The following is a 109,128-nucleotide window of genomic DNA, read 5'->3' as shown; positions in this document are numbered from 1 at the left end:
GGGCTAATGATTAATCATTAATCTAGCCACACATCCTTAGATCATTCATGCTATATTTAGCCAAACTTAGATCTTAGGAAACAAGATTGCATAACAACTCAAAACAAGAGTTTACAATGAAAATAAGATTCTCGGATAGAATGACCTTCATTCACTTAAACGGCCATAACTTCTTCGTCAAAATAGGTATTAGCAAACCGTAAAATGTTCTGAAACGTAGACACCCGTGGCTTTCCAGTGACATAAGGTTCACAACCTCATCCGATCGGACCAGTTCACAATGCTCTGTCGAAGTTGACTGACTTGTAAATTTCTGGACAGGACTGTCATACTTTGCTAAAACGGCCATCACTCACTCAATATGATAGCTATTAACAAATGGTTGGTGTCTCTGGAAAGTAGACACATAGGTCTTTCCAACGGTACTAATTTTGCCATATTTCATCGAGCGAGCTGTCTTGTAGGTCTCGTTGAAGTTGACCTACGAAACTGGACAGAATTTTGATTTGTCACATTCAATGTGTTTTTCACAAAAGAATGGGGCAATTGACCAATCAAGGACTGATTTTGGTCCGAAATAGAACCGTACGTATCCTTTACGCTACCAGTGTCGACTACTACACCAAGACGTACGTTGATGTTGCTGGAGCTGCTGGCGGCGTTGGTGTGGATAGGATTTGTGTTGGTTCACTAAGTGTAGAACTAAACCCATTGCAAAGAAGCAATGCAAATCCAATGACAATGCATAGGCGCAGAGTTAATCACGTCATAATGAAAGCAATAATGTCCCAACAACACTTACATATATGAATGTATAGCTCATTGAATCTCTTCATCATCTATACTTGGACGGAATAGAGAATCAAGAATTAGCTTTATATGAACACATATGGGTATGAGTTCTTGCAACTGATTGTACTACGTTCTCTCGAACGTCGCAATCTGATTACATAAGCTCTCCGTGGTCTGGAGGCATTTAAAGTCCCTCGGGCACTCTCATATCTGCGTCAAGATTCCTTTACAGATATTCTATGACCACTATCATATGCTGCAAATCATTTTTCATGGACACTACTACTGATCAAGTAGGGTAAAGCAATTATGTCCATAACGAGAGAATATAACTCATCGTAGTCAATACTAGGATAATGAGACAATCGTTGCGCCATAAGTCCTGCATATATCGCATAACTTCATCTTTCTCATTATACTTACGAACAACGACCAACATAACAAGTCTAGTTCAGCCTGTATTGATTCTTTCCACTTCGGTCAAGTTGCTCATCGTTGATGCTTTACAACGGAATAAGAGCATAAGCGAATACATCATCAATCATAGGAGATCGATCCATTAAACACACGCGCGCATTGTATACGATCAATTCGTGAGATTTCTATTCTTCTCTAACATCAACAAAAGGAGTCTGTAGCGTATCACGGAAACTTAGTTGATACACATGTTTAGAGAATATCTCTTGATGATGGGCGAAATCCTTGTGCCTATGCACTTCGGTTCTTTCTGGTTTTGATTCCAGAGAATAATGGTCTCCCCCTCATCTATGTAGGAGCCAAGACCGAAGCTATGACCATTACTAGTCCATCTTTGTGTTTGCCGCCCTTGTTTTGTGGTGCAATACCACGGGCGCCGACAACACCACAGCGTAAGAGCCATCGCCGGCTTCCTTCCCACTGTCAGGGATGGTGCCAACGGTGCTAGGACCAGGTCATATGAAATTCTCTCATATTCTGAGAGTTCCAACCTTACCGGTACATCACATCATTTATGTGCAATCTCGTCACTTTCGCAATATCGGTAAAGTCATTAACCATCGAATATTTGACTTTCTAGAGGTCGATAATGCGTTGCACATTTGCTCACTTTGAGTAGTGCGAGATCTTAATGAGACATAGTGCCACACCACGTCAATTCCTGGTGTTAAAACCGAAATGGGAGCATTCCATATCTCCTCCTAACGACGGGAAGTATGTCTCATCAAAGTGACCGTCTGCTAAAATTGCAGGATAGAGATTCACGGTTGTAGATTGGAAATAGCGGACAAGGGTTGGTGATTCAGAAATCATAACCAGCCAAAATACTTAATCGTTTCAAGTAGACCCATTGAGATAACGACAATAGAGGCATATAAACAACTTTAATCAAATAGGCGTTTAGTGAAAATAACGTTGGGATCGCATCCAGTAACCATCTGGTACGCACTAAACGCTTGGCAAGTTGTGGGTCTAAATCGAATAAGTGTCGTTGTATGCAACATCATTACATATCTCCATGCAAAAATCGGCAGGTTAGTACCCATAACCAAGTCCGAGCTCTGCTAGATCGTGCAGTGAATGAACATGAGGAATAATATGTTCAACGACGATCCCAGTAGATATGCAAAATGAAATCATCAAAGTCGTGGAGGTGAACTCCCCAACAATATCCAATCAAATAGATTTGAGAGGATGAGAAAGGTGGTGAGCATAGCTAAAAACTTTAGCGAATGCAGCGTTTCTTGTGGAAAGCAAAACGACGTGTGACCAACGCGTCGATGCTCTTAACCTATACCATAAAAATACCGAAAAATGTCCGTATTCGGTTGGATAGGGTCCACTAATGTCACCTTAAATACTTTGTAAGAATGGAATGTTCTCAGTTGGAGCCTTAGCAAATAAGGACTTCCTTGAAATCTAGCAAAAGAACAAGCTTTGCAAAATGAGCGATGGGCATCAGAGATTGCCATGGAGGCATTAGAAAACACGGTAGGCATCACAAGCTCATGTGAAGGAGGGGATGTCGCCACCGACGGCCTTAATGCCATGGAGTTGCCGAAATAGGCAGGCTCAGCCTCACCGTGTGGAGCATGGGTGAGGTGGTCCTCCAATCGCTTCGTGAACATGAAAAATAGATGATCATGTGAATTTCAAAGAACTCGAATCATCATATCTTGTTCAAAATGACCAAAAAAATGATCATGTCAAAACCGAGGAGAGAACAAAACCGAACCCATGATTCAAAGAATCTTGAGTTACATAAAGCTACTGCTGCAGGCAAGTAAAGCTATGTCTGCAGGCTAACAAAGCTACTGTCTAAGCTTGAAAAAGCTATTGTCAATGAAATCTGACAGATTTATTCCTCTCCATTCTTAAAAAAAATATCAAGATGAAAATTCATCATTGGCATGTATGACCTTTAAAACTTAGCAAGGCACGAAGATATAGAACACAATCTCCGCACGAGATCCGTAAAACAACTAACTGCGCCGTGGGACAGTGTGGATGGTTACGCAATTAGCAAGACACTCGATTTCACAGCGGAACATGCTCAAATTAAAATTAAGAGAGTCAACAACGCGATGAACTTCTCTAGACAATACGCCGTAGGATATTGTAAGAGGGGGGATTGAAACAAATGTGCAATCCCATCGAGTGTACCACATGACAATAGAACTACATTCTTCAACTTAAGAGTTGGAAAAACATGGTATTAGAGCAGTTGAATAGCAAACAATTTGGGTGGTAAAAACCATCCAATTGGTGCGGGTGGTCACCAATAATAATAAAATCGTTTGAGCTATGAAACGACTTGGAGAAAACTGGAAAACCATGTCAAAATAACTCAAAACCGGGTAAAATTTGGACTGGGAAAACGTGGCAGTAAAAACTGCTGGAAATAGGCCAGAAAAATGACGAGAAACGACGAAACAATCATCGGAAAAACTCACCGGAAACCGGCGGCACTGATTGCCTGAAAACCGGCCGGCGGCGGCCGGAACTGGCCGGAATGGAGGCCGAAACTATCCGGTATGGAGACCGGAACTTCAAGTCCGACAGGGGACGCCGTTAGGAACCGGTGACGGTGCCGGAAACACCGCAATATGGCCGGAAGGCGGCGAAGACGCCGGAAAACGTTCCGGAAACGCCAGAACAGTAACCGGGAAAAACGACGTCAATTTTGACGTTCCGAGGTCCGTTTTCCAAATTTTAAGGTCCAAAATCATAATGTAGTGCTATTGGGGTCCCATGTAACCCAAAAACGGCCAATTTAAAAACCACTTAAGTTGCAAACGTTGACCATGCATGCTAAGCCAAGGCAAATAAAATTCTCACGAGTCCATCTTGTAAACAAGAAATATGAGAAATTTTATTGAATATGACAATGTTTAATACAACACAAACAAGCTTCCAATTCCAATAGACGACTTAAGCTAAAGTCGACCAATAATCATGGCAATGCCAATGTCATACTTGAAAAATAGTAAGCAGAAGACATAGTCAAAATAGATTAACTAATCAAAAGTCTGTAGCAACAAAATCTTGCATATCGGATTGGGCGGAACCTTAGCCTGAGGCTAAAAATGAGCTTACTTGAGAATTGAAGAATGTTACGTTTCCATCTCCAAAATGCCCTCAAGAAATAGATACATGTGCCAAAAATGACATGTGTTTCTCGGATGTGGAGCATGCTTCAAGGTCAACTCTGGTAAGACAACGTCATAGACGTTTATTGAATCACTTTAAGTGTGTCCCATAGAATGTGTTATTTTTGGGATCTTTTGTCAGTAAATAGTGCTGTTTCAGAGTAATGAATTTCAACTCAAATAAATGAGTATGTAGACCTTGAGATTATCGTTTATAGACATGAGTTTTAAAAAACTCAAACATTCAAATAACAGTCATGAGGACGACGCATCCATAAGAAACGAGGGCTGTATATGTTCGAATAATCGAAACTATTCAAGTATGTAACCGGAATTAGAAAGAGTTGTGATGTATATGGTCACAAAATAATCAATGCATATCGGCGATTCTCATGATCGCACCCAAAACAGCGGTGTACTCAGACAACCACACGAAATCGATTTCTTCCCTTTAAATAATAACGTGACTCCCCCAGGACCGTCACACGAAAAACGACCAAAAGGAGAATCATATCCCTCTTTGGTCTCATCGGCGTAATAAGAAGGCCGGAAAAGAAGAAATGAAAAAGGCTAATAGCGCCCGATAATTTATATATATATATGTTCAAAAGCAACAACTTTAAAAAAAACATACTTGTTGGTCTGTCAAATAGACTGCTTTAAAATCTTGGGAGGATACGATCGAAATCGTATGTAGATAACAAAAGTATCGTCCATCTCGGCATGAATGTCATCACCATAGTACGACGAGCAATGATTTTACCTATACGAGCACGTGAAATATTGTTAAAAATAAAAAACGTGCCAATGAACATTTAAATAATGAAATAGGAAAAAAGGAAAAGAAAATATAGTATGAAGCCCAAAGGGCTAATGTGCTCGGCAGGCCATAGGCCAAAAAGGGTAGAGATGACGGGAGTAGCGTCTCTTGAGCGAAGAGTTTGGTTGTGCAGTTCGCGTTTCTTGCGTAGATATGTGGGAGGAGAAATTTTGAATCCTTTGATGCAGGGTCTTGCGGGGCAAAAAGATGTTTTTTCGGAACAAATGTGGAGGAGACCCTGCGGGGCTGCGTGCGTGTGTGCAGGGTCTGCGATGCGGGGGCTGCAGGGCAAGGCTGCATGCGTGCGTGTAGGGGCAGTGAGCAGAGGCTGCAGGGCAGCAGGGGGGTAGCAGCCGGGGGGGCTGCGCCAACGAGAAGATGCCGGAGGCCGGAGACGACGGCGGCCGGCGGTGGAGAAGAGAAAAAATTTCTAGGGCTCTAAAAGTTCAAAGTTTTAGGGCAAAAGTGCGTGGTAACGTGTTTCAGGATGAAATAGTTGTGTATTATTGAATGATATGGGGGGCCTATGTATAGGCATTTCAAAACCACAATCACGTAGGATTCTGAGTCTTAATCTATTACGAAGATGCTAATCTATCTCCTAACAAGAAACCTATTAGGCTAAGACACACAAAATGGTAGAATAGTAATTCTCTCGGAACATAATTCAATTATTAGTCTTTCTAATTTTGTAATACCTCATATTTAAAAACTATTACATTGGTACCTCAAATTTTTATTTGAAGTTAATTTTAGTTAATTATTCTAATTAACACCGTTAGTGACTTTATTTTCCACCAATTTTTATGGGCATTTTCATCACTTTATTTCCCTCCGATGTCAATTTCTATTTAAAAAAAACAAGTTGATTAGTTCATATCATTTAATTATAAAATTAATGAGCATCCTTAATTTATCACAACTATTATAAGCAAGTTAAGGTTTGCAATTACAAAATACATCAGCATATATTTCATATTGTATGTGTACATCAACCAACAAACATATTATTATAATAATATTCTCAAAAACTCTATCATAAGCATTTAAATGTTTCAAAAGAAAAATAAAATGTCTATATAACAATTGGTTTTACTTTTGACTTTGTAGAAAATGTTGGCTATAAACTAAGTGAAATCAGTAGAAAATAAAGTGAGGAAAATGTCTTTAAAATTAGTGGGAAATGAAGCAACTAATGATGTTAATTGACAGAAATAACTAAAATTAGTCTGAAATATAAAGAATGATTAAAAATTTGGGTACCGGTTCTTGAATTCTACATAATAGAAAACCAGCCGACGTCCCAGCTAGCGCGTCCACGTAAAACGATGAGTAAGCCGACACCATCTGATATCCCAACACGTGTCACAATTTCAAGGAACTCGAAACCCCAATAAAACCGGACCACCTCATCCCACATTTCTCAGCAAGCAAAACCAAAACAAACCATCTCGACCATCTTCACCAATCTCTGAGATATCATTGGAGCTGTGACAATGGCGAGCAAGGAAGGAGGAGCAGGAGAGAAGAAGCCGGCGGCTGATCAGGGAAGCGATGCCAAGCTAGAGCAGGCAATGAAGGACAGCCCTTACCTCCAGTACGATAACTTGGAGGATTACAAGCGCCAGGGGTATGGAACAGAGGGACATCAACAAGTTCAGCCGGGTCGGGGCGCCGGATCCACCGAGGGTCCGACGGAGTCCGGCGCAAGTGCCGCCTCCAAGGAGGATGTTTCCGCCACTGAAACTATTAACCGCCAAGGCGTTAATTGATTCGGTTTCTTTGTCATTTGTATGAATGCGAGGCATTTGTGTTGTTGTTAATGTACTGGTATTGTAATGCTCTGCTTAACAAAGAGTTTCTACATTTGATTTCGTTGAGTATGTTAATTTCTGTTTATTGATAGGGAGATTATGTTGTTCATGTATTGAATGATCGATGTAAAGCACCCGCTGCATCCCCACCATATATCGTTCATGGATTTATCACTTTATGAATCGAGTTTGTTTTTGAATCACCTTCTTTTGTGAATCTTTAAAGCTGGAGAGGGGTACGTGGATTCATGAATTCATGTTCTCAAGCAACTAATTGTATTTGTACGTTCTTGTTTTTGTTGTTAAATTTTCCGAGTACTTTGTACACCCTAGCTACGTAATTGATCAGTTGCAACCAGTGGCGCTCCTCTTCCGAGTTAAATTTCCTGGTTTTAACCATTTTGGTAGCTAGCTGCTCTAAAATTACGTTGCTGTGAATCCTGTGATATCTGAACTTACGTATATGTACGGCTGACTGCTGCTGACGGACTTAGAAGAGGTTGAAACTTGATCGAGAACCATCACTGGTTTGAAAGTGCATGTTGTTGGTGTTGGCTTTCTCTTCACGGGCTTTGGCCCAAGTTATTATAATCTTATGTGGTCATGTGAGCTGCATGTGCTGGGTTAATAGCACAACTTGGAGGCACATATATAATTATATATTGCCTTGAGGAGCAGCCGCACGGATGAGTTCGAACAAAGAGGAAGAGAAACATAATTGCAGCTATATATTTAAATACTCTTATTGTATTTTCTTTTGGTGGCAATGACGTAGCTATATAAATTTAAAGCTCTCATAGCTTAGTTGTTGGGCTGTTATATATTGTAATTGAAAAGTATTACTCTTTTTCTCTATCGATTCAAGAGAAAATTAATAGGTTTTAGTGTATTGGGTTTTTGTGAAGTGTTACTATTAACTAGTTGTTTGTTTCTCATATTTGATCACAGTGGAATATTAGCCGGTTCTGAAAATGAACGTAGCTCAATTACATTGATTGAGTGACCTATGAATCTTGTGTTTTTGTGTTTTATTTATTTATTATTTCATATTTGTTTCAGGATGAAATAATTGTGTATTATTGAATGATATGGGGGCCTATATATATGCATTACAAAACCACAATCCCGTAGGATTCGGAGTCCTAATCTATTACGGAGATGCTAATCTATCTCCTAACAGGAAACCTATTAGGCTAAGACACACATAAGGGTAGAATAGTAATTCTCCCGGAACACTCCCCCTTGTGTCGCATGCCTAGGTTGCATGGTGCACACATCGTTGCCTCGGTAAAAACCTTGTCAAGCAAAATAAAAACCTCTTGGGTAAAAACAAAAGCTTGATCTAAGGGAAAAAGAGCACAACGCACCGTCTACATTTGATAGCATCATGTGAGGTAGACTCCCCCTGAAGTCTACGAAACAACTCCCCCTGATTAGTGCCATAATCATGGAGTACAAAGAACAACGTATACAACGTTCATTACATGCTTCTCAAACGTAGTCTTGGGCTAATGATTAATCATTAATCTAGCCACACATCCTTAGATCATTCATGCTATACTTAGCCAAACTTAGATCTTAGGAAACAAGATTGCATAACAACTCAAAACAAGAGTTTGCAATGAAAATCAGATTCTCGGGTAGAATGACATTCACTCACTTAAACGGCCATAACTTCTTCGTCAAAATAGGTATCAGCGAACCGTAAAATGTTCTGAAAAGTAGACACCCGTGTATTTCCAGTGACATAAGGTTCACAACCTCATCCGATCGGAGCAGTTCACAATGCTCTGTCGAAGTTGACTGACTTGCAAATTTCCGGATAGGACTGTCCTACTTTGCTAAAACGGCCATAACTCACTCAATATGATAGCTATGAATGAATGGTTGATGTCCATGGAAAGTAGACACATAGGCCTTTCCAACGGTACCAATTTCACCATATTTCATCGAGCGAGCTGTCTTGTAGGTCTCGTTGAAGTTGACCTACGAAACTGGACAGATTCTGATTTGTCACATTTAATGTGTCTTTCGCGAAAAGAATGGGGGAATGAACCAATGAAGGACTGATTTTGGTCCAAGACGGAACCGTACGCATCCTCTACGTTACCAGTGTCGACTGCTACACCAAGGCGTACGTTGATGTTGCTGGAGCTACTGGCGGCGTTGGTGTGGATAGGATTTGTGTTGGTTCACTAAGTGTAGAACTAAACCCATGTCAAAGAAGCAATGCAAGTCCAATGACAATGCATAGGCGCATAGCTAATCACGTCACAATGAAAGCAATAGTGTCCCAACAACACTAACATGTATGAATGTATAGCTCATTGAATCTCCTGGCCGGTATGGAGGCCGTAACTTCAGGTCCGACAGGGAACGCCGTCCGGAACCGGATGGCGGTGCCGGAAACGCCGGCAAATGGCCAGAAGGCAGCGAATACGCCGGTAAAACGTCGGAAAACGTTCCGGAAACGCCGGAACAGTAACCGGAAAAAACGACGTCAATTTTGACGTTCCGAGGTCCGTTTTCCAAATTTCAAAGTCCAAAATCACAATGTAGTGCTATTGGGGTCCCATGTAACCCAAAAGAGGTCAATTTAAAAACCACGTGAGTTGCAACGTTGACCATGCATGCTAAGCCAAGGCAAATAAAATTCTCACGAGTCAATCTTGTAAACAAGAAATACGAGAGATTTTATAGAATATGCCAATATTTAATACAACACAAACAAGCTTCCAATTCTAATAGACGACTTAAGCTAAAGTCGAGCAATAATCATGGCAATGCCAACGTCATACTTGAAAAATAGTAAGCAGAAAACATAGTCAAAATAGATTGACTAATCAAAAGTCCGTAGCAACAAAATCTTGCATATCGGATTGGGCGGAGCCTTAGCCTGAGGCTCAAAAATGTGCTTACTTGAGAATGGAAGAATGTTACGTTTCCATCTCCAAAATTCCCTCAAGAAATAGATACAGGTGCCAAAAATGGCATGTGTTTCTTTGATGTGGAGTATACATCAAGGTCAACTCTGATAATACAACGTCATAGACGTTCATTAAATCACTTTAAGTGTGTCCCATAAAATTCTTTATTTTTGGGATCTTTTGTCAGCAAATAGTGCTGCATCAGAGTAATGAATCAACTCAAATAAATGAGTACGTAGACCTTGGGATTATCGTTTATAGACATGAGTTTAAGAAAACTCAAACATTCAAATAACAGTCGCGATGGCGACGCATCCATAAGAAACGAGGGTTGTATAGGTTTCGAATAATCGAAATATTCAAGTATGTAACCGGAATTAGAAGGGTTGTGATGTATATGGTCACAAAATAATCGATGCATATCGGCGATTCTCATGATCGCACCCAAAACAGCGGTGCACTCAGGCGACCACACGAAATCGATATCTTCCTTTTTAAATAATAACGTGACTCCCCCAGGACCGTCACACGAAAAACGTCGACCAAGAGGGGAATCATATCCCTCTTTGGTCTCATCGGCGTTATAAGAAAGGCCGGAAAAGAAGACATGAAAAAGGCTAATAGCGCCCGATAATTTATATATATATCTACAAAAGCAGCAACTTTAAGAAAAACATACTTGTTGGTCTGCCAAATAGACCGCATATAAGTAAATTGCTCTGCAAATCGATCGGCATGCATGAAGTTGCTTGTTGAATTCATTTTCGATCTTCGTCCGATGACATAAAAATCTTGGGAGGATACGATCGGAATCGTATGTAGATGGCAAAAGTATCGTCCATCTCGGCATGAATGTCATCACCATAGTACGACGAGTAATCACTTTTCCTATGCAAGCACGCGAAACAGAGTTAGAAAACGAAAACGTGCAAATAAATGATTTAATAAGCAATAGGAAAAGAAAAAGGAAAAAAGAGAAATAGTTTAAAGGCCCAAAAGGGTAGAGAAGACGGGAGTAACTTCTCTTGAGCGAAGAGTTTGCTTGTGCAGTTCGCGTTCATTGCGTATATATGCGGGAGGAGCAATTTTGAATCCTCTGATGCGGGGTTTGTCGGGGCAAAAAGATGTTTTTGCGGAGCGAATGCGGAGGATACCCTGCGGGGCTGCGGAGGCTGCGTGCAGGGGGCAGCAGGGGGGTCGCAGGGGCAGCAGGGGGGGGGTCGCAAGGGCTGCAGGGCAGGGCAGCGTGCGGGGCTGCGATGGCAGCGTGCAGGGGCAGCGCGCGGGGCTGCGGGGGCAGCGTGCAGGGGCTGCGCGCGGGGCAGCGTGCAGGGGCTGCGCGCGGGGCTGCGGGGGCAGCGTGCAGGGGCTGCGGGGGCAGCGTGCAGGGGCTGCGCGCGGGGCTGCGGGGGCAGCGTGCAGGGGCTGCGCGCGTGCATGCAGGGGCTGCGCGCGTGCATGCAGGGGCTGCGCGCGGGGCTGCGGGGGCAGCACGCAGGGGCTGCGCGCGGGGCTGCAGGGGCAGCATGCAGGGGCTGCGCGCAGGGGTTGCGGGGCTGCGTGCAGGGCTTGCGCGCAGGGGCTGCGGTGCGGCGGCAGCGATGCGGCGGCTGCAGGAGGTGCGCCGGCGAGGAGATGCCGGAGCTTGGAATCGACGGCGGCCGGCGGAGGAGAGAGAGAGAGAAAAAAAATAGGGCTTTAAAAGTTCAGGGTTTTAGAGCAACGTGCTGATAACGTGTTTCAGGATGAAATAATTGTGTATTATTGAATGATATGGGGGCCTATATATAGGCATTACAAAACCACAATCCCGTAGGATTCGGAGTCCTAATCTATTACGGAGATGCTAATCTATCTCCTAACAGGAAACCTATTAGGCTAAGACACACATAAGGGTAGAATAATAATTCTCCCGGAACAATATCAATATTGTTATTTGTTTACGCTTCCGCACAACACATGCGCACTAAAATTACAACCCAGGTCTTTAGGTAATAATGGGATTAATTACTCAAAATTTTACGATCTGAATAGCAAAACTGGCTGGACCGCACCGGAAAAAATAGTGCGGTCACCGAACCGAACAGGGGATGAAGAAATTTCAACCAACCGCCCGGAATCGTTTTCAAACGGTGCGAACGCAGTTTGATGCTTGCAATCGACTGAATGAAACTGCACCTGTCCGTTTAAATAGGTGTCAAATTGTGAGTGGGTGCAAATAGGTTTCATGTGAACCTGAGTGCGTTAGATTAGGTGCCCCTATGTGTATGTATAATCACAATAACCCTAGCATAATAGTCACTTTTTCTCTCAACCCACCCACCGCCGCACTATCTCCTCTAGCCTTTCTCGTCGCCCATTTCTTAAATATCAGACATATCGATGTCTCATTTTCCTCTAATATTTTCTAGTCTCACTCATCTTAGTCATCTATGATCTCTCATCTCTCTTCACCCATCTATTCTATGGATTTTGTGGTCCGATCAAAAACTAATGAAGGTTTATGATTTATAAAATAATGATTATAAATCTTATTGAATCAATTACTCCATGAATGAGTTTGGTTGTTTGATTGTCTGATCGATCCAAATTTACTAGATTGAGTAGATTCAATATGGAAAAAAAGGTGTGATGATGTTTATTAGTTTCAGTAATCACCCGTAACCAAGCCGGCCCAAACCGAATTTTTCGGCCAAGACTTGTCAAAATTAGTTTTCGGTGTCAAAATTACCCAAATTGAGCAAAGCAGGTCAAAAGCGGATATGGGCCAAATATGGATCGACCCGAGCCGCACCCAACCCTACTTCCTCTTGCATTGTTTTTCTCATTCTTTGAAACTATAGATGATTGAAACATAGTATGCCGATGACAACCTCGAGCTAGGTGAACGAAGATAGGGAGTGAACTAGCTACCTATGATGCACCAATATGGGTACGGTACACGGATACGGGTACGACATGATACAGGGATACGATTTTTCTAGTATGTAGTGTTTTATATATGTTTTGTAAAAATTAATTTAATATATATATATATATAAATTCTAGAATTTAATGAAAACCGAGCGATTAAAAATTTAGAACACCTAAATCTCATCAATTATATCTTGGGCTAATATGGGTGTGGCAGTGGCTTCTCATATATGTCGATATTAAATTACACGTCACCACAAGCGAAAAAATGTTCTCATAATATATTTCCGACGCTCGGTTTTGTTTAGCGAATTTCTAAAGTTTCACTTTGTTTTAAAATATTTTTCTAAATTATTTTTTAGTCTTGGGTTACCCAAAACCAACTACGAGAATCCCAAGTCTTATCTCTTTTTAGCCCGAGCCCAAACTTTCAGCCCAAAATCCACTTATTTAAGGCCAAGATGGCCACATCATCACTTCCTCTTCTTCTCTTCTACGGCAAAACACACACACACATACATATATATATATATATATATAGAGAGAGAGAGAGAGAGAGAGAGAGTGAGTGCGCGCGCGTGTGTGTGTCTCACTTCTCTCTCCCACCGAATCACTGTCACTGTCTTCAACACTGCCTAGCCCCGCTGCCAAGGAAAGTCTGAATTCCCACCACCACCTATATCTCAATCTCTGCTTTCCAACCATACACTTGTTCTTGTTTTCTCCAAATCAGAGAATGAAGCAGAGTGGAGCTTCCATGGCTCTGACGATCTTATATGGCCATGACTGGTAAGATTAATTTATTTTTCTTCCTCTCGATTCAATTCTACCCTCAATTCCATTAATTGATGCTTAACTTGAGTTTCCTTTCACCACCGATGTGTCACCGTCGTTGTTCTCCTTCCTTCTCGGCATCAATTTGGAGTTACAGTAAACTCAATTTATCCTTTAAGGTGAGCCCAGTTCTACTCTTCCATCTGCAATTTGAAATTTCCTTTCATTAGCTTTGGGAAGAGTCTGAAACGTATCCAAATCGTGTCTAGACCGTATTCGCTGAGTTGACTTTGCACTACATAGTTATGATACATTTTTCGTTCATGGACACGTGTATATGGCGTATTCAGACCATATCAGTATCCAACACAGATACGATACAGACATACCCAAATTTTCCCGTATCCATGCCTCATAGCTAGCTGCTTGAAAACAGAAACAAAAGACCCATTTACATCTCTTTCGATCTTTCACTATTATCTTTATATCTTTATATATAGCTATATATGCTTGCAAATATATATTTTTCTACTTTGACCTTTGATGTACGTAAATATGTGTCTTTCGCCAATCAAATACACTAAGACAGTGTATATATGCCTACTAATTAATTAGAAAGGTGATATATAGGCTACTAGAGCTTAAGCTTTGATGTTCTTAGCAGTAGTGATACTTTTGCATTGTACGTAATAAGCTTTTTTTTTTTTCTTCGATGAATGCGTTGTAACAAGTTCAAATTAAAACCTAATACTAATTGGTGCAGCTTGAGACTACTAACGTAAAGAAATAAACTCTTCACTTGAGTTGGGCATGCAATCCACTTGGAGTTGGATATATCGTGATACAGAGTAAAGACAAACTGACCCAGTTAGTGGCCGCCGGCCGAAGCCACAAAGGCCAGAGTCAGTAGTAACAGTACCTTTCTTCACTCCCAAACAAGGAAAAGAGACACTATTCAATTGGGTAGCCTGCCCTGCCCTTTATTTCTCCTTAAATTTCACTATTATTTCCTTCTTTAATTTGCTTTTTCGGCACTCCATCTGCTTTTATTTTTTTCTTCCTTTCTATATAGTTCCACATGTCTCCCTTCTCCTCCTTCTAGCTTCCCTATGATAGCTGATCCTCTCTCTCTCTCTCTCTCTCTCTCTCTCTCTCTCTTTCTCATTTAAAATCATCCACCACTCAGATTCTGAAAATCTCAGCATCTTTGTCCTCATTTCTTGAATCAACACATTATATAAGAAAACCAGCCTCTTAAAGCAGTAGAGCTAGAAATGTCAACAGACTCATCATCATCCTTCGAGCAATTAGAGGATGAAGATGTTTCACTCTCCGATCTTCCCCACAATTATGTCCAACCAGAGCAAAACCACTCTGTCAGTACTAAACCTGTTGATAGTAGCAAAGTCATCGACACAGAAGAAGAATTTGACTTTTGCTCATCCATGCGCGGCAGCTCTTTCTCGGCGGATACAAAAATGTGCGCTGCGGATGATCTCTTTTTCAAGGGCCAGATTCTACCCCTGCGACTCTCTGTCAGCTCGGACAGCGGGTTTACCAAGCAGAACCCGGCACGACACTTGTCTGTGGAGTCGGGTTCTTCTGAGTACACGGACCGGCACATGTCAGGTTTCAAAAGCATTATCGAGGGCAGTAGTAGCTGCAGCAGTACAAGAATGAGTCCCAACTCGTCAAGAAGCAACAGCAACAGTAGCCGTTCCACTGCTACAACAACGAGCACTAGCATTGCGAAATCGAAACCAAGAGTAGTGTCTGTTCGAAACCAATTCTACACGCACCCCAGCCCGAGACCCCAGATTCAAATTTCAAATGGGGCACGACTTGAAAAGGTAGGCAGCCGGCCGAGCAAGAAATCGTCATCGATCTGGGACTTTTTCCGATTGGGACTGGTAAGAACACCTGAGCAAGACCTTCGTAAGGTACTTCGTAGTAATAGTGATCGTGTTAATAGCACAAGAATTAGTGTCAGTCGCAATAGTAGCGTTAATAGCAACAATAGTACTACTTTTAGCAACAACAACAACAACCCTACTACTAGTACAATTGCCAACGGTACCATCAACGACGGTGAAAAGAACAGTGTCACTAAAACTACTGCAGCATTGATCTCGGAGACGAAGAGTCGGCAGAGAGTTTTTAGCGGTTGTAAGTGCTCATTCGAAGCTGTGGCATCCAATGCCGTTGTCCCGAAAAGTAATGTCGATAAGGAAAGCGAATCTAAACATGAGAAGAAAGCCGATAAAGTATCGCCCGACGTGAAGATGAAGATGAAGAAGAAGAAGAGCGGTGGTAAGCAAAAGCAGCTAAAGCAAGACATGTCGCATCAGAGAACGTATGAATGGCTAAAGGGGCTTTAAACATCGATCGCATGCAAACTTGGATCATCTTCTAATTCCCTTTGAATTGATAGATGTTGTATATAGATGATGTCTTAATCATTATCAGCTGATAGTAGTATCTAGTAGTGGACTTCAGACCAATATGATCTCGCATGCTCTGCAGCTGCTTTATTTCACTATCATTTTGTTTTTTCCTTTATTTTTTATATTTGGTTTCTCTTTAGTTTGAAATGTTAGTAACCTTAATACACATGTATTGAAGTTTGAATTTCAAAGTTAGGGCTAGCTCCATTATCAAGGACTAGTGATAATTAGTGTCTTTCCTAGTTAAGAGGAAACAAGAAAGAGGTGTCGATGCTCTTGGATGCGATATGGTAAATTGTTGGATTAATTAGTTATTACAAATTAGTCTCTTGTCCAAAAAGAGTAGGATATGTTTGTACGTTCTTGAACTGTGTCTTTATTCACACCTATGAGCTTAATTAATGAAGTTAATCTTCCCACAAAAACATCATATAAGAATCAGAGACCATAAATGAAATTAACGAGATATTTATTAAGTGAATTAGTTATGCTCTTTATTTTTTGTCTGATAATTTATCAAAATAAAATGATAAGTGCAACATAACAACCATAAATGATAGTTATGTTATTTATTTATTGTCTGATAATTTATCATAATTCGTAACCAAGTGAAATTTCACAAAATAAGTCTACATATATGAACACATAAAGTAAATATGTACTCATATGTTGTGGTATAAACCGTATAAAAATAGGATGCTAGCTCATCACAACTAGTTTGAAGTTTTTAGTATAAATAACCAAGAGTGGAGCTTGAAGCAGCACGGGCTGCGGTGGTGATAGTGCTTGGCATAGTATTGTGATTGTCATGATTAAAGTGTGAATGTGTTGTTGAAGCTTTAAATTTGGTGGGTATATGTTGTATGTGACTGTGGGGTGTAAGAAGCAAGAAATATATGGCAAATATATCAAATCGTAACGTGACTGTCACAGGGGCACGCAAAGGGAGAAAGAGACATGCGACAATGTTTATCTAATGGAAGATGGAAAAGCTTAGGGCTACTGTTGAAGCTTCCAACAAAGTTTTAATGAGAGAATGCGATATATGGTGGTTGAAAATATCTATGGCAATCGAACAGGTTCGTTGTTAGGAACAATTCTAGGAGATAGAACTGAATAAGTTCTAGTCAGGTGTTTCTTTAGCTTTTATTTTAATTTCAATATTTCTTCAATTCCGACAATAGCGGATTCAGGATTTAAAACTCGGGAGAACTTTAATTTTTTTCCTTAACGACTAAAATGATATAAATTTGTAGCGCATAAAATATTTAACTATAATATATTAGTTGTATAACTTGTTGATGTGAAAATAACAATTCATTCATAATTACCATAAGTTTAGTCGATTGTAAAAAAAAATTTAGAATTGATCAAAGAGCTTAATCAAAATTAATACCTAATGTAAATAAAATAGATTAATTACATGTTGAAAAAATTAATCAAGATTTGAAGTAAATGGAAAAATAGACATAAAATTGCATTTGTTGGAATTTGATCTTGAGTGGGTTTGATATTAACAAAATTTCAAAACCAAACATACAAAACTACCATATGAACATATAACATATAACATATAACATATACTTAAATAATTATTTCCCACATTCTTGGAGGGACTTGAGTCCCCCCACATACCCCCTAGATCCGCGCCTTAATTCCGATGACATATATGTTAATATGTATGTATTATATATGTAGGCAAAACTTTAGTTGAAAAGTTGATAGCTCGCTTATTAAAGGATTTATCTGAGGAGTGGACTCATAACATCCTACACGTGAAAAAGAAACCGTGTCACTTGACTAAATGATATAAGAGACATGGACCTCAACATTGCATTTTATTTGGGCAAATTAGAAAATAGTAACATCTCTCATCATGAATTAGAAAAATGTCACAATTTATTTCCCTATAATACAAAGGTTATCTCATTTAATTAGAAATTAGACTGGCGGCTAAATTTGGATTTGGAGATGAAATTCTACTATGGGCACCCAAGCAATTTCTCTGATACACGTCGGTTTCCACTCCTCCCTTCTCAATCCTAGATCGGACCCTTGGCCTCCCATGTCAAGGCTTCTCTGATCACATGAGCACCATCACCCATGTCAACATCTTCCTGTAAACACCACCACTCAAACCACGTACTTGCCACATGAATCCTTCAATGACTTGGCAGCCTTTCTCAGACAAAGCTCGAGCTTCTATATCGCTCTACTCTGGTGACAGTTCTCCAACTTCGGCGGTCACCCTGAACTCATTGGAGATGATATCTGATGGGAGACGCGCTACCGGCATGCCAACTCAGAGACTACACCAGAATGGAAGTGCAGACCACCCACACCTACCATAACGTCATCAAAACCTAATTTAAGATCCAAATTTGGATCTGAAGTAAGCCATCAAACCAGATCCAACGGTGGATTAGCAGCAGATTAGCGTCAGATCTCAATGTTTCACTCCAATGGCTTAGACAATGAGTGTGGCGGAGATGCCGATCTGGGTTTGTAGGGGGTGGAGCACAATGGTACTGAGGAGTTCTCAAATCTTGGATTTTCTTGATGAAAGTCAGTTTTTAGACAATGGCATATTGTAATTTTTAACAGCTATAAGGGCAACAGTTTAATGTGTTTTAAAAACTGACTTCTTTCTAATTTTAAAATCTTATTTGACTGTTTTATAAATACATGTATGAAATGTGACTTTTTTTAAGAAGCTCTTATTAAACTATTTGAATTAAAATACATTATAACAAATAAAATAATATGAACAGTCAAACCATGTTAATATTCATTTCTCTAGTTTAGTTTGGTTTTTGAGTACTAGTTTTTCTCTAGTTCTTGTAATTCCTTAATTGGTTCTTTTTTCTTTGTAATGCTTGCTTTTGTGGGTGTGGCTTTGTCATAGTACGTCCACCCTCCCTTGTATTCAATTATTTCGTATCAAGTAGCTCACTTACTATAAAAAAAATCCTCCTAATTTCTTTAACGATATTAGCTTGTAAAAATTTACTTTGTAGTTACCTATGTTATAACTAGACATTTTCGATGATGCAAATGGTCGTCTGAGTTCAGTCTTCCTGATCCCATTTTATGGGCATGGAAGAAAACAATCTTGGACGGGCTCTTCCCATGTTGTGAACTTGGAACTTGTTTGAGGATTTTAAATGTCAAACATTTTATTTTCTTGCGGACGGATATATTTAATTTATTATAATAGAAAATAACAAAACTAGGAAACTTATCCATTAACGAAATGAACAGTTGACATCTTTAGTGTAGTCATTTTCTCTTGCGAGATCCGTAAAAACGTGCACTGAATGATCGAGAAGGCATATCCACAGTTCTTACAACCCGGTCTTACAACCACAAAGTCCAACTAAGTATCCCTTAACCACCGAAAGTTAAAAGACATAACAAAGAGGGAGTTGCTCTCGGTACGGCCAAGCAGATGGTCTCTTTCTGGCCGGATTCGTATTTGGTCTCTACCTTCCAACAAAAAAAGGAAAGAACAACTTATCATAACGATAAGTGATTGTCCGGTTAGAACTTGAAAACGTCGGTAGTTTCATGTTTGGGCTGATCTAGCTAGCTTCGGTCTTACTATGAACCCTGCCTAGTATGGCTGGACTCGGTGCCAACGGTTCAGTTTATGAGCACTAACCGAAAACTAACACCAAATCTTTGGTTTCATGTTTTTCAAAACCGAAATAAAAATATATATATAAAAACCGTGGTTTCGATTAACCTATAATTCGGTTCGGATTTGGTTTCGTTTCGGTTACAAAACATAATATTTTATTGACCTTTTGTACTTGACTAATGAAAATAAAAGGATTAAAAGTGAAGGAGTAAGCTACAACTTCAATACTTCAATTAAGTTACATTTACCAAATAAAAAATTCATAACTCAAATATTAAATAAACAAACACATTGTATTTTGCTGAAACACAACAAGTTAACCAAAATAAACATTAAACATCTTGAGCTTCTTCACCAGACGTCCAGACTTGTCTTAACATGAGAGCTAGTTGATAAAACCCCTAAGCATTACATTAGATATTTGCATTCATGATTGTACACATACAAAAATCAAAATCACATATTACTTTGTACAAAATCACATATCTCTGCATGTATATATTTCTTACCAAATCTATTCTTTGCATAAGCACCCGATTATATATGTTCACCGAATACAAGCTATAACCTTACCTCTCAATTCTCAGTTTGGTTTGGTTTTCACCGGTTTTCTGAAAGCATATAACCGATAACCGGCACCAATTGCTCGGTTCGGTTCGGTTTCTAGCACCGACGCGGCAGTTTCATCCGGTTTCGGGTTTTCGGCTTCTGTGCGATTCGGTTATGGCCGGTTTTTGTTTTTTTCGGTGTCATAAAGTCCAGCCCTACTGCCTAGCTCTAAGCTAATACAATCGTACTGCAATGTTGAGCGGTTTTTCTACTATCTAGCGCCGTGTTAAGTAGTAAGTCGACAAAAGTTACATGATGGTATTTTTGAGTGGCGGTTATTCATCATGCGTTGATCAACTATACTCTCAAGTTTTAATTGTGTCACCATGAGGTGAACTCGTCGTGGTTTAAATTTTACATGCATCAGATTATCTCACAGTCAATGTTGACTGCTCTGCACTTCTGCATATTATCGAAATGACGAAGAACACAAAACAAAATGTGATCAAATTTCTTATGAATAGAGGTACAACCATATAATTAAAATGAGGGGGAACCGCTAACAAATCTTCTATAATGCAGACTGATAATGCCACCTCCTGAATGGGGTGATCTCCGACTTAATCTCTTCATGCTCCGGTCACCGGACCAGTGGTCAGAGACCTGGAAGACCCAAATGGCAGAAATGCCGATCATGCAACCCCTCTGCTTGCTCAGGTATCGCCATTAACACTACCCACGGTGGCTCGCCTTCAGAGATAGATACAATGTACTGGCACACATTCCCACATCGAGAGAATGGTCATACACATTTCCCAGTGCACCTATAAATAGGCTGCCAAAACCACCTAAAAAGTAACATATTCCTAAGTTCTTAACTCTCGAACTTATTCCGTTCCAGATATTAACTTAAGATTCGGAGTGTCTAAGTTCAGCACACCGCTGACCCTTTAATTTTGACTTGTTGCGTGTAAGTCCCACTGAGCAGACACACCAGAATACAATGGTATGAGAAACTCGATCCCCCGGATTTAATTCCTGTAACATAGACCTACTGTGAGAATATCATTTGCATTACTGGAAGTCTGAAACATATATGATTCTCTATCCAATGTGATTGAAGACATAAATCAAATTAAACAAAAGAAGCGATGATAAACGAGGCAGAAAATGGAATAAAATAAAACTGGTTTTTGGCGTACATGCAGGAACATAAGTTCAACAGATGAGCCAAACGATCTTGTTTCAATTAGAGTCTAGAGAAGTTAGATTTTCATAGAAGGAGGAATGTGTTCACACCGGGAGGATGATACCAAACTTGTGCAAAGTTGCAATAGTAGTCAAAATTGCGTGATTTTCCGAATGGACGTCACATTTGATACCTTACTGAAAGAGATTTTGCTTACTTTTGTTAAGTCATCTTTCTAACAACATGGTTATTAATCCACACCAAAATTCTTGCCAATTTTTTTTAGATATATATGCAATATATACTTATATATATATGTCAGAATTTTTACCATTTGAATTCTCTCCTCCAATAAAACTAATTATTAATGCATAGAAACAATTACTAAGGCTTTTGAATTTAAATGAATGAATGAGTAGTTCAACATTATATTATTATTTTGTACTAAAGGGCACCATTTTTGTACCGTCTTAGGTCTTGAAATCTAAGATCGGGCCCTGGCACGATGATTTTGAATCCTAATCTGTCTCACTTATTTCATACTACTTACAGACATAGATATCACATTCGATTGATTGAGGTAATATAAATTTAAGGATTTTACAGAATGCGTTCATGACCAAGCTAGCTAGTGATTTGGATAATTATCCCACATATTTTTCTTAACATAAAATTTGGAGACCTATAACAACTTTTGGTTCAACACATGGCTCAGCCTTAGCGCAGTGGGTGGTTATTAGATTCTTAAAATCGACATATATAGTGAACTTTTAGATAGTGATATGCATGTTGTACGTGATAATGTCTAAAACGTTCACTATATACGTCGATTTTATACCATGCATATTTCTAATAACTACAATAGCATGATATGAAAAAAAATACGGCAAATTTGTAACAAGTGATTTGTAATTACATGTGCTAAGCGTCGTTTGTAAGTTAACTTCACAAGACAAATTGTGAAAGCAAAATGGATGTGTAATGAGTATGACCGTGTCTATTGTGCAAAACTAGAGGTCTTAATAGCAATAATTATATCCAACAACAAGAATCATATTGATTTTTTATTTTCAGACTACAACAAGAGAATCAAATTAGTTTCTTTCTCTCACAATCTCACCAAAATTCGTTATGGATCATTGGTTGAAGTATTTGTCAATGACCCAAAAAATGAAGACTCCTCCATGATCTTATCCCCAGAAAATCAAATGATCTCCTGTCTCTCCCGACGTACTGAGTTGCAATTCCACTGTATATCTAATCCCCATTCCTCCCCACATTCCTTGTCACTCCTACTGACCTAGACTTTGTTTCCCATTCCCGTTTTAAACAATTGGATTCTTTCCCTTTCCTCTCTGCCTATCTATGACAAAGCACTACATGAGTTTTCTCCGTCACCCAACTCCATTTGTAAGGGACTGAGATCCTCTCCTAAAGAGTATCTCCTAATATTACATAATAAAAAGATCTTAACCATCCATTGCTAATAAACGGCCAAGATTACTCCTAACTTTCTTTACTCCCAACTTCCTTTCTTTTTTGCAGACCATCATTGGTCTCTCTCTTCCATCCTCAATACCTCCCAGTAAAATAAACCCAGATCTCCGGCCTCCTCTCTCTCCCTCTCTTATCAAAGGTTGGCCCTTGAATGCTTCTCCCTCATTATGGAAATTTCAATGTCAAGGCAAAAGATTATAACTTTAAACCCAAAACTTCAAAATAGGGTAATCCAGTGAGCTCATAGAATTGAGATTAAAAGATCGATTTTCAGATCAATTGCTTTGTTTCAAGTTGGGAAGAATCAGTAAAATATAATCTTTACCCAGAAAACAAGTGATGTCAAAATAATCTCAGGTTAATAGAAGAATTTCTATATGTTGAGATCGAGTTGCTCTAGGGCCATATAGATTTCTAATTACAATGTCAAGTCAACTGAAGATTTTATGTGTCAAGTTAATTGAAGATTTGTTGGTCTTACTGGTTAAGGACGAGAGATAGAGAGATTTGAGAGTAAGTCTCTCGTGGATGAGATAGATAAAAAGAGACAGAGTAATAGGTGATAAAGTTATGTACGAGAATCCTGACCATCAAATAAGAATGAATGGCCAAGATCATCTTATTAGGTGATATTAGGAGAGGATTCTTAGGAGAGGATCCCGGTCCATTTGTAAGACCTCTTAAAATCTAAACTATTCGTCACTAATCTCTATAATTATAAAGCGATTATGAGAGTATCACTAAATTGTGAACTGACAAATTTATCATTATATCATTTATTTCTTACAAAAAACATAAGAGCCGTAAAGTAAAAGACAAAATAAATATATAAATAAAATTTAAAAATAATTGTGAAAAATATTATAATAAGAAGTTACAATTAAAATTAACTTCCTCTAAAATGATTAAACATCAAACAAAGTCTTCGTGTTTAAAAAAAAATTATATAGAATTTACGGAGAATCTCTCCATCCACTTCACACGGAATCCACACGTCCCTCTTTCTATCTCTCTCTTGGTTCCAAATTCTTGAACTACCAAACCAAAACCCACGTCTACTTTTCCTCTATATCTCTCTCTCCCACAACCAGATTTTCAGAACCAAAGTCTGTATCTTTGTGAGTCAAAACCAAACAAAACAGAGTGACCCAGAACCAAAGATTGAGACTTTAGGACTGATAAGGCAGAAGCAGAGAAACCCAATATTGGAAATGATGTTGGAGATGTGTAGGAGGCCATTGGAGAAATGCTTTGGAGGCGGAGATGATGAGCTACTATGGCACATGGACTTGAAGCCTCACTCTTCTGGGGAGTACTCTATTGCTGTTGTTCAAGCTAACTCAGCTTTGGAAGATCAGGCACAGGTGCTCACTTCTTCTTCTGCCACGTATGTTGGGGTTTATGATGGACATGGCGGTCCTGAAGCTTCTAGATTCATCACTCAGAGGCTCTTCCCCTTTATTCAGAGTAAGTAGAAGTACCCTTGTTCATGTTTTTGCATTATACTATGTAGATTTTTGTAGGTATTGAATTCTGAGGTGTTTTGTTATTATTATATTTTATTTAGTTCAGGTTTGATCAGCAAACAATCAGATTCAGATGTGTGTGTTTTGATTTTTGTTGAAGCTTGCAACTTTATTGAACCAAAAAGATGAGTTTTGTACTTCTGCTGAATTTTGAGTTTGGTTTTACTATTTGTTCAGAGTTTTCGAATGAGCTAGGTGGACTATCAGAGGATGTGATTAGAAAAGCGTTTGATGCTACTGAGGAGGAGTTCATGGACTTGGTCAAGCAGTCATGGCGTGTACGTCCAAGGATTGCTTCTGTTGGTTCATGTTGTTTGGTTGGCGCAATTACGAATGATGTCTTGTATGTGGCTAATCTTGGGGATTCTAGGGCGGTTCTTGGCCGGAGACCAATAGATGGATCGACTGTGGTGGCGGAGAGGTTGTCTACTGATCACAATGTTGGAGTGGACGAAGTGAGGAAGGAGGTGAAGGATCTTCATCCTGATGATTCACACATTGTGGTTTATACTCGTGGCGTTTGGAGAATTAAGGGCATTATTCAGGTATGAGATGTAGTTTCACTTACATTGACTTTGTGATGAGTATTCATTAGCTTTACTGGTTTTGAGTTCTTAGGACCAATTGAATGAGTAAATGATATATCATATTGGTTTTATCTCTTACTTTTTATAATTTTAAAATGTGGATGGTTGGTCTGGTCGTGTTATGAATTAGAAGTTTTTCATCATTGAATAAGAACTTGGAGGAATTTGTCGGCAACTGCTAATTTAGACTGTGATATGAGCATTGTGAGTATGAGTGGCTTATACTATGCATTTTGTGATTGTCAGTGCATGAAGAGGAGATTAATTTTAAGATAATGCTATGATACTTGTCAGTCTCTTCTCATGATTTCTATTCTTGCCGCCTTACACCATGCTGTTCCAAAGCATGAACATCATCCTGTAAAGATGTAATCATACTCCGCTTGGGTGCATTGATTGAATATTTTTCAACAACGAGATCTTTGTAACCATTTTTTCCCCTAAAATCCATGATGGAAAAGTCCACCTTGAAATGTGGATATGGTATACTTCCTCTGTCCAGTTGATGACTATCCATCTTCGGCCACTTTCTAGGCAGCTATAATTCAACTACTTTATGCATACAGTTGTGGTCTTCATGGAATTCACATGAAAAACTGATAATAGGTTGTGACTAGTCAGTATCATTGAGCTGATATAGCATGTGATCTTTTTGGAGTGCACTAGCATAAGCAATTTGAGTGCCACGACAGGTTTCAGGCTCATTTGGGAAGCAGACATAAAGTCACATGAATATAATGTTACGTATCGCCTTTCTCTGAAACTTTTAGTTGCTGGGTAACTTCAATGATTCTAGAAATGTTTGTGGAAATAAATGAGTTAATGTTGGACTGAGTTGCTATCTTTTTGTTTGTACTGGTCCTGTGTATGGTCTAATGAAATGTTGACGTTGTAGGTCTCTAGATCAATCGGAGATGTCTACTTGAAGAAACCTGAGTTTAACAGAGATCCACTCTTCCACTTCGGTATGCCTGTTCCTTTAAAGAGGCCTGTAATGACAGCTGTACCCTCAATATTGGTTAGAAAGTTGCAACCCCAGGATATGTTTTTGATATTTGCAACAGATGGTCTGTGGGAGCATTTGAGTGATGAAGCAGTTGTTAAAATCGTCTCTAAAAATCCTAGAGTTGTAAGTATTGCCTCATTATGTTCAGAACTTTCCTTGAGATCTCTGTTGCAATATTAATAGCAAAAGTTGCAAGTATATCAAAAAATTCAAGAATTGTAACTGGTAAGATATTAATAGTTGATTAATTTTGATGCCAGGGAATAGCAAAGCGACTGGTAAGAACTGCTATTGAGGAGGCTGCAAGAAAAAGAGAAATGAGATATGATGATATAAAGAAACTTGAAAAGGGCGCGAGGCGCCATTTCCACGATGATATTACTGTAATTGTGATATTCCTGGATCATCCACAAACTTCCCGAAATGCTACTGATAACAGCCCTTTTACTTGCACTAGTGTTCCTGTTGATATCTTTTCAAATAATGATGATGAAGGAGTTGGCTTGCTTAATACATTTCCCTGAGAAAACCAGTCGCCCGTGAATATACAATTTTTTTGTTTGTAAGTTGAGAACTTAAAAACATAGGTTCATTTGTGGAAGAAGGCTGGAGTCTCCTGATTTTACACGAATGTTTACTGTACATAGATTCGTAAATGAGAGATGGCAGCATAGAAGGCGCTGTTGATTTCTCAGCTCTGAGCTTTGATCTCAACTTCAGCTTTCTCCGGTCAGTATATAATTTGTTTCAAATGATGTATATCCTGGGATGTTCATATCAAGCTTATGTTACACCAGATAGGATCATATAATCATTATTTTCCATGAAAATGAGCTTCAGCATCAATCATTTCAACTGTATCAAGCTGCTTCTAGTGTTTGTTTGTTTGTTTGACGTTCAGATACCTAGAACTGTGATGCTCTTTTTACAATAAAATTTATGTGACCCTAACTAGTGTAAAGGGAAAGTTTTTCTTCCTTCCTGCGCAATTGTCATTTTAATTCCCAGGTTAACTGCTACCTTTAAGGTGCAAGCGACTGCATTTCTGATTCTTACACTCGATAGCTTCAGCTCTCGGCGAGGACAACCCATGCCAGCACCGCTTAACGAAACCATCGATCACCTGTCTACAAGATCCTGATAATCTCACTAGTCATCCTAATCTGGCTTACTTGGATATATGAAAGCTTCAAAGGGAACATCATGTGCATCATTGCTTCCTCAATTCATTTGCATGTGAAGAAGAACCACAAACTTCGAACCCAAGAAACAGAAAAAATGAGATGCAATCTGTTATTCTCAGATGTCCTTAATCACAAAGATATTATAAGATCTCCTTGCTTTCAATTAAAACAGAAAGAAAATCGCAGCATTAGTGCAATACACAACACCACCCCAATAATGGAGGCGGCCGAGTATGACTGTATGATTCTCTGATCCACTGAGTAGCAAAAACAGAGCCCCACGTGTTCATCAGATTTTTACACAAAAATCTCTGAGGTGTGGCAATGAGTCGGAGTTGCCACACAAGCAAGGAAGCCGTGGGTTTCCCAAAATTCCCACGTTGCCTGGGCTGTGGTCGGAAAATGTGCAACCGGCATTGATGGAGTCCGTTGGCGGTTTCACTGGAGGGCAGTAGCAGTAGCCATCATCGATCGGTCTCGCTCTAAATTATTACGACTTTGGTTTGGTTGGCGACGCGTCAAAAGTGCCAAGTGGCTGTTCACCTCCTACCAATAATTGTGTAATGACTATAGCGGTTGGCTAGCTACTTGCCTCTACTTGCAGATTGGTTAGTACGATATGCTTTAATTCAACTTCACACTGTGCAAGTAAGATCATCATCATTTACTAGTCTGGCAAAACAGAAGACGATCGTCTTTTTACTAGAGTTGGCGTTTGGTTTACGGGCAACCGTCTTTCAGGTCTAGTTGTGCGGCCAGCCGGACCGGACTCCCTCGCGATTGTATGTGAATACACGAGTTTTCCTCTCCTTTCTTTTCTCGCATAGACACGTAAATATGAACAATGATCGACGAGTCTCGACACGTATAATGGACACATGTTATTTCGAATCGTATTAACTCCTATCTTAACTAACATTAGAGAGAAATGTTTTACCACTAAACCATATCGAATGTTACTTAACGATCATTTTTTACTAAATTAATTTGCGGGAAAGATAATCTTTACCAAGATAAACGGCGCCATCTAAATCACAGTCACTCAAGTGGTGCATACATGATAGTCAAATGGATGGGTTCCCTCTAGTGTACGTACGTGTATAAATACGCCAAAGACAAAAAAGAATACGTACTATCGGTTGCAGCGGTCTACAGTAAGCTTTCCTGCACCAACCACCACCCAATCTCCTCCCTAAACTAGCTCGATCAGGGCATTCTTATATGCGGTGCCAGTTCTTCCCCGTCGAACCAAAACCCTTCACCAAAGAACACATCACCCGACACATCACATATCCATAGAGTCATAGAGAATTAACGAAATGGGAATAGTTGGAGACGCTCACAACGTTCGGGTTCTCGGGTCGGGTCAGCAGATCATAGTCCTTGCCCACGGCTTCGGGACCGACCAGTCGGTCTGGAAGCACCTTGTTCCTCACTTGGTCGACGACTACCGACTTGTTATGTACGACAACATGGGAGCCGGTACGACCAACCCTGACTACTTCGATTTCGAGCGCTACTCCACGCTCGAGGGCTACGCGTACGACTTACTCGCCATCCTCGAGGAGTTTCAGGTCGAGAGTTGCATCTTTGTGGGACACTCTGTTTCCGCCATGATTGGCGCCGTCGCCGCCGTCCTCAGGCCGGAGCTTTTCACCAAGCTTGTTATGATCGCCGCTTCACCAAGGTAGAAACTAGCTGGATCTGTATGTTATGGTTGTTAGTTAGTTAATTAAGTGTGATTATTAATTAAGTCAATTAGTATAGAATTTGGAAGGACTGGGGCAAAGCCAGTTTGTTTATCTTGGTATTGAAGTTTAGATTAGTATATTGGCTAGCTACTCTCAGAATCTCAATCATTTTTATTCTAGATTACTAGGTCTTTTGTGGATTTTTGTGGTGCTGAATAGTACTTTGAAAGTTGAAACTCTGTTGATTGATGGTATTGAATAAATAAAGCTGCTAATTACTCGAGGTTTGATTGGCTATAAAAACTTTAACATGAATCAGGCTGCTAATTAAAGCATGATCTTGCATTAGTAGTAGTTCTTGTTACTAATTAACTGAAAAACAATATTCACGAATTCTTATTCGAAAATTTGGCTAATTTTTTTAGTAAAAGTAAATCTTCTTGCGTTCAGTGTGTTTGTTGCATTATTGGATATTATAGGATATTGAACAAGATACATTGTGATGGATTTATAATTCAACTGCCTTTTGTTTTGAAATTCAAACTCCGAAGCATAATAGAATTTAATTGGTTGACTCCGAAATGCTATAAAAAATTTGTTGTTAGCTATGTAATATTAGTTTGATTTGATGTATTTGAGTTTAACCATGATCTTGACCGTCTCAACACAATTGAACTATATACAGTATGATTCTAAGCATTAGTCTAAGTGCTCCAAAACACTTGGTAGCTAGTATTATTAGTAACTTCCTTAATTATGTCTCCCTTTTAGGTATCTGAACGACGAGGGCTACTACGGAGGGTTCGAGCAAGAAGATCTAGAGCAACTCTTCGAAGCCATCCGCGCAAACTACAAGGCCTGGTGCTCCGGCTTCGCACCACTCGCCGTGGGCGGCGACATGGACTCGGTGGCCGTCCAGGAGTTCAGCCGAACCCTATTCAACATGCGGCCAGACATAGCCCTCAGCGTGGCACAGACCATATTCCAAAGCGACATGAGACAGGTCATCAGCATGGTGAGGGCGCCTTGCCACATACTCCAGAGTGTCAAAGACTTGGCCGTGCCGGTCGTGGTGTCGGAGTATCTGCACCAGAATTTGGGGGCTGAGTCAATCGTGGAGGTGATGTCGTCGGATGGGCATCTTCCCCAGCTGAGCTCGCCGGAAATTGTGATACCAGTGCTGCTCCGACACATTAGACATGATATTTCGGCGAAGTGATCGAAAGTTGATTGTTATGCGCTTTAATATTTTGTGTAAATTAGGAGGGGTGGTAATTAGGTGGTCTGGGGTTAATTGATTTTCGTTTTGTGTGAAAAGTGATTTGAGGTCCCTTGTTGGATATGGTATTCAAAGTGAATCGATTCACATGGACAACGTCACTGGAAGTCGCTGTGCCACGCCTCACTGTTTATTTTTCGAGCAATTTTCAAACAAATTAATGACATTCCATATGCGATTGAACTAATAAAAAGTATTTCTCAAACCAATAATACGTACACATTTATTTGATTTTTACCAAATTATGGCGAAAAAGAGTCGATAATCAAGAACCGGACAACAACAATTTCTTCAGTCCAAGATTTTGATCTCTTTTAGTTTGCTTACAAACGACTTATGTTGTGCGTTTTTAGTTGAGTTTTAATTGTGATGTTGTAAAATTGGTCTAACGCACTTTCATTACTTTCGTATATTGATGTTGCCATTTATTAAGCTTGTCGTTAAATTATCCAAATTTATATCTATATTATTATTACTATATAAAGCTGGTATCCTCTAAAATCACTAAAATATGTTTTGCATAGAATACCATTTTTTAGACTTAATTACGTAAAAAGATTATGTGTTATAAAAATCAAAATAGATGTAACCACAAATATAATATATTTTTTTTCATCATTACACAATAACCAAATGTGTTAATTTAGCATCGCACGTGTACGAGTCTAGTACTCAACACACATGTACGAATTAACATATAAATTAGTTAAAGGGAGAATTTGTTTTCCGACTTTTCCCTCATGTATATAAAACAAAAAAATGACTTTAGTTAGTCATAAAGATCGTGAATTCGATATTTGTCTACGATCTTTATTTATAGGGATGAATCTAACTTTAAAACTGTAATACCACATCATTTAGGCAACCATTTTGCCCTTACTTTTACTGTCTTCCCCAATATATTTTGTTTATTCCATGTTGCACAAATCTTAGGCTTAAGATCGTGGATTAGTTCAGTATGAGCAAGGAGTGTATTGATTCTCGCTTCCAGCAATTTGTGTACGATCTCCAAACTTTTGTTATAATATCGTATCCTCAATTGGCACAGACTTGGGTCTTGAAGCCCAACGTCCCCAATATAATTGGATACAAAGCCCACAGGTGTGGGCGGAATGCTGTACTCGTCAGTCTACTCAGTTGATGTTTTTTACCCTGCCCTTCCCACTATACCCTTCTCCATATTTTAACCCAAACCTTTTCCTCCTGCGCCAGAGCCCTTGATGCTTAGAAACGAACAAACGCATCGCAAAGCACACACATTCACACTTGAATAAGTAGAAAGAACTCCGCCCGATCCCTCCGACTCAACTCGCTCCGGCCACCGCGAAATGGCAGCAATCTCCGAGCGGATCGAGCTCGCCAAGCTCTGCAGCTCGCGCGACTGGTCCAAGGCCATCCGAGTCCTCGACTCGCTCCTCAGCCACTCCCCTTCAATCCAGGACATCTGGTTCGCTCTCTCTCTCTCTCGCTCACTGCGTTTCAATTCAATTCAAAACTCGCCGAACACTGATCTCCGATTCGATTCAACTGATCGATCTGAGTGTGGCTTTGCAGCAACAGAGCCTTCTGCTACAGCCAATTGGAGCTGCACAAGCATGTGGTGAAGGATTGCGATAGGGCGCTTCAGCTCGACCCCGCGCTTCTTCAATCTTACATCCTCAAAGGTCTGTCTACGATCAATTTCTGCTTAATTTGACCTACTATTCTTCTGCAAATTTCTTTTAAGCTTCACGAGATTATCATAATGAGGGTAATTAGCTCATAATAAGCTCTGATTATACAAATTTAAACTCGTCGGTTCTGCAGATTTTTGTTTTCATTTTATGATGCTGGCATTACGTCATACTATTCCGCAGAGGCACACTGTCCAGCTCTGTAGCCTGAATTTAAATTAAGCTGTGTGGCATTTGGAATTAAGTGACTAGTTAGCTCATCGGAATCGCAATTTGATCTTCTTTTTTATTAGCTGTTTATTCCTGATTGCGTATTAAGCGTGAGAGAGGATGAAGTTTTGATTGAAGTATGTGCTAAACTGATAATACAGTAACATGAGGAAATGCCACTGAAACTGCTGTCGTAATTTACCAAAGTTAAATTTGTCAGTATTACAAGTTAACACATTCTAAAAAAAAAGAACGAAAAAGGATTACAAGTTTACAATGCTTTATTGGATATATAAACTCTCGGTGTACAGTTATTGAGGAATGTTATTTTTTTTTAGTTCGAGTGGATAATCTTAGCAACATATATGTAAAGAAATTTGTAGTTGAATCACTATAATCGTCCTGGGTGATATACTCTTGCCATCTTTGTAACTCAGGCCGTGCATTTTCTGCTCTTGGAAGGAAAGAGGATGCTATTTTGGTTTGGGAGCAAGGGTATGAGCATGCATTGCGTCAGTCTGCAGATCTGAAGCAATTGCTAGAGCTGAAAGAGCTCCTATCAAGTGTAGAACAGGAGAAAACTGGACACGAAAACCAAGCAACAGAGGCGGTGTCGGCTACACTTTCATCTGAATCGAGACCAAATGTGAATGGGATATCAAGTGCAACTTGTATGGATCAAAGTAATTTGAGTGATCAATCACAATTACACACTGAATCAACCATTTCCACTGAGGTTCTTAGTAACTCTATTGATAACATGTGTAATGGAGAAATTGGTACAGCCAAGGGAAAGAAGAAGTTTGATAGCCAAACGAATGGAAACCATGATAGCTTCGGTGGATTACCTATCACATTAGGGGTTGAATGCAAGCCCAATGAGAACAAATGCAATGGTATAGGTGGTAAAGCCAGAGGGAAGAAGAAGCTTGATAGCCAAATGAATGAAAATCGTGATATTGACGGAAAATCGAGTAATGACTCTGAAGCATGTAATGACCTGAGTGATAGATGCAACAAGTTGCCCATGATTTGTGGTAAATCAAGTGATTTAGCTGAAACTCCCCTCACACCGCCCAAGTTAAGTAGTAAATCTGAATTACGTGACGAGCCCAAGAGAAATAAAAAGTTCTGTTTTACCCGAGTTTCAAAGTCCAAGTCAATAAGTGTGGATTTTCGACTGTCAAGGGGTATAGCGGAGGTAAGCAGCAAAACCTTTATTTGGTATTGTTTTTTGGTTAGCACACAGTTAGTCCATTATCAATTGGCAGAATTATGAGACTAATATTCTGTTGAATATTCTATGTACCTTTTTTTACAGGTTAATGAAGGGAAATATACTCATGCCATTTCTATATTTGACCAGGTAAACTTTCACGCAGTCCTGCTGAAATTGTCTGCTCTGTGAATCTTGCCTTCCCATCTGTAGTTTTGATCAGTTCCGTTCCTTTCCCTTTATCTTTACTGGTGTGTCGATGGGAAGAGGTCAGAGATTGTTTTAGTTAGTTTATTATTTTTGGGTCCATTAGCAATCTATTGAGCATCATATGACCATATGCACAGATATTAAAAGAGGATCCTAACTATCCAGAGGCACTAATAGGAAGAGGAACAGCATATGCTTTCCAACGAGAACTTACAGCTGCAATAGCTGATTTTACGAAGGTATTGACTAGAAAATCTCTCTGACAGAAAAAAAGAAAATAGTTTGGCTCTGTATGCTAGCTGATCTGGTTTATCTTGCAGGCCATGGAGACAAATCCAGCAGTCACTGAGGCATGGAAACGGAGAGGGCAGGCACGAGCTGCTCTGGGAGAATTTACCGAGGTGCTTATGCTACTCGCAATTGTTGTTCTCTTTGTAATCTTGTGCTGCTTATTTAGATTTGCGTATTTATGTTTTGTATTATCATCAGTGGAGGGATCTGTTTCTATTCCTTTGGAAGAATTTACTTTTGTGTTTAATTAAGGAAAATGGTTGGTACTAGACAAACTGGCAAGATATCTTTTTATTATATTATGTGTAATAATTTTGGGCCTGCCTGTACACCAGTTATCTGACTTAATCGTGGTAATTATGTCTTTCATTTTTTACTCCCTCATAATTCCAGGCAATTGAAGATTTGTCAAAGGCATTAGAGTTTGAACCTAATTCAGCAGATATTCTACATGAAAGGGGTATCTTGTTCAAACTCAGGACCTTTTTTATTATTAAATCTATAGTTATGTTTCATCAGTTTCTTTAAAGATGTTACTACCTTTTTTCTTGTATGATAAAATTCATAGGAGTTTGGATACTTTTTTAGGTTCTTATCTGCATTTTCTTACCGCTTATCTGGGTTAACTCTTATTATGAACATACGTATAAGAATGTGTACAAAAATAGATAGTATAATAGCTGTAGAAGTTTGCAATTCTAGTTGTCGAGACTCTTACCTTTTATAAAATGAAAGCTGACTATGTAAGACATGGATACTACAGGAACACTAATAACATGATAGTTAGTAACTTAGTATAACCAAATTTGTTAGGAGACATAACTTATAAATTCATGTTAATAGACAATCTCAGATAAGTGAAGTGCCTTAATATTATAATTTATTGCAGGTATTGCCAATTTCAAGTTCAAGGAATTCTATGCTGCTGTTGAAGACCTATCTGCCTGCGTGAAACTTGATAAGGATAACACATCTGCATACACATATTTGGTGAGTCTAAAAGATGAATTTTTTAAATTTTGTTTTGTGGTATTTCTCATGTAGCATACCTGGAAATACCATGTATTTTGACTAACCTTCTATTGGATTCCCTAGGGTTTGGCGTTATCTTCTATTGGTGAATATAAAAGAGCTGAGAAGGCGCATTTAAAAGCAATTCAGTTGGATCAGAATTTCCTTGAGGCACGGGTACAGCTAACCCAGGTAACCATTGTTTAACCAGGGGAAATGAATTTCATCATTTCATGAATCACTCTGTGTGTAGATCTATGTGCCCATCCTTATTCCTCAACTCAATGGCATCGGTGCTAATAAGCACTTTCTCATGGAACCAAGTGTTCAGTAATGGCATAGTGCTCATCTAGATATTAAAATATGTCAATAGTTGCATACATGTATATATACTTGGGACATGTATTGCTCTCGTGAGCAGTGTGGGTGGTTGCAGTTATAGCAACAATAGAACGAAAAAGATTTTCCCTTTTGGTGCATTTAAGCTGTTATAACAAATATTGTTCTTGTGGCATCTCGATTGTTGCAGTTCTATCAAGATATGGCAAACCCAACCAAGGCTTTCGATTGTCTTAACCAAGCTCTACAAATTGATGGGAGGTAGCATATTATCTGAACCAATCACCCTCGATTTTAGTGTTCAGTATTACCTTTAGGTTGCGATTTATTGATAATGCTGTTACTAATATTACGATATTTACCTATTTTAAATGTGAAAGGTTTGCCAAAGCATATCATTTGCGAGGTCTACTGCTGCAAGGGATGGGAGAACACAGGTATGTGGTTCAAAATCCTTTTATCTTTAAATTTCATTGTTGTATGACGTAACCATAAAGCAGTATGTGCACAAAAAATGTTTGTACGATATTGTAGGGCATAAGTTGCACACACACACACATACATACATATCTTCTTACTGCTAAGTTGCATATACGATAACAGCTGTTTTCTTAATTGCTGGATTTTATATTGCAGCAAAGCTATAAAAGAGCTGTCAACTGGGTTGAATATTGAGAGTGCAAATATCGAGTGTCTGTATTTGCGGGCGTCCTGCTACCATGCAATAGGAGAATATAAACCAGCGGTATTATAATGTTTCTTTGGTTCAATTAAAATATCAAATTGTATGTAATTCATTTCACATTGATCTATTGGTCGCAGGTAAAGGACTATGACGCCGTGCTAGATTTGGAACTAGACTCGATGGAGAAATTTGTGCTGCAATGCCTGGCTTTTTACCAGGTTTATTTTGGTTTGAATTAGTATCCCTTATATTATGTCAATGTCTTGCACTTTTAAGCACAGTTTTAATTGCTAATAGTCACAAGGGACTCAAAAGTAATAAAGTATTAAGTGCAGTACTGCTGTTTTAAATATCCATTTTTCTCATATAGCATGTACATTCTGCAACCTTGGAAACTCTAAACTTTGGATCTCATTTACTTACACATTAGAATAAACATTTTTTGCTTTCACGAGTAAATCTGATGCTTGATTAAGCATTAAGGTTGAAGTTAAGCTAGTCACTTTTTATCCTGGACTGTTTAATAGGACTCTAAATTTGTGATTCTGTTTTGCTTTCAGAAAGAGATTGCTCTGTACACTGCATCAAAACTCAACAGTGAATTTGTCTGCTTTGATATTGATGGAGATATTGATTCTCTTTTCAAGGTGATAACTTGTGGGGATTACTTTTCAATTAATTCGAGTTGATTGTGATTTTTTTATTTTGGCCAAATCATTTGGGTGTGGTACATGCTTGTCAGGTCAGAAAACTTCCATTATTTAGCAAAATACTACTGAAAGATAAAGCCTGCTGCTGTCATTTTTTAAGTAATAATGCAAGATATAAGAGATATGAATGTCATTAGTTAAAGTATAAACTGGTAACTCTGGAAGCCACTCCCAACAATTATCTGTGTACTGATGAGTGATGAGGTTGAAATGTGAAAAAATTAACAATTACCTTGCTAATACAATTCTTCCAATCGGAAAAAAAAATTGAAGAAGCTACAACATGAACTGAAAAGATCTTTTTTTTCCGTATTAGTGAGTCTGGCCAAAATATTACTGTAGTTAATTCACAAGTAATACTTTCAATTTCATGTGGGATCCGCTCAAGGAATCTGCGCACGATTACAGAGACCAATATGTTGAAAAAGCAGTTTATGTTGGTTATGTATCCAATCATGCTATTACAACAGATGCCACCACATTCTCTTTGAAATCAATAAACTAGGCTCATCACCAAAATGTTTCCATATTTTTTAGCTCTCTATTTTATGTATATTTTCTTTCATCATTATTTTCAGGAGTACTGGTGCAAAAGATTGCACCCCAAGAATGTTTGCGAAAAGGTTTATCGTCAACCCCCTTTGCGTGAATCTTTAAAGAAGAACAAGCTTAAAAAGCTAGAGTTTTCAATGACAAGGCAGAGTACCGCTCTTCTGCAAGCTGCTGATTGCATTGGGAAGAAAATCCAATATGATTGCCCTGGTTTCTTACCAAATAGACGACAGGTGATTTTATCATCAAGTATAGTATGAAAGTAATTTCAGCTGTATACTTCTTAATTGCATTTCTTTGCTATTTTGAGTAGTTTCCAATATGTAGTATGAATGATTATTTTCTGTAATTAAATCCATTGGCTTGAGGAGACATTAAACTACAGTTAGTTTGTTATTAAAATTTAAGAACTTAGGCATTTATACAGTATATGACTGCAGCTGCAAATGTTGCAGTGAATTTGAACCACTGGATTTTTCACCTCTCGTGTATAAATTTAAATAGAATGTATGATCCATTAATTACACTTATTCAGTAGTATTTTTTGAATTTTTAAACCACAAGTGCATCAAGCAACATATTCTTTCTTGCTGTTTATATTGTGGAGCTTGTCCACATTATCGGGACACCATAGTCCCTAGTGTTGATTTGATGATGAGATACATACAAATCAGTTTTAGTGCCAGAGTGGGTCTCTCTAATTGTTCTCTTCACAACCATCGTGTAGTTAGTATTTTTTTAGACATTTTAGGTGGTTGATTTAGCATTATTTTTTCGTCTGAAGCATTCAACTTAACATATACATAACTTTTTTTTAGGTGAAACATTTAAATAACTCGATGCATGTCTGTGGTCTTTAATTTTCCTTGCTTTGTTAAAGGGCTTCGGAATATTCAATCAATAATTCTCTTAATTTATCTGCATTATGTCTCCCAGTATCGTATGGCAGGATTGGCTGCTATTGAAGTTGCACAGAAGGTTTCCAAAGCGTGGCGTTCCTTTCAAGCAGAATGGAAATACTCGAATAAAAGCACGTCCAAGAATGGCAAGAGACCGAGGAGAAGGGAAAGATTCAATTTGCAAAGCCATAATAGAGGTGGTACTGGGTGTAGCACTAGCAGCTCCTCAGACGCAACTTCTTATAGCATTACACAGTCAAAATCAACTGGTCGGTTTATGATGTCATGGCATGATGTTTATTCGGTGGCTGTCAAATGGCGGCAGATTTCTGAACCTTGTGACCCAGTTGTGTGGATTAACAAGTTAAGGTACATTGTTGGCTTGTTCATTTCAAATCATCTCCATGCTCAATACCCATAGAACATTATGTTGGACTACATTTGATTCACTTTTTTAATGATTAAATGATATAGTCTTATTGTCTTCTAATGTGAATGGGGGCATTTCTTTAATTCAGCGAAGAATTTAATGCTGGATTTGGGTCTCATACACCAATTATCCTTGGACAAGCAAAGGTTGTACGCTATTATCTAAATTTTGAAAGGTAAAGGGTTGTCACTATTCTATTTGGTATTAAAATGTTTCAGATCTCTCTCTCTCTCTCTCTCTCTCTCATATCACTTGAGTTATGTGGCAGGACATTTGATGTCGCAAAGACTATCATGAAGGAAAGATTATATGTGCATAACAAGGCAGATGGCCTGATTGATCTATCCAGGGACGGGAAATTGCAAGATGTGAGTTATTCCAATCCATCAGTTATACTGTTTGAACATGTTATATTTTACTCTAATTGTGTAATCAATTCTAATTTAAAAGAAAAAAGAGCCATGGACATATTCATTTAGTTAAAAACAGGAGGCAGAATTCTTTTCTTTAATTTATCTTGTTATTTGGTGGGAAAGTTACAGTCTGCAGTAATGAACAGAATCCAAATTTTCCAAGAATCACCTTTTGAAAGAGTCATTAAGAGTTTTTACTCACTAGCATTCTTTTGAAATCTTTTACCTGGAAAGCTACTCTGAGGCATTAATAAAGTAATTTTTTTTTCAAATTGACGGTTGGGTGTTTTAAGCATTGATTTTTCAGTTTGCGAAGTTGTGGGTGTGGATTGGATGGCTTGAGTTGGAATTTACTGATATTTGGTTATTGAAATGTGCAACATAGTAACTGTCACAGTAACTGATTGTTACATTCTCGAGAAACCTATTCCCTGTTTTGGTTTAAAATTGTAGCTTTCCCATTTTTGAATAATTATGTCTTCAATGTATGGATAGTTGATTACTAGTGCAATTACACGTGTAGATTATGCGTGCAAAAACTTGCGCTGATCTGTACAGAGCTGTTGGTGAGGACTTCTGGTTGGCTACGTGGTGCAATAGCGCTGCCTTTGAGGGGTAAAATTCCATATCTCAGAAGTCTGATGTTCTCCCAGTAGAAAAAATAGCATGTCAAGCCTAATTTATGGTTAACCTTTCTTGTTTCAGGAAGTATCTTGAAGGGACGAGGATTACCCTCGTAAAATTGTATAGCACATTTACTCTTTTACTTGCTACTTTATCTTCCTTTTTGTTCCATTTCTGTTGTTTGTAGTTTATTCTCCATTGTAATTAACTTTCTTTGTTCCCAAATATCTGGATATATAAAATCATTTTTCAGGGCGGAGCATAAATATGATTTTGCGATCAGAACACCTTGTACACCTTCTAGATGGGATGAATTTGATGCAGAAATGGCGATGGCATGGGAAGTATGTTACCTTGCCCATCTACATGATCTAATTAGTTATATTTAATTTTAGCTATACTCTATTCTGCTGGACTCTTGAGTTTTACATTAGTGCCTTCTCCAATCAGAGCATATTCATGTGCATCTTTTGTATTTTGTTTTTCCACAGTTTTTTTGTTACCTCATATATGAGCAGCAAATTGTGAAGAAAGGAATGCTTATATGAGTTATATCATGGAAAATGCCTGGAATACCTTTTACCATCCCCTATTTGTAGAATCTTTTGGTCAGTACAGATATGTAATGCTTACCCAGCAGATCTAAACAAGTGTGAACTCCCTTGTTGATGCATTTCTTCGAGTTATAGCAAATGCTTTCACTTGTATATAAGCAGAAATTGGTATTTGAGAGATCCAAAACATTTAGTCTTCTGGATAACTGAACTTTAGACCAGTGCTAATGAACAGGTTTTGGCTAGTTGACAACAGATTTGTATGGGCTATTGTTCCTGTTTCTTTTGGTGTTTACTGTCATCCTCTTGGATTTTCGTTTTATGCTTTGTTGAATAAACTAATAACATTTTCATCTGCCAATTGTGGACCTGCAGGATATTTGTAATGCCTTTTGCGGGGAAAATTATGGGTCTACCGACTTCAATGTGCTTGAGAAAGTGAGAGATGCAATTTTGAGGATGACATATTACTGGTACAACATGTGATCTCTTTCGCTGTATTTGGCATGCCTTGTCCTATGATGAAATATGGTCATAAGAAAGAGTATATCTCAATGTAATTGTATTTCAGGTACAATTTTATGCCCCTTTCAAGAGGCTCCGCAGCTGTTGGGTTCACAGTTATGCTTGGACTACTTCTTGCTGCTAATATGGAGTTCACAGGAACTATTCCTCCAGGTTTACAGGTGGACTGGGAAGCCATTTTGAACGTTGATCCGAGAATGTTTGTAGAATTGATCAAGAGTTGGTTGTATCCATCTCTCAAGGTAACAACATCCTTGAAAGATTATCCGGACGTGGGATCGACTCTTCAAACAACCGGTTCGGTTGTTGCTGCTTTAAGCACTTATGATTGAGCTTTGAGCAGTCCCGAAGAGGTAAGTCCACTTCATCAGTACGTCACTGTTGCCATTTGAGAAGGCATCATTTCTGTCCTAATAATTTTGTGCTGATTTTGTATACCAACTTTCTTGCAGCGGTCTGTAAGAGACTTTAGTGTAAACAAAATTTTTCTTGGAGTCTTGCTCTACAGAGAAATCGGACAGCTCGAGGCTTGCAAATCTTACACCGGCTTAAATGTATGCTCTATGGTTTGTTTGTTGTACATAATTTGTAATTTTCTTTGTTTTCTGATTAGCATTCAAATGTATTTAACATGCTTCCATTGTTTCGCTTCACAAGGAATAATGTATCATATCCTGACCATGTTGATTTTAACTTTTATGCACATCAACCTGAAGATATAAAATAAACCCCAAAATTTTGAATCAGAATTCATATAGTTTAATTAAATTTGATCCTGCGTTCTCTTTCTTTTTCTGTTTTTGTATGAATCTCATCTTGTCAAAAAATCTTTACTTCATTTCATCTGACGGCTCACAGAAAGATAATAATTTCTTAACCATCTGCGGCGAGCATAGCCGATGACGAGGAGGAACACGCAACCTCTTCCAGTTACATGATGGTAATATGATTTCTTGGCGCTAAAATAAACTGAGGTCAATCGGAAATGGTTAGTGCCATTTTCATGAAGTTGAGCCGAAAGATCATGAAATCTAAGATTTCATCTCTCCCGGCCTCACTAACAACTAAACTATTCTGTAGGGTGACAAATAATGCTCTGATTGGGATTAGTTTTGTCAACCAAATCTAATCAGAGATATGCTTAGCCTGTCGTATCTAACCACCAGACATACTAATCTTTCCACTAATAATGAATCCATACGATTTTTGTCTTCTTCTTACGTAAGAACGCAATTAGAATTAGGTAGAAATCCATATAAACCAAAAGTGATGTGGGTATTAGGATCTAATAATGGTATTAGTAGCTAAAGTGTGCCAAAGTGGTTAATCAAGAAAGCTGGCCGGTCTTTAGAAAGTGGAGGATAAAAAACACAGGTTTGGTACATCAAATTCAAATTTCAAGCAAAGCTTCATTGTTACTCTCAGACAACTGAAATTGAAATCACGTCGATTCGATTGCAACGTACCACTGATTACATATGAGAAGAGGTTACTTATCATTTCTCTCTAATAATATGCATTTACTGTTATGTTAACAATCGACAAGAGAAAATGTGAAATTCACCCTATCCTATCATGTCATTGCATAAACACCCTCTTCTGTTCTTCTCTCCCATTTCACCTTTCTTCTTCTTTTAGTGAACATTTCTTCTGCAATGGTAGGCTTCCCTGTAAGAGAGGAGTCATCTTCAAGTTCGTTATACATCCACGTGGCGTTTATCTGCTTGCTGATCATCCGTGCTGCATAGTATGGGATTCTCCCACCTTTTCCCTGCTGGGACATCAACACTCTCCCATTAACAAACTCCAAGCAATCCATCAAGCTCTCCCTTGCCAACCCTTTCATCTCATAAGCCTGTGATCTCCTCCATAGGCTCTTACCCTGAATTCTCGCCGCACCCGATGACAAACACAGAGCTCTGGTTGTATCACTAATGGCTGCCTCTGGATTCTTCATCAACAAGTAACACTGAGCCCTATTACTATAAACCACAACCCTTTCCCTCCTCATTTTCAAAGGGCACAAATCCAGTGCCTTTGAGTATTCAATCACTGCCTTTTCAATATTCCCTGCCCGAAAACTCATATTCCCTTGCCTTTTCAACTTCCCCACCTCTGAGTTTCTCTCTTTGAGTTCTTGTTTTGACATCAACTTCTCCTTCTTTTTTCTCTCAACCTTCAAATCCCATATCTCCTCCAATGCTCTCTCAGCTTTCTTGTTCCCCAATCTAAAATCCCCATACTTGACTTTATGGTAGTCTTGCAAAAGCATTTGTGTGATTCTGTCTCCTAGTTTTAGCTTTCTCATTTCAACCAAATCAACAAGAAACACTGCTGAACTCTCCACGACTTTGATTCGGGTATCAGGGTCTTTGAGGAGTAGTAAAAGACAATCAATTGCCACTAGTTTCCAATCATCTGAAGACCTTGAGAGATTACATAATCTCTCTATAACTTCTTGTGAATTTGCCACAGTTTGTCTTCCAAACTTGGTTTGACACACTGCTTTCAACAATCCAATTCCACCTGGTGAGTTTGGATTTGCTAAACCACCCCATATCCCACAAACTTCATTCAGAAACTCTTTCTTACAAATCATACCTAAACAACTTTCTTTGGTCACAAAGCAGTTGAGAAGATTTAAAGACCAACACTGAAGCTGACTACCCCATTCCTCAGCTTTTCTGCTCTCAATTTCCAACCCACCAAGCCCTCTTGTTATCAAATCACTATGGTACTTCAATCTTTGCGACTGCTCCAATCCCATAAACTGATCGTACACCCTCTTCAAACATGTAGAGGCTATCTTCATAGCTAATTCGACAATCTTCACTTCATGTTTTAAAGCAATAATGGACTCAACGATGTTGTCATGACCAGCCATGTGACCAAGAGCTCGAACTGCCACTCTTTGCTCAACCCAAGTGATCTTACCTCTCATCAACTCCATTAGTGGCAGAACTACCCCTTGTTTCAAAGCCTTGTCAGCAAACTGAGCCTTGTTCATGGTGTAAGAGCCAATGATATGAGCAGCATAGTAAGGAATGTAGATGTTCTGGTCACTCAGCAGCCATTTTCTGTCGTTGATGCCTTTATTGATGAGCTCTGCCATGCATTTGAAGATTCCGAGGGATGGAAATTCAGGATCATCAGGTTGCCTCATGGCTATGTTCCAAAGAGAGCTTAGTGCAAGTACTTGTTCTTGGTCATTTCTGAGAGGCAAGTCCTTGAAGAACTTAGTGATTTTGGATTTTCTGATGGATGAGTTTGGCTCGTTCATGGTGCAGAAGAAGCAAGAGGGTTTAGCACACAAGGGCTCAGATGGATGTTTGGGACTGTTTTTGGTCCTTTTCTTTTGGAACAGTGATTCCATGGTTGGGTGAAGTTTTGGTGCTAAGCTGTGTTAGGTTTTGGGGGCAATGGGGCATCAGAAAAGAGGGGCTTTACTTATAGTAAATGAAACAATGTTTAGTCTCCTATAACTAACTTTATATAACATAAGTATATATAAATGAAAATTTGATCGAGAGGATAACCAACTGAACCAAGTAGTTCTACTGTGCTGAACCACCTGCACACTAATGAGTAATGATTGACTAGAGGTAGGTACTGTTTGTCATCTTTCCTTAAAACGGGTGCTTGTCACATGTTTCCCCATTCATTCATTAGATTTGCTAAATCAAGGAAGACTAGGTGAAGCAAGTTCACTGCTTTCCTATATTTCTAAGCCAAATGGCTAAATGATCCTTAATATAATTGGTAATTGGCTGCATGGTAAGCACTATCATCATCTTCCCCAAAGTGTTTTAAGTTCTTAACAAACAGGAGTAGTGTCATAATGAGGGTGTGATGTACACATATACTGCAAATCTGCAATACTGAGATAGATCTCATAAGCATTCTAATTTTTTTTTTTAAAAGATAGATCTCGTAAGGTTACTTTTAAGTACTGCAGGCATCATATACTCCTTTCAGTTCTATAACTAGCTTCAAAGTGAAGTAAACAATCTTCTTCATATCAAACCAAAGAATTGAGTATTTAAATTGCTTGGCGTGCCAGCTTTTTAGCTAGGCTGAACTCAAAATAGCAAAATGCGAGTACAACTGCGCTCGTTCCAACAAATTGCGGCTGCCATATGAAAAATCTAGGATGAGCATGATAACCATGATTACACTAGACAGAACATATACTTCCACTTTATGGCTGTGCTGAATTGGCTTGATGATGCATTTCTTCTTTTTCTTCCTATGAAAAAGTAGATTCTGAAAGCCTTTCAGTGTGATTATAGTCACTATACAGTTATACTCGTGTCTTTGTTTAGTTCGAACTCTTTGCTTGTTTCACAGTGATCATCACATGTCTTTTTTTTTTTTAATAATAGTAGGTGACTACCGGCGATTTGAATAAGAGCCGGAGGCTGGAGACGAGCACCATTGCTAAAAATGAAGCTCCTCCTTACAATCATGATGAGATAACAAATAGTTTAGTCGGAGAAGAAAGAAACATATAGTATAAATTTTCATAGATATCTTTGAGAAAATTAGAAAAAACCCCAAAGAGACCCATTTTAAGATAGTTCTTCGTGACTGAGGGTTGGTGCCACCTTGTAACATACATCTATGCTTTCAAACAAAAACAGAACAGTACTTGGGATACAATACAATATGGTCAGTTGGTCACAATGAACATTTGGTAGTGTTGTCATTCATTGTAATATGTAGACATGTAGTTTAAGTTACTATAATTTACAATGAACCTAAGTGTGACTAACCTACTATATAGTATATAGACGTTTCAATTTGATAGAGAAATTTACCTGCCCTGTTATTACTTAGATGCATTTGTAGATGACCAGACCATGTTGCGTCTTTGATCTTTGCAAATACATATATGTAACTCACTCTCATGTCTCATCTCTACAAATAACCACAGGTAAATAAACCACAAGAGCCAACTGAGGGCCACAATTGAAGGGTAGAACCTAGTCTAACTTGGCTATCAGAAAATCAAATCAAGTCTGCTCAGAATCATAAAGAACCAGAGTGACAGAGTGACTTTACACCTGAAGCAGGTGTGTAATTATATGAAGGATGATATAAGCAGAGTGAGAGAAGCACCAAAAGAGAAACCAGAAATGACTAGTCTTGTCAGACTAGTTTGGTTTGGATCGAATTGCATTGGAGAATGGGAACGTTCTAGTTGATTTACAACTGAAACGGTATTAATTTCTGAAGAATTCTCTGCTGGTCATTTCCTTGTGCTCTGTTTCATTTCAGCCCTTCTCTTTTTATATTCATGGTCTTATATTTTCCCCTGCTACTTGTTCTTATCTTCCTCAATCCTCAGTTGGTATTGCAAGGCTTCTGCTGCAGCTTGTCAGCTTGAGGCTTCAGGTTCAATATCTACTGTTAACTTGGTTACTGTTTTCTGTTCCTTTTCTTCTTTCTTCCTACTTATCTATCTTGCATACTAGGACTTTAAGAGTTCTGCATTTTCTGGTCTTCTTCTTCTTCAAGGTGAAGCCTCTTTTATATTTTTGTTTTAGGAATGTTCATCTGCTCACTCAAATTCTGGTTGTGCTTTCCTTTACCCATGTTTGGCTCTTCTGCCTTTTGATTAATATTCATCCCTAAACTCTATATGCTAAACCCACAAAAGAGGGTACAAGAGAGACGGAGAGAATTGAGCCTAAAAATCCGTCTTAATGTCAAAGAATCCATGTAAAATTATCACTAAACCTGAGTGAGTTGGAAATGTAACTATCTATTTGCACAATGCAAGATGCTCTTAAATTTCATTATAGCTGTTGATCCTTTATTTACTAGTGTAATTTACAAAGATGCAAGTCCTGGAAGCACATGAAACTATTGTGACTTCATTATATAGCTGCAGGTACCTCGGAGAACCAGTTACTACAGTTTGTCTCTCTACTCTTTGACACAAGTTAAATGGCAGCTGGTAAACCAGCATTTTTCTAGGTCCTCATTGGTGACCTCTGCCAGCAGATGGTAAGATTTTCAGCTCCTTTTGTGTTTTCCAAGGAAATTTCTAGTCATATGTTGCCTCAATTTGATAATTTGGTAATACTTAGCAACATACTGCTGATTATGAATTGGTTTTGTTGGATGAACAAGTGATGAGAAGTTTAGAAGAATTATACATAACCTCGACCCATTTTCTCAATTATTCAGTGACTAGGTGGTACTATTATAATAGAAGGCTTTCGAGCACTCTGACTAACTGGTTTCTGTGACTAGTGCTTAATGATGTATTAACAATTTGAATTCTTTGTACTGAGATATACTCAAGTGTGTTCTTTATGTGAGATCACTGTGCCCTTGTTTTCATTTGGTACCCTAAATACATCCACTAGATATATTCTCGTGTAAGGTCAGCGGAGATGCAGTTACGTTTTGCAGCGAATGCCAACGACCTTTGTGGACAAGTTGCGGGAAACACCACCTTAGTGAAGTGTTCTATCTCCAAGTAATTAGCATCTAACCCAATGCAATTTTAATTCAAATGGCATGCAGATTGACAATTCATAGTCAAACAACTCCTGAAAGATGAAATATGTTTGCAACTATACCAGAATGATAACCAACCTATCACATACAAATATTACCTGTAATTCAACCACACATAACCCAGCAACCCCATTAACCTCTAATCGTGTGAGAATGCTCTTCAGAAACCAAAGCCCTCAGTTAATATATGGTCTTGAATATCAGTAACAGCCAGTACATATGTAAGAATCACAAAATACTAGTCATAATCGTAAAAATTGCTCTCGAATTTCTTGAAAATCAACGAAATTGAATTAAATTTGATACCAAACCAATCCTTACTCAATTACTCAAATTGTCAAGCAGCGTGATTGAGACATGAATTTCGAACACGGATGAGAGGCGTGGTGAGCCCAACCAACTCATTCCTTATCACTTACCAAAGCCACGAAATCGTGTTCCTCGTTTTCCAATGCATATCAAAAGATCCCAAAGAGTCATCATCTCTTAGATCTACTCTCTCCCTCTCTCAATTGCGACGACGTCCTCTCCAAACTACAGTGGCTCTCGGCCATCTCTTCCGTCGATCAAGGCGATGCTTGTACTTTTCTAATCTCTCTCCTTCTCCTGTTCTAGATTGGGCGAGTTCGATTGTATTTTGAATTGTGAAATTTTGTGACTCTGACAGTTGAATTTGTATAACCTCATGTCTTCTACTTTGTTGATTATGTGCGTCTATTTATCACTCTCTATTTGACCTGCAAACTTTGAAACCTCAATGAACCATGTTTAATACAATTTGGGTTATTGAGTTATGGTTCGGATGCGCACATAATCAAATTCTTGGCCGTGAACAATACTTGGCTATCTTTTTTTATTATGCTATAGAAAACATAATCAAATATCTATTATCCAGTAATTATTCTTTCAAAAGTTTTTTTGTTGTTGCAAGAACTTGCTAATCGACTTTGATTAGCAGTTCCATGGCTCTGAGAAGTATAGCAGATCAATGGCAGACCAATGTGGACAACTACCGCATTAGATTTTCATTATGTGGTCAGTCACTTTGTCATTATAGTTTAACAACAAATTATTGTCCCTCATTTGGTTTATCTTTCAATTAACCAAAGGTATTTGTTTGTACAGACTGCCAAGAAATCATCATTTTATCAATCACTTATCACTGTGCTAAGTTTCTTGCGGAGAACTAGAAGAAACCCCAAGACCATTGTTGGTGGGTTGATGATATCAAGATCTGTATCATTAGGATAGTACGTAGGACAAATCCTTGTTGACTGAGATATAAATTGCTATTGTAATTTTACTACTGTCACATTGTAATTGTTACCTTTGAGACTTTTAATGAAATTGGTCTATTCTTCATGTGAAAAACTTGGTGTACATATGCAATATTAATAGATGCAGGATGCATAGCAGCATAGAAATGCTATGGAATGACAATATAATCCACATCTCATATATGGTAGTTAGCAGGTTACTCATAGCGTTTAATAATTGCAATGAGTTATTTTAGATAGCGTTTATGAAGTGTTATAAAAAAACTAATACAATAGCATTTCCAAAACGCTATGGATGTTGTACTTTCCGTAGCGTTTGAAAAACACTATAGAATACCCCAAGTCTATTATAGCGGGGGCTGGCATAGCGTTTGTAAAAATGCTATGGAATCCTATGATAGCGTTAAAAAAAACGCTATAAATGAATGTTTGTGGTGTAGTGTCTGTAAGGGTTGACAGAAATTTGTGAAGCATCATCATTTGGAAGCAGGGGACTTTTTGGTTTTCTATTATACTGGGAAGCTTAAGTTTCATGTCATGATATATGATGAAAGTGCCTGTGAAATGGATCTAGAAGTAACCGAGAGGAGAAGTCTCGCTGATGGAAGTAGTAAGTTGTACTCTGTTGGCCACTTCTAGTAATTCTAGTGTGTGCTTTTGTATCTGAAGAACATTTCTTTTTTTTTTATTGGCCAATATCTGAAGAACATTTCTCACTCTAAATCTTGAATCAATTTGGCTTTTTATAGGCGATCAAGTCATGTCTGAGAAGGCTGTAACTAAAGAAACACCAACTGGATTGACGGTGTTCAAGTCAAAGTATTCATGTTTCATGAAAACTTTGAACAATTTTAGACGTTATGAGATGGTAAGTACTTACTTCAAAATTCAAATTCATTAGCAGATCAATTCTCACATGTTTCCTACTGTGAACGGGATTCATGAACCATTTTAGTGCAGTCACTTGTAGGATGATCGAAAATGGCTTTACTAATGCCAATAACATTGAAATTGCAGACGATACCACATAAAATAGTGAAAGCTGAGGGCCTCAAGGGAGGGAAGCCTATAAAGCTTCAAGATCGAAAAATGAGATCACAGATTGTTGAGACTAACTAAAGTCACCACAGATGGTCGTTTCAAGCTGGGAAAAGGTTGGTGCCAAAGCTGGAACGACTTCAAGATTTCAATCGGAGACGAGGTTGTTTTCGAGTTTGTCAAGCCAAATGTGATTCAACTTCATAACTTCAGAGGCAAAAATATGATACTTGATGGTCCTAAAGTTATGGAGAACTAAAGGAATGTCCCGTTCATATCTTCAAAGATGCATGTCCTTCCATTTGTCTTTAACTTCAATAAATTCTGTTGTATTTTGTGACAGCTTCGTCATTTAAAACTTCGACCAACAATTTAGTGTTGTGAGAGTATTCACAGCACTGACGTTCATTTAATGTAATTTTAAAAAAAAAATTATTCGCATTCTACAACTTGTTTATAATCAACTCCTTTATTGCATTTTTCGGGTGCATAGATTGCACCTTACCAACATCAGGGTGATGCCACACCATTCCTTCAAGCCAAAAATATTGAAGGCTTGTAAACTCAAGCATTGTCAACATCTACATCTTTTTTCTCAACTGACCCCAAAAAAACCTGCAAATCACCCCTAGACTTGGTCTTCTTTGGAACATTATAGGGTTTGCTGGTAACAAATCATTAAGTCATTAACCACACAATATCAATCATATTATACCAAACTATATCATCAATCATGCCCCAATCATATAATGTAAAACAACATTAAGGGAGGTAGAGGATCAAATGTGTTCAATGTACCCAGCTCATTCCTCATTGTCCTCTTATATGTCATATCAAGAACATAGTAACAAACTAACAAACGTGACAGCAAGTAAATATTAACTTTTTTTTTTAAGTAAATATTAACTGACCCCCAAAAACAAAAACCAAATCTGGAATAATAGAAAAGAAATTAAAATAAATAAGTGGGTGGGAAATTTGCTAAATTAGAAAATGGGGAGAAGATCTACTAATCCAGCTGCCAAAATATGTGATTACAGGGCACAGCTTCCCAGACAGAACGGTGCGGGGACCACGGTTTTGTCGGTGGGCTAAAGTTACCGGAGCCACCACACAATTGTTGCCACGGCGACTTCGTGCCTTCGGGTTATTGGGTTGTCATTCCTTTTTGGCGACTGACCCTACTCGTAACATATCCAGCTGTAAACAGAACCGCAAATTGTAGAAAACACATAAAAAATGTAACAAATTGAAAGTCACGAGCGAAAGCCAAAGTGTGATTAAGTGGACTTGTGTCAGTGGAGTTCTCTCCCTTAATCTCTTCCAAATTTCCATTCCAGTCCTTCAATAGTGGCTTAAGTTTCATTTACACCATAACATTTTGTGTTTACAATAATTCTTCAATGAAGGAACTGAGGAACAAATTTGATTCGAAAAACCTTTTTTTTTCTGTTCAGAATGACTAAATTTATAGAAGGTCATTACAACCCGGTTTAATTCAACTTTCCGACATCATATATAACAACATATATGATACAAGGAGTAGGACATGAATATTTGTTTGCATTACATTGATACATTAATGAAATGACTTGGACTACAAATATAACTGAATTACAAGAATGTTTTAGTTACTTTATTATCACTCGTTACACAACAATTCCTTAGAAGAAGGGCCAAGCATTGGGCAGGAAGCTATAGGCTAGCTCAATCACCTCAATGTGCACGTTAATTCGGTCAGGATAAATTTCCGACAAAATTAATTATGAACCTTTAATTTTTAAATTAAATGATGGTGAATCTCTTCTACTCTCTAACTAAAAAGAAAATGCCCTAAAATAAAAATTACGAACAAAAGATAGATGAATGAATCAAAATATTTAAAGTAATATGGACATTAAAGTTTAAATTAGAGGACCCTTAGATGCTCAAAAACCAAAACTAGTAGACCTAAAACATGAAAGTTTCATCAACGCAGTGATTAAAGACAAGAAACCGTGTGATTATTTTTTGTTAAAAATCCCTCTTAAGCTTTACGTCTCACATAATAATTAGCGGGCCTACGTGGGTCCCAGCCAGTCTGTGTCGAGTCCATACTCCAGCGCCACCCCTCATGGGCCCCTGCAAAGTCCGAACCTTCTCTTCGTTCCTGTGCGCGTTGATCCAACGGCTAGTCAGGTCCCATCCTTCCCCGGGTCCCACCTTATTTGTCCGTCCAGATTAACCCTCTTCTTCCCGTTAGACCCTCTTCGCCTATATATACGCTGTCGGTTATCATCGCTACTATTTCTCCCTCTCTCTCATTTTCACTCTCTTATAACAATACTCTCTCTCTAACCTGCGACTGTGAGCTCTCGCCATGGATCGCAGCAGCGCCTTAACATTCGCATTCATCTGCATTATCGTCGCCGGCGTCGGTGGCCAAGCTCCGGCCGCCTCCCCCAAATCTCCCTCCACTCCCGCCGCCCCGACTACCTCCCCCGCCGCCGCTCCCTCCAAGCCCAAGACTCCATCCCCGGTTGCCACACCCGCTGCCACCCCAACCGCCACTCCACCCACCCCAGTCGCCGCTGCTCCAACTCCAGTAGCCACTCCCCCGGTTGCAGCTCCAGTCAGCTCACCACCTGCCAAATCTCCACCCACCGCCGCCCCCACTCCCTCCGCCGTGCCTGTAGCTCCTGTCTCCCCTCCCGCCGTCGCACCCTCGGCCTCTGCTCCGGCTCCCAGCACTACATCTGAAACTCCTGCAGCTGCTCCAGGCCCAGCTATTGACAGCCCACCTGCACCGCCATCTGAGGCCCCCGGAATTAGCCCAGACTCCGCCATGTCTCCCGGTCCTTCCGGTTCAGCCGCCGATGAGGTATACACTCTTGCTTTATCAACTCTAATTGATGCAATGTGCGCAATGCTAGCTCAGATCTGGAGGTTTTTCGCTTCCAAATGTATCAAAACTGCTTGACACTTGAGATTTAGCTCCCACAGTCTCACTCACAGTTACGAAGCACCGTTTTCGTGTAGCTACTTAGATAGAGACTTCCAAGTCTCTGAGATACAGATACAGTAAACCGGTTTTAGCTTTTCTGTTGTTCTATCTCACGCGCTTTTAGATGCGTGGGACAGGAGCGACAGTGTGAAGTCGGTATTTTAGATCTGGTAATGAGCCGATCCGGGATGATGGTTAGCTCACGCGCCACCGTCGGTGGCAGACGAGGGTGGTAGGCTAAAATTGGTGAATTACTTAATTACCCATAGTAAAGAATCGAACTGTCAGTGTCATTATAGCAAGCACCTTGTGATGGATATAATTATCTGTCCTTGCTAAAACATTATTATTTTTATTTTGTTTCAAAATCAGAATTTATTTATTGGGTATCTGAATTTGGTTTTTGAAATTGGTGGAAATTGCAGAGTGGAGCAGAGAAGGTGCAATACAAGGTGGTTGGATCCATTGCATTGGGATGTGGTGTGATCATGGCCTTGTTGTTCTAGATGATGAGGAAGAAGAGTAGAAGACGAGGAGGACACAGAGATGATGTTGTAATGTTTGGTCCTCTATTATTTTAATCTTTTGTTAACCTTGGCCTTGTCCTTGTCCTTGTCCATTATTACAGACCCCTTAGAGTTGGATATTTAATTTTTACCATTTGTTTTCCTCTATTGAATTATTATTATTTTTACTGGCTCTCTCTCTCGCTCTGTATGGGTGGTGGTGGACTGGTGGTGGTGCCTTGTGGATTGGTTCTTTTGTATTCTTTTGGAGACACAAACTGCTTTTGTCCTTTTTTTACAATTACTTTAGCATTTTGCTTGTTATTTTAGTTTGCATTTAGATCTGTAAAGTGGTAACAGCTGTTCATTTAGGTTGGTGGCCAAAGTAATTTGTGTTTTTTTACTTTGCATATTTACTTTGTCACGAGATTTGATGCTCTAGGGTTTAGTGGTTGGTGGTTAAGTAATTTTCCTTAACTGGGTTTGTCGTTAGCATAAGTGTCGTATTTAATTGTGTAGTGATTGTGTCACCAACATTAGATTCTATGGTCATTTCTGGTTTGATTATGTTTGGTGAGAGTGAGACCGATGGCAAATCAAAGGCATTGGTCTCGCTTCTTTGGGAGCCCAATTCATTATAGAGTCCGGTTCACCATTTGCATGTTGTCATTATTATTTTGCAAATAAGTAGAACTAGTTTGATGAAGAAGAAAGAATCACTCCAGCTTGCTGTGAGTCATCTTACCAGAAAAGTGTAGAAAAGGGCACAGGGAAAACATGTATGGAGTATCCCCTTTTTTCTGTGTTGCAGTCCTCTAAAGAGATGGGGGATACCATTCACACCACCCTACACAATAAGAGCTGTTTGAAGGACCTTATGAGTGGAACGTATTCCGGCGTGCACAATAAGAGCTGTTTGATTGAAGGACCTTGAAGGACAGGGTTGCGCGTAATACGAATGAGTTCGGAACGGCTCTATTCCAAAAAGAAAGATAACTTGTTGCAAGTCTCACTAGTCATTATCGATTCTTGATGCAAGTCTTCATTCTGATTGCGATCCACGATGGGCTGTGAGTAGTCAGCCATACAAGCATAGATTGACAAGAGAAAGGAGTTGCTATATACATAAAACTGTTGCCTGAAACTGGATTAAGGGCAAACCTGTTACGTAGTCCATATTCACAAAACTTAAAAATTACACAAACACGATTAGTTATTCATAATGAAAAGATCCGAGGCACGGTCGCTGGTCTTTTATTCTTAGAAAAAAATATGCAAACAATTTCATTAACGGTATCCAACGTTTCACTTCCGATCCAACATTAGTATTGGGCTCAGTTGTAGGGTTGTGCAACGAAACCAACCAATTGCCTACCAGCCGAATCAACACGTGTCGATAGACAGAGGTTCGGCCGTATTTGGTCGGTACAGCACAATCGAACCAATTGAGAGAATACGAAACGGTAGTGGTATAGAATTTCATATAATATGGTAAAACCATACCATATCAAATTCTATTATGTATACGTATTTCAATATAAATATGTATAATCTCGGCCCAATTGCAAAATAGGTTATCATAGCACTACTGAGAATTGCTAGAGGCAAGAGTCGAAACCCTTACCTCTAAGGCCTTCTCCAAACCATGAGCTATTGTGGCACACTCCGCGTCCAATTCATGGGCTACTGTGCCACAAAAGTGTGTCAAAAGTAGCCCTAAGTGGCTAGACATAGCTCTTTGGGGTTACTTCTGACACACTTTTGTGGTCTAATAGCATACGTGGGTTCCGCTTTTAAAAGTTATTTTTTATTATTATTTTAGTGAATAATTTCATAAATTAATATCACCATTGTTTAGTAAATATATATATATATATATATATATATTTCATTATTTGAAAAAGAAAAACTATATATATTTTTTGTTGAAATATTATACTATAACACTAAACTAGTTAAGTTGTCATGTAATTTTAATTTTAATTTGTATGAAATAAGATAAAAGGAAATCGTTCATCATAAGATAATTTTAATTTTAGTTTTCATAGTCTTTTGGCTATATAATTATAGAAAATACAAAACTAGCTGTTCTCGTCATCTGATGATGATTATTATCCGGAAATGTCGGTCGATGCACCAAATGATCATGAATGTTAGTATTTTCTAACTACTTAATTATAATTTATGTAACTTAAGTTAGTTAAATTTCATGTAATTTTAATTTTTATGAAATAAAATTTCAAGTTTTAATTCATAATACACTCATTAAATTTATAATTTATTAGAGTAAAATTGTAATTAAATTATAACATATAAATTGTAATGAAAAGGTACAAAACACATTAAAAACATTAAATGATTATATTATATCACACTTGGATCAAAGACGATTGATGTCAACTTAATAAATAATATCAATTTAGTGTGTCACAATATACATCGGATGCTATAAATAATGCTTTGGATTCGAGAAGACGGAACATGCACAACAATCCCTCAGACCACTACACCACGTGTTCTCCTTGTTTTTTTTTGGTTAAATGTGTTCTCCTTGTTACTTATTGAACAAAAACTATATTTATCATATCTGTCTCCTTCAATTAATAGAACACGTGACGGTCCTTCTTCCATTCATCCAAGCTTTTGAAAACAAAGCTTCTATTCATCTCCTCATTGGCTCCTTCCATCCAATCAATTGAAGAATAGTTACCCAGACATTCAATTTCTAGTTCTTTCCTCCTTGAATCTATTTTTATATTTCCTTGTACTTTTCAGATCTATACCTTCTCCAAAAAAATTGAAGATTTCAACTACTGCAACTTCTCTTGCAGCCTTCATCCAAGGTCCTTCAACTTTTGGTCGGTAATCGAACGTTACCAACCGAGAATTCTGGTTGTCGATTGAGTCGGTGTAGTAGCACTTTGGCTCGGCAACGGTTTCAAGATCCGCATTAGTGATACAAGTCGGTCGGTAAACGGTTGGGGGAAAAAGTGATCAGTTTTTTTACCAAATCCAGCCCTAGGAGTAGTCATTGACGGGAGTGTATACACAATTTTATGCTTTAGATGACACGTGGTTTTCAACTTTTGATATCAAATTAATACCTTATTTTAAGTTTCAATTTTTACCCTCTTATTCATCATTCTCTCACGTGTATATGGGTTTATGATCGTTGTCATCATGCCAAGCAACAATGATCAGCATCCATTAACAGTGGTCTTCATTATGCATCTACTTCAGCAAATTAACACAATCATCACTTGGGCAATGAAATTATAGTGGCGATTTTCAGACTAGTCCTCGTCAGTCATCCATCTCTCCCTTAATTTCTCTCTCTCTCTCTCTGCTCTTCCGCTTCTCGTCGCCGCTCAGCCGCTGACTCATCACGACATCGTTTCGGTTCCCGGCGTGTTGTGGTTTTTCTGGAAAGAGAAAAGCAGATAGATCTCGCATGTATGTTGTTCGGCTCATCGGAAAATATCGATTGAGGTATATGTCATGTAGTAGAACTGTATAAGAGCTTTGCTGAGTGGAACTATGAATGTTTGAAATGTCTCACATATCAAATGAAGAAAAGAATGATGATAATGATGGTCCGGCATCGCTGTTATCCAACTAATTCGAGAATGATGCCCAGAGAGAGACGAGATTTGATTCAACAGAGAGAGAGAGAGAGAGCGAAAATGGGGCAAAAGAGTAATCTAATGACAAAATAAATGAACTTTTTTCAATTGTTTATGGAAGACTGTGAAAGACCACGTGTTACAAATATATTGGCTGGTGTGCATACACCGTTAAAACGGAAGGTGCATCGAATCCGTTTTCGTCATTGACTCGCTAACATAGATCACTATCATTATGATTCCATGAATAATTTAGGTATGACCCCTCCTAGTGGATGTTTTTCACAAGCTGAGATTCAAATTTCTAATCAATAACCTTCTATAATCCAGAGAATCTTTACAACATTGTCTCATTTATGAAAAAAATTTCAGTGCTCCTGGAGAATCACATGTCAATGTTCAATAGTCATCATCACCTTTTATATTTTGACACATGAATTTATTACACTAAAATTATAATTTTACATATTTTTATTATTTGTGAAATGATATTTATATGTATTGATAATTTTGAACTAAAATTTCAGATTTAGAATTTAAAGTTTAGGATATAGAGTTTTAGAGTTTAGGGTTTATGATATTAGAGTGTAAGGTGTATTGTTTTAGAAAAAACCCAAAATAATTTTTGATAAAATAGCTTAAATATGATTTTTTTTTAAAAATTAAATTCTAAATATCAAATGGTGATTAAAATAAGATACCACTAGACATTACCACGTAATTTCTGAAAAGTACTGAAAAATAAGTTAACTTGCATATATGCCTCATTTGCGACCTAACTTGCATCGGTATTGAATTTAACCCAAAATAATCTTTGCGACCAACTATTGAATTTAATCTTGGTTTCTTACATTGATGCCCAATAGTATCATAAATGGATAAAGATGATGTTAATGTCGTAATCATTAAAAAATCAACTTGTAATATTGGATATAAATCGACTATGCCAGCTCAACTTGGATTAAAAATTCAAATATTTCCAAAATAAAATGAAATATCTTCAAAAATTATACTATTAGTGATCAATGTTTGACCATCAGGTAGAGTGGGATTAGTAATGGACAAAGAGAAGAGGGAGAGAGAGAGGGAGAGAGAGAGAGAGAGAGAAGAGACAGAGCTGTGAGTGAGAACGTGAGATGATATGGGGAACTGTGGTTGTGCTTATCTTCCCTTTTCCACATTTGGTTCTCTCTCTGTCTTCCCCACTCCTCCCACCTATATTCCGTACACACCATATCATAGTCTGTACCTTGTTTTGGGGAAGCTTCCCCTTCCCATTCCGTTTTCACAACCAACTCAATCATTCTCACACTGAGACTCCACTCCAATATTGCATTGCACTACTTTAACTCTCCACTACTCTGATACACAATCAACTTTGCAACTAAGAACCAAGAAGAAGAAGAAGAAGAAGCCATTCATCTCATCATGGCTATCTCCGGCAGCAGCTTAGAAGCTCGGTATTCATCTCTCTCTCTCTCTCTCTCTCTCTCGTCTTGCTGTTTGGTTTGCTTATAACAGATCGTTTTTGCTGCTCTGGAACACCCATCCTTTTGTTTTGGCAAATTTGGTATGCTCTTAAAGAGATTTGGAGCTTTTCTGCCCATACATACACCGATGCATGTTCAGTTTCATCCATGCGTGTTTGGGTTTGAGCTCTTTTTTGTCCATGAGTTTTGTTGGTAACACAAAGTTGCTACTGATTTTAGGAAGGTTCTGTTGCCTAGTTGGATCAACGGGATTTCTGTTTATTGATTTCTGCCTCACTTAGTTCCTTCAAACCGATTCGCTATAACCCCGTCCACCAAACCAACAAGTGGCATTTATGTGTTCAAAAATAATACCCCGTCACGTATTTCATTAACAACACATATTTCAGCCGTCTGCGCTAAAACTTCATTAACAACGCCTGCATTTTTGTTTTACTACTTGTAAATTTTTTCAAATCGAAAAATCACTCGTACCTTATCAGTTCTCGACAACGAAAATTTATCGAGCCCTGTTTGTTTTTTTAATTGAAGTAAAAGTAAATTCTATATTCTTAATGTCTTTAGTAATTTGTTTTTGGTTGCTCTAGTAAAGTCCTCATCTTTCTTCCAAAGACAAGACTCTATTCTCTGCTTCTTCTTGTCTCTCTTTCAAACCTCGTATGCCCGCTACACCATGACGCAGTACATGCCCTTGTTCAGGTCATGTACTTCTCTTCGTACGCTATCCCAACTCCACGCCCATCTCCTCGTCTCCGGTCTCCACCGCCACCCCCAAGCCTCCACCAAGCTCATCGAGTCCTACTCCCACCTCGGCTCCCTCCACTCCTCCTCCCTCCTCTTCCACTCCTTCCCCAACCCCGACCCCTTCATGTTCGGCGTCCTCATCAAATGCTCCACCTGGTCCCGCCATTACCACCGCTCCATCTCCCTCTACCACCACATGATCCGACACGACATCCCCACAACTCGCTTCATCTTCCCTTCTGTCTTGAGAGCGTGTTCCGGCTGTGGGGAGATGCGTGTCGGGAGAGAAGTGCATGGGAGAGTCGTGAAGTGCGGGTTCGATGGGGACAACGTTGTCGAAACTGCGTTGGTCGGTTTGTATGGGGAGATGGGGTGGCTGGATGAGGCAATGAGAGTGTTTGGTGAAATGTCTGTGAGAGACACTGTGTCGTGGAGTTCGGTTGTTTTGTCTTGTGTGGAGAATGGGGAGGTGAGTCGAGGGCTGGGCATGTTTAGGGAGATGGTAATGATGGGAGGTGTTGTGCCGGACTCGGTTACAATGCTGGGTGTGTGTGAGGGTTGTGGGAAGTTGGGGTGGTGGAGGGGAGCGAGGGCGGCGCATGGTTTTGTTGTGAGGAGGGAGATTAGGAAGGATGAGGGTTTGGATAGTTCGCTGATTACAATGTATGGCAAGTGTGGTGACTTGCAGAGTGCTGAGAGGGTTTTTCGTAGTGCTAGTTGCTGGCATACCGCGTCGTGGACAGCGATGATTTCTGGTTACAATCAAGGTGGTTGTTTTGTGGAGGCGCGAGGTGTGTTTGTGAGGATGCTTGAGTGTGGGGTGGAGCCGAATTCTGTGACGTTGATGTGTGTTTTAATGTCTTGTGTTGGGTTAGGATTGATCAGAGACGGGAAAAGTGTTCATGGATATGTTATTAGAAAGGCTGTAGACCCTGAACTTGAATTTTTAGGATCAGCACTGTTGGAGTTATATGCTGAAACAGGGGGAGTAAGGTATTGTCAGGAGATTCTTAATACAATTGGACTCAGAAATGTCGTTCCTTGGAATACAGTTATCTCAGTTTATTGTCAGAAAGGTCTCCTGAAAGAGGCATTGCTAGTCTTTGTGCGGATGCAGTCCCAAGGACTAATGCCAGATGCATTCGGCATGTCAAGTGCTCTCGCAGCTTGTGGAAAGATGGGTTCATTAGAGCTTGGGCATCAGATACATGGTCACGTAGTCAAAAGAGGCTGTTTGGACGAGTTTGTGTTGAACTCACTAATTGATATGTACTCAAAATGTGGGTTTGTAGATTCAGGATACGTGATATTTGACACGATGAAAACTCCTGGTATCATAACATGGAATTCTATGATCTCTGGATTTTCTCGCTGTGGTAACTCTGTCATGGCGATCAATCTTTTTGACCAAATTTACATGAATCGTCTTGAGATTGATGAAGTCACAATCTTAAGTGTTATTCAAGCCTGCTCCGAATTAGGTTATTTAGAAAAGGGAAAATGGGTTCACCACAAGCTCATAACCTATGGTATCTGGAAAGACCTCTTTGTTGATACAGCTCTAACTGACATGTATGCCAAGTGTGGTGACCTTCAGTCTGCTCAAGGTGTATTTGATATGATGATAGAAAGAAGTGTTGTGTCTTGGAGTGTCATGATCGCCGCATATGGAGTGCATGGCAAGATACATGCTGCCATATCACTCTTCAGTCAAATGTTAGAAGCTGGAATTGAACCAAATGAGGTTACCTTTATGAATATTCTTTCAGCTTGTAGTCATGCAGGTGCTGTTGAAGAAGGAAGGATATATTTTAGATCAATGAAGGATTTCGGCATTGAACCCAATGCAGAACATTTCGCATGTATAGTTGACCTTCTAAGTCGAGCAGGTGATCTTAAAGGAGCCTATGATATCATCAAATCAATACAATTTTCTGTTGATGCCAGCATATGGGGCGCCCTGCTCAATGGATGTCGAATCCACCAGAGGATGGACATGATTAAAAGCATTCAAAAAGACCTTTTAGATATTAAAACAGATGACAGTGGCTACTACACCTTATTTTCTAACATATATGCTGAAGGAGGGAACTGGGAGGAATTTGGAAATGTGAGATTAATGATGAAAGATATTGGTCTGAGGAAGGTCCCTGGGTACAGTGCAATTGAGATTGATAAGCGAGTGTATAGATTCGGAGCTGGAGATACTCCACTTCCTCAAATGGAGGAGATTTACAGGTTTTTGGAAAACTTTCAGTGTCTAACCCATGGACTAGGGGTACGATCGAATTTTATATGTTGACATCTGACTCTAGTAAATTAACAATCTGAGTGTAAAGCGGCAATACCATGGAGATCACTTGCATGTGAGTGCTATGCTTTCATGGAGATCGTTACCATGTTTGTTTAGTGCCGTGATGCGTAATTTGTTTCTGTTTGTTTATACTTCACCAAGGATGTTGTTACCTTATTTATTTGGTTTTTGATGATGGATTTTGTAATTGTTAAATCTCTTGTTCTATATGCAGGTACCTCAATTCTTGCAGAAAGCATGAGGTGGAGCCCAATTCAGCAGTTCTCTCATGGTTTACTCAGGTTCTCTTAAAAATCAAAAAAATTCTTCTTTCCAATTAGAGTGTTAGCTATTAACTTTTGTTTGTCTGTTAATATTGTTCAGGCCAAAGTTCAGAGTTCTCAGAATGAGAAGTGTAGTTTAACAGTTTCATTAGATCAGCTAAAGGATGCTGACATTTTGCCACTGAAGGATGTGCTTATTTCGAAAGACTCCTCTCATATTCATGCAGTTGACTTATTGTTGGAATTCCATAGTGACTTGGCCACAGAGCGTGTCATGGATTTGATAAAGGGAATTAATGCAAAGCTTCGAGTTGTCGATCTCCAGGGTTTGTCTTTGGGGAAAGAATTTCTGCGGTCTGTATCCTTATTCTCAGTTTATTGATCTTGTTCATTTTTATTTTTTCACATTCACTAGCGACACTAAGAATGTGTCTTCAATACACAAAGTAATTCACTTCTTTGTATAATATTTTCATTCACTGATATCTTCATTCTGCCATTACTTATTCAGTTTACATGATTGTGAAATTTGAAATTGTTTTGTTATTGAAGTGCACATATTTCTATATGAATGACGCATTGTTGTTTTGGATTTTTACTAGGGATCTTTGTCAGGGTTCTTTGGCTTGCCAAGTCTTCAACTTGAGGTCTGTTCATATCAAGAAACTCGACATGGTTGGAAGCTTTTTGCGACTACACACCCTTAATCTCGACTTTTGTACTTCACTCGGTAGCTTGCGGAGGGACTGTTTTTCTTGCATGCCAAATCTGTTGTATCTTTCAATTTGTGAGACAAGAATTTCCAATCTCCTTACCACGACTGGTGCTCTGTCAAGACTTCCTTGTTTACTAGAACTACGGTTCCAAAGCTGTTTATGTTGCAAGGAAACTGGATCATGTCTTGGTTTAGAAGTGCAACAGAAATTGCTGACTGAGGTAAGAATACAACCAAACTGTTATTTTGGAGACAATTTAATTAGTCAAACTGACAGTTTGTTTGTCAAACTATAGGTTCAAGAAAACGATGAAACCCTTGTGAGTGAGGGTAAGAAAGCCTCAAGAAATGCGAGTATTACATTAAAGAACTTTGTAACTCATCATCCTTCGCCCATATGCTTTGAGAAACATTACCGGGAGTATATCATATCTTCGCTGCCTGGTCTGGAAGTTCTAGATAATTTTCCTGTTGGAATGACAGAAAGGGAATTGGCCAAGATGACGTCTGCAAAGTACTATGAATACTTACCTTATAAGAGACGGCACAAAGAAAGTGTTGTTAGTGTTTTGAATAAACGTGAAATGGGGACAAATGGTGTACACTTCCAGAAACCATTCAAGCCAAAACAATTATATCCTCATCGAAATGGTCAGAATTTTTTCCTGAGGTCTCTTTGTGCTGCCAAACTTGGGTCCTCATCTTGGCCGCGGTTACATCCACTATCCAATTTCAACCACACCTGTAAAGCAGAAAACAAGAAGCTTCGTCCGAGGCAGTTTGAGTACCATCCCTCAAACCCAAGTCTTATAGTTTTTGGAACTCTGGATGGTGAAGTAGTGGTTACTAATCATGAAAACGGGAAGGTGGTTGGTTATATTCCATGCATTGGAGCATTGAGTAGCGTTTTGGGGCTTTGTTGGCTCAACAAGTCTCCGTCCAAGGTATATGATGCCCTGGAAGCAGTGTGCGTTAGCAGTCTATTGTATGTTCAGATTTAGTCAGAGCATGAGTGGTTTTAATTCTTACTGTTTCCTTTTTCTTCTCATTTGTGTTGAACATGCAGCTTGTTGCTGGTTCAGATAATGGTTCCATGAAGTTATTTGACATAAATAACATGTCACCAGAAGTTGCAGACTCATGTTGCAGCTCTACTGGTGCAACTTTTGAAGATTTTGAGCAATTGACATCTCTTCATGTAAATTCAACTGATGACCGGCTCCTTGCTAGTGGATACTCCAAGGGCGTTGCCCTATATGATGTTGGCAGTGGAAGACGTTTACAATTGTTCAGTAATCTTCACCGTGAACCAATAAATGTTGCCAAATTTGCATATCATTCCCCTTATATGTTTGCTACCTCATCCTTTGACCATGATGTTAAGATGTGGGATTTGCGACAGAACCTTAGGAAACCTTGTCATACAGCTTCTAGCTCAAGAGGAAATGTGATGGCTTGCTTTTCTCCTGATGACCATTACTTACTTGTTTCAGCTGTTGACAACGAGGTACACCTTTACAAGGGTCTGGTGGTTTTTCAATTTTGAAGTTGAGAGGCTTAATTTTTTGAGGTGTCACTTGCCAGGTTAAGCAACTTTTGGCAGCAGATGGGAGGCTGCACACAAAGTTTGAGATAGCATCGACAGGAAATCCTCATAACTATACGCGGTCATATTACATGAATGGAAGGGACTATATCATCAGTGGAAGTTGCGATGAGGACGTGGTTCGCATATGCTGTGCTCAAACTGGAAAGCGACTGAGAGATGTTTATTTGGAGGTACATTGGTTCATGAGGTTTATGATCGTCATATCTAAAGCACATATGCTAATCACATCCTCTTTGCAGGATGAATTGGGAAATTCAATATTCGTGCAGTCCTTAAGGGGCGATCCTTTTAGGGTGAGTTGTTGATGCACTGTGATTAGCTGTGTGCTTTTGTTCGCTAAGTTTAGAAAAAAAAATTCTGTTATGAAACCCACTCACAACAATCGCTACCTTTTATGTGTTTTCTTAACAGCACTTTAACATGAGTATATTAGCCACTGCTACCAGACCTAGCTCCAAGTCGGAGATTATCAAGGTAGAATGTAATATAACCCATCATTATTTGTTGTTGAAAGTTTAACTGGGGGATGACTAAATTCTATAAAAATTTATGCAGGTTAACTTACTTGCATCGAGTGACTATGCAGAAGAGCATTCTTATGGCCAGTGTTTGCAGCATTCTTGCTGTCTGGGAGGTTGAGCAGAAATGTCTGCGCATGCGCGCTCGTGTGCATTGTATATATTGTAGTAAAGGATTTTATCGAATAGTTGGTTGTGGACCATAAGTCGTAAATTGTACTTCCGTGAACTCGTGCAACCCATTTTGTAGCTTCCTACACTGAAAAATGATACATGTCAGACATAAACATCATAAAAACCCTGCTAACTCGTTATTTGCTAACCAGAAGTAGCAGTTGAAATACAAGGAAGCAAGAAACAAGGTACCTCAATGCGATCAGGGATGGAGGTCATGGAAAAACTCCTTCGATCAATATCACATTGTTTTCATTACTTGTGCTGACGAGAGGTGCTCTCTTAGCGCAGAAGTTCAACTTCAACCAAGACACTTAATATTGCACCCTACTCAGCATCGGTGTCCTCCCTCTTCATGACTGTTCAAACATTCCAGCCTCTGGATTCATCAAACTCCACCAAGTACTTAACAGCACCAGCTTGAGCGATCTTTACCCGTTCAAAAGTAATCGACAAACTAAACTACAGTGTAGCTGCATCTTGTTTTCACTCTAGGACTCTCCCCTTTCCTAGTACTGTAACTCAAATAGAGGTCTAATAACCCTGGACCTTCCAATCGGAGCCTTGTTTTCTCCCCATCATCGAAAACCTAAACATTGCGGCAGCTGATCTCTCCTGGGTCTCATCTCTCCAACTTCAAGCACAAGAATCAGGGAATCAATCGCCTTGGCAGCTGTTGCAATCCTTAAATCTTTTTAACATTGTTGATGTCTTGATGGACAAATTAAGAAATGTTGTGTTTTCTCAAAAAAAAAAAAACAATTAAGTGTTGTGACAGCATTTTCTTGTACCGTCTGTGAAGCTTAGCAAATCCACCAAAAAGGTTATGCTCCAGTTTGCAAGAACAATCACAATGTCCACTTTAAGCTTCACTAGCAGTCAGAACTCGAGTGTTGCTTCTCTTCGAATATCAACACAAGTGCCATGTAGCCAATGTACTTCTTGTTCTACAGCATTCATTATTACTTGGCATCTATTTGGATACCAAGTTAATTACCTCCAATTGATGAACTGAAGCAAAGAGCCTGTCAAAATGTCAATAAAACCACGAGTGCGAATGAATATATATTAATGTAACATCAAACGGCCTAAGGACAAACAATAACGAATCGTTCAACTAGACTCACAAGTATACATTTCTTTTTTCCAACATTCACATAATAAATACTTTACAAGACTGATCCAAAACACCTCTATAAACCCATCTGTTTCTCCTCTTTCTAGAATCACATCAAATCCACACAAGAAGATCTTCAAATGAATTATTCGAACCAACAATTTATACATCAGATATAAAATGTTCAATTAAAACCTCTGGTGACAGCAAAGATTCTATTTCAGCAATTATCCTCTACCAGCATTTCTATGGTTTCTGAAGAAACTAAGTAGTGTCTGTGCCTGCAAGAAAACGAAAAAGACTTCCGTAAAACACTTTCTCGTGTGACAGATAATGTGTGGTGAAGTCCAAAACTAGGGTGAGAGGGTGGCAACAATCATAAAACACAAACAGTATCCTACCTTTTCCTTGGCCCTCGGGGTGCCAGATTGCGACAATACGACTAATGGAGGGACAGCTCCTTCTTGGAGGACCATACTGCAATACCTATTACTATTTGTGCATAGCTGTAAAAGAGCAGCAGCTGCATTCTCCTTCCCTCTGGCAGAACCCAACTCAACAACCTCAACCAGAACAGGAATGCCACCCTCCTGACCAATTGCTGTCCTTCCTTCAGGAATTGTAGAAAGATTAGCCAAAACAGCAACTGCCTTGTCAACCATTCCAGCAGCTGGGTCCATCAACTCTACCAAGTACTTTACTGCACCAGCTTGAACAATCCGAGCCTTGTTCTCATGGAAAATTGACAAATTAAACAAAGCAGTGGCTGCATCTTTCCTACCTCTAGGAGTCCCATTTCCCAACAGATCAACTAGAGGCCTAATAGCCCCTGACCTTCCAATACGAACTTTGTTATCCTCAATCACCGAAAGGCTAAAGAGAGTGGCGGCTGAGTTCTCCTTGGCCTCAGCACTCCCTGTCTCAAGGACATAAATAAGATGTTCAATTGCTTCAGCAGTAGCAATTGCCGTTTTGTTGTTATCATTGATTGACAAGTTAAGAAGTGCCGTTACAGAATTTTCCTGAACCCTTGAATCCGGTGAACGGAGTAATTCTACCAACAAGCTAATGGCCCCACAGTTTGCAATAACAATCCGATTATCCATATTGTGCTTTGCAAGCATCCGGAGTTCATATGTTGCGTCTCTTTGAGTATCAAGTGTTGTGCTTTTCAAGTCTTCTACCAGAGTCCTAACTTGGGCTTCTAGTCCAGAAAGGTCAGGTCTTGTTTCAGTAGGTGGATTTGAAACCATCCTTGGAATTAAGCTCCCAGAAGGCCGACGCCACATCGGGTTTCGAGGTCTTGCCTCTGGCAATCTGGTAGGCAACTCAGTTTCTCTCTGTTGTGGGGTAGCAGCCTGTGGTTCTGATTTGAACTCTCCAGAAGCATCACTGCTGTAGCCTGACAGGTTGCCTGATGTCTGTAAGGACCCACTGGCGTCTAATGCAGATTGTCGAGTACCATTGGTATTAGAAAGTATGCTGGACGCTGAGGCACTTCTATTGTGGCTCTGGGATGACTGGACTGTTTCAATGGTAATAGGAAACTCATTTCTGGATGGTGATGTAGACTGTTGGCTGAGTAGATCTGTAGTCCTTTCATCTATAGTTGTGGACCTGTCTTCAGAACTTGTCGATGAAATTCTTGCCACTTCCAAAACCTGCCCATTTCCAGCTACACCAGACAAGGAACCTTCTGATGCAGAACGGGGATGGAATGGAGAGCTTCCTCCCCGATGCAATCCACTCGACGGCATAAAGTTCTTAGTGGGGGAACCCATAGACCGAGTTGACTCAGGTGACATTGATGAGTTGACCCTAGAATGAGGGGGAACATGCAAGTCCTTTGGCACGCCAGGCTCTGCATGTCCAAGGTCAGTTGGCTTATTTAAGCCCACAGACTTTATGGGATCAGGTAGTTTCACATTGTTTGACTCGCACCAATTTGCAATCAGTGCCTTTACAGTGTAATTAGGTATCAAATTGGTGTGAGCTAAAGTCTGCCGTGTCTTAGGACAAACTGTGAGGCCAAGACTAATCCAGTCCTTGATGAAAGTTCTCTCATAGGTTTGTCCTGATGCAACAATCACTGGATCTGTCATCAGCTCCAGAGAGAGAGGGCAGCAGAAATCAGCAGGTATTGGAACTGCGCTGCAGCTTTCAGACTGCTTTATCGTAATAAGACGCTCATGCATACGAGTAACAAGGGCTATCATATGCTCAATATATTCTGCTTCCTCAATCTTTTCAGATTGTTCAGCATTCTCCTTCAGCTTTTCAAGTGCCACAGCCTCGATAAGAATCTCCTGATTTGACCTCAAGCTTAGGCCCTCTGCAATTTTCACTAGGATCTTTGAGCTTGGTCCAGCACCCTCCACTAGATCACTTATAGAATCTTTAATGACAGTTGATGTTTGCTCATAGCTCATATGCTTAAGTTTTTGTACGCAGAGCTGCAATCCACCATGGTGAGACTTAGAATCACAAAACAATAGATTCACCATAATGATATCAATTTCTTCAAGCAAAAAATTTAGTGTACAAAGATTTCACCGTCTAAGTGGGGATTTTCAGCTCTATTGGTTAAGACTTGTGACTATTTACTTAATACCCAAGAAACAGATTACATGTTCCCCCTACCCCAACAAACTAATTAAAAACAAATAGCTTCATTTAAGATTGACGCAACAGGGTGCTATGCCATGTACACAATAAATCAAAGGTAGAGAATTAATAATGTGTTACACACATCTCACACCTCAAGGGATGCTGGACCCAATTCATCAGGAAGATGTTGCTCAGAAGTCTTCAGCAGATGAAAGACATCCAGGCTACTAGCTGAAATTTTTGAAATCATTGATTCAACTTGTAGAACCTGAACAAAAGAAAAAATCATTAGAAAATTGCACTTATGAAAGTCAACATCCATATCTATCCTCGGGAAACTTAAATTATCACTAATTAATTTGGGCCACAAGTGGACTAGAATATATAGTTACAGTGAATGATGTCTATCTTATTAATGATAGTGCAGTATTCTATTATTTCAGAATTTCAGACAAATTGGCAGTGAAGCACATAGACACGAGTAAAAAAAGAACAAAAAAAAAAAACAGAACAAAACAAAAACAAATAAATCATTACAATGGAGCAGATTACATAATTAGAAACAGAGTTCCAGGCAAAGATTGCAGTGGCTTGCACTTCCAAAACAAAGCAACCTTTTCCAGCATTCAACTCTAAGAAACCAAAACTTTTGATACTCTTAAAAGTACACACTAATCAGCAAATCTGATAACAGGGAATTCAAAACAGGAGAAAAACTGAGAAATGAAAGAGACCACATTCCTACCACACCCTCTCTATATCTGTCTAGACAGATAAAGCCACCCAGCATGTAGATAGGTTAACAAGAAAAGAAGGTAGATAAAATCTCTATTCACCACAGGTGGGGGAGAAAACCCAGTTAATTCTAACCTATGACTTGAGCCTGTGACCATGGGACTTGGTAAAATTGGATTACTATTCATGAACTATGATTGAAATGTATAGTAACTTACAAGATTCACTTTACTTGACAATGGTTGCCAGTCTTCAAATTGCTCCCTCAATTCATCAAGATAGTGACTCAGTTCTTCAAATGGCTTATCAAGCACTTCATAAGAAGCTATCTCAGAATCAACAATGGCATCAAGAACAGTCTTCAACAATTTTAATATCTCTTCTGCTTTCTGGTAGTACTTCTGAACAGGGTCCAAATTTATGTTCTCATGGGATGAAAAATGTAAAAAAGAGGAGATGTTACTAAGAAGTGCATTGAACATTGAGATCTCCATCGCACCTGTGTCAATATAATAAGAACACCCATATGTTAATATATAAGGTTTAGAAATTCTATCTAGAGAATAAACGGATGAAAATCAAAACATATTACTGGTCAAGGAGAAGCATGAACTCTTTTATTTTCTTTTCCTAATGATAATGATCAAATGATTATACTGATTCCATATGTCAGTTGCAGCAAAAGAGTTGACATTTCTAAACACTGGAATTGACATATGAAAAATGCAACACTAATTTGATTTGCCAGAAATTCAGTCCTAAGAAAAAGACTGAACTCGAACAGATTAACAATGCACCAAGGTAAAGTGACAAATTTTCAGGGGTACACGTTGCCCTTTCTTAATAAGAAAAATCCTACTGTCAAAAGTTTAGAATTTGTTAATCTCGAATATACACTTAGTATAATCAATTAATCATTAATCCATCATAATTTCCGGATAGACTGCCTAATTAATTTTCTATTGCATATGAAGATGAAGCAAACTAATGCTAATCGACACCTCTGATGAAGCTGCCTATCTATTTAAAACTGAGGATTCCTTCATTATTCAAACACGGTTATATAAGAATCTCTCTAGAACATATACCAAAATGAAATTTATGATATATAGAAGTGAAAGAATAGGATAGAGGCTTATGTTTTGCCTTCTAACTGCTGTGAAGGCATATGCAAAGATAATCAAGTCAGAATCAACACATTTCAGAATAAACTTTCTTGTTATTAGAATTTGACAAATATATTGTTTTACATGTAAAATCCACCAACTTTAGTATTTTTTTTCCTTTTCTTTCTTTCAGAAATAAAGTCTCCTTTTCTAAGTTGGCATGGCATTTGGGACTGTGCCCTTGATTCACTTAGATATTTATTTTAAAAAGAAATTAAGAACTGCAACATTTCTAGTAAATCCCTCTAAATTGTTTTTTTTTTTGTCAAACAGGCATGCCTAACAACTGGATCATATTATTGAGGAACTTGCTGATATGTATATCTTCAATTGTTCTTGGCATAAGAATTTTATAATAAATAAATAAAAAGAAAGAAAGAATGCACCTTTATTCACCATAATTACACAACTTTTCACACCAAAGCAATCCTTCTCAGTTCTGATTCTTCATATCCATAATCCATAAAAACCCATAAAAGTATATGAGGACACTCACTATCAAGCAATATAACCAAATCCTGGAAAAATCAAATCTCCCCAACTAGTGAACCCTGCAAAAGGTGAAACCAAAAGTCGAAACTCAAAATATGAGCTACATACATACTTGATGTAATATTGACATTGCCATCATCAAAATTTCCCTCATGCTGTCAATTTTTTTTTATGCCAAACAATTTCCTCACGAAATTATTCTGTAAGCTTTCCTACATGAAAAAACCTAAAGATGTAAAGGAGCACTTTCCTCATTCTGCAATAGTTGCCTTGTTTCACATCTGCCTATCCACATGTATAAAAAATAAATGACAAACATGCACCAAAGATATCTTCCCTGATTTTATTTCTTCCTCCTTCCAACCCTGTATAAACTTGGTCTATCACTCTATCGCCACTATCTCTTTTTCTCCTCTCTTATCTGTCTTTCCGTTTTTGTTTTTGTTTTTTTTTTTTTTGCATAGAGTACAATGTACAACTAAGAATCATAAAGACTGACTCGCTGGGGCTTTTAACCAAAGAGCCGAGGACTTCTATAAACTAAGTCATCATACATATAAATGCGATATGTGAAGAATTTAAAATGGTGCTAGGTGTGATGTGAAGCAGCTGTTGATTAAGGTTGGCATTGTACTCCCAACACCACATCATTTTATCTAATCTAATAAGTCCTCAAGAACAATAGCCTAGAAAACAAAAGCACTGATCCTACCAATCCTTTCACTAATCAAAGTCACATACAACACCCAAATTCCCAACCTTTAAGTTCTCAATCTCAAACTCTTCTTTTGCTACACAAACAACAACCATTCAGATTCTAGACCAACAACATATTCAATTACAACCTTAACAAACAAATTATCAACTCGTTCTTTTAACTATGTGGAGCGTGATATATGCCAAAAACTCAAAACTCGAACACAACTCATTAGACCCAGAATGGAATTCGATTCCTCGAAACCAAAACTTACTCCAACTAAACTCCCACTAAAGCTAATCACAGCTAAGAAACATAAAAATTCATCAAAAGTAAACCTCAAATGCAGGTCCAGATAGTCAAACAAGCAGTCAAGCCAGAAAACCAGGCAAAACGAACCACACAACAAAACCTTCCCACAATTCAAAAACCCAACATAGATCAAACTAAAGATGAAAGCTGAACAATAAGTAACAATAAAAATCGTACCTTGATCTGGGAAGAGACCAAACCTCAGATAGCAAATGAGGAAGGCAGGGCCAAAGTTGTCAACTTTCTGCAAAAGGGTTTCAGAAAACTTGAAGACCCTGGAACCCCAGACTCCTCTCTGCCCAGTTTTCTGAATTTGAGAAAGGAGGGGTTGCCTAATTTGGTAATTTAATTTTCTTTAATTTAGGTTTTTGGAGTTGGAAGAGGTTTATATACTCCCAGTAGAGTTTAGCTGCTGTTCCTGGGCTTACTTGAGGTCAGTTTCGTCACTTTGCTTATTTGTGTGTATGTTGGACTGTTGGAGAGGTTTTTGACCGGAAATGGAAGTCATTTGGGTAGCCGCCAAATTGGCCGGTTTATCTCTTTTTGGTTATTTTGGACTTTGTTTATGAATGCCAATACATCCACGTTTTCTTTCTTTCAGCATTATGTAAATCACACGATTATAATTACACCTCAAATTCATTTAAACATCGTGGATATATTCTATGCGAGGTTGCTAATTGAGAGATTTTACCACAAATATTGTTATAAGCGACGTATGACATGTCAAGATTTTTGGTTATTAAAAAAAAAGTGGTCATTTGCATTATTTCAATTTGTTCATTGCGTTCCTAAAAGAAAGTGTAATTGAGTAGGAATGTAGGATAACCATGTTGGCTGGTCAATAAATAGCACTAGTCAAGCATGTAATCATTTGAAATTTTTTGAGGATGAATGAAAAAAGATGGCCAAGACTCAAATAATTGGAACTTGACAGGGAAAGTAGCTATGCTACTCCATTTGCTTCTTAGCCAACTATAATGTTTAATTCTGGCTTTGTTGTCCACCCACATGGCAAGGATATCATTCTTTCAATATCTCAATCAATACTCACAGTAAATATTCATGCAGGTTTGAACTTGGAAGAATTGAAAAACTAAAGCCCCCTTTCAACATCGATTTTTTAAAAAAAAAATCTAAGGATTGGATTGCAGGCGGTAAAAGGTTAATGATCCCCTATAATTGGGTTTCTTAAGTTTTCAGAACTTTCAGTCAGTGGGACTTCGTGCTCTCCAAAAATTTCATTTTGACCAGAAGAAGAAATTTCTTCTTTACCAAACAAAGCTAGAATAAGACTTGCTGCCATCTTCAAATGTCAACTATGCAGTTTCTATTCTAAATTTCTAATTCTCCGAACCTGCTTCGAACTTTGTTTTGTGAGACTCATTCCAAGTTTTCAACAACTCTTGTTGGCTAAAATATCCAATGTTCTAACTTTTTCTCATAAACTTTTTTCTGTTAATTCAGCTTACGGACAACTAATGATAAAGAATACTAAAAGGACCACTCTGTGAATCATTTGACCAAATCTAAAGGAAATTCTTGAAACACGATGGAATGTGACAAGCTGATAATAACTACAGCAATATTCTACATCACCTAGTGGAATTGAAGAAAATAAAGAATATAATAGAATGGTAGACAGCTCAAATGGTATAAAGAATATAATAGAATGGGCATAATTTTGATTCACTTATATGTTGTTACAGCTATTCATATACAAATTCAATGAAGTTTACAAAGCCAAAATGTGAGTGGTTCTATCTATACCTCTCTACTATCTAGGCTTTAATATCAGCATCATTTTCTTCGTGACTCCAAAGAAAGATTCATCATATTGAACAATAATCTTGATCACTTCGAGTACCTTGTGATTCCAGATATATTAGTTGTCATGTGAGTCAAAAATGCAGATGGCAGCCATTTTGTGCCATCAACCACTGAGCAAAGGCAGCTTCCAGAATTTCAAAGTGGCTGGAGTTCTGCCTCTGTAACAGTCGCATCCACAGGCTTGTATGGATGAGCAGTCCGTTTTCGGTGTCTCCAGAAAAGCCACAATCCGGAAACTAATAATCCTAAAACAAGAATGACCAAGATTGATACAACCACCACATGACTCTTCCTCCACCATGTCCTGAGCGATTTCAGAAGATAAAACTATCAACAAGCAATTCTACTTGTGATACTGTTATCTGACATCTTAGTATCATCATCATTACTCTGTGGAATATAATTATTACATTCTATCTCTTAAAATAGTTTATACATCATATATCAGCACTAATTTTATATAAGTGGACCATATTTGTGATTTATTTACACATACACACGCGCGATAGAAGCTTTACTGTCTCAAATATGCATGCTAATTTAATATCTAGATAAAGGGAGTGAAATATAAGTTACCGTTTTGCCTTGGGCTCAACCTTCCATCCAATCAACTTATAATTTCCAAACATAACAGGAAACTGCAACCGATGTTCAGCAAGCCTGGAAATTATAGCCTGTGGGCAGAGCAAATCATCAAGCAAGTAGTTTAAAGTTGGCAGACACTAGCTGCAGCTATACACGGGGACTTACCACAGCTGTTGTATTAGACATGTAGTCAGTAGAATCTGCGGGCGTTATGTCCCATTTCATAAAGGAATGATTTCCACTGGAAGAAAACTTAACTAAATTGACCTGAAATTATCCATTCAAATAGGCAACATAAGGATACGAGAAAAAATATACTTATAGGTATATCCAGCAGTATGGAATTATTAAAGGAAAATATGAAGTATCATCATTCAATGTTCATGGTTTTTCCTGACCTGTGAAGTGTCAACGTCTAATTCCTGAGCTATGAATTCGCTCAGTTCTGTAATGTGGGGCTTCAGATCTAAGTAGCTGATGTTTAAAGAGATGTCAAATGTAATGTGTCCAATTTGGAGGTCTCCTGAACATCAAGTTTAGAACAGAAAACTCAATTAACAGCTAAAAAATAAAAAAATAAAAACGAAGATGGAATGATGTCTTCTCCTCAAAACGAATGTAGCATGAAATCAAACTTCACAAACTTCTTTTTTTAAGTTTAGAATTTTGAGATAAGAGTGATACATTCCATCATGATGTCAATGTGACATCAATAATACTAATGTTAACAATAGTTTTTACTTTTCAGGTCAACAGATGAATAAGTTGTATCCGCACCAGCCAATGAAAGGACTTGAAAGTGCTGTTACTTGAACTACCTGAAATTACATACGGGGATCCAGAAGGAGCTACTGTAGGATGTGTTTCAGCAGTTGGATTATTTCCCTCAGAAGTGGGAGGCATTGGTAGAGGTGAAGGAGATACGTGAAGTCTTTCCCATAACTCGGAACAATTAGTTTTCCAAAAGCCAATCTTGGAATGCTCACGGTCATATGTTACAAGAGTATTCCGGACAAGAATTCCTACCATAAACATCAATGAAAACATAACAGGATCAGTTGAAACTTGAAAGTACATACAAAAGTTAGTGGGAAAACAGCACTACAAGACATAAGATCTATAGAAATGTGGAACACTTGCAAAAGCATCTACCTCCCAAAAGTGTAGTTGGATCCTTTCCATTTTGAAAAATCCCAAGACAATAAGCACCACGGACCTTTGAATGCTTCATAATTGATGATGTTTTGATAGAGTAGAAGAATAATCAATTAGTGCCAATGAAAAATCACAAGGTTGCAAAATCACAATTTGTTTTTAACATTTCAAGTGAAAGTTTCTTTAAAAATTAAAAAGATTGAGCCACTTACTCGGAATAAATAATTTTCAGGAGATAGGCCGAACTTTTGCCCATTGCCAAATATCATGTCAACTTGCGGGAAGGTGGTTGAAAGTTCAGACACATCACTGAGTTAAAATTGAGAAAATTTTGTTAATTACATCCTGATACAACCAAAAAAGTTCTCTTTTAATTATATGTGATACCTTCCATCAGTGGAGAAACATATATCATTATAGTTGGGATCAGGGCCACTGATCTGTTTGAGTAAATTGAGTTCCTTCATGATCTACATGCACATTCAAGGAGGAGAGAAAAAATTGTCAGAAGCCAAGATCTTGATGGTACTACCGGCGCCAGTATGATAAAAAGAAAGCAGTTTATGTATGATGAATAAATGGAAAAACTAAAACCTACGAACACTTCAGCATATATATAGAAACAAAAGGCTTAGTAAACAAGGTGCTTGAAATGACAATAGTTCATTTCAGTTGCAATTAAGGAACTGCAAGTTCTCCTACCCTAACTACAACGTCGATGTACTACTGAAATTCTAAATGGTTATTACATATCAATGATGTGCAATTGTGCATCATATGCAAAAATATATTACATCTCTCCTCTTTGCCAATTCTAATAGACCACTTCCACATCAAAATTAAATTTAAGAGGAGTCTTTTACTCAATATCACTTCAAAAAACTGATAGGCTATGACCAAAGTTAAGCAGAAAGAACAATATCTTATTATATGGCCTAAAAAGTTTAAAGCATTATCTAATTTCTAAACTTTAAGTAATCAATAAGGGCCAAAGAGGATCTTACAGCTTCTTTAAATGCTAGAAATGCTTCTTCTGGAAGGTAAGCGTATGTTGTGCCACTATCCAGGACTGTTCCATGTTTCCCATCAAAGATGCTCGGGCTCAGCTGCAATTGCTTCCCAGCTACATGTATCTCCTTCAAATCAATATTGTAGTATGGACTGTTGCCATCCCGAAACTAGAGTAAATGTGTGAGATGTATAGATTGTATTTCTTTTATCAAATTGGACATGCTGCACTATATGCAGGAGTTAAAATTTCCTAAACAAACACACCTTCGTCCGGGGTTTGACTGCGTAAAAACCATCTCTTTAGGAGCCGAAATCCCACCAAGAACCATCGCACCTCCACCAATGTCCATCCCACCATAACACAACGAGAACGAGTCACTTATCACACCCTTCTCCACAAGCTGATCCACCACACTCAGATCACCACGTCCCAGTCCCATTATCCCATCAGCTGGCTGGCTGAACAGGTCACCAGTCTCCTTATTCTCACACCCAAAAACAGCCCTCTGCGGCTTGAGATCACTCCGGTTCCCAAACGATATAAGATCCTCCCCCAACACACCACTACTACTGCTCATTTCGGCATACTGCCTCTCGTATATACAATTCACCCTCTCATTGTCACAAGAGCAGTCAATATTACATTTCACAGCTTGGTACGAGCTCGACGACTCGGGATCAAACTTGGGATCCTAATAAACCATTTCCAAATTCACAATATCAACATCTAAATTCTTACATTCCAATTCTACAGCCTACATTCTAATTCTAACATGGCGAAAATGAAATTGGACCTTTTCGATTTCGATATGAATACCTGGTGTCTACCGCACTGTTGACAAGAAGCGCAAGGCACATAGGTGACGGTGCTGCCAGTATCAACGATCAGAGCGAACATCTGCGGCGGCGTTCCGATCCAAAGCCGCGTCGTGTAGTACCTATTCACGGCAAAACGACACCGTTTTCATAATCGGAAACCTAAGAGATTAAAAAAACGACGGTGAACTTTACCCGTTGCGGAGGAGATCGTCGTAGAGGCTCATCCTAGCGTTGGGGCGGTTGGACGACGAGTCGGATCCCTGGAGGTGACGGCGCGAATTGAACGTCGTCGATGAAGAAGAAGAAGAGGAAGATGAATTAGGAGCGGAGTGGTAGAGAGGTAGCACCATCACTGGAACTGGTAGTGAATTGAGAAGAAGAGCAGGGCTGCTCTGATTGGCTGAGACATTAAGAGAATCGATAATGAAGGTTACGAGAGCGATGAAGATGAAGGTGCGGCTAGCCGGTGAAGCCTCCTCCGCCATTATGAACCTGAGCCGGAGCCGGAGATGGTTCAGATCGGAAATGCGAACAGAGAATAGCTGAGGAGCTTTGAGTGAAGAAGAAGAAGAAGAAGAAGAAAACCAAAGCTCTTATTTCGTTGCTGACCAAATTTCTCATTTGAATTTTTTATTTTTATTTTTTGAATTTTTTTTTTCAAAATTATTTATTTTATATATTTTTGAAATAGACCCTGCAACCGAAGTAGGTGGTGAGTTGTTGGGCATTCAGATTTCTTTTTTCTTATCATACAAAAATATATATATATATATACAGTCCATATTCAGAGTGAAGCTTCATTCTGAAATTTTAGAGTGAAGTTCCAATTTTGGCACACTTTTCGGTCAAATATTTTCACCATAATTGATTTAATATTTAGGTATGTTATTCAAGATCATCTCTACAAAATTTCATCCAATTTGACAATGGTTTGAGCTTTCAAAATTGAGATTTACACGAACGGTTCACGTTGAACAATTTTAATTCATTAATTGATTTAATCTAATTTCAATACCTTAACGATATCCGAATTTGGTGAAACTTTGTAGAGATGATCTTGAATAACATACCTAAATATTGAATCACTTATGGTGAAAAAATTTGACCGAAAAGTGTGCCAAAATTAGAACTTCACTCTAAAATTTCGGAGTGAAGTTTCACTCTTGATAGGGACATATATATATATATATTTGGCTGAATATAATCACACACACGAATATAATCAGCATTTGCAAAATTTTGATTGATAAATTTGGCTGATGATTTCTTTCTATCTACCAGGACTCCCTCATTTACAACAGAATTTTAACAAATCGGTATCGGCTGAATATAATAGGCACCGGATTCAGATAGCCAAATATTGAGGTGCAAGGCATACTGAAAATACAATCCCTGATGAGGAAGATTCAAAATGGTTATATCTGATTCGAGAGTGTCAACTCTGGAGCGGCGAGGTGTCTATAATAGTTGTTGCCGGTGAGGATTACATGTAAGCCTGGTGTGGAGACTGCAATCCAGTACCAATGTAGCTGCCATAAGTAACAGGAGCCGCGTTATATGAAGTTGTTGGTACGACTCTGTCATCTGTGGGGTAGTAGTATAGCCTTTGTTCACTAGCTTGTGGAGTATAAGCTGGCGGGGTTGGTATTTGATAATCGTAGGTGCGTGGACCAGCGAGACCATACCTCTCTGACAACCCGGAGTATACTGGCCTATCAGCATAAGAGATTTGGCCGAGCCTAGCGACAGTGGAGGGCGAGGCAATGGCGAGACCAGGCCCACCACGGTATCCATGCCATCTTCCTGTGGCTTTTTGCTTCTTTGGGGCTTGTTGGCGTTTACCAGTGTCACCATTTCTCTTTCTGTCAGCTCTGGATCTCTCTAGTTGAGCAAGCCTTTTTTGCAGTGGATCGAGGGGGTACTCAGCTTCAAGCTTGTACTCTTGAACACACCCTACTACAGCCTTCAGACCAGAAAGCTCTTTTGCATTAACATCCTCCTACAATTTATCAGAAAACATCAGTAAAATATTCCTACAAAACATCTGATCATTTGGTTGACGAAGACCTACCTGTGCGTCTCCATTGCCGTCACCTTGTGAATTCCTCCTCAGTTCTTTCAAATATGTCTTCAAGAGTGGTACAGGCGGGAAACTTTCAGACAGTTCAAAGGCATGAATAAAATGCACAGCATCAATTTGTTTCCCAATTCTGATCATTGATTCAACAAGACCTGCAGAGAATAATGGAGTATAAAACAAACCGTGCATCTGAAAAATACGTAGCCCATCTTACCAGAGAAGAATTAAACTTAACCAGCAATCAAAAGTCTATATTTATTTATCAGCTTCGCTAACTACTTAAGGAACATCTTATGGAAACAGTGGTTAGCCTCCAGACTGCATCGGGTCAGTTGGGTAAAGGATGACCAACCTGGCATTTTGTGTGTTAAACCAAGGGTGCGGCAGAGCTCAGGTGTCTGCCTGCGGTGAGCAACTGCTGCAAGAATAATCTTGCAGAGTTCTTCGTCATCAAACTCAGAAGCAATCCTAAAAGTTGCAAGAAGCTGCAAAAATGCCTCTGCTTCCAATGACAGTCCATTGGCAGCATCATTACCTCCACTAAACAACTTAGGCTTCCATTCATTAGCAATTGCTTTGGCTTGCTGCTTGATCCCAGGGTTCAAAAGGCGATCAGCACCTGGATCAGCCTTTGCAACTAAGGTAGTCAAGGCTTCCATAAGCATGAGACAGGATCTACACTTTCCCCGAAGGACAGGATCCTTCTTACCCTCTGGTTGGTTAGTTACATCAAGAGGGTAAAACCCCTCCAGTGAATCCAGCACCAATTGCACTGGTTCACTTGCACTTTCTAGTGCAATAGTGAGTTCCTGACGAGCAACATTTTGTTTTTTTAAATTCTCAACAATATAATTCAGAAGCCCTTTACCATCCATCTGCTCACAAAATTGCCTCAGTTCTGGGCGTGGTTTAATATCACTAGCCATACCCTTAGCATTATCACTTTTTCTAGTAGGTATATCTTCCTGTGCTGAATTTGTATCACCAAGTGACCTGCTTACCTTGCTGTCTTTGTTATTCCCATTATTCATCAATTCCAAAACTTTTGCCTCGTGAATGTCCCATGCCTCTGCAATAGCGGCAACTGCTGCATCTTTTAGCTCCTGCACCCGATCCAGCAGGTCTTGCTCTTTAGCAATCACAGTAGCCTCTCTCTCCACAAGCAAAGTAAAGGTTTCAGCTTCCTGCTCCTCAAATTTCTTCTCCTTGGCTTCAAGCTCTTCAGATTGTTTCTTCAATGTCATCTCAAGGTTGTGGAAGTGCTCTTCAACTTCAGTCCACTCAACTCTGTCCTCGGAGGTGTGATTATGAGCATGTAGTTCCAGTAATGCCATACCAAGCTGATCTATCAGAGACTGTGATGTCTCATGTGCTGCCGCTTGCTCTGCATTAGCCATTGTTACTGCAAATGTTGGCTTCTGTGTCAATAAGAAAAAAAAAACTGTATAAGATCACTGATATAACTGATTTAAAGGAAAAGAACGTGTAAATTTACCCTACGTTACCAGATATAATCAATGGAACTGCTCTGTCATTCCAAAAACATATTTAAAACAATGGTACAATAAATTCAATTTGATGCAGGCCATGTTAGAAATAGATCCACGGTGAATTTAATCTTGAGCAAGATAACTGATTTCAAAATGAAACTAAAGATTCTTGGCACAAAAAGGAAGATAACACACTAAAACCTTTGAGAAAAGCTTCATCAAGGAAGGTTTCCATTTGCTCAAATTTAGTTAGAAACGTATGGGAGTTGGGACTAACTTAGAACTTGAAAAAATATATATAATAGAGTTAACCCATTCTACCATGTCTATCTACATGGAGTGCCCAAAAAAATTAGGTTTGTCAAGTTTAGGGGCCAACTTAGGTTTGTCGTTAAGCAAAGTCTTGACCTCTGTCAATCGACTCTTGTGGAACAGACCTGAGTCCATCGAAAGACTCAATCAATAGCCAACTCAGCTTAGCAAACAGTCTACTAACGCTAATATTATGAGGAGATTAACAACCGAAGCTCAGAATTTCAGACCTAACTTCATTTTGTTAGAATTTGCATCTCTTTCTCATTGTGTCAATTATTGAGGTAGACCTAATTACACCTTACATTACTAAAGTAGTCTTGTTCCCTACACTTTTCATTACACAACTAACATTCATAAAATATTTTCTCTTCTCTTCATTGCTGCATACAAGTGTATAACCGAACTCCCATCTGCAAACCCCAATCCTGAATCCTCCATACAAAACGAAACACTCCCTACTTGAAACACTTGCTGTTCCATTATACATTTTCATAGCACACCCTTTTATCCATAAATATATTAGCTCAATTCCTGAATTCTACACTCAAAAATGGAATCTCTTATTCAAGAAACAATCAATGCCACATCAAACATTGTTTTACCAAGCAATAATTTAATCAATAAGGGCATTAATAACCTTAATCTCTCATATTCTGTATTATAATTCACAAACTTTACCATACGAATTTCATACAACAACGAAAGCTAACTCCAACCCCAAAATTGAAGCACAAATATATATTGATCATAAAATTCATAATCGATTTCAATCCCAAATCATAATTCGCATGCAATTATAAACCTAATTCCAGAACCACGCTGAAAAATAATTCAATTATCCCCAGCAAAAAAAATCAAAGAACGAATCCAACCTAGGTCCTCAGCAAAATTTCATACCTCTAATCCATGCAAGATTAATAAGAATCAAAATCTACAAATTTAAATAATAGGGAAGAATCAAAACGAAGTAGAAGCGTATACCTTGTGAAGCAAAAGCACTGAGAATATACAGTCACCGGAGCCGAGGTAAAAAAAAAAACGAAAGGGAACCCAGAAAGTAGTAGGTGAATTTGAGGAATGGGTAAAGGATCAAAATGTAATTAGAGACTTGTGAGTAGGATTTTTTCTGGGGAGTGAGGTTTGGTGTTCTTGTAATGAACCAACCGTTTTGAGCTTCTGATTGGTTTAACGGAGCTTAACCGCAGAGACTCCGAAAGGCTTGGAGCCATGGACCTTTTATCGGGCCCAACCAGTTCAATTCGGGTCGTATTGACCCGACTCAATCTATACAGTACTTCTGTTACTAGTGGTAAACTGGTAACTTTTTCCTTCACACACTACATTGACTACAAGCCATTGGTACTGAGCAGCCAAAGGAACATCTCACTATGCATGGTACGTATATAAAGACCGACTACATTTTATTACTCTACATGTGTTCCAACTTCTAAGATTATTAACTCAGCATCCTTCTAAGATTGTGAAGTAAGAAGTTTGTAACTCCGTCAATTTGATAGTAAATTTAACCATAACTTGATGTATCCATTAATTTGAGTTCTTCAAACCTGAGTATATATCATGTTCACTCGCATATGTGATAAATGAAAATCACATTTGAATTCAACAAAAAGAGAGCTTTCAGGATGAAAAGATGTATCATTGATCATATAGATTAGTAGTGTCCAAGGCCAATTTCAATGATGTTGATTACTTTGGCAGGTCATGACTGCATGACCAGCTTTTCTAACCTAGCCTTCTCTATTCCCTGAATACAACACCAACTATAATACAGAAGAAACATGAGCTTATGTTTCTTAATCAGCAAAAGCTGTGTTTATACCATATATGCACTCCTGACAGCCTTTGAAGATTCGGCATTAGTATACAGCAGAATTCCCTCGCGACTGAGTTTTGTTTCGATGATAATTCAGTTCAGTGTGTCCGTGACACTCTTTGATTTAGACCACCTTGGAAGGGTCATGCCCTGGAAAACAAGGTAGACTATAAACGCTGCATATCCAGCAGTAAAAGCGCACACAACAGAGCCAAACAACACCCCGTTCACTTCATTGGAGAAGAAGTCCACCAAGAGATAGCCATTAATTACCATCACCAGTGCAGCCACAAGCCATGCAACCATCTATCATAGAAAACAAGCAACACGATGTGAGCAACTAGTCCATTACTTTGCATGTATTTAACTCATAAACAAAAGAGAAAGAGAAATCCCTAGCTGCTAGTTATACAAGGATTTAAGACGTAAGAACTGCCACATCATAAGCAATAAGTAATATCAGCTACAATTGAACACAAGAGAGAAATGTTGTCAATCAAAAAGCTGATACATACTCCATTTCAGAATGCCAATTGAAAACGGTTTCTTTTTAAAACCCATGGAGACTAATAACTGTAACAGGGAGCACAAAAGAGTACACAGTAAAGCATTGCAGAACTAATTTTGGTAGAAGTGCTATTCTGTGCAGCACAAAGTTTTGGCTTGGAATATCGGGAGAAAACAAACAGATTCTGGTCACTTGGAGTTCTGGTGACACAAACATGAAGCAAAAAGAGCAAAAGGCAGCATTCACAGCATACATTAATACAAAAAACACCTGGGCTTAATTGATTGAATTTGATAGGCAGAAAATTCATCAGGCATCATTGTACACACAAAATCTAAGATTGCCAATCTTGGTAAATGCAAGCATACCTTGAGAACATTGCCAATCTTGAAAGAACCCATGATTCGCTCGCTTGACACCAAGAAAAGCAAAGGAATCAAGGCAAAAGGAATCTGAATTGACTGAAGCACATTAAGCCACTCATTCAAAACATCCAATGTGTCCTCTGATGTATCAAACACAAGAGCAACAATTATAGTCGGAATGATTGCGCAGCTTCGTGTGATCAATGCCCTCATCCATTTCTTCAGTCTCAGGTTTAAGAAACCTCCCATGATGAATTGCCCTGCGTAGGTACCTGTGATAGTGCTGCTCTGGCCGGCTGCTAATAAACCAATACCCCAAATATAGAGAATAGGGAAGAGACCACCCCCATACTTCTCTTCAAGATACTGCCCTGCATTTACAAGGCCTATACTATCCGCGAGTGGGGTATTATAAAATCCCTTGGCAAACACAGTAGTGACAAACAGATTGATAACGAAGGAAATAATAAGAGCAATGGTGGACTCAATGCTGTAGTAATTGAGAGCTTCCTGAACTCGACCTTTCTTGCTGTGATCAATCTCCCTAGACTGTACAAGAGCAGAGTGCAAGAACACATTGTGAGGCATGATAATGCACCCCACAACTCCCACAGCCTGCTTGATTGTCCTGGAGCTAAGTTTCGGAATCAGAATACCTACAAAGAAGAACCACAATGGCAGTGATTTAGATGCTATTCCTAAACACAAGTTCAATTTTTTCTAAAATCAGAAGATGTAGACTCACATACCGAGCAGAAGCTCAGTGCCGCTAGGCTTTGCTTCACCAAACATCCAGGCGAACGAAAGCGCCATTGTAGCAATAAGAACAGCAAAAACTGCTTCCAGTTTCCTGACGCCATAGTTCTCCAGGAGTAGAAAGATAAAACTGTAAAATTCCAACAAAGCAAAACTTAATCATCGTCACAAGTTACAACAGCACACACACACACAAAAACAAAAACTCGGAGCTTATCCTAGGAAAAAGAAATAATCTTTTGACCATTGAAAAGTAGAAAGATCAGTCAACACTCAACACTCAACAGTATATATCTGTTCTGCGACTTCTGCCCAGAACTTCTGAAAAGAAAATCGAAAAATTCCTCTGGTTTTCCAGACTCCAAAACAGAGTTCAATTCTTCCCGGAGCCAAACATCAAGGACAGGCCATCAAATTTGACTGTCCACAAAAACCCAAGTCTTGCGTAGTAAAAAATAAATAAACAACAGTGGCTACAACCGTTTTCAAGAACACCGAAAGTGGCAAACACTACTACCAGTTGATCTAGCAGCATAGACTTTGTAACTCGTAACTAGAAGAGTTACGAATCTCGTAACTGAAAGAACCGTGTAACTAGTAACTGAGAGAGGTACCGTGAGTTCAATTCACGACAGAGTTTATGTCGATAAGAAAAAGAAAAAAGCGAAAGAAAAACGAACCAATCAGAGGCGGTTATGACGACTCCGGCCCAAAGCGGCAAGGCCCCATTACTCAAAATCTTAATAGCAATCGCACTCCCAATAACCTCCTGAATATCCGCCCCAATAAGCGCAAGCTCCGCCATGACCCAAAGCACAAGCCCCGCCCATCCCGGATACTCCTCCCGGCACAGCTCCGCCAGGTGTCTCCCAGTCGCCACCCCAAGCCTCGCCGACAAAAGCTGCACCAACAGCCCCATCGCCGTCGCCCACATCAGCAGCCACAGCAGCGAGTTTCCCGCTATCGCTCCCGCCTGAAGATCCCCCTCCAGGTTTCCCGGGTCCAAGAAAGCTATGCTCATCAGGAACCCCGGCCCGGTGAACAGCCACAGCTTCTTCCACGAAAACGGCGGCGTCGCGTCGCTGTCTCCGGCGTCGTCGATTCCGACGATGTGGACCTTGTCGTCCGAGTCGTACGCTGTCTCTTCTAGCTCGTCGTGGGAGAGCGAGGAGTTGGTGGTGTCGTGGTGGAGGAGCGGCTGGTCGTGCTCCTGTGGCGTCATCGTCGTCGTCGTCATCGGGGAAGTTGTGATTCTCTGCGGAGGAGTGTACGGTAACCGGTGGAGTGTCGATGCAGCGTTGTTTGAGATGGTAGAGAGAGATGAAGGTCGGAGCAGAACTACCAGTCCCCTCTCTTCCTTTATTCTCTTCTCTCTTTTTCTTTTTATTTCTTTAATTTTTTTTTTAATGCAGAAGCTGCGGGACGGTTTTTTGTTAAGTGAGCGACTGAGTGCCTGACACGTGGGGTGGTCTTTGATGTGTGGCACCTGCTAGCTTAATTTACAAGAACAGTTCTCCACATTGTTTTGCACTTTTGCCAAGTGGGAATCGATCGGATAATTCTATTGGTTTGCCTAAAAACAATTATAGGCAAGTGTAATGCCACTTTGAAGTATGAATAAATTATGAAACGAGATTCTATTCATACATCTCATATAGGTTGTAATCAATTATTAGGAGAAAATCTCAAGTAAAATGCATCATACGTGTGTATTATAATCACTTATAGAACAAAATTACACTAAATCCTAAATATATAATAATCACATATTTTCATCACACGGGTTTGTAGAAATTTGTTTAAAGTGTTTTTTTTAAGTATTTTAATTTCGTGATTTCATTGGATGCCGATTTTATAATAGTAGAGATACGTATAAGAGGAAGGTAGATGAAGTTGATGATGAGTTCTTCAATTAAAAGTTGGAATAGCCTATACACATAGCAATTTTCAGTTATTTTATCTTATTATCATCAATTTCGATCATTCAAAGATTTTCTACAATTTTCTTACGATCAAAGTTTCTACGGTTGCAAATATTATGTAAACTTTTTTTTTTAGTCTATTGAAAAGGTAAATCACTATATATATATATATAAGTATCGTCTTCTCTCTGCCCTAGCCGCCTAGGGTTTTTCATATCTCAAAAAAAAATTCTTCATTTATCGTCGATGGCCGATCAAATCCCTCCTTCTCCCCCAAGGTGCTTCTGCTTCTCGGGGTGGTGTCCCTGCGGTGCGCTCCTATGGCTCGGCGCAAGTTGTGCTTTTCCAAGCAGGCCTTGCCGCAGTCGGTTCTCGTGTCTCGGCCATCTCGCTACTCTATTATCCTCTTTAACGAGTTGGAATTCCATGGGTTTAGTGATGGATCACAAATATCCATCTTTGTTTTCAACTAAGGTGTGTTGCATATCTGATTGGTTTGTTGGGGGGGGGGGGGTGGCATCGTCTTTTATCATTGGCATTGATGGCCCATCGTAAGGCATCTTATTTGCCTTGCCCTTGGCGTTATGACAGGTGGTTTTGAAGATGGCGGTCACTGCAGCGGTGACCTCAGTGGAGGACTTTTGAGGTTGTCGTCGCTTGCAACTCCTAGCCTCTATTGGGCATGGACCCTACTTGCTAAGGGGTCAATAACTTGGGCTTTTGATTGTGATGTATCTAGTTATTTGGAGAAAGTGGCACTTCTATCTCCACCATTGCAAGATCCAATGGTTGCTATCACTTAAGGAAACTCGACAAAGATGGAGCGAGATCCCTCTGTCGTATATGCATAAATTGGATCGCGTCGCAGTGATACAATGTTGTGGTTATTAAAATTTATTCATGTCTTCTACATCATATGTATCTTGTATTTTTGTGTTTCATAACCATGAAAAAGTGGGTGAATCTTGACTTTGTTGCCTAGTTTTATTTAGAGAGAGCTAGTGGTTGGCTAGTTTTTTCTTAGGGATAGTTAATTTATTGAATCAGAAGAGATAGGTATTTTTGTCGGCCTTCAAATGTGTTATCTTGGTTTTGCTTGCTAAAATACAAATGAGTGCGTTTAATTCAAAAAAAAACTTTATGTAAGCTTTTATTGATTTTAAAAAAAGTTTTTATTGATTTATTAAACCAGGGGTATTGTTGGAATTTTAGGGAGGTATATATAAACAGCTAATTGGTTATTTGTACCAGGCCTATAAACTATAAAGTGGAGATGTTAGAATACCCATTTTGGAGGTATATATGAATAGATATTCCTCTCAAGTATGAATTATATATCTTTTAAACAAAAAGTATTAATATACTTGTTACTGTTTCATTAATCTCTAACCTATGGTTGGTTAATGTATGAATTATACTTGTTACTAACTCATTAATCTCTTACCCTTGGACCTTGGTTAATGGATTGGGAATCTCTCAATTAGTCACATATAATGAAGGTTCTTGCAAATAATCTCAAACGTGCATGGAAGCTAGATTGTCATTTTGAATGTTGAATATCTCCCCCTACATAAGGATCACTCGTATACGAAAAGACCCAATAGTAGGTGAAACCTAACTTTTTAATTTTGAGTAGAAACAATTATTTCTATCACCACACTTAAATGAAATCAGTTATATATTGAAATATGACTTTTTTTAAAAAATAAAAGTTAATTCAATAAAACTTGCCGAAAATTAGACAAGAACTACATCGATAAACATGAGATCAGTGAGGAAACAATCAAACTCATGAAAAGGCATTTGTAGTTCATTATAAGACAATTCCGCCCGCTTTTAAGCAAGTTTAATACATAATAGTAGTTCATATCCCTAAGATGCCAAATCTGTCGAAAACACGCATTTGTGGCACAAGCAACACTATATATAGACACACCTCAGAAACATGAACCTAAGCATGTATTAGACTTTGAGGATAGAAATTTTTTTTTTAAAATAACTTGAAATATGACATTATAATGTCACTTGTACTGAATAATTCACAAACTAGTACCTAGTAATATTTTATGCTCCTGAACAACCATACGCTGGTCTGAGCTAATAAAAACTCAATTAGGGCGAAAAAAAAAAGATCATCCCGTAATATGTACCATTACATGGTCTGTAAGACCGTGACTATATAAGAATTTTTCTAAACTCATCAACATTTTTCCTCTTAATGATGCATTGATGCAATATACATCATTATTGTTCATACGTACTGTCCTCAATTCTATTCTCCACCACAGCCTCTAGCCCTCTACCAACTTTTTTTGTCTTAAATCCATCAACTCCATTGATGGTCAAGCAATAGCGACTTCTAAAATCTAAATATAGCAACCCAAGTTAGGGTTCATGATGGACACCACAACTACAACGACTTGACCGGAGGACGGCATCATTTTGGAGGCCGTAATTACAACGGAACGAGGCAAGTGTTGACGGAAAGGCAGCCGTGTTAATCTCAAAACTCTCCGTTACTTGCCACGTAGGGATGGGAACCCTGTGCCTTCAGGTTTTAAGGCTATTGAAACGACGCCGGAAGCTCGCGTTTTTGGTGGTGGCCTGGCGCCTAAGTGCGTGGGGTCTGCGCGCGAACTGACGGTTTTGTCGTGGAGGTCTCGTGTCTGCGTGTGACCTCCACAACGCGGGAACGACAAGCTAACTTGAATTTCCTTAACGAGGTGACGTCAGCAGATGCCCTTTCTGGAAGTGGTGTCGTTTTTTCCCTGGTGCTTCAGGCCAAAGTAGGAAGTTTCCCCCCTCTCTAATTGTCGTTTGATACACAGTCGTGCAGGTTTTTGAAATGTAATATATATAATATATTTTCATTCTCTTTGTAAAAAAAAAAAAACAAAAGAGAAATGGGCCTTTCATGGTGCTTAGCCTGTGAGTGATTGATAGGATAGGCATATCGTTTTGTGCACTTATTCTCTCTTCTAAGTTTCTTGCTAGTGACTTGACGTGCAAGTTTTGAACAGACGGGAACATTATTTCATTTTGTTCTTTTTCAAATTTTAGCACCCACTCATTTTTTTTAAATGCTATGATCAGTCCGGTTCGGATCCTTATGTACTAATTGCTCGAGTTGGTTTACATTTGGGATTATGCAAATTTAAATGTCTTCCGATTGACTAGCGAGTAAATAGTTTTGAGTATATCTCAGTTGTTGTGATGATCAGACCTTTGAATACCATGCTAGTTTATTAAAGTGCGGCATTAATAGCTTTGGCGTCTCTACATTATTGTCATTCAACCATTTTCTGAATGTTCAGTTTTTTTTTTGCTTGTTCCAAGTTGATAGCAAAACGGATGAGATATATTCTTCTGTCATAGATGATAGACAGATCTATCAACCAATTTTTCCTTTCGTGGACCCAAACGCAGTGCCTACAAAGTGGCTCAATCTTAGACATCTCTTTCTCTCAATCTCAATATATCTGTTTTGGTTTTGAAGTTTTTGCTTCATGATTGCATATCTGGATTTTTATAAAGACACGCTAGGCTTTGAAAATAAGCGAAAAGAAGGTTTTCGATTCGATGCATCTACCATCACACGATGCAAAGCCAATAAGTCATCATGTTTCTGTTGGGCCAAAATGATGATGAATCTAAATCAGTGTCCCTATTCTTTTCCCTTTTATGGATCAAGGGCCAACTAGTTCTAAGTCCAAAAAACGATGAATCCTAGAAAATTCAAATTATCATATCGAAATGTTTACATGAATTAACGAATGAACAAACTAGAGGAAAAAAAATACTTGCACACAAATGGATTAATACATTATGTCTCTCACTTGTCCAGTTGTTCTCACTTACCCGATCCAATATTGATAACACAAGTACTGAGAAAGTTTTAGGAATTTATGATGAAAATAGAGAGGGTGCGTCTATTGCCACCCTATCAACTATTTTGTTCACCCTATAAAAATTTTAATTACTAAAAGACTATATTACACAAGTGTAAAATTACTATCATGTACATTACTTTTCTAAATTACAGAATTAATTAATTAATTATATGTATACAAAATATATTTAATTTGTTATTGGATATTGATCTTTTCCATCCGAATCTGAAAATATTTCTTTTTCTTAATGAATTTTTTTCTATTTTCTGTTCAAAAATCATACGTAATTCGTTATTTAAATCATAAATCATTACTGTTAACTTAATAAAATCTTTTATAATACCTTGAAACATCAAGAAAAAAATTTAACACCAAAATTAATTTTATTTTCATTGCTCAAAGTTGATAATATACAGAATTTCTTATACAACTCAAAGTTGTTAAACTATGATTTTTTGACATTTATATTAGATTAGCACTAAAGCTTATTTTTTGTTAATAAAAAGAAATATTGTAAGAAGAAATATATGAATTAGATTAATAGAAACATAACTGGAAACTTTATTATTATTTTTATATTAATTTAAATTAATTGAAATATTTTCTTTAAAAACTTTCTTTTTAATTCGATAGATCATATAAGGACACACTTGAAAAAGAAATGGGTGAAATAAGTAAATTTAATATTAAATTTAAAATATGAGGTGAAATTAATAGAGATAATAAACAAAGTAGATCGTATGATGACAATAACCGCACCCAAATGGAAATTATGCCTCAATTGCCCAACTTAATAGACAAAAAAAGGGGGGCATCTAAATAATTACTTCCTGCTCAAGAATACAATCACATAAACCAAGTAAAGAGACAAAGCGGGAGGTCTAGGATTCAACACACAACTTTCTTACTTTTCCAATCAATCTTCTGCATATTGGGCATGTTCTATTTTCCCCCTCAAAAATTCTGCAACAATTAAAGATGTAGTGTTAGATAAGCAAATTTCATCATGCACAAAAAGAAAAAGCACAAGTTGAATTCCTTCTATGATTTCGGGAGGACCACAAACCTTTGTGCACAGTCATAACATGTAGCACAGTGACCACAAGGAACTAAGAAACAATTCCTTAGGTCACTGTAGCAAATCACGCATATTTTGCCATCGTATAACTCTTCGGAGGAGCTAGTGATGCTGCTGGTACTGCCGCAATTTCCAGATTCTGTACCCCAGTGATCACAAGTGCCGTATGTCACCGGAATGGTCTTCGCGGGCAGTAATACTGGGCTGCTTTCGGTGTGATCGAAAACATTCTCTGTAGTGCTCCTCCCGTCTTCATAATCGCTTATGTACTTCATTATCATGTATACAACAACTACAAGCAAGGCTGCAAAAATGGTTGGAAAAGAAAAGGTTAGTCTTGAACAAGTATATATTGTTGCTCTTACTCAGACGAGTCATGCCTAAATATAGATCTTAATTAGTTCACTATCTACTACTCATCTAGTCAAAAAATATTATTAAAGTTCAAATCTTTTAGGTCCGGTATTCAGATGATAAGCAAATAAGACAATGATTGTTCAAACCATAACAAATCGGTAGTTATATTGAAAATATTATCAGAGACTGAAATAATATATACATCTACCTTGTTTTAGTATTTAGTAACATAACTAAACGTCACAGAAGACATGTTAATGAATAATTCAGAGGATAAAAGTATGGAGATACTAGATACTTACTTAAAATTGTAATGTATGCAAGTAAACGCGTCAAAAAAGTAAGCGTGACGTACCAATCTACGAAATCATCCTGTTAGTATTCAAGCACAATTTGTTAGAAAATAGTAAAAAATAAAAAAGTATATAAAAATTTAAGAAATTTCACGAACATGTATAAAGTCTTACATCGCTTGAACTAACAATATTAACAGTTAAATTATATGATTGAGAACTAGTTGATTGAAGAAGCTTCCTTGGGAATTCCAGTCCATCCATTGTGGGAAACAAACTTGTAGCTCTGATTTGCCTCAACCTGTTCTGCTTTTGCCCTGCATTATGAATTAGAGGATTAGAATAGGCTTATACAATATTTCACTATATCAGTTGATAAACTTCTTTGAAATAATGTAAGATACATCAATGTGGATTCCTAGTCACGAAGTACAAATGATTTAAGATTCGAGTTATAGCCCCACAACGTTAGAAGTTCATTAGCATCAACTCCAGTGGCATGAGATAGATGATCGGTGGCAGAAAAATCACAAGAAAATTGAAAATTATAAGCATTCTGCAATCTGCATTACCTCAAAACACCCTGAGTTCATTGCTGAGTTAAAATTCCTGCTTCTGCAGAATCCACTGCGAAACGAAGTAGTTCAATTTAGATCTCAGAAGGGATGAATGCCAATGCCAACAGTCTTTTCCAGACCCTCACTGAGACCTCTTCAATGAGAATTGGAAGAATGGTTGTTGCCCATGCTTGGTTAAGATACTGGCTACTCATTGAGATGAAATACTAACTTATTAACTACCATATCTGATAACGACATACTAGTCAATGTGGTAATGCACAGAACCTGTACCAATAAAATAGGATGAAGCAGAAAAACTAGCTTGAACATGAGGAAGATGGCCCTACCTAGCAAGCTAAACCAGGTTGGAATCCAAGAAGATTATGCTTTAAAATTATAAGAAGCTAGAAGGTGGGAGATAAAAGAATGGTAGCTAAGTTTATATTACTGGACTACTGAACAATCTCAACTAACCATCTTTTCAAGAAGAGTCTGGTAAAAGAAATGCAAGACTTTCTGCATTGAAAGGTAGGTCGGTCTTTTTCTGTTGGGAAGGCCGGTGTGGGTAATCCAAAACTCCAAAATCTGGAATTGGAACATGGTCAACTTCAAGTAGAGGTGAAAGAACAAAACTGATTGGGTTAATTATGAATTCGGTTTCAGTTTGATCACTCTTCAGTTTCATGGTGAATCGGGAAATGATGAATTATGAATCTGCTAATTGTCAAATGTCGATTTCAGCTTTCCAGTGAAAATTTTTGTATGGGCTTGGGCTTTACGGATTGAAAGACAGTATACTAGTTCAAACCGTGACATTTGTGGCAGACTACTGGGCTAATTGAACTTTCTACATTGTAGTTTTTGTATCAACTTCGTTGTTCCATAATCATATGGTCATTAGCTTTTTCTTTTTCTTTTTTGATTTTTTCCTTCACCCTTAATGTACGATCCTAGTTGGTCGAATAGTTCGATCATTGGATTGGCCCTACCGTCTAGTTACAAATATTATATGCCATCGTCATCATGCTTTCAATTTTCAGATGTATAACTTTAAAGGGTGTGCTTATTCATGGCTTGTTTTGTAATTATTATTGTAAATAATAAAAATACTAGAAGGAGTGAGAAACTCACAATCTACTGGGAGACTATGCCACCAGACTCAATTGTACATATTGGGCACAAGCGACGTCTTTTTAAGAGGCAAAATTGGAAAGAAAAAAATGGAAAAGACATCAACTCATTCTAGTCATGAATGTTTTTGGAGAGAAAAAAAACTCGTGTGCTTTTTATGGAATCAATCCATAAACAGTTATATAACCAAATGAAGTAAACTTTACTTCATCAATGCAATTCGTCCAACAAAATTTGAAATGCTATGTGGCTAACCAAATGAATCCTTTGAATTCGGTTGACTTTTGACAGGCATACATCTAAACTTTAGAGAGAAACACCTGCAAAAATTGAGGTCCTCCTCAAAAGGAATAGCCTCAAGCCCTCAAGGCGGCAAAAGAGAATTGAAAGCTCACAACAATTATGCAAAGTGCTTGTGATGTTATAATGTCAGAACTCGAGACGAGAAAGATTGTGGCCGGCGGAAGCTCTTATTTTATAAAGAAGCCGATGGACTGCCGCCTAAAGTTGTAAAGCTAATTAACAACAACACCAACAGAATGAGACATGTACATATGCTACTGTTCTGCTTTGTTTGCAATTTTGCATTGAGCATTGGATTTCATAAAATTGGGGCTTACTTTTACCATGCTTTTGATAAAAGCACTGTTCTACATATATGCTCTTCTAGTTAGCAAAAGTGATCGATGACAAGCTGCAGAAGCTCATGAAGCAGATTCAGATGCTGCACAGGCCGGCCATGGTTTGCACATTACAACTGCATGTCCTCAATAATTGGCTTTATAGCTACACGTACAGTTACTGAAGCGTTATATGGAAATCATACTAAACAATATTCCCTAATAAAAAAACAATGATGTACGTACAATAGTACTAGCTTGTGAGGGAATCAGAACTTGTAATTTTATGCTATAGATAACCTATATCTATATATATAGGTCCGATTATAAACAGCTAATTTGAACTCAAAAAATTTCGAGTGCGTGAAGATTAAGCCATGAAGGAAAACCGAATGAGAAAAGGTGCTTCAGGAAGCTTGTAATATCGTATCCCTGAACTAAGCTGCTGTTAACAAAGTGCTTCTTTCTTTTCTGGGAGGCGCACACCAACTTTTCACCCTTCATCTTCTTTTCGCTGCTGCATATATACATGCAAAAACATACTGAACTATATTTGTCATCGTTTTCTTTTTCTTTTGCTTTTCTGCAATACTCGATCAATTACATTCCATTTTCTTCTTGAAAGAGGTAAAGCTCATCATCACTCAAAGTCGACAAACCAAAACCCAAGCTAGTTTACTGGCAGCTTCAAAATTCATTGTAATCGATATATAGTTGGTAAAGCAGAGATAGAGAAAGAACACGCGCGACAAATGGTTGCAATTCATAAAACACTGGAAGAACAGTAGCATAAAAAAGCAGTGAATTTGTTGGTCGTCTTTATTAAAGCCAGCTAAAGAAGCAGCTCTGGCTGTTCTGCATGCATGGAATCCATTTGTTCATAAATCATAACATCTGAAATAAGAAGTTGGAAACCGTACAATAATGTCCTTGTATATGGCTTGGTAATAAGGATATCGATCTTAATTCGTGTCATATTGGAAACAAAGAAAAGAGTTTTCCACCATTTTCTGTCTGAACATGGAAACCTTACGATACACTTTGAATCGATTACTGGTTTTGTCTTTCATTTATATATATAATAAAGACGATCTATATCTGCACACCATTACGTACTTATTCTCCTCCATGCATGATCAAGTGACATGCTCGGTATTAAACAACTCTTTGGTGCAGATATATTCTCTTGTATATATAACGATAATCGCAGCGTGAAACGCATCAAATGCATTTATTTTAGGTTGGAATTATATATACTTGTATAACTTTCAGCTATATCCAAGCTTTAATTTGGCTTAATTTGGCTCCACCGAATTTGTTAATGATTGAATCACTATACATATGTATGGTGGTGTAATGGTGTGATGTAGCTGATTAATTTTTTTTGTTACAAAGGGATTTAAAAGGCCCAGAAATAAAAATACAGAGACTAAATATTAAAACAGGCTCATGTGCGCTTACATCTAGCAACACTGGCCAGATCGTCCAAGAGAGCATGCGCAACATGTGCAAGGGATCAACAAACTCAATCAGCCATAATTCATGAGAAATACTATTTTTGGCCAAGACATCAGCAACTATGTTACACTCTCTAAAAATATGAAAGAGCTTCACATTCTGTAGTTTGGAAATCATAGAAGCACAGCTAGCAAGCAGAGACCCAAGATGATGCATACAAGTGTTATCCCTTTGCATAAGTTGGACAAGAATGGCAGAATCAGACTCAATTTCAACATTTCCACTGTAATGTTTGGCAATGAGTTTCATACCAAAAAAATAAGCCCTAAGCCTCAGCATCCAAAATCTCCCCAATCCCCAAGTTTATTTGAAAACCATGAATCCAATGCCTATGCTGATCTCTAATCATCCCTCCAACACCAATTTTTCCAGAGTTAGGAATTATGGTGCCATCGATATTCAACTTATACCAACCAGCAGGAGGCCGAGACCAAGAAAGCATAGTATAACTATAAAAGGAACTCACTTTAGCCTTACTTAGAGAGCAACTCCACTCTTTAGCATAATCCTAGATGAGTTTAGCAATGTAAACATGTATGATAAATGAGGTATCAAAAACACACTTGTTTCTCCACTTCCATATAAACAAACAAACAAAGACAAAAATATTGCACTACCGAATGTTATTCTTGACTTTAAAATGACAGTGAAGCTGAACCGTCAACCAGCCATTCCAATCAAGAGAAAAAGAATTAGCAATTGAAACAAGATGACTCATACCATTCCAAATAGCCTTGAATCTGCAACAGACTCTAAAAAGGTGAAGGAGACTTTCATCTCCAGAGTTACAAATAGGACAAGTAACACTTGTAGTAAACCTTCTTCTAGTTCTTTGAACATTAGTTAGAATTTTCTTATGAATCACAAACCAAAGATAAGTTTTCAGCTTGGGAGGACAACTCACATTCCAAACAAATCTCCACAGAGGGTTTTGAGCGCCATTTATCTCAAAAAATAAAGTTGTAAGCAGACTTGACAGAGAACCAGCCATTAGAAGTAGGCCCCCAAATAAGTCGGCTAGCAACATCATCACAATAACCAGTTGGAACATTAACAATTTGAAGGACAACATAAGAAGGCAGCACAAAGTTTAAAAGCTGAATATTTCACCCATAATCACACCATAAGTCACAAACTAGAGCATTATGATCAATAAGAGTGGAATTTGCTTATGAAGGTCTCAAGGATTTCTGCTACAAATGTGGTAGACTTGGCCACAACGAGAATGCTTGTGAGAATCCAGCGCTCGTCAACCATGATGCTGAAGATGCAGAGGAGGTAGAGATTGAGTGGTATGGGCCATGGATGAAGAAAAATGTATACTCTGCTCCTGCTCAGTCTTGGTTGGAACGACCATAGAAAGTCCGTCGCCAGAAACCAGTTACTTGTCGGTATCTAGGTACCGTTTCTTTTGCTCTATCAGAGGAGAACTCTACCCGTGAATGGGCACCCTGGCCAATGCCCATTGGTAAAAGCAGTTCTGGAATCAGAAGTGATGGTGACATTAGAGTATCCTCAGTTTCTAGAGTTGAATCCGTGATGAGGTCTGTCCCTAGCAACCCTCCTTTCTCTCTACCCCCACAACTGAAGAGTCTTGTGTCTCACTTTTTCTCAAGCCCTCACTGGATGAACCTCGCAGTCAATACCCAGAAAACCCGCGTAGAGTGGTCACATAAAGTTGACTCTTTTCAAAATGGTAACCATTGACCACACGAGCCCACCTCCTGCACATCCATCTGTTTTCATCGAAGCCCCTGTATCTGGCCCAAATACTTGCCTTTCCCTAAACCCAATAGAGCAAGTGACCAGTTTTGATGGTCGTTTGGGTCGGGTCCTTGGGTCGGGTGCTTCTAGTAACTAGGAGCAAAGATCTGATATGTTGAGATCTAATATTTCTTCTACCCCTGTCGATCCCTCGAAGAGAGATAGCTCCTCTCTGCTTGATCTAAATGTGGTTCCATTCCATCCTGATGATTACAAACTTAGCCATATTACCAATAGCTCAAACAAATCCCTTCCTCTTTCAAACTCCACATGAAAGATTAGATCTTTGTCTTCTTGTGTGTATGAAGGGGGTGATGTTGCGACCCACTCTGAGACTCGATGCAATCGTGGGCGGGGTAGAGCAAGGGGGCGTGGGAGAAGTGCTTTTAGTGGAAGAACAAGTTTGTTGGATTGTAAGAATGAGAAGGGCTTGCGATGTTATAAGAGAAAGAGGGGTGGCTCAGAGGCCGTGGAGGCAGGTTCTTCAGATCTGGGTGATAGTGTGGTGTTTCAAAGTCCAAGTGTTGTGGTGGAAGGTGATGATGCTTCACCGGAAGGGCAATCCCACTTTCGGGGCGGTGGTGGCTAGTCTACAGCCACAGAGGGGCCATGAGTACAATGTTATCATGGAATTGTCAAGGGCTGGGGCGTGCCTTGACAGTTTGGAAGCTTGGAGATCTGTTATGCTCACACTCCCCTTCTATTGTGTTCTTATCGGAAACAAAACAATCAAAGTTTCGAATAAATAATCTCAGGAGGCATCATCGTTACTCTAAAGGAATTACAGTTGATCCGACACTTACTGGTGCAGGTGGGTTAGCGATTTGGTGGAAACCAGATGTGGATGTCAAGGTAATTTCTAAGAGTAAGAATCTGGTGGATGCAGTGGTGAAGTTTTCTAATTTCAATATCTCCATGCGTATTTCTTTCTTATATGGCCCTCCGGCTCAAGGAGATAAGAGAGAATTTTGGTCTTCCATCTCTAATATGACAATTCCTAGTTCTACTCCTTGGATTTGCTTTGACGACTTCAATGAGATAATTTCTATGTGTGAGAAGGAAGGGGGAATTCCATGGTCTTGGAGTCGAATTTGGTTTTCGAAGGAGTTTATGGATGCCAACTCCTTGGTCGACTTTAGATTAACTGGTTCTCGGTTTACATGGGATAATCGTAGAGAGGAGCCTTCTGAAGTGGTAAGAGAAAGGTTGGACATCGTAATTGGGAATGCCGCAGCTCTGTGTGCTTGGCCAAATGCTTATGTCGAGCATGAGGTCCGTATTGGTTATGATCACTCTCCCATCATCTTGCACCCTCAAGCCAAAGCTCCTAAGCATCCGAGGAGTTTTCGTTATGAGGCAAATTGGGCGGTTGATCCTGAATGTCATAACCTTGTAGCTGCATGTTGGAAGTCTTCCATTGATGGTGATCCTTTTATTGCTTGGGAGAAAATTTTGACTTCTTGTAGGAAGAAACTGGTGCACTGGAGCTATTATTGATGCTCTATGTTGGGAGTTGAAAGGCTTGCAGGAGGATTCTATCAGTGAAGTTAATAGAGCAAGAGAAGTTGAGATTTATGGGGAATTAAATGACGCTTGGTCTCACGAAGAATTGTTTTGGAAACAGAGGTCAAGGATCAGTTGGTTGTTGGAGGGAGATAGGAACACAAAGTTTTTCCATGTTACTACTATCTACAGGAGAAATAGGAATAGAATAAGCAGCTTGTGTCTTGATAACAGCAATTGGATTAGCGGTGAGTCGCAGATTAGTGAAGCTTTTGCTAACTACTTTGGGAAGTTATATTGCTCTTCTGGGCCGAGGAGAATGGATGATACATTGAGAGCAGTCCAGGGTCAAGTTTCAGAGAGGGAGAATGCCTTGCTTGCTATGCCTTTTACTCTGGATGAGGTTCGAAAAGCTGTGTTGCAACTGGGGAATTGGAAGGCTCCGGGGCCTGATGGTTATCTTGGACATTTCTACAAGAATCATTGGGATGTTGTTTGTGAAAGCATTAACAAGGTTGTTACTTGCTTCACTAGTAGTGACTCATCTGTTGCGAGACTCAATAAAACAAACATTGTCCTTCTGCCTAAAGTGCCGTTGCCGGAGAATATGTTTCAATTTCGTCCAATCAGTTTATGTAATAGTTCTATGAAGATCATCTCTAAATTGTTGGCGTACAGATTGAAACCATTACTTCCTAGCCTTATATCTGAGCAGCAAAATGCATTTGTCCCTGGAAGGCTAATTCAAGATAATCTTATTCTAGCACATGAGGCTTATCACTATCTAAAGTTGAAGAGATCGAAACATTGCTATGAGCTAGCTTTGAAGTTGGATATGCAGAAGGCTTATGATAGAGTTGAATGGGACTTTTTGGAGGCTGCTTTGTTGAAGTTTGGTTTTAGTTTGGAGTGGGTGAAACTAATTATGAAAGTGGTGACATCAGTCTCTTTCTCATTCATGATCAATGGGAAACATGGATGCTCTTTCAACCCTTCAAGGGGTCTTAGGCAGGGGGACCCCTTGTCGCCATATCTTTTCTTACTTGTTGGGGAAGTTTTGTCAAGAAACATTGAGGCTGAGATCAATAATAGAAATCTTCAGGGTATCAAGCTTAGTCCTCAATGCCCCGGCCTCTCTCACTTAGTGTTCACAGATGACACTTATCTTGTTCACCAAGGCCACGGCCTCTAATTGCAGGGTGTTAAATGCAATTATGGATTCTTATTGTGTTGCTTCTGGACAAGCGGTGAACATGAGCAAGTCTTCAGTGTATTTCTCTGCTAATACTCATCTTGAGGTTCGACAGTTAGTGGCTGCGGAGCTACATATCTCTATTTGCTCGCAGTCAGGGATCTATCTTGGTTTACCAACTGTGTGGGGTAATTCAAAAAAGAGCGCGCTGGCTTACATTCGGGAGAGAATCAGTCAAAAAATTCAAGGTTGGAAGGCCAATATCCTCTCTCAAGTAGGAAGAAAGGTACTTATCAAAGCTGTTGCTATGGATGTCCCAGCATATCCAATGTCAATTTTTATGCTTCCCAAAACGCTGTGCAAGTCCATAAACTCGGATCGGTCTAAGTTTTGGTGGGGTTTCAATGATTCCAAAGAGAAAATGCATTGGAAGAAGTGGGATGATTTGTGTAAAGGGAAGTTTGAGGGTGGCCTTGGTTTTAAAAATCTCCAAGCTTATAATCTGTCCCTCCTTGCGAAACATTGTTGGCGTTTGGTGAACAACCCTCTCTCTTTATGGGCTCGGGTGCTTAAAGCTAGGTACTTTCCCCATGTGAGCTTCTTATATGCTAAGAAAGGGTTTATGCCCTCTTGGATATGGAACAGCTTGCTTGCAGGGAGGGATTCAGTGGTGGAGCATTCGATTTGGAAGGTTGGCAATGAGAAGAGTATTGATGTTTGGGCTGATAAATGGGTACCAAATAGTAATGGGGGACGTATTATCCCCACGGATACGTCTAACAGATTCACCCCATTACTAGTTGAGGAATTGATTGATTCTGAAAGGAAATGGAATACCTCTCATTTGAATGGCTTCTTTTGTGCTGAGTATTTGAATGCTATCAACACGATTCCAGTTGGTGGTGAACAAGATAGTGACTTACTTGTTTGGCCTCATTCGAAGTGCGGTAATTACTCGGCAAAGAGTGGCTACAAATTGATTTTTAATGATCACGGTAAGGAATCTGAAAAGAGTTGTAAGCCATCTACATCACACTACATTAAGGCAAAGGTTTGGAAAGCTATTTGGCAGCCTGGTATTGTTCCCAAAATCTCAAATTTTTTGTGGCGTGCCCTCTCGAACGCTTTGTCTACAAACTGGAGTATTTATAGGAGAAAGATCATCCCTAGCCCAATTTGTGAGTTGTGTGGTGATCAACAAGAGACTGTGGAGCATTGTTTGTTATTATGTCCTTGGACTATGGCAGTTTGGTTTGGTAGTAATCTTAGCTATATTCCAGACAAAGCTTCTATCTCCACCTTTGATGTCAGGTTACTTGCCATGCACAAGAAGTTTAATGATTTGGGAGAGGATTCTTTCATTCTTTTCCACTCTTTGTGTTTCCACCTGTGGGAAATTTGGAAGCAAAGGTGTAAGGCTGTCATGAAAAAGGTGGCTCCGGATCTTTTTGAAACTCTTGGAAACATTCAAAGATGTTTCACTGAATGGTTGGTGGCTCAACCTTCTTTGCCTTGTGATATGGATGAGCAGAGAGTTATTGCAACTTGGATGCCACCCCCACCTAACTTTGTCAAGATTAATGTAGACGCTGCCTGGAAGCATAAGCAACATCAAAGCGGTTTAGGGGTGGTTATTCGAGATTTGAGGGGAGATAGCATTGCAGGTGATATTATTATGAAATCTCATAACTCAGTGGTTGAGGCTGAGACAGAAGTTGTGTTAGTGGGCCTTCAAATGGCGGCTGATCTGCAGCTTAAGAGAGTAATGGTTGAGGGTGATTGTAAGGAGGTTATGTGTGCTCTCAAGGGTGAAGTTGCTGCAAATTAGAGATCAGTTCCTATTTTGAGGAAAGTATTGCAGCTGCAGAATTTGTTTGATGAAGTGGTTTGGAACTGAATTCCACGTGAAGCTAACCGCGCAGCGGATGCAACGGCCAAGCTAGCTATGGTGAAGTTGTGCTCTACGGAATGGGCGAATATGCCCCCAACTTCCCTCTCCCAGGTGCTAAGAAATGATGGGCTTCCGGGTCCTCCTTAATGGCTTGTGGCTTGTTGTTTACTCTGTTTATTGCTTACTTGCTTAGTTTGGTATGTTGCTTTATGTTGTTTTTTTTTGTTTGCTAACTGTTTGTTTCATCAAGTGTTTGTATTGTTTCTTGCCTGGGCTTTGCCCTCTTCTTTAATGAATTTCAGTATTGACCAAAAAAAAAAAGCATACGAAAGAGCACAATCAATAAGAGGTAGAGAACCAACCCACACATCATCCCAGAAATTAATCTTTTTACCATTCCCCACTCTCCACTTAAGATTTTTCCTAAATAATGAGCATCATGAGAAATACTTCTCCAAACTGAAGAGAAATCAGAAGGAGCACAAAAATCAAGATCAGTGATGTCCATATCCTTTAAATATTTCTCCTGAAACATATTAGCCCACAAACCAGCATCCTTTTGAAAAAAAATCTCCAACTGACCTTAGCCAACATGGCTTGATTCATCACAGAAGTTTTCTTAATACCAATGCCCCAAATGGACTTAAGTTGACAAATAGTTGTTAGTTTAACATTAACCTAGTAATACTTGCCTTATTCTTATTCTTTTGTTTTATCTTTTTGTATATTTATCTATTTCTTATTATGTTTCCTACTTATGCTAGGAAAATGTGCAAATGATCGGAAACACGTCAAAATGAGTGGATTTAGCGCACATTCTGGATTCGGGTAAAAGTTTCAAACCAAAAAGATCAAATGTGGAGATTTCATAAGAAAACAAAAGTCAACACCGGAAATTGCTGGTCAAACTTCGGCGATGAGAAGGTGGTTGCCGGAAATGGTGGTGGCTGAAGTCAATGGAGCATTGATTGTGGATTTAAATTTAAATTTAAATTTAAAATAGAAGAAGACAAATTAAGGAGATCATTTCAAGAACAAGATCAATAATTTGTGCTTCCACATTTGTCCACTATATCTAGCCATTCATCCCCTTACATTTCCACCATTCATTTATGACCATAAGGCCTTTAAATACCCTTATTCTTTCCAAATTCGTGCAACATCTTTTACCACACTAAAACTCTATCAAAACTTCATTTTTTCCATAGTTTTAACTTAGTTTCTTAGTCCTAGTTCATAAGTATCAAGTTTGTGTAAAAAAAGGGGTGTAGCATCTTGGATTGATAATCAAAACCTAAGATTCTACACATCTTGATCAATCACAATTGTGATAGATTCATGAAGCCTTGTTCTTAATCTTCTTTTTGTGTATGTAGATTTGTATAGTGTTTTGGGTTTGAGAAAATCAAAAATACTATACTTTGATATTTCACATCCTCTTTGTTTACATCTAGGAAGCACATGGGTATTGTGATTCTTTCTCACACACTCTTTGCTTTCATGATGTATAACTCTATGATGGCTTTTATGTATTTATCTATGTATTGTGAAGAGTGGGGTTGAGGCTAGGTTAGCCTTACCCACACTTGTGCAACAATGTATTTTCTCCATTTAATTTCTTATTGATGCATGTTTGAACCTATTGGCTTCTATAGTTAATTGTACTAAATGTGTTAGCTAGCTTTGTCACCTAGAGAGCATGTTTAGTAAATTAATGAACCAGAAACCTGAAATTGACAACTTCTTGAATCCATAGCATGAGTAGCCTTTACGTGCTGGTTTAGTGTTTCTTACGGGAAATATTAAGTTGCTTGGATTGCTTACTTTAAACTTAATGCTTGTGTTGTGAGTGTAATTACTCTAAGGGGGTGTTATGCTTGTAGTACATAATCCACTTGTATTAAAAGGTAATATCATTGGGACTAAGGTTGTGTGGTTCAACTTGGCTCCAAAAGACTTTGTTAAATTGCATTATTAGTTGGTTTCTTGGTAGCTTCACCAAAGCACTAGGGGGAAATTTGTCAAACATGTTTCACATCAACTATGGGTTAAATTTGTGCATGAGTAAGGGTATGTTATATGCCTAAGCTTCTACTCCTCTCATTGATATACTTTCTACACTTGTTAGTCTAGTTGCTTTATTTTTACTTTACCTTAGTTTTGTTAAAATAAGCTCAACAATCATTTTATTACCCTCCATTATAAATATTACCAATTGGTGATGTTGGCTTCCAAAGGGCTTACACCACTAAAATTAAAAAAGGACAAATGTTCGTTTAGTCTCTATACATTTGGTCGCTCATTCATTTAGTCCATGAAATTTCAAAGTCATCTATATAGTCCTCGAACTTGCAATTTTTAATTTAAAATGTCAATTCCGTCAATTTAACCATTAACATGATGATGTGGCAATTAAAGATCCTACAAAAAAGTGTAAATGACAAAAATACTCTTAGATCAATATTTTTTTTCAATTATCTAATAAATTTATGATTTTCACTTTAAGTTAAATTTAAATTTATATCAAATATGAAAATAAAAAAATAAATAATGGAAATTCTAAGTAAATGCCTTCTATCTCTTAAAAATATATTGAAAAAAAATAAAAAAATAAATACTAAAGAAAATATAAGGAAACATTGATATAAGGATATTTCGAAAATTACACATTTTTTGGAGGATATTTAACGGGGTGGACTATCAATATTAAAAGTTGCAAGTTCGAGGACTACATAGATGACATTAAAATTTCATGGACTAAATAAATGACCGACTAAAAGTACAGGGACTAAACAAATGTTTGCCCTTGTAAAAAATGTAGACTTGCATGTGTTTTCTAGGTTTTATTCGCGGTAATCTAGTTAGGGTGGAGTTACTCAATCCCTTGGGTACGATACTCTTACTTTTCCCCTCTATACTAAAACTTGACCTCCTAATCTTGGGAGTAGGTAGCTTCACACAAATACACATAATAATACTCAACAATATCTCAATTGACTAAGTCAACATTATTCTTAGCCTCAGTTTCCTTATGGGGAGAATCTCGATTTAACTTATCCATCTTCTCACAAAAACTTACGGGAAATCTAGTAGTCTGCATACATAAATTGGGATGGCTGAAGTAACAGATTGGATCAAAGTGAGTCTAGCAGCAAGACAAAGAGTCTTACTTTTCCACAATGTTCTAACATCGCCACCTAGGCGCCCGAAGACCCCTTGCCGCCGCGATTTTGTGCTAAACGGCGGTGTTAGGCAGCTAGCCAATTTTTGCCCGCCTAGGCGCCGTCTAGGCGGATCCTGGGCGGAGCCTAGGCGGATCTTGGGCGGAGCCTAGGCGGATCTTGGGCGGCTAGGCGTTTTTTTTAAGTTCTGGATTTTGAGTTTGATTCGGATACAGAAGAAGTACTTGAATGATATGGAGAAAAAGAATTTGATGAGCTCCGAGGAATTAGGCTTACAAGAATGCATTCCGGTTGTTTGAATTATTTTTCTTATTTTCCAAAGGATTAGTGAATTGTGTTTCTTATTATTGATTTTCCTAAGTTCATTGTTATTGAATTGTATTTCTTTTTTTCCTAAGAGGCTATGATCATCATATCAATATTGTTGAACATTTCTAAGGATTAAGGATTAAGAGCATATGTATTTTCAGTATTCTAGATATTATATATATTTTTACATTAATTTCATGCATTATATTCTGATTTTAATTATATTTATATAAGTATTTGTTATTAAAAATTTAAAATATATACAAAAATACAAATCCGATTAATCCCCGATTAATCATCTGGGCGCTAGTTTTAGCTGTCTGCCCGGTTAACGCCTATCGATTTTTAGAATATTGCTTTTCCAACTAGCTAATCTACTTTGAGCTTTATCAAACAAACCATCATAAGTTTGTTTGTTGATTCGAGAATGAACTAGAGGCATACCAAGATACTTTCCCAAATTAGCAGTCAAAGGGGAGCCACAAGTCCTACTAATATCATTAGCAAGCCTTTTATCAGTGTTGGGACTTGGGAGAGCAAAATATAAGAGATTTCTCATAACTAACAGCCTGGCCAGGACAAATAGCATAAGGTATCAAGAATTCCCTTTAAAATATAAGCTTGTCTAGAGGAAGCCTCAACAAACAACATCAAATCATCTGTAAAAAAGAGATGAGAAATTCTCGGCCCAGATTGAGAAGTTTTAACAACTTTCCAACTTCCAGAATCAACAACAGACTTAATTAGGTGAGATAACTTCTCCATGCACAAAAAAAAAAGGTAGGGAGAGAGGATCCCCCTGCTTAATTCCTATTTGAGCCTTAAAAGAGTCAGTGAGTTCACCATTAAAGATTTGAAAACTAGTATACAGCTCATGATCAATTTGATTAGCATATAGGGAAGCTTAATTTCACAAAGTACTTGTTCAATAAAACTCTAACTAAGTCTATCATAAGCTTTAGATAAGTTCACATTCCAAGCTAAGAAACCCATAATTCCCTTAGACTTTTTGAACTTGAATAACATCTCCTGAGCTATCATGGCATTATCTGAAATGTGTCTTCCAGGGACATAATTAACCTGGTTAGGACTTATAAGCTTCATCATAAGAAGTCTCAACTTTGCCACAATGAGTTTAGAAATGACCTTATAGATGGTGGATATAGACTAATTGGCCTGAAATCAACAATGTGTTGAGGTCCATCAACTTTGAGAATTAGAGAGATAATGATATGATTAAGACCAGAAGAGATGCAACCATAAATGAAAGCATTGCAAACAATGGAACAAATATCACCAGAATACAACTGCCAATGATGCTGGTAAAAACTTGCGGGAAACCCATCATAGTCAGGGGCCTTAAAATGACTAATAGGGAAGAGAGCGTCATTCACAACCAATAGAGAAATAAGATGTAGATGTTTAATTTGTCTTTAAGTAATTGTACATTGAATCTCATTTTATCTGTTAATTGATTTAAGTTGCTTTTGCAATAAGGTTTTCCTTTAATTAAATGTCCAACAAAATGCAACTTAATTTTAATTATTTTTTGATATCGATCCCATCACTGCTGTACTTTCAATAAAATAGAAGTCCTAGAAATGTAAAATCATTCAATAAAATAAAAGCCTTATTATACATTCGATCCATACTTCATAGTATCACATTATACAATATATCATCACATAATGCAACAGAAGATTATGGTTAATTGTCTCTTTGACTATCTCACCATATATGCGTTTTATACAATCAATCCAGATCGATTTAGTTAAACAACTGATGATGCAATGCATCCGATCAAATTAATGAGTGATGAATTTACTTTGGAACTTTGTGGCCGGATTGTGTTCAGCATTAGGGTTGAACCTTTAGCCACCAACCAGCACGATTCCGTTAGTGGTTATATACATTTGTAGTCACTTTTTCTGGAGACATACTGATTGTTCACATCTTTATCGTTACCTATTCAAGAAACTAAAAGAGGATCGGAGCGCGTACAGATTGTGTACGTTAAGGTCTTAACAACATAATAGCTAACCCTGGTGTTACGTACCTCATACTCTCGTACGTACGTATCCATCAATTAACAATACGTACATCATCAATATGTACTAATTAATTTGCTGATAAAGTCTGATATATATCTTGGTTATGGTGAGGATCGAAATTAACAGAAGATTAGCATATACTTGCTAAGTTGCACCAAACGTTTGTGATGTGATTCCAAACGAATAATACCTGATTAGATCCATAACAAGTATGAATCTCTTATTTTATATATGAATATGGAAGTATATATGTTGTTGTATACCTAGACCCATAGCATGCGTACGTGCACTACCTTCCTTGCACGAGACCTTTGGATATTCAAAAATTCATCAATTAGGTATGAATTAAGATATCATATATAGCACAAGATGAATCCACAGATGTTGATCATATATATAATTGATATCTTTCATTAGCTTTGGATATATACTAATTAATTAAGTGTACGTATGTCAAATATGAATTTGGTTAGGCAGACTTGCACGAAAAGGATAGTGTTTTATCTACGTTCTACCTAAAAAAGTCGAGCATAATATATATAAATACGTATCAAATACGCACTAAAATTTCACAATTATAAGAGCCTGATCTAGGCTTAATTAATTAGGTCGTAGATTGACACCAAGAGTTTGGTCACAAATTGATGGTCAGAGAATATTATCAACTCAAGAACGAACTCTATCGATCATAATAGCCCCTCTTAGGCAGATTTTGTTTCGGCTATCGACATATAGAAAAAAGGGTTAAAAGGCGGAACCTGCTGATGCCGGAAATATAATACATGTATACATCGAACTTGAATTATATATACATGATGGCATGGACTACTATACGAAAGCTCGATTTGGTTATATATATGCATGTGTTTGATTGAGCCAGTTATTAGCCAAAAATAGAGTATGCTTTCTGCTTACTGTTACTTCATTTCAGTTGAAACTTACAAGCATCGATCACCGCTAGGATTCGACAAGACTCCTAATCACTTAATCAAGCATATAAATTTCGCCTCATGTTCGATTCATGGACTTCATGCTGGAAAAAGTAGAGCGTGTACGTACGTACAATTCAATACACACATATATGTATATATATAGGTCCAAATCCTCTGTATATATATTAAGAGATTGACGTGATGATAATGCTTCTTAATGACGATTGGAGTCATTAGTCTCCCACTTGTGGGAGAGATCGATGACAAATCTATCCATGTCTGATCGAATTCAACTCGCCAAACTTTTTTATTTTTGTAAATCAAATACTACGTAGTACAATGAGTACGCATGTTATGCGTTGTCATTCCTCTTACATACGAAGAGAGAATCTTATGCCAAATAGACCAAATGGTAAATATGATTTTCTTAAAACCGAGCATATATATGTAGTCGATATATATGATTCAACATTTTAATAAAACATTATCTTTAATTTCCAGTAAACACTGCACCAACATTTTCATATCTAGCAACACCGCTTTTGCAATGCATGACAGACCATTTGCACCACACCTCTCCATCCTAAACTTCATGAATCCATCGATACATAAGCTGGAGAACACAAAACCTTACCCTTCGGCGTAGGGCCGGGACAATTACGTAATTTTTCGCTCTACC

At 38.5% G+C, this 109,128-nt stretch overlaps 15 protein-coding genes across 18 annotated transcripts; 9 read left to right on the top strand and 6 right to left on the bottom strand.

The window, feature by feature from the left end:
- The first annotated feature begins 6,668 nt into the window (after positions 1 to 6,668).
- On the top strand, positions 6,669 to 7,127 carry LOC126795958 (uncharacterized). The gene has a single exon (XM_050522689.1). It carries the CDS (start codon positions 6,735 to 6,737, stop codon positions 7,008 to 7,010), a length of 276 nt encoding a protein of 91 aa, XP_050378646.1. The 5' UTR covers positions 6,669 to 6,734; the 3' UTR covers positions 7,011 to 7,127.
- A 7,721-nt stretch (positions 7,128 to 14,848) lies between these two features.
- On the top strand, positions 14,849 to 16,326 carry LOC126795613 (probable membrane-associated kinase regulator 1). Its single transcript, XM_050522421.1, has one exon. The coding sequence runs from the start codon at positions 14,941 to 14,943 to the stop codon at positions 16,042 to 16,044; it is 1,104 nt and encodes a 367-aa protein (XP_050378378.1). The 5' UTR covers positions 14,849 to 14,940; the 3' UTR covers positions 16,045 to 16,326.
- A 7,704-nt stretch (positions 16,327 to 24,030) lies between these two features.
- LOC126791431 (probable protein phosphatase 2C 78) lies at positions 24,031 to 27,057 on the top strand. The gene is made up of 4 exons (XM_050517921.1): positions 24,031 to 24,452; positions 24,689 to 25,056; positions 25,994 to 26,227; positions 26,365 to 27,057. Exons 1-4 carry the CDS (start codon positions 24,197 to 24,199, stop codon positions 26,626 to 26,628), a joined length of 1,122 nt encoding a protein of 373 aa, XP_050373878.1. The 5' UTR covers positions 24,031 to 24,196; the 3' UTR covers positions 26,629 to 27,057.
- Positions 27,058 to 28,556: 1,499 nt separating this feature from the next.
- Positions 28,557 to 30,319, top strand: LOC126794914 (probable esterase KAI2). The gene is made up of 2 exons (XM_050521714.1): positions 28,557 to 28,975; positions 29,751 to 30,319. Exons 1-2 carry the CDS (start codon positions 28,608 to 28,610, stop codon positions 30,196 to 30,198), a joined length of 816 nt encoding a protein of 271 aa, XP_050377671.1. The 5' UTR covers positions 28,557 to 28,607; the 3' UTR covers positions 30,199 to 30,319.
- Positions 30,320 to 31,493: 1,174 nt separating this feature from the next.
- On the top strand, positions 31,494 to 41,296 carry LOC126786926 (suppressor of RPS4-RLD 1). The gene is made up of 24 exons (XM_050512884.1): positions 31,494 to 31,705; positions 31,813 to 31,922; positions 32,579 to 33,342; positions 33,463 to 33,507; positions 33,705 to 33,806; positions 33,888 to 33,968; positions 34,252 to 34,318; positions 34,748 to 34,848; positions 34,954 to 35,061; positions 35,399 to 35,469; positions 35,589 to 35,645; positions 35,845 to 35,953; positions 36,031 to 36,111; positions 36,454 to 36,540; positions 37,182 to 37,388; positions 38,092 to 38,423; positions 38,573 to 38,659; positions 38,753 to 38,852; positions 39,421 to 39,512; positions 39,603 to 39,641; positions 39,775 to 39,865; positions 40,451 to 40,548; positions 40,647 to 40,953; positions 41,053 to 41,296. Exons 1-23 carry the CDS (start codon positions 31,587 to 31,589, stop codon positions 40,930 to 40,932), a joined length of 3,234 nt encoding a protein of 1,077 aa, XP_050368841.1. The 5' UTR covers positions 31,494 to 31,586; the 3' UTR covers positions 40,933 to 40,953; positions 41,053 to 41,296.
- Positions 41,297 to 41,969: 673 nt separating this feature from the next.
- LOC126791274 (uncharacterized) lies at positions 41,970 to 44,041 on the bottom strand. Its single transcript, XM_050517710.1, has one exon. The coding sequence runs from the start codon at positions 43,971 to 43,973 to the stop codon at positions 42,174 to 42,176; it is 1,800 nt and encodes a 599-aa protein (XP_050373667.1). The 5' UTR covers positions 43,974 to 44,041; the 3' UTR covers positions 41,970 to 42,173.
- Positions 44,042 to 47,508: 3,467 nt separating this feature from the next.
- LOC126795283 (uncharacterized) lies at positions 47,509 to 49,737 on the top strand. 2 transcript variants are annotated; one of them, XR_007672257.1, is made up of 3 exons: positions 47,509 to 48,163; positions 48,254 to 49,015; positions 49,155 to 49,273. XR_007672257.1 is itself a non-coding variant. In XM_050522128.1 (3 exons), the coding sequence occupies exons 1-3, from the start codon at positions 48,943 to 48,945 to the stop codon at positions 49,522 to 49,524; spliced, it is 294 nt and encodes a 97-aa protein (XP_050378085.1). In that variant the 5' UTR covers positions 47,509 to 48,942; the 3' UTR covers positions 49,525 to 49,737. The 2 variants fall into 2 exon arrangements, 1 of the variants encoding a protein (XP_050378085.1); XM_050522128.1 differs by adding an exon at positions 49,423 to 49,737 and having other exon boundaries at positions 47,509 to 49,015.
- A 2,007-nt stretch (positions 49,738 to 51,744) lies between these two features.
- Positions 51,745 to 53,139, top strand: LOC126792658 (lysine-rich arabinogalactan protein 18). Its single transcript, XM_050519114.1, has 2 exons — positions 51,745 to 52,303; positions 52,852 to 53,139. The coding sequence occupies exons 1-2, from the start codon at positions 51,803 to 51,805 to the stop codon at positions 52,930 to 52,932; spliced, it is 582 nt and encodes a 193-aa protein (XP_050375071.1). The 5' UTR covers positions 51,745 to 51,802; the 3' UTR covers positions 52,933 to 53,139.
- Positions 53,140 to 57,749: 4,610 nt separating this feature from the next.
- Positions 57,750 to 64,506, top strand: LOC126805081 (protein DWD HYPERSENSITIVE TO UV-B 1-like). 2 transcript variants are annotated; one of them, XM_050532181.1, is made up of 10 exons: positions 57,750 to 58,015; positions 61,318 to 61,384; positions 61,467 to 61,720; positions 61,969 to 62,302; positions 62,378 to 63,025; positions 63,148 to 63,588; positions 63,666 to 63,860; positions 63,930 to 63,983; positions 64,102 to 64,164; positions 64,246 to 64,506. In XM_050532181.1, exons 1-10 carry the CDS (start codon positions 57,984 to 57,986, stop codon positions 64,327 to 64,329), a joined length of 2,172 nt encoding a protein of 723 aa, XP_050388138.1. In that variant the 5' UTR covers positions 57,750 to 57,983; the 3' UTR covers positions 64,330 to 64,506. The 2 variants fall into 2 exon arrangements, with proteins under 2 accessions (XP_050388138.1, XP_050388139.1); XM_050532182.1 differs by lacking the exon at positions 57,750 to 58,015 and adding an exon at positions 61,021 to 61,155.
- LOC126805080 (putative pentatricopeptide repeat-containing protein At1g69350, mitochondrial) lies at positions 58,681 to 61,091 on the top strand. Its single transcript, XM_050532180.1, has one exon. The coding sequence runs from the start codon at positions 58,719 to 58,721 to the stop codon at positions 61,089 to 61,091; it is 2,373 nt and encodes a 790-aa protein (XP_050388137.1). The 5' UTR covers positions 58,681 to 58,718.
- Positions 64,507 to 65,416: 910 nt separating the features above from the next.
- On the bottom strand, positions 65,417 to 71,850 carry LOC126805079 (U-box domain-containing protein 4). Of its 2 annotated transcripts, XM_050532178.1 has the most exons (6): positions 71,686 to 71,850; positions 70,394 to 70,558; positions 69,060 to 69,340; positions 68,258 to 68,374; positions 65,901 to 67,952; positions 65,417 to 65,780 (listed from the first exon to the last, which is right to left on the bottom strand). In XM_050532178.1, the coding sequence occupies exons 2-6, from the start codon at positions 70,404 to 70,406 to the stop codon at positions 65,727 to 65,729; spliced, it is 2,517 nt and encodes an 838-aa protein (XP_050388135.1). In that variant the 5' UTR covers positions 70,407 to 70,558; positions 71,686 to 71,850; the 3' UTR covers positions 65,417 to 65,726. The 2 variants fall into 2 exon arrangements, with proteins under 2 accessions (XP_050388135.1, XP_050388136.1); XM_050532179.1 differs by lacking the exon at positions 70,394 to 70,558.
- Positions 71,851 to 73,187: 1,337 nt separating this feature from the next.
- Positions 73,188 to 77,460, bottom strand: LOC126783779 (aspartic proteinase 36-like). Its single transcript, XM_050509346.1, has 12 exons — positions 77,101 to 77,460; positions 76,907 to 77,027; positions 76,354 to 76,781; positions 76,083 to 76,239; positions 75,466 to 75,548; positions 75,291 to 75,387; positions 75,076 to 75,148; positions 74,742 to 74,945; positions 74,322 to 74,446; positions 74,089 to 74,190; positions 73,915 to 74,012; positions 73,188 to 73,642 (listed from the first exon to the last, which is right to left on the bottom strand). Exons 1-12 carry the CDS (start codon positions 77,391 to 77,393, stop codon positions 73,474 to 73,476), a joined length of 1,950 nt encoding a protein of 649 aa, XP_050365303.1. The 5' UTR covers positions 77,394 to 77,460; the 3' UTR covers positions 73,188 to 73,473.
- A 700-nt stretch (positions 77,461 to 78,160) lies between these two features.
- LOC126783861 (FRIGIDA-like protein 3) lies at positions 78,161 to 81,958 on the bottom strand. Its single transcript, XM_050509426.1, has 4 exons — positions 81,775 to 81,958; positions 79,341 to 80,406; positions 78,980 to 79,140; positions 78,161 to 78,907 (listed from the first exon to the last, which is right to left on the bottom strand). Exons 2-4 carry the CDS (start codon positions 80,383 to 80,385, stop codon positions 78,392 to 78,394), a joined length of 1,722 nt encoding a protein of 573 aa, XP_050365383.1. The 5' UTR covers positions 80,386 to 80,406; positions 81,775 to 81,958; the 3' UTR covers positions 78,161 to 78,391.
- Positions 81,959 to 82,445: 487 nt separating this feature from the next.
- Positions 82,446 to 85,621, bottom strand: LOC126783940 (metal transporter Nramp3-like). The gene is made up of 4 exons (XM_050509491.1): positions 84,937 to 85,621; positions 84,250 to 84,386; positions 83,504 to 84,156; positions 82,446 to 82,933 (listed from the first exon to the last, which is right to left on the bottom strand). Exons 1-4 carry the CDS (start codon positions 85,491 to 85,493, stop codon positions 82,721 to 82,723), a joined length of 1,560 nt encoding a protein of 519 aa, XP_050365448.1. The 5' UTR covers positions 85,494 to 85,621; the 3' UTR covers positions 82,446 to 82,720.
- A 5,168-nt stretch (positions 85,622 to 90,789) lies between these two features.
- LOC126796709 (E3 ubiquitin-protein ligase APD2-like) lies at positions 90,790 to 92,685 on the bottom strand. Its single transcript, XM_050523458.1, has 5 exons — positions 92,369 to 92,685; positions 91,971 to 92,113; positions 91,806 to 91,875; positions 91,135 to 91,450; positions 90,790 to 91,031 (listed from the first exon to the last, which is right to left on the bottom strand). Exons 2-5 carry the CDS (start codon positions 92,058 to 92,060, stop codon positions 90,950 to 90,952), a joined length of 558 nt encoding a protein of 185 aa, XP_050379415.1. The 5' UTR covers positions 92,061 to 92,113; positions 92,369 to 92,685; the 3' UTR covers positions 90,790 to 90,949.
- Between the last annotated feature and the right edge of the window lie 16,443 nt (positions 92,686 to 109,128).

This window comes from Argentina anserina, chromosome 1, assembly GCF_933775445.1.
Source record: "Argentina anserina chromosome 1, drPotAnse1.1, whole genome shotgun sequence".
Classification (NCBI taxonomy): domain Eukaryota; kingdom Viridiplantae; phylum Streptophyta; class Magnoliopsida; order Rosales; family Rosaceae; genus Argentina; species Argentina anserina.
This window is presented reverse-complemented; position numbering and strand designations above follow the sequence as displayed.

Excerpts from the sequence above, each read along its gene's own strand:
- LOC126795958 (XM_050522689.1), top strand. The coding sequence starts at position 6,735 with ATGGCGAGCAAGGAAGGAGGAGCAGGAGAGAAGAAGCCGGCGGCTGAT.
- LOC126795613 (XM_050522421.1), top strand. The coding sequence starts at position 14,941 with ATGTCAACAGACTCATCATCATCCTTCGAGCAATTAGAGGATGAAGAT.
- LOC126791431 (XM_050517921.1), top strand. The coding sequence starts at position 24,197 with ATGATGTTGGAGATGTGTAGGAGGCCATTGGAGAAATGCTTTGGAGGC. Across the intron at positions 25,057-25,993 it reads GAATTAAGGGCATTATTCAG|GTCTCTAGATCAATCGGAGA; the intron begins GTATGAGATGTA and ends TTGACGTTGTAG. Across the intron at positions 26,228-26,364 it reads TCTCTAAAAATCCTAGAGTT|GGAATAGCAAAGCGACTGGT; the intron begins GTAAGTATTGCC and ends TTTTGATGCCAG.
- LOC126794914 (XM_050521714.1), top strand. The coding sequence starts at position 28,608 with ATGGGAATAGTTGGAGACGCTCACAACGTTCGGGTTCTCGGGTCGGGT. Across the intron at positions 28,976-29,750 it reads ATGATCGCCGCTTCACCAAG|GTATCTGAACGACGAGGGCT; the intron begins GTAGAAACTAGC and ends TCTCCCTTTTAG.
- LOC126786926 (XM_050512884.1), top strand. The coding sequence starts at position 31,587 with ATGGCAGCAATCTCCGAGCGGATCGAGCTCGCCAAGCTCTGCAGCTCG. Across the intron at positions 39,642-39,774 it reads AGGATTACCCTCGTAAAATT|GGCGGAGCATAAATATGATT; the intron begins GTATAGCACATT and ends ATCATTTTTCAG. Across the intron at positions 39,866-40,450 it reads AAATGGCGATGGCATGGGAA|GATATTTGTAATGCCTTTTG; the intron begins GTATGTTACCTT and ends GTGGACCTGCAG.
- LOC126791274 (XM_050517710.1), bottom strand. The coding sequence starts at position 43,973 with ATGGAATCACTGTTCCAAAAGAAAAGGACCAAAAACAGTCCCAAACAT.
- LOC126795283 (XM_050522128.1), top strand. The coding sequence starts at position 48,943 with ATGATATATGATGAAAGTGCCTGTGAAATGGATCTAGAAGTAACCGAG. Across the intron at positions 49,016-49,154 it reads AAGTCTCGCTGATGGAAGTA|GCGATCAAGTCATGTCTGAG; the intron begins GTAAGTTGTACT and ends GGCTTTTTATAG. Across the intron at positions 49,274-49,422 it reads ATTTTAGACGTTATGAGATG|ACGATACCACATAAAATAGT; the intron begins GTAAGTACTTAC and ends TTGAAATTGCAG.
- LOC126792658 (XM_050519114.1), top strand. The coding sequence starts at position 51,803 with ATGGATCGCAGCAGCGCCTTAACATTCGCATTCATCTGCATTATCGTC. Across the intron at positions 52,304-52,851 it reads CCGGTTCAGCCGCCGATGAG|AGTGGAGCAGAGAAGGTGCA; the intron begins GTATACACTCTT and ends TGGAAATTGCAG.
- LOC126805081 (XM_050532181.1), top strand. The coding sequence starts at position 57,984 with ATGGCTATCTCCGGCAGCAGCTTAGAAGCTCG. Across the intron at positions 61,385-61,466 it reads TTCTCTCATGGTTTACTCAG|GCCAAAGTTCAGAGTTCTCA; the intron begins GTTCTCTTAAAA and ends AATATTGTTCAG. Across the intron at positions 62,303-62,377 it reads AACAGAAATTGCTGACTGAG|GTTCAAGAAAACGATGAAAC; the intron begins GTAAGAATACAA and ends GTCAAACTATAG.
- LOC126805080 (XM_050532180.1), top strand. The coding sequence starts at position 58,719 with ATGACGCAGTACATGCCCTTGTTCAGGTCATGTACTTCTCTTCGTACG.
- LOC126805079 (XM_050532178.1), bottom strand. Across the intron at positions 68,375-69,059 it reads TGTCAAGTAAAGTGAATCTT|GTTCTACAAGTTGAATCAAT; the intron begins GTAAGTTACTAT and ends TCTTTTGTTCAG. Across the intron at positions 67,953-68,257 it reads TGGGTCCAGCATCCCTTGAG|CTCTGCGTACAAAAACTTAA; the intron begins GTGTGAGATGTG and ends GGTGGATTGCAG.
- LOC126783779 (XM_050509346.1), bottom strand. The coding sequence starts at position 77,393 with ATGGCGGAGGAGGCTTCACCGGCTAGCCGCACCTTCATCTTCATCGCT. Across the intron at positions 75,149-75,290 it reads CTGAAAATTATTTATTCCGA|CATTCAAAGGTCCGTGGTGC; the intron begins GTAAGTGGCTCA and ends TCAATTATGAAG. Across the intron at positions 74,013-74,088 it reads TGTCTAATACAACAGCTGTG|GCTATAATTTCCAGGCTTGC; the intron begins GTAAGTCCCCGT and ends CTCTGCCCACAG.
- LOC126783861 (XM_050509426.1), bottom strand. The coding sequence starts at position 80,385 with ATGGCTAATGCAGAGCAAGCGGCAGCACATGAGACATCACAGTCTCTG. Across the intron at positions 79,141-79,340 it reads TTTAACACACAAAATGCCAG|GTCTTGTTGAATCAATGATC; the intron begins GTTGGTCATCCT and ends TATTCTCTGCAG. Across the intron at positions 78,908-78,979 it reads ACGGCAATGGAGACGCACAG|GAGGATGTTAATGCAAAAGA; the intron begins GTAGGTCTTCGT and ends GATAAATTGTAG.
- LOC126783940 (XM_050509491.1), bottom strand. The coding sequence starts at position 85,493 with ATGACGACGACGACGATGACGCCACAGGAGCACGACCAGCCGCTCCTC. Across the intron at positions 84,157-84,249 it reads CGGCACTGAGCTTCTGCTCG|GTATTCTGATTCCGAAACTT; the intron begins GTATGTGAGTCT and ends TCTTCTTTGTAG. Across the intron at positions 82,934-83,503 it reads AGATTGGCAATGTTCTCAAG|ATGGTTGCATGGCTTGTGGC; the intron begins GTATGCTTGCAT and ends TTTCTATGATAG.
- LOC126796709 (XM_050523458.1), bottom strand. The coding sequence starts at position 92,060 with ATGGATGGACTGGAATTCCCAAGGAAGCTTCTTCAATCAACTAGTTCT. Across the intron at positions 91,451-91,805 it reads TGCATACATTACAATTTTAA|CCTTGCTTGTAGTTGTTGTA; the intron begins GTAAGTATCTAG and ends CCATTTTTGCAG. Across the intron at positions 91,032-91,134 it reads TGTTATGACTGTGCACAAAG|AATTTTTGAGGGGGAAAATA; the intron begins GTTTGTGGTCCT and ends TAATTGTTGCAG.